General features: G+C 38.8%; 1 protein-coding gene across 1 annotated transcript; it reads right to left on the minus strand.

Moving 5' to 3' along the window:
• Positions 1–14955: 14955 nt before the first annotated feature.
• On the minus strand, positions 14956–88370 carry LOC124137401 (RYamide receptor-like). Its single transcript, XM_046503689.2, has 3 exons — positions 88176–88370; positions 42134–42953; positions 14956–18148 (listed from the first exon to the last, which is right to left on the minus strand). The coding sequence occupies exons 2-3, from the start codon at positions 42950–42952 to the stop codon at positions 17726–17728; spliced, it is 1242 nt and encodes a 413-aa protein (XP_046359645.1). The 5' UTR covers position 42953; positions 88176–88370; the 3' UTR covers positions 14956–17725.
• Between the last annotated feature and the right edge of the window lie 55809 nt (positions 88371–144179).

Raw genomic sequence — 144179 nt, forward strand, 5'->3', positions numbered from 1 at the left:
ATTTCGCTAGAATGGGCTTTGGACCAGTGGCGAAAGGTTCAGATTGTGACACAGGTACAGGTAAGTAAACACTCCTCAGTTCATACTTTTTATCAATTTACTACTAAATGAAAACTATGACGTCATATGTAATACGGATTGAAATCAATGTCACGTCAATAATATTATGTGTTTATTCCAGAATTGCTTTAATAATTTAATTATCACAATAAGTGATATATGGAGAGTTCATCTTGGGACTATTGTATTATAAATATGTGTGTGATATGCTGTTTGTTTGTTTGTTTGTTGTTTAACACGACACTCAGCAATATTCTAGCTATATGAGATGAGGTAGGTCTGTAATTACTCGAGTTTGGATCAGACAAGACAACCCAGTAATTGATATCAAGAGCGTCGTTCTACTGAAATGGGATACGATCTCATGTATCAAGCAAGTCAGCGAGCCTGACCACCCGAGCGTGTTAGTCGTCCCTCACGACAAACATGGGTTGTTAAAGATCAATTAGAACCTGGATCTTCACAGGTGTTTTTGGTGATACTGATAGTCATTTGATAGAACGTACCTGGTAGGACAAGAATGACGTAAACTGCAAATCCCCCACTGTAGACTGAACCACCGGGACACGAGGCATCATGTAGCTCAGTGGAGCATCTTCATGGGTCTTCAGAACTCGTATGTCTGTAAACAGAAACTGTAAATACATTAATTTGGCCTCACAGACTTTGGTGTATGGTTTACAATACGTTAAAGTGTGTATATCAAGAATACTTTGGCCAGATATTTCATCACCTACAAATCATAATTTCAGAAATATACCATTCACGATTTTGAAAGATCTTAGGACATGTCCAGATTGTTAATAGTGGCAATCTGTCAGGTCACAAGCTTTCTAGTCCTATTTGATTAGGCCTAGCCACGATTACGTGGTTCATGGGCACTGGGGTAATGGTCCTGCCCGAGGCATGTGCCACTACTGTGGCACATGAGAGAAGTTGTGTAGGGGAATAATACACAAATATGGTAGATATCAATGTCATTATCGTTTGTGAAAATGAGAAAATGTGAAAAAATATACAACAATCAATTAATTAATTGAGCGAGTTAAACTAATTTTTTTATAAGTCCTACACTATTTAATAGAAAGACCTCAATTATGTTAGAACCCAGTCTGATAGATTTACAATTGCTAGACACAGTTATGACTGCTTTCACAAAATGTGAGGATTATTAGTTATATGGATCTAGAAATCCAAATGAAAATTGAATTGCCAAAAAAATATATATTTTGGAGAATTATGGGAATTTATAGGCCTATATATATCCCATGTGTAGGTGATAATTAGATGGTGCTTTAGAGTAGCTTTTATTGATTATGCCTATGCCTGGTATTGAGTCGAGGTTTTCAGTAGGCCGAGATGTCGACATTGCTTCTATTCTGACGAAATAGTATAGGTTTCTGTTTAGAAGGGGTTACACAAATTTCACGAACCTGAACAACTTTATTAGTAGTTTGCATTCTATTTTTTAACTTGTTTTGTCTTTTTTCAAGCGAAATCTGTGACATCTGATTGTGAAGTTGGGTGCCTGTGCCGGAGAAACGGCCATTATGACTTGGACTTGAACATGAAAATATTTGTTTCGGAGAGAAAGTTGAGACATTTGATAATATTATGACTGTGGTTTAAACTAATGCCCTTTTAATGCGCTTACCCAGCCTTGCAGGAACAGTAGGTAACCGCAAATTGTTCCGATCGTATTTCAACCTGAAGCCAATGTGCTTCCTCGAACTCCAACACTTCGCGAAGACAAAAACGGCCTGAACATCACGTGAAAATTTTGATATCGTGCACAATTATATCGTCCCGTACAAAATATTTCAGCCGCCTTTCCTGTGCGCGTTTGGAAGTCTTGCTGTGTTGGGGATGAAAAGGTAAAGATATATTATCAGGAATACTACCAGACTGTCGCCCCCTGGACGACATTCCGTCATCTTTGACAGCCCCGCATTCGCAAAGCTGTTCTGAAGGCCCATGAAGACGTTCCACTGAGCTACATGATGCACCCTTCACACCACAGTATTTATTCCTACGCCTGGAATATTGATCAATCTCGTCATTTGTGTCTGCTTTGATTTATATCAATGTTTTGTTTTGTTTTTAAATTAAACCATCGAAACGTTATCGAATTTATTTAGACTGACTGTGTATTGTTTTCGGTTCATTGATGTGTAAAGCGTAAAACCGAGAAAATCGATTCATACCTCAATGAACAGAAAAAAATACAGTCAATCCTTAAATACCGCCTCTATGGGAAGTTATTAAGCTACATGCGAAACTGTTCAGGACATTTCTGATGCCTATGAACAAGGATGGCCGAATGGTGTAAAGTGTCAAAACTTGCATTGTGTCCCTCAGTCATGTGAGGATACGAGTGATCAATGGTTCGAATTCAAGATTCGACCCGATTATAACCCTATGAGCACCAAACTTAAGAGGTAAATCTTTACTTTCTTTTGGCGTTCCTCACACATTAAACTGACACATATTGATATAACTGATCACTCACTCACGGGGGTTTATTGTTGGAAAACATTCCCCAACTGAACACATGGTTTGGCTTTAACAAAACTAACAACGGTATTAAATCTTAATGGTTCCCTTCCAATCCCGATGCCGAATGCGTGTCTCAATAAACGTGTACAAACTAAATTAATTCATGTTTTTCTATCTAGACCGTCACTGTTAATTATATTACATCACAGAGAGCCCTTCTATCCATTATAGTAAGTGTCTATAAGAATGTAAAGATAACTGTAGTTCTGCGCATTTGCGCAATTAATTTCAATACTTGTAACCACAGGTTTGTCAATATGAAAGCGTTGCGGAGATATGTAATCAATATTAATACAATCATTTGGAAAAAACATTTTTCTCTCTTCACCGATGCCATGGTGTTTGAGCAGAAAGTAGCTCATCAGTAACAACTGCTTACACATGTTGTGATGCAGGTCATGTACGTTTACAATTCCCCTTGGAGACAGGGTAGAATGTGTCCCTAGCAACCCATCGCTCGTCTTAACTGTAAAACAGTCATATCTTGTTTGACAGAGAAACAAATCACTTTTGATGAAACGCATGCCACAGCTTTACAGAAAAGTTCATCAGCCTTTCAGACACATAATCCAACTCAGGATCTATCTGAACCACAATCAGAGCCTTCATGTGAACAAGAAATTGAGACGAAAAACAAGAATTTTGAGGTGCCTTCTTCTTCGGAAAACCACCTGTAACGGTTCACAATCCATTTGAACAGCTTAATATGGACGTCACTCCATCACACCCTGTATATAGGAGTGGACATTCCACACGTTCTCGATCCCAAATTGAGCCTCCATGAATGGCTACACAAATTTGATTGATGCTATTGTGAGAGGACTTAGAAAGCAGTTTAATGAGATAAAATTATTGATACAAGATTTTAAACCGTCAGCAATATGTCTCCTAAAGGCAGTACAACTGTCATCATTCCTTTTCTCCACCAGGGGATAAAGCTTCGGGCCTTGTTCCTTTCAATACTAATCTAAAAGGTATTGCTGTTCATCTAACTTTGCACATTGTATTTACTCTGTGCTCTGTGTTTATTCCTGCGCCCACTACACTCGACAATCTGATCTTCAAATTCCATCGTCGTGGGTGATCTGAATGGACACAAGCATTTATAGAAGTGTGAACACAAACAATAAAGCAAAGGTACTTGAGGAATTCATTTCTGACACTCATTTATGTATTTATTATGATGAATCAAACGCCTAATTACATCTAGTCACTGGGACATATTCAGCAACTTTTCTGTTTCTCACAGATGAATAATTATTTAAGAGAATAGAATGATCGGTCCATGATTACCTCTGTCGAGGCGATCACTTGCCCACCTTTCTTAAAGCTATAAAACCCGAATGGTGATCCATCTTCATCTGGATTAAAGTTAACCAAGGTAAATTGGTGATGTAAATATTATGTACTAAAATATTAACCCCTGAAAATTTGAAAAACATAATGTGAAGATCCGATTCGTTTTTCAGCACCCATGTCCAAAGTGTGGAATTAGATAAAAAAAATTAAAGGTAAAGATTAAAAATCTTATATGCATCATCTGAAAGAAGGTGATAGGTTATTAACTAATAAATCATCGCAAATAAGCTTGGTGAAACACTAGCCAAACATTCTTCATCATCTAATTATGTCCCCGAGTTTAAAATAATATCAGAAACAACAGGAGAAGAAAAAATATAATTTAATTCTGATAATGGTGAAGACTATAATGAAGTATTTCCATAACATGAGCTACATACTACACTCAGACAAGCTCATGATGCAGCAACAGGAGCTGTTAATATCCAGTACCAGCTCTTGAAGCATTTGCCAGAGTCATGTCTCGAAACCCTTTCAGACATATTGGACCAAATATGGAATTCAGGGAATTTTCCTCCTTCGTGGGATAATGCCACTAGTCCCTAAGCCATAGCCTTCCTTGCCAGGATCATACATATCCCTCTAATTACGACCCTATATATTTAATCAGCTGTAAAATCATGGAACGAATGGTACATATACTTTTGATCATTTGATACGTCTAGACTCCTTTGTTAAAAATCATATTGTAACCGAACAACACGTACTATTAGTATTTTTGTTCTTGAGAACATCAGGGCTTGAGGCTCTGTTTTTGAGCATTCAGGACATCTCCTGTTGACAGTCTATGTCAAGAGGATGATGAGCCTTCTTTAACACAGCGTCGTTGAAAACACGCAGTACTATATATTACTAAATTGTTACCATACCCGTCAAATCCAGCATATTTGCGTTATTAATCCTCCTTACGAGGAATTATTCCAACTAAGCTGGTTCCGTCCCTGGGAATCAGTGTAAAACCCAATATAACAGCAGCAGATATTGAAACCAGAAGTAGACCTCACACTTACTAATTTTAAAACATCTGCTAGAAACCAGTTAATCTTTCAGAAAGAGTATGTCCAATTTGAGATCTAAATACGATTCTCACTGATGGGTCCAAGGATCGTGGCAAAGTTGCCAGTGGCACCATCATTGGATAAAAAAACCTGTTTCTTCGAGATTACCAGACAATAGATCCATATTTACTGCTAAAGGCAAGGCTATTCAAACAGCCTTGGAATATGTTCAGAAACAAAATACATGTACATGTAAACACCTAATCATTTTCTCTCATTCCTTATCATGCCTGTAGACACTAAAGAATATCAACTCGAATCATACACTAATTCTTGAGACATAAAAATTATACAATACTGTTTTCCATTGGCCAATACAACATCGTCCTTTGTTCGTTACCTTGTGTCACGTTAGTATTGCTGGTAGCACAAGAGCTGATGCTGCAGTTAAAGCAGCTCTTGGTAAATCAGTCTGACCTTTCAATTTCCTAAACGAGGAATTCATCGTAGTTTGAAGCAGAAAAGGTGAGATAAAGAAGTAGGTAAAAAATAAACGTCATGAATTTCAACCTGAATAAGGCAACACATACTTGGGAAGTCAATCTAGGACACAATAAAATATTTTTCTGACTATGTCGATTTAGCCATACGCGCTTCACATGATACTTTTTTGAAGGGCCAAGATCCTCAATTCTGTGTCAATTGTGTCTTGCTTGACTGTGGACATTTCTATCGCGAGTGATAGATATTTTCATTCAACTTCATTAAAAGATCTTTTTTTACAAATGTCAGTGTTCGTTTAATTTTGGTTTTTCTTAAGACACAGAAGGAGGTTAACGTAGTGTAAAATTATTGTCTTCCCGTCGGTGGTTCTCGAGGCTATCTGAATTAAAATGTATTATATCGACTACTGTTTTAATTGCTTGATTGTTGTTTGTTTGTTCAAATTCTACAGCTTAAACTGTGATACGTACCTTACAGTTTTACTGTCTTTTGTCTATAGGTACTTATTTAGTAACAATTCACTTGTTCTCATCGCGATGTGCAGGTTATACACGTTTACAACTGTTGTAATGCAGGTCATACACGTTTACAACAGTTGAAGTGTAGGTCATTCACGTTTACAACTGTGTTAATGCAGGTCATACACGTTACATTTGTTGTGGTGCAGGTCATACACGTTTACAACTGTTGTAATGCAGGTCATATATGTTACAGCTGCTGTGCAGGTAATTCACGTTACAGTTGTTGTGATACAGGTCATACGCGTTTACAACTTTTTTGGTGCAGGTCTCACACGTTTACAACTGCTGAAGTGCAGGTCTTACACGTTGACGACTGTGGCGATACTCAAAGTGGGAGGAAACTTTGAAGGGTCATAATATGTCCGACTCTCTTCCCATGTGTTATCATGCGTTCTACCTTTCTTCACTAAATAACAGCAGGCAAACATCTCACTCTTGTGTATTTTCACAGCGAAGCTGGACTGCGAATTAGCTCATGGCGAGGGTCAGAATTACGTCCTCAGACGTAGACAGCTTCAAATATAAACTTGCGTTTGGAATCCGCCTATATCTCCCTGAACATACCTAAACACAATTAACAGAGCCGAGCGATATGAAAACTCAGAATGCATCAGAACATAATAGTCAATTTACTTATGTCAGGTTTCGCTGCAATCACAACCTCTGAATTGAAATGGTTCAAGAGAAAAAAAGAACATATTACTATTATAGTAATATAGTATAGTATATAGTAAAACACATATCATACAAAAGATCAGAATATATCGCATTTCATTTGCATTTAATGGAAACATCACGGGGCTGAACAGTGACGATGTGAGTAAGAACGCGTGTAGTATCTGGTACATATTGACACATGAGTGCATATCCAACTGTCTGTATTTTCACTCTTGAATCACAGAGGCTGATGCCCTGAAGCGACACAGGTTCAGATTAAGTAATAACCATCACATTCTGTAAACCTTCTTGGGAATATATTAATCGAGGTGTACACGCAGTTTATGAAAAGACACTCCTTGTTTTTTTGGACGAATTCGCGTGACTTGTCATGTACAATATGGGATTGGATTCCTTCCAGTCTGTGTTCTCTACTTACCGAATTACACAGCGCTCTTTTTTAAACAGCAAATCGGCAAAAGCTGAAACGTAAGGCAGCTGCTGCAAATATCAAGTCGATAGTGATTGTTAGTTTTGAAATTAAGAAGCCCAGATAAGAAAGAGATGGCACAGCAGTTATAACGATTGCTTTTCATTCCACAGAACAAATCAACATTTATTGTGCCGCACTGTGATCTGTAATACTGCAACAAAATATATAAAAACTCGCACTTTCCCAAAGCAGTAATTGTGTTTGAAATGAAATTGAATGTGTTATAATATAACCTAACCAATAAAATATAAAGATGTAATCAACAAATTTGATACCTCAGTCAAAAAGAATAGAACATTTTCGCCGCAAGATTGTCAGTTAGCAGCTTCAGAATATTTTAAGGGCGTTTTCAATTCATTCATTATATTGCAGCCCCACAATTGTGTTTAATAAAAGCGACAAAACCCGTTCCTCACAAACAACACAAGGTCAAATCCATGAGCATGAGATCATTATACACTGCATCAACTCGACACTTCTGTTCATCAGTTTCAGCCTTGGGAGCATTGGAGTTTTGTTTATAAGATGTTTATATTTTTGTGCGAAAATCAAATAAATATGAATCTATATTATATTTGACTAAGTTCACATCTACTAGGGGTTGATTGATAAGTTCTGAGCCTCACAGGGGAATTAAGAAATAGTGAAATCTTGTAGACATTACATGATGTCAAATAGGCACATCTACAGAGACTTGAGTCTGTTGAGCAAATTGTTTCGCTGTACAGGTCAGTAAACTAGGCAGGAGTCTGAGACTTTTGGAAAATTTGAGGAACAGGCAGTGATCACGTACTTGCAGCCATCCTTGAATATACGAGAACAACGCTTGGGAAGGATGCCCTTTCTTTTCGGTGGGCTGCTGAGTTTCTTCGTGGCAGGGAGAACCTTGAATACGACCTCCTTCCTGGAAGGCATGTCACGTAAGCAACATAACAAATGATCCAGAGAATCCACTACATGGTGATGACCGACTGATGAATGACTGAGCGTAATATTGCTAGTTCACAAGGCATTGGTCAGGAGAAAGTACATTCCATTTCACTGAAACGTTGGCACTGAAGAAAGTATGAGCGCGTTGGATTCTGACATTTGGTAAGAAACGCACCTGGCAAACGAGTATCATTTAATATAGCTCCGTTTGAAGCAGTTCCAGAAAGATTCTTGCAACGATTTGGGACTAAAACAACCAAAACCGTGGAAGCATTTGACATTACCACAACAAAAGAAACCAAAGACTGTCCCATCAGCTTGGAAGGTTATGACCTCCGAGTTCTGGGATGCCGAGGGCGTCGTCTTGGTGGAATATTATCTTCCTAAAGGCAAGACAATAAACCGAGCATACTATTATATTACGTTGCACTGCAGGGGCACATTTTAACGGAATGACAGAGATGTGGGAAGCTGAGAAAATGTGTGCTCTTCCATAAGGACAATGTGCTAATCAGCCATTGCACAAATCAGTCATTGCCATGGCTACGATCCTGGTCTGGCTCAGTCCGACTTCCATCTGTACTCAAACAGGAATAAAGCTGAAGACGATGACGTCGTAGCAGCTGTTAATTTTTGGATAACTTGGATAACCTCCCTCCTAAACTCACGGGCAAAAGAAACGCTGGCTTCTAATATTCGCATCTAATAAAGACATATGAAACATTATGTCAACAGATATCATTTTATTTTACAGAAACAACAATAGACATCAGGTTTACGAACTCTGACAGCCACGTGATGATATGTTCAGGAATTATGAGCATTTTTGGAAGAGGTGTTTGAATGTCCATAATTCGATCATGTTCTTTTTCTTGTTGTCAAACAATAACACACCTGAAAATCACAATTAATCGTCAATATCGAGTGTGTCCACCTCTAGCACGTATGCACTCCCTGACACGAAGTCGAACTGATGTTACCAGTCTCCTCACAATAGCTGGAGTGATGAGACGCCACTCTTGCAGTGCCAGCGTCAAGGTCTGTCTGTCATGTGGGGGATGCTGACGTTGCCGAATACGTCTCCCAAGATGGTCCCAGAGGTGTTCTATTGGATTCATGTCAGGGGATCGGGCTGGCTACGGGAGAACTTGTATGTTGTTTGCATTCAAAAAGTCTCTTGTAACACGTGCAGAATGTGGAGTGGCGTTATCCTGTTGCAGAAGCGTTCTGGAATTATTCTGCAGGAATGGAAATACGGCTGGTGTAAGGACCTGGTTGATATGTGGAGTTGAGGTTACCATTTATAACCACCAGGTCGGTCTTGGTGTCACCGCAAATACCGCCCCAGATCATCACAGTGCCAACGCCATGGGGTGCACTTCCTGAACGTAGCAACGTGACGTACGTTCGCCACTACACCGGTAAACTCGCAATCGGCCGTCAGCACTGAAAACCTGGAACCTACTCTCATCGGTAAACAGCACGCTGTCCCAGTGTCGTCTTTGCCAGCGTTGCACTGTACGAGCCCACCTCAATATGTTGAGTCTATGTTGTCGGGTCAAGGTCATTCCCCTCAAAGGTCGATAAGCTCTCAAACCAAAAAGGCGGAGACGGCGGGCTACAGTCCTTCTGCTGACGGTGTGTTGGAAAGCATTTTGTGCTGATGACGTCACAGTGAGGAATCTGTTACGTAGATGCAACATACGCAAATAGCGGTCTTCGTTGGGCGTGGTTACTCGTGGTCTTCCACTTCGTGGTTTTTCTGATGTCCGGCCAGTATCTCTAAACCGTTTCACCAGTCTCTCGATGGTGGTTTTGTGACAGTTCATGATTTCTGCAACTCTGGTCTGAGTTTCACCCATCTGCAACATTCCTATTGCTCTCTCGCTGCTCAGACCTCAAACGTGGCATTCTTGTAGGTGAAATCTAAACGATTCAATGCTACAGAAGGTTTCTGTGCACAATTTATACCTAAATCTAGCACGAACATTTTCTTATGCATTTTTTACAAAAAGAGGGAAAAAACGTATTTCTCCGAAAATCACGTGCTGTTGATTCGCCACGACCCCTAGGAAATAGTTGGTGCGTTTGGGATAATGTTTTTATATGGTATCGAATCATGGTTTTAGGTTTTGATCAAAACTGTGTCAACGTTTATAAAACCAGCGTTTCTTTTGCCCGTGAGTTTATATTGTTGGCCAAAGGTGTATCCACGTGGAAGGAGATTTTGTAAGAAAAAATTGTAATGTCTTTAGGTCAGTTCTTTCTATGCGAGGCTCAGAACATATCAATGACCCATTGTAAGTATGATCGCGGCTACGCGAGCTATGCGTGCCCTACGAGATCCACGAGTGGTTTTAGAGAAGATAAAATCACGGAAGACACGAAGTCGGATGACGGACATCACAGGCCATGACACGCTCCTTCGGTCCTGCCGAAACATATATCGTCAAACGTACACAACCATTCTGGCTAGTATGAATAAATATGCACATCCGTGTGGAATGTTAGAACAATTAATTGATAATGACCAATTACGTGTCGGTTAACCGTTACATTATCTGAAGTCGATAGTACCTTACCGAAAAGGAGGCTATTCTCTGGAGAAATTTAGCCATGTCACCATGATGTGTTTCTAGTTGAGCTATTTTCTGCAAATGAATTAGGTGCACATTAATTCATGTACATGACTTAACACTACGAGACCCGGACCAGGGGCATAATATACTTTATATACTCAAACTGACCGACATTGCGTTCATCGAACTAAATGTTAGATTTATCTGAAGACGACAATATTTACTTTCTTTATGAGACAGAACTTCATATGCACGAGTATTGACACTGCTATATAAAGAAGTTTTAGTTATGAAATGGGAATCCCTTAAAGTAACAAAACCGAAGTAAAAACTGTAGCAGTATTGATGTGTTAAGAACCTGTATGTTATAGTTGGTTCTTCTTCGCAAATATAAGCGCCAAAAACCATTTCCATAATCACATTACATATCTGCCAAAGGGAGAGTCCATCGTACGATTCCGACTAATCACTATAACGGTACAGTTTACTTTCTTGACAATAAGGAGAAAGTCGGATATGTTGTTTTCACTTTTTGGGGGGCCCAACACTAATAAGGATTAGTAGGGTACATGAAGAACAATAGTTTCGATGTTCGGTCCGAGTTAGATTGCCTACACGGGTACGATGCTTGAAACCTTGGAGACCTCTTGGCTGGTACATGTACGTGTATAATATAAAAGCGGCATAAAACCTTCCCCAAGCCTATGATAAATGTAGTGAGTGTTGAAAAGAACCGAGGTAATCAAACATTTAATTCATTTTGTGGGCTTAAAAGGGCAGATAAAATACAATTACTGACGTTCCCTACGTTCATTTGTTCTTCTGGCTTTCTTCCTTTATATTTTTAACATTTTTCTGCTCCGAACAAACCGACGTATGAATCATACTGAACCTGAAACACAAGCTCATTATTCCGAAGACAATTCAATATGACCGACATGGCGAAACTACAGAATTCTTGAACCTTTTATCGGATTATGTGTAATTTGGAAGTAGATATGTAGGAGAAAGGAACATAAAGTCGAAGCATATTTCCGTATTTTGGTTGTAATTTTTAATACTGAATATATCCGCAGTGTATTGTCGTATTTGGACCTTTGAAAAACAAATTAAGAGAATTTTCCTCTTGTGAACACTCACATGAAAAGTGCTAAATACAACAGCGAAAACCTTCTCACCACACACATCATGGACATCCATTGCCTGACATATCTCACGAAGGTGACATGATCAGGTTTCAAACTTGCCACATCACAATCATTCATCGCTTGAAACCGACACCCGGACCACACATCCTGAGGCGAATATCCGCGACCCGCGCCTTAAGTAATCTCGTCATGATAAGTATCACAGATTCCACTGACATAACACTGAGCCTTTCACTAACTAATCATAATCTAATTTAATGTTGTTGCTTATCGACTCAAACATATTACAGGGGGTCCTGATGTGGTCGAACGTGATCCTGGCGTGTGCTGGCATTCCTTTTCTTGAACAAAATCCAAACATGACGTTTCAGCACGAGAACAATTCCAATCAGCATGCTGCTCGAACGGGTACTTACACAGAACAATTTATTTAGGCTGCCAATGACATCATTGTCACATGACATTCCTACCTCATCCTGGAAAGCGCTCTCGGAAGGGAATAACAGCATTCGAGGGTTGAGTCGGTGTCAGTGTTATCGTTGTGGACGGTGTCTTTTAGACCCAGTGATTTTTTTGGCGGATAATGGAAACGGGCAATTCTCTGGCGTTCACGTTGTATATTTACATGTCCAGTAACGAACGACAGGTTCCATACCGAAGGGTCGGTGGGGTAGGCCAGTGGTTAAAGCGGTCGCGCGTAACGCCTAAGACTCGAGTTGTATTCCCCACATGGGTACAATTAGATATTTAGTACCAGAAATAAAATTTTCCACATCTAAAAATATATGTACAAAATATACAATATAATCCGAATGGAGCCCTCCGGGCATCTAGACTTTTAAAATCATTAAAGACTTGAGTGAAATTACTTTCTATATTTATTCTCTTATTGTCTGGGAAACAGACTAGGGTACGATGTGTGAAGCCCATTTCAGGTGTCCCCCGTCGTGATATTTCTGGAATAGTGCTAAAAGTGGCATAAATCCCTACTTACTCACTCACCCATACCGAAGAAATAGTACGATGACTTTGTAACTGTGTGATTCTTCTTCTCGTGGGTACCTTTGCTCCTTGACATTTGTGTAACGCACGGATTATTACCTATTTATAAGTTTATACTACGTAATATTTCTTTTTATAATATGAATAATTATACAACCGTTATTACTCGTATCTTTATCACATTGTGAATGTCACTCAGCACATATTATACACATCTTAACAATACGAAACCTTTGATCTACCAACGTCGCGTACTGGTTTGTGACTGAGCATAAGTCTTTTAAATCATAGGCATAATAATGAGAAATATAAATCTATTGAACATTTGTTTATGATAGTCTTAAATTAGTATTGATTCTATTGATGAAATAATCCGATAATAGCTTCATACGTCATATTATTCATATGTGTATGCAAAGTAATAATACATTAAAATGGTAACAGCTGACGTTGCTTCCAGAAGTGTCGTATAACAAAGTTCAGAATGTTTCGGAAGAACCCCTTAAGATGGGGAAATCACTATCGGATTCATTGTTCATGTGTCTTCACTTATCAACTATCCAAGTTCACAGGTTTTATGTAAGCCTCGGGTGGTTGGCACTGATAAAGATACTTTTAAAATCATCTGCATTCAATTTGTTTTCAAAATCTGTCACTTTCAAAGAATTTGTCATGATATGTTTTCATTCAAAAGCATGTGCTAAAGAAAAAGCATATGCCTGAGAGCTCTTGAAATTGCATGGCCATGGCATAGTGCTTTCATCCTATCATTTAAACATGACACATACGCCATATTATGGATAATGACAGACCGTTAGCTTAAAGTGTTGGGCTATTGGCTCGTTATTTTCTAAAATCTTCTCCTGTATCGATTTCATAGAAAAGATATCGGTTTTGATAGCATCGACACGTCCACAACTGATCTGATATTCTTAAAATGAACATCATGAAAGCTTAAACAACATTTTCAATCATCTAAAACATTATGATTCAACATAGAGAGATTGAGGACACTACTTTCAATCACTCTTCGGCTGAAATATAATCAATAAAATCTTTGAACTACGTTTCATAGCTTTGATAAAGAGCGACCAATTGAGATCTATTTACTGGTTTTGAATCGGTTTTCATGTAAGTGGTCTTAGAAATTATATTAATATCATTTCAAATTTAAGGTTTCGTTGGCGACTTAAACCTACGATCACAACAGAAAAGCCACTGGACATGTATCTGACAAGAATCTCTCCAAAGAAAATTACACCCAAACACTTGAAAAATGTATACCATGTAAATATTCTATTTTAAAAAGAAGAAGAAACAAGTTACCTGTACTGCCCACAAGCTAACTTCTAGTGTCTTTATTGTTATTATTACTGAAAATCGTGAATGCCCAACAGCAACACATCGTTTTTTTCACATTCGGTGGGACAGGACAGTGTGGCCAATGTTACCCGACACCTGAGCCATATAAGTATCTGTTGTGCTAGATCATATTTTACATTCATTCAAATATTACTCTGGGATCAGACATTGAAAGTGTTGATTCCCAGGTTTACAACCACAAGACAGAATGCAATGGGTCGGTATGTGGTAGCAGCAATAGATAACAGGCCCTACAATAAGTCAGTACATTCACGAATGTCCAGAATGATTAGCCTGAATGTGGCACACGCTCCGTTCTTGAATCTGGACAAGAACATTCGACTCAAGTCAGGTCGTAGAAGGCATCGAATCGCACTCGTCTTCCTCTTGTGTAGGTACGGCCAGTCTTCTAGAAATTATTTCCTGTTGAAACTTCATTAACAACGTAGTCCACCCCAATGTCGATACACAAAGGCGCACAGCCCTCAAGTATTCTGGTTGTGGCATACGTCAATAAAGATAAGTACTTGACATTTTACGAGCGCTTTAATTTGCTCCCACTAACAATTATCATAAGTTAACTTATTACATCTACTGCCACATAACAACATAGACATGTTGATTACTGATTTCTGAAAGATCATTCTTAATATCATCGGGTACCCTACGTTACCTTGCCTTTATTGAAAATACAGGGAGAACATGTATTATTAGTTTCAGCATTCAATACTTGTTCTTTGTTGCAAGACTTTGTGACAAATTAAGCAACTGACCAGTAGACGTTCACAACGTTTATTTGAATTAATTACATGATAAAACGTTCACTTTGTAAGTTACAACAAAAGTGCAAACTTATACTCATGACTACGTAAGATGTAAATTATTGAAATCTGAGCTATTACAATATATTGAGCAGTATGCACCTCAAGTTGCATTTCATACTGTGATATGAAGCAATGTTGACATAAATAGATGTATACGGGATTCGAACCCACGATCAAATGTTTCTGGCTTGCCCGTGGACGCAACTCTGCACAGCGAATTGCGGCGCCTCAGACGACTGGGACGGCCACCCATGTAACCCGATTAAAAGAATACTTCCAACAATTCAGTTGTACAATTTCAATCATGACGTTCTCTCGCGAATGTGAAATTCCGCCTCATATTCCCCAAGGAAGTGATTTCCTTATTAGTCTTAATCCATTCATTATAATCACCATAAAAATGTAAATCACCACCTAATTCGCTCCATAAGAAGAGTTCCTCGCCTGATCCCAACTCAGTGAGCAATCCATTTTGTTACTTTTGAATGCGAGGTCCAATTTTATTCCTGGAGGGAGTTCTCACTGTCTGCTTGAATTAACAGAAGATTGATAAGCAAGGTCTTCTCGTCGAATTGTGCTACCTTAATAATACCTCGGGCAGCACTGTAACGTGTTCGAAGGTTTTAGTGTAATATACATAAACCGTCAAAACGATGGTGTGGTAGTACAACCGCGTTTAGTACAGGTTATTGTATGTTTAATCGAATGTAGGTATACACTTTGATCTGCATCAGATCGCACGAATAAACTGACGGCCAAAAGAAACTTTACCACTTTAAAAATGAAAAAAATTATTGCAAAAATGTAATAATACAAGTTCAAACTAAATCAATGCAAAACAAGTCGTCCAAACACAACAATGCTCTATGCAGAAAGAGATAGACGTCCAAAGTACGTCTTTTTTAGAAAATGCGAAAAAGTGAAAAACACGTACCGCTAAGGCAGATGAAACTACACGTGCAATGAGGGTACATAAATGATACGGACGGCATTTCAGACACTGACACTGATGAAAAAAAGCACGACAGAATGCCATGACTGACACTCAAACAATGCGAGCGGACCCTGGGTTGATCCAGATGGAACACACCCATGCCTCATTGTTAGAACTTTTAGTTGCTCCAATGTTGCTATATCTAATCTGACGAAACCTTAAAGACTGACCGGATAGACATCAGACAGACCAGGAACAGGCAGACCCAGGTTAACTACGCCCAATGAAGACAGTGACATTATCGGCGACAGACTGTGGCCAGGCGACTTAGGGCTCAGGGAATTAGGGCTTACAGACCTTACAGAGTACAGTTACTGACAGCATAACATAGTCGCCATAGACTAAGATGGGCCTAGATTGTACGTCGCTGGCATCGACGTTTCTGGCAGAGGGTCGTATTCACTGATGAAATCCGCTTCTGTCTGTTGAACGGCGGCATATTGCGTTCAGGGGATCGTGGCGTATGGTGGATCGGGTGTTATGGGTGGGGAGGAAGTTGTGAGCAGGAGAGAATACCACTGGTCATCGTTAACAGACATTTGACAGCTCAGCGTTATATGTATGACGTTCTTACCATTTCTACAACAGCTGCCACGTGATGTCCTTTATCAGCATGACAACGCGACCTATTAATGTACAGAACTTCCTTGCAGCCAAAAACATAAACGCGTTGCCGTGACCTTGCACGCCTCCAACGCATGTCCCCCATAGAACACCTCTGGGATGCAAGGATCGTCGTGTTCGACAGCGACCACATTCTCCAGCCGACCGACAGTAACTGATCCAGGCCCTCCACGAAGAATATCTTCCAGTCATCAGACGACTGACTTTTTCTGTGCGCCGGAGAGTTTTTGCGTGTCTTGCAGCAGGGGTTGTCATACACGCTATTAACGTGACGTGTCATTGAACTTGAGCAATTTTAGATGTGGGTGCCCTTTGTCCATTACGTTGAAAGCTTGGTTTTGCTACCCCACTTCGGGCAACTGTAATGCCAATATCGGAGGCTTATGACTGTCAATTAAAATATTGATTTCTTTGAGATTTGGATCTTTTCAATACATTTTACTGCATGCATCGATCTTTTGTGGTTTTTAAAGTAGAGTGATTTAAACCATGGTAAAGTTTCTTTTGGCGTCAGTTTATAAACACTCCTGGGTCAAGTTGTTTGTCGTGTGACTGTCACGTGAAGTTCCAATTTGTTTCCTCTCAGTACTGACCGAAATGAAGTGAAGTATTGTTACCAACATGACACATTTGCACAAATATATATAATTGAACAAATCCAAGAGGACAAACGCCTTAATACATAAAGCAAAATTGGCAAATGCATTACAGTAGCGTGCAATCACCATATGAGACAAGTAAAATTATTTAAAATGTAAACATGTGAAGAAACCACTTCAATAATGAATATAAAAACACTTGTTTTTACTCCTCAGACGTAGTCGAAATAGATACACATAAAAATGAAATACATAATTGTACTGAAAATTAAACAAGCCATATTTTACATTTATATGGAGCTCTTTTGAAACAAAGAGAACAAAATAAAATCTACATTTTATCCATGTTTGTACAAAGAAGGATATATTTACGAACCTGTATCTTACATTATACAAGAACGTTGCCTAAAATGGACATTTGAATATATCTTTGGTCAAGATCATCAATTTCAGAGGTGTCGATGCAATATCAACTTTCCCAATTTGTTCATCAGCGGAACACCCGTCTCCCTCAGTTAAGTCCGTGAACTCATTCGGCCATTTCTATGTCCCGTCAGTGGGCTACCTTCCGCCGAGTCAATACAATTATCTTTGACTAAATATCGCTTTCTGCAGCTAGTATTAGTCACTGATGTCATGTATGTATTTTGTCTCTGCATTCTCATAGAATCCCTGTCCCTCCGGAACTTAACAAGTCCACATGTTAAACACCTGAAGGCTGAAACAAAGCCCTGTCGGAACTTGGAATTCATCCAACAGTAGACAAAGGGGTTGTACATGCAGTTACTCATTGCTAGCCAATGAGACACCATCCAGAGAATATTCATGTGTTCGCCGTCGTAAATGCTGGGGTTTATGTCGCCTGCAAGGTTCAGAGCGTGTAGAGGAAGCCAGCACAGAGCGTAGATTAACACTACAGTGAACATCATCTTGGTAATCTGCAATACAACAACAAATAGTCTTTAATGGTAACATATGGAAATATTTGAGATTTGATTATACTACGACAATTATAAATATTAAAAAATATAAAGAAGGAATTAAAGCTGGTGTCAATAGCATGAGATAGTATGAACTTAAAATAAAAACGTAAATGAAACCTTTGTTTAGAAGTTTGTAAAACTTTCAAATAACGTTGGCATTACATCAGCCACAGTGTGCCCAATATTTAGGAAGTTCTTAAGAATGTACCTTATATTCAACCTACTGGTGTTGCCGTATCACACACAAAGAAATCGGTACATGTAAGTATACTACTCTAAAGTCGATTTTTTCATATTACTATAGTTAATGAGTGATTTGGTGTGCATGGTTTTACACCGCTTGTAGCGATATTCCAGCAATATCACGGCTGGGGAAACCGGGTATTGGCTTCACACATTGTACACATTGTTACGGGTCATCGGCCTGACGAGCAAACGTTCTAACCATTAGGGTACCCCCACCGTCCCCTATAGTTAATGTATGGTGAGAGATTAATTATAGTAATATGAAAGAAGAGAGTCTTCTTTAACTTTTTTTGAGTGTTATACATTTGTATATTCTGAGAAAATTCCTTTAATAAGTGTGTGTGAGTGTATCTTGAAACACTGTTAAAGCAGATACTGATACAGTTAGACATTTCATTTGCCTTTTTCCAACTACTATAAATGACAAAATTTCAATCAGTTAACTTTGAACAAACCATTAAGTGAACACCTGTCAACAGTGGGGCAAGAAACTGAATACCACAGAACAACTTACACAGAAGGACATAGTGAGTGAGCGAGTCGGGTTTCGTGTGCTTTTGCATTGTTCCAGCAAAATCAGTGTGAGGAACACCAGGAATTGGCTTCACACATTTTGCCCATGTGGGGAATCGAACCAGGGCATATTCCTGATAGCAACAGAACATGTACGTATATATCAGAACAGAGCAGTATGATGCACGTCGTAGTGCCTAGTCGATGACATACGTTTATAGCTGATGGCAACAGAGCATGAAAGTGTATATGAGATCGGAGGAGAATGATTAAGACATATGTTGATCGGTAAAGAGAAGGACATTGTGGATAAGATCATTACAATATATATATGTACAATGCATACATTAACTGACAGCTATTGAGAAGGACGGTGTACACGTAGGACAGAGCAGAAGATTTATCTAAACCGAGGGGCAAAAGAAAGTGTACCCAGTTTGTATTTCATGTAATTGAAAATTGAAAGAACTGTTGAAATTTGATTATGTCTATTCAACCATCACTCATTTCTGCAACAGTTTGTAAAATGTAATGTGTTGCTGGGTGATTTAGCGTAAAAATAAATTGGTTTAATGAATAGTGGGTTAAGAAATGAATTTGCAACCACATGACTCCAACCATGTTTGAAAGGTTGTAAATTTGTGCCACAAAATGCGAATCAAATGATTGTCAAAGATAATATGTCATATGTCATAAGCAGTTTTGTATGATGCAATTCAATACTTTTTACACGTATTAAATCAAACTATATTTTAAACAATAAAACCATGTAGAAGTATTGTTTTAGTACTATGCGCCAGTACAGTCAATATTTTAGATATCATGCAGCCAACTTGCGATATTTTTAATTGAAAATCAAACATATGATAAAATCAACTGACGTGTATAGTTTCATTTGCTCCTCAGTTTTATATAAGTGTATATCTGATGGCAGCAGAACGTGAACGTGTCAGAGTAATGAGTGAGTAAGTGAGTTGGGTTTAGCGCCGCTTTTAACAGTATTCCAGTTATATCACGGCGTTTCAGCTTAATGTGGGAGGAAAGCCCGAAGTGATGCAGGTCTCAGACGTTTACCACTTCGGTGAAACCTACGAGCACGGGTATGGTGCTGACAAACCTAGAAACATAATCGGGGCGAATCGGGATTCGAACCCACAATCATGGGTTTCTGGCGAGCCCAAGGGGCGAATCGCGGCGCCCTAGACGACTGGGCCGCCTGTGCCCCCTGTCAGAGTAAAGAAGAATAATTGAGGCGCATAATTGATAGCTTCAGAGAAGATATTTGCGAGTTGTGCCTCAAGAGCAATATACCTTTACATGAAGCTGATTGCAGCTACATGAATGTGTATATGTGATTGAAGCAGGATAATAAGACAAATTAGTATATACCTGAAAGCTGGCAAAGAAAAGATTGCATAGCATCTGACAATAACGAAATATTCGTGTATATTTTCAGAGAAGTAAACTGCATATCAGAACATCATCAATCTCGCTCGGAAAGCAGTGATAAAAGACTGTGGGTCATTGTGACATTTCGTTCAGAAATAATTACGGTCCGTGGTAATTTGATCAGCGCGGCGGTATTGGCCTGGACGTCAGGAGAGGTTTACCGGGAACCGCAGGGTATTAACTTAGCGATCATGCTTTCGCTAGGTATCACACCTCACTGGATCACCTTTAAATTGGTGTTCGTTTTCATTAGAGAGTTGATAGAAAGACATTGTTAACACCGAGTTAGACTGCATGTATACTTCAGAGCAAAACTACTGCCTGACGATCTGAATAATTAAGAAACTAACGCCATCTAGAATCTACATGAGACAGAAGGAACACACAGTACTGGTTGTCTTGGTTTTGCCAAACTAACTACACTGTGAATAAGTGAGCTGGGTCTATCTCCTATTTGAACAGTATTTTACTCATAACATGGCGTGTTAGCTATTTGTAGGGAAAGCCCGAAGTGATGCACGTCGATGATCCTGTCAAACAAAGTTTCATTATCAATGTGAATCTGGAATTACTGCATCCTGGCATGCCTAAGGGACGCAACGAAGTACAATTGCGGCGTCCCGGATGTCAGGTCCATCCATGTCCCCAAGACTAACTATATCACTAAGGGATATCAGAACGGTTTCTATTGCATTCGGCATAATAACGTATATTAACTTATGTAGATAGGATATTAGGATATTAAGTGGTCTTCAGATACTCTGTTTGTACCATCGCCTGATCAGAATTGATAAGTGCTAGATAAACTGAGGGGCAAGGGTAAGAAATGAATTTGCAATCATATGATATCTACTGTATTTAAACAAAGGCCGAAAAAGCACATTATTTATTCAGCAGTTGTGCATTATGCGAATTTTTGTTAAATATTGTCACGGAGCTGTGCTCCAATGATCAGGGGTGCCATTAAATAAGAATAAAGTAATAATGAAATAATAGGTTGACAGGTTTAATAATAACAGCATTTTGTCCTAATTTATGACAATAAAAGATGAGATAAACCTAATCTGCGCTGACAAGATCACTGATTAAATCCGTCAGAGTCAATACAAAAGAGGCTTAACTAAGCAACTGTATTACAGTAATAAAATGAGAGTAGCTAAACCAACACTTTGACAAGTTACCAACCAGATGCGCAGACAGCCAATTAAGTCGGCCGCGAACAATTAACACCTGAGTCAATTAACTCAACAACTTATGAGTGAATAACCTCTGCTGGGTTACATAGCGAGAAATAAACACTGAGGACCTTTCCCTAAAATAAGTCACTTGGACAATAAAATATACGAGTACGTCTGAATATGAAACTGGTCTAATCGACTAAAGATTAAGTCACTTTGGCTGAACAAGGAAATACCAAATTTCCCAAATAGGTAGACAATCGCGGGAAGGTTGGTAATCCACGGATTACTAGAAAAACTGAGTATTGGAAACAATAGTTACTAATTAGCTAGACAAACACGAGAAGGATGGTAATCCACGGATTACTAGAATAACTGATTATTGCAAACCCAAGCTACTAAGTTTAGTTTAGTACAACCAGACAAAGTCAGAACGTAGATCGAACAGTTTCCCGAAACCACTTGCCAACTAAACCTGAGTTTCGAAGGTGACCACCCCAGTAGCGAGACAATCGTAAACGATTTAACGAATCCTGGGAGCTGAAGACACAAGATCCTGGACAGCCGGGGAATACTATAGTCTGAGGTGCTTAGCCAAATTGTGTTTCTAAACATGGGGAAAACACTAATAGCAAAATAACTACTATCTCTATACTGGCATTGTAAGTATCAAATAAAGCGCTGATCATAAGCTATCCAATGGTACCATTAAAGATTTACAACTAACTATTTACAATTATTGAGGAGGCAAAAATGATCAGAATTACGTGAAAAATATCTGAGTGTACATAACAATTCTCCTAACGTTTGAAAATCATAGATACAATAACGTTTTCAATAAAAGAATAAGGTAGCGAACATAGAAGAGGTAACATACATCAAGTCAATACATTAGACCACAAGAGAATGAAATAATTGGACCACTAATTCCCTGACTGACGAGCGCCGGACTTTGCCGAGAGGTGTCGGAAATAAAGGCGGGGAGTGAAGGGGTCACTAGACCGTGACACGAGCAAAATAACTCCCCGATGACAAATTTAAAAAAAAATAAACCACATTATTTTTTTATAATTATATTCGATTTAAAATAAAAACCATGTTGAAGTATTCGGCGAGTGTTGACGAAGCGCAAGTTCAGTTCATTTCTTTGTATAGTATAAGCTAACTTAAAAAAAATCAATAGAAAATAAAATAAAATTGTAAAATCAACTGAGAGGCAGAGTTCCGTTTCTTCCTCATTTTAGTTCGGTAGGATGGTATGCTATACAATTTTAAAGGTCACACTGCCACATTACAACGTACCGTAGGAATACTTGTATTTAAAGTGATCATCCGCTACTTTCGAAGAGTTGATCATCCATCAGTAAACACAAAGCGTGTATCATCAATAGAGGAGGAATTAAGTTGGCACAAAATGTTTCGGAACACACAAGCAGGCATGACAATTGCCAATTACCAAATACCAAGTTTCTTTAACTAACGCCAAGATACCACTTCAAGCCATGATGGTGGAGTGTCGCTTTGGCGATCCTGACCTAGAACCATGACTAGGACCTCAACCAGTGCTGATATATACTGCTCACAAAAAGTAAAAAACAACAACAGTGAAATATCTGAGTGTACATAACAATTCTCCTAATGTTTGAAATTCATAGATACAAAAACGTTTTCAATACAAGAATAAGGTAGCGAACATAGAAGAGGTAACATACATCAAGTCAATACATTAGACCACAAGAGAATGAAATAATTGGACCACTAATTCCCTGACTGACGAGCGCCGGACTTTGCCGAGAGGTGTCGGAAATAAAGGCGGGGAGTGACGGGGTCACTAGACCGTGACACGAGCAAACTAACTCCCCGATGACTAATTTAAAAAATAAATAAACCACATATTCGATTTAAAATTTTAAAAAATAAGAGCTGATCATCCGTCAGTAAACACAAAGCGTGTATCATCAATAGAGGAGGAATTAAGTTGGCACAAAATGTTTTGGAACACAAAAACAGGCATGACAACTGCCAATTACCAAATACCAAGTTTCTTTAACTAACGCCAAGATACCACTTCAAGCCATGATGGTGGAGTGTCGCTTTGGCGATCCTGACCTAGAACCATGACTAGGACCTCAACCAGTGCTGATATATACTGCTCACAAAAAGTAAAAAACAACAGCAGTGAAACACTTGATTCAAAATGTTATCGAAAAAAACACTGGAGAATAAGGGCCGTCTGCCACCAGAACACTTCCTGCAATGTCAGAAAGTGAAATGTATACACGGAGCCAGGAGAGTCAGATTGATGACAGGTGATCAATATCGAATCGGACCGCCTCTCTCATCCAAACAGGCATTGCATCGACATCGAAGACTCCACTGATCTGCTATATTTCATCATGGAAAGCTAGACCTGTTCCTGAAGGTCTCTGGAAGGTGGTTGTCGTCGACGACCCTACGCGTCCACCATGCACATCCCATACGCTTTCTTTGAGAAGGAGTCAGAACATCGTTGATCGAGAGCCTCTGCAGATGGCGCGCAAATTGAGCTCTGGTGTTATCACCCCGGAACACAAAGGCATTGCTATTACACTAGCAAATGTCATGTTGAGAGTTGTGGTGCTGTTGGTCGGGTAGAAGGCACTTGTGACTCGATACTGGCACATGTGCATAAATGTTTTGCCCACGTGAAGTCTATTACAAACTTGTTTTGTGCCGACGTTGATCGTTGTTCCTGGTTGAGCTATGTGCGTTCCTCTGGCGGTCACGCAGGACCGGAGTGACGATGAGTCGGTAACGTGTGGACGCCAATCCTTTTGTATTACTAACACGGTTGATCACGGACTGTTACACAATAGGGTCTCAAACGCTCTCAAACGTTCATTTTCCACGGAGGCGCCGCATCGTTGTTATTGTGGTTAAAGGACACCCCTTCGTACATTTTAATACACATTTAAATACATGTGCAGTGTCCCTTTGTCACTAGAAATATATCTACCTACCTCTGAGAGTGTTTCCGACACTGTATACATACACGTGTTAATGATTTGCCTACATTATATGCCTGTCAGCGTTGACCGACTGTTGGTATTTTGATTTCCATCCTGATATCAATACCAAGATCAATATCCCTAACTATTAGGCAGTCTACGGTGTCACAGAAGTACCGATATCAGTTCATCGTCACTCGTCACATTTGACTATCATAGTATGTCATTTCCAACTGTACATTGAACATACGCAACACTAACCTGATTATAACACAACGGCTGGCCATGACGTGTATATAAAGTACATTCACTAGATCGACTTTAGAAATGGTAGTATGCAACTCAAAAGTAAAAAAATAAACTAAAAACATTATTTGTACAGCGCCAACACAGAGAACACGTTTGAATCATACATGTATATGAAGTTTCATGGTCTAATTGATTTCGACGTTAAAGAGATAATTTTCACTGGTTTTCGTTTTTTACACCAAGGACAATAAATGTGTCAATGTCGTATGTCAATGTCTCAGACTAAACTATTACCACCAATTTCAGCTGGTGCCTGACAGTGACTGACAATTTTACGCTTTATAACACACACACCAGCGTCTGTGCTGATCATTCCGGAAAATCAGACATTTAAAAGATCGAAAAACGTTCTTGAACTCATAATCTGATGACAATTTCTATGAAACAATTTCTAACGTGCAATGGTGTTATCACCAACTAAATACAAAAAAGAAATTTAGTGTCACTCTGTTTTCAGTAGGTCTGAAGTAACACGATATGGGAGTCATTAAGGTCAGATACGAGGGATGACTTGAACGTTCTGAGCCTAGCCATGATGGACTGCGTAAATGGAGTAGTTGCTTTTTATTTTTCAACATAATCTCATACACTTCTGCCAATGATGCTTGAGTGCCTGGATCATACTGGTGTAGAATAAGGCTTCCTCCTGGTGGCGTGGAAAGTCCTCCACGGGAGAACGTCATCATCATTTGCATAGTGCTTGTCAGATGTAATGTATTTTCAAGTTTTTAACGGACCAATGAGATTTGAGAATCTCAAAAATGTACCCGTGCAAATATCGAAAAGTTATAATTACATTCGATATTACAATCCTTACGCCTAATGCATATCATGATTGTGATATCTAATATAACATCCGGAATACAAATTCTTCTCAGATGTACTAAACATGACATCCCCACCCCAGATGTATCTTTCTTTCACTCAATAATTCCAAAACGTGGGTTGAAGATTATTGATCCGTATTTAACTGGTACATTATCATGCTATAAAAAAATACAAATACGCCCTATGCGTCAAAATGCAATTACCAGAATCGCTTTCTCGACGTCTGTCCCAATCAAACCTATCGTCTTCAATTCACAGTAACAAAGGGCCTAATTAGTAGGATTTCCGGTTTAAGATTACTTCAGTAACATCATAGGACGAAACATTTCAGTGGGGCTATTTCAGGGACTGGACCGTCGTTTTTTCAGGTTGTAGTTGAAGGATGCGATGACATTGAACAATCACCAATGCAGATTGGAGTATCTAATAGATATTCGTACGGAGCCGTCTTTTTCTCTGTAGGATGCACTTTGCGATCCAACCTGACAGAATTTCAGCTTTTCTGATCTCATTTCCCACTTGTGCAGAACATTCAATGCGTGCGTGCTTAAAGTCCAACGGAAAAAGATAACTCGTCCATGTTATAATGTATTAAGCCATCTAACATGGTTAATCCTGAACAGGAGAACTCTATCCTTTATTGTTCCTAAGTAGATGTGGACAATGTATAGACATTGTCACATCATGTTATGGGACGCATCAGTGTGGTATGGCGGTATGGCGTTCTAGCGTCACTGATTATACCATGGCAAAGAAAATAGCTTTTGCTGTTATGTCACGCAGCTTTTGAAAGCAAGGGCCATGAAGAATTAAAGTCCAAAGAATATAAAATCTTCAGGTACTTATCACACTAAGCGGATAAGATGCAGAAACGCTAGAATGTTCTTGTCGAGCAATAAGTGATCCTGAAATATATTCAAATGAAACACGTTCCAGAAAAACAACTATATAATTCACATTGAACTCTGTCATTTGACCTTATCTTTGTCGAGATTTACTGCGACAGACCAGCTGCATTTCGTTATCTTTTTCTTTTTATTCGTGTTTTCCAAATCTCCAAATTCACCCCAACAATGTTTTGATAAAAATACAATGTTTTTATCTACTTAAGACTATAGACGCTTCTTTTAGCCTCTCGTGTCGTGTTATTCAGCAGTAACAAACAAGACGTATTGCACCCACTCAAGTCTAAATGTGCTTAACGTTTAGGAAAACGTTTCCAAGGGACAATGTCCCGTGACGAATCTTCCCCTTAAAATACACACATCCCATTTCTAGTAGTGCTCCGAGGAAACAAATTGCTAATTCCGTCCGCGTGGAGTCCTTGAGTCGGGTTCCGAAGCCCGCATCCCGTGGACCTTGGTGAAAATTTACAATGACAGGTATACTTTGTTTTGTGCATTGGTATCAGCATGGAGACAATAAGTCCGTTGGTGGTAAGAGAAAAACGTTACAGTTATTCGCTCGTGAATTAACCAATATGGTCGATATCCGTTTGGTCTAACGAATGCCATCACGGGGATTTGACAATTTCCGATATGGGGCTATGATTTAAAAGAACTTCTTGACGCGAAAAGCTCAACGCTGTGATCATTTCTTCATACATGCAATTGATTGCTGTATCGGATTACTGACTTGACAGATTTTCAATTTTCAGAGATGGGTTGCCCTTCTTAGGATTATTTTCTTCACCAGGATCAATGTTCTTTGTCCGTGTGGACTGCGTGAAGGAAGCACCCAGTATCTCTTCGTTTATTATCTTTCAATAACACTTGTTCGAGATTTTGTAAATCTACATATATCTTCATATTTAAAAATTAGAGGATTTATGTCAAAACGTTGATAACCTAAACATGATATACCTTGGAACTCAAAGATGTTCATGTACATGTAAGAGCTTTTACGGACCTTTCGATATGTACGAACGCTTACACGCTAAGCACATACGTAAAACGTATACTATTTTCACACAACATCACCATGACCCATTTCGACATATCATACTGTGAGGTGACAATGCTTGTCGTAAGAAGCGACTAACGGCATCGGGTGGTCAGGCTCCCTGACTTGGTTGATGCATGTCGTCGTATCCAAATTGCGTAGATCGATGCTCATGATGTCAATCACTGTTTTGCCTGGTACAGATTCGATTATTAACAGACCGCCGTCATATAGCTGGAATACTGGTGATGTGTGACGTAAAACAACCAAAAGAATATGTAAAAATACATGTAAAATATTGTTCTCCCATTCTTTCAATGAACAGCCGATGAATGTCGTTAAACCAACTCAGTCCCGCACTATTATAAGAACGTCACTCTCCTCTACATCGAAAAGCGCAAATTTATCGTTAGGGAGTCTTTGTGACATCTCATATAGACTCTGTTTTACCAATATGTAAAAGATATGTAAGAACCATGATGTTTCAATGACTACAGGTAGGAATTCTATGTACTCGTAAGATTTGTTATAAAATCCCCACCATAGTTATATCTATTAGCGGAAAGAACCATGGTTGTTCTAGGGGTGGGGAGCGTGTGTAAGACATCATTTGGAATCTTTTATATGACAATATGTAACGGTGCAAATTATCACCTTATAGGCAAGGAGCCTTTGTAAAGTCCATATATAGACAGCCTGCTTCAGTAATATTTTATAGCGGAAAGAACGATGAGGTTTCATTTGGTACGACAGGATTTCTTTCAGTTGAGTGTACTGCAACGTTAAATCATTCCGCCGAAACGGTGACTAATTTGCCTACACAGCAGAGAACCCCCCTTTAACTCCTGGAATAACCAATCTGAAACGTTTAAATAAACCATGGCAGGGCAGAAAAAAGTAGATATATCCTACACATATGTATCTTTGAAATTGATAAACAATAATGATAATCAGTTTGGTGTAATAATGTAGCTTTGCTTTTTTGTTGTTCAACGCCGCTATATGACGGACCATCGAATCTGGACCAGACAACCCAGTGATGAGCACCATGAGCATCGATCTACGCAATTGGGAAACGATAACATGCATCAACCAAGTCAGGGAGCGTGACCACACGATCCCGTTAGTCGCCTCTGACAACAAGCACGGGTTGCTGAAGACCAATTCTAACCCAGCATCTTCAAGGGGTGTTTTAATATAGAGATATTCTATCAAAGATTTGATTTTGCTGGAATCTGAGTTGAAGCTGAGATCATTAACACAAGGATTCGTTTGAATCATGAGCATGCTTATCACTTACGATAACATCTATGAACGTATACCTAATTTAAATTTTATCTATTCACCCTCGAAGTCCCAGTGTATGATATGTACATTCTATTTTGATGTATAACATGGATCAACATGTCACCATAGCCTTGTTTTGATTACGGTTCGAATGACACGACGCTAAAATAGGTCAAACGCTGTATTGTCATGAAAAAATTAAACAAGGGGCAATGTCTCCGGGACTCTAAACATCTTTGCGTGTCGTATCGATTTCAACCAGAGGGTATTAAATCTAAACGTCTTTCCTCCTACGTCTTTGTACTCAAGAAACATGGTTTCCAGCTAACAATTCATTTATAACAGCTTTCTGATTCGACTGAATGTGTGGGGGCGACATTGACAGTGACGCGATTCAGAAGAGGTATTTTTTTGGTTGTTGATATTTAGCTCATGAGCGAGAGAAAATAAGCATGAGCTATGTTAATCATAAGAGAGCTGGAGTTGGTGACGTCACTTTCGAAACGGAAATAGATACAAGGTAATCACAAAAGAATAGATCTTCAGTGCACATGATAATCGAAGATGATCTCTATTCCACCATCGCAGAGTATAACGATACCTATCATGAATACCTTGTTAAAGGAAGCGTATTATTTCTTCACGTAATACAGCACAATACGCCACAATACATATCTTCATAATAATCTGTTTGAATAGTAAATAATCAAACTAAACGACAAGACATATTGAATTTACGCCATATTTCGCATACTTCAGTCATGGGTAAATTCATGTTCTGAATTGAAATATCGAAAACCATGATAGAAGTTGAGTCATGTTTTTCGGCGCTTTAATGACCTGTTGTTCAAGTGAATATCTGTACATTTATAACAGAGCCTCACACCTCACACAAGGCAAATTGTGGTTTATCGTATCCTGTATACAATGATTGAGAGACACTTATACACAAATCAAAATGATATCTGAGAAGAAATTTGATTACTTTGAGTCACATTTGCTATAAGACATCATGCGTGCAAAACAGCAGTCCTTCAGAATCAGTAAGAGCGTACATGTCGCCAAAAGATTAAGCTAATTTCGTCGACAGCGTTACAGCAAATTGAAATGGTTCAAGTCGGATCCTCACAGTCTCACTTCATTAAACGGGAAGTCTTAGGCAGCTTGAAGATCGTGAACTTGACTCCATAATATTTCCTACTCTTTTCGCAGAAATTGGAAATGTACTTAGAGGACATTAAGAGAACATAGGAATCTATTTAGAAGAATTTCAAAGCGTGGTCTGAATTCAGGAATGGCTGCATGAAATCAATTTCAATTGAATTCCTATTCATATAACTAAACAGATTTAACACAGGATGTCTTCGTCGCTGGTCTCCTAGGACCTGACGTCTTAAATAGCTTAGCTTCAGATTCTGGATTTCCGATAAAATTTGGATGGGACGTGTTTCCTGCATTATCAGTGGTGTCTGATAATACCGCGGCGAAAAGTGTTTAAGAAGTGAAGAAACGCAAACACTAGTAGACTTTAAATGTGTGCTTTTGAGGACATCATGTTTGTCACTGATGCGTCACATTTGGACTTATCGTACCTTACACATGAATGTCTGATTCTGGCTGGCTGACACTCATTCTATTATTTCCAATGTACACCACCACCATAAAAGGTACATTCTTTTATGTTCCCCGAACGAATTGCCGTGTTGTTGGCATTACATTTGTAACATACCAACCGCACTTTCGTGTCTCGATTAATTATGTAAGACGCAGTTCTCTGGGTATTTACGATATTTTCCGAATGAAAGTTTCTGCTACGAAGAATGGGATAAATGTCTAACCGAGTGTGGTATTCTTACCAATTCTGACCAAAGCATGCATGCATAAGACATATACTCAGCAAAAGACGGAACCCCAGAGTAGTAAAATCGTAAATAGCTGAGAGAGTGTTGCCGACACCCAAACACAATTAATACCAACAATGAATTGGTCATTTCAGCATAGATTGGGATTGATTTGTGTAGAAAGAATGAGGTACTGCAGAAAAGATGGAAATATTGCAAAAACACAACCACCTGACAGCCTGGTGCCGAAACACACCAACATGTAGTGCACGTGCAACATCACTTGTTGGGCTATAAAAACGTTGGGTTTTCATTTGTATGCAATCACAATCATACAGCAAGGGAACAGCGAAAACATGCCACGACTGACGGAAGCCAAACGCAACAACGCCATCGGTCGACTGCAAACAGTAGAATCATCTTCGGCTGTAGCCAGGTTTTCCACGTAGCACGAAGATTACAAGATGTGGAACCGTTATCAGACACACGGGACAACGCGTCACCTTCCCAGATCCGGTCGACCACGCATCACTACAGGAGCACAGGACAGAATCATACGGCTACGTCACTTACGTCAGATAACCACCACCACGGCCACCTCTACATCAACGGCCATACCAGGAATGCGTATGATATCAGCCCAGACAGTGGGGAACAGTTTTCACGCTGAATGTATTCGCGCTTTACGACCAGTTCGAGGGGTCATTTCGACGGATCTGCATCGTCGGCTGCGACCTTGGTGTAAAGGTCACAGAGTATAGCCACAACTGCGATGGAGACAAGTTTGGTTTAGTTACGAGTCTCGTTTTGTGCTTCACCGTGCAGATAGTAAACGTTGTGTTTACAGGCGTCGTAGGGAACGTTATGCACGAAACTGCATACAGGAAATGGACAGATTTGGTGGTGGTAGTGTGATGATGTGGGCAGCCATCTCCTACACGGGTAGAACAGACTTGGTGCAAGTTCTGGGAAATTTAACGACACAATGTTACACGGATGAGATGCTTCGGCCAAACGTCCTTCTCATTAAGCAAGACAACGCCCGACCTCACACTGCAAAACTGACAACAGCCTTTTCAGGAATCACAATATCCATGTCCAGCCATGGTTTCCAGATTTAAACCCAATCGAACATTTGTGTGATGCAATTGATCAACGACAAGGAGCACGTTAGCAACAAACACAGAAACTCCGACGGTTAGCACAAGCGCTGCAAGTATAGTTGGTGAAAATAACCATGGCCATAATTCGGGATCTGATTGCTTCCATGGGACGACGATGCGAGTCAGTTTTGGACTCTAATGGTGGCCATACAAGATTTTGAGAAAATATGACCTTCACCTTGAAAATAGACTGTATACTGTATACAGTTCCATATGTGCCATGTGGTACCTGGGTCAATGACAATGATGTGTGCCAATTTTGAACAATCGGTTACCATCTCTTGATTTATATGTTATATAAAACATACGTCTAAAATCAGTTTTGCGTTTGTTTTTTTTGTAGAGTATACATGCAATATAATTAGGTGTGTGGCTCGGGGAACATAAACTAACACGAGGCCTTGACTATTGTAACCCTTATCAAACCACGTATGAGCAAAAGTCGTATCACGCTCTTTAAAATATTCTTTGAAAGAGGATGCTCGATTGTAAAAAGTTCTGAAATGTAGACATCAAACGCTGGAGTTGCTGGAGTATTGCTCGACAATAAGGGGAAGTTTGAAGTTGAAGCCATCCCTCTTGTCGAACAGGTTCTGAATAGTTTTCTTTTCACTCAGGTGAATAAATCGGTGAAAGGGAATTGGCTATTTCGCCATTATTGGCCATTATTAAGAATGCAAGGACCACACGCTTCCTAAAGAACATATTTCTTCACGCCAACCATTCTATTATGTTTGTAATGAAGACGAATCACAACTAGCCTTATTGCACGCCATTCCAATTCATTGTTCTCGTTCCCAGCGTTTCATCCTTGTCCAATTATGGCCAGCATTAATTTGTTCCAGAAAAAACTTTCGATAGCGATACATTTTATGTGCACGCATAAGAACGGCTGCTTTATTCAAACGTTTTATTTGTTATGCGCGTTTTCTGACTTTGAAGAATAGTTGATTCCGATTGGAAAATACAACTATCATATCCAACTATCCAAGGATCCCAGTATCTGATCTCAGCGAAAGGATGTGTTCGTCAATACAATTTGGATAACCAATTGCAAATATTATTGAATTCATGTTGTAAACTGTCCTTAAGCTAGTCCTAGACTGTATAAAGCGCTGTGCAATTGGCCAAGAAGGTCAAGATACGACAAAGTCGTCCTCCTGAATTGTGTTCACACAGTATCCGTGATAAAACGGCTTTCAATGGATCTCCCTGGTGTCAGTGAAGTGAATTGGTAAAAAGCTATAGTTTGAGGGTAACAAGTGAAAAGCATTTAAGGCAGCTCTAACGTGTTCTCTTTCAAATTAAATAAAGAGGTATTAAATCAATGGTAACATGCTTCAAACTATAAAACCTACAGCACTGTGCATTAAACTGTCGAGTTCCATCTACGAAGAAGCAAAGCAGTAAAATGGACGCAATGACAGATCCGAGCACGTAAAACATTATGCTTGTGACGTACAAACCTTAGTGGTTTGGAAAAACATATTTAAGTATCGTTCTTTCTAACTGCATGTTGACGTAAACAAAACCTGGGATAAGCGGGATATCGGATTTCTTCAGTGTCATAAGAAAACTGACATTCTTTTAATTATACACTGAGTAATGTAATTTGTTTGGAATCAAATACAGTCCAAGACCATTGCAGGGGATGATCATGATGTGGATATCACGTGAAAACAAAATTTGCTTTAGGCACAAAGAACGGAAGGCTAACCACCACTTTATAATCTAGGCACAGTGACCCAAGAGTTAGTTTATGCATTCTACTAATCCAAATGCATCTCGGTAAATGGTAAGTAGGTTCCCGCAATTCGAGGCTACAATTCACGGTAGAGAGGTCAATGTCAATAATGAAGTCTCTGCTGACAGTAGGGGAAGACGAAATATTTAGGGGTAATCAAATGACGAGCAGTGATCTCAATTATGATATGACACCAAACCTGTCGTATGAACAACTTTATACACTTGATTTGCCTTCAGATTGCACTTAACGGGTTCTACTAGTGAGGTAGGATACACTCTCCTGGTATCATCACTATTTGTGATTCATGGTCGGTATCTTACAATGGAGTCTGCTTTTAGCACAGATCTATTATCATTACGGCTTTTATTTTGTCGCTAGTGTGAACCTGAGATCCTACAGTTTCAAGTAACAACGCGTTCCAACTACAAATGTATACACGTAGCGTATGTTACTGTATTAGAAAGATATATTAGTAGCTGTGATATGATAATTATACACAGTAACAATCGTGAGCAAAACTAAAGCATATCTAGTGCCTTCAACAGAATGGTGACTTGTATTCCCATGAAGTATGTCCAAATGAATTCGAAGGGCACGGGTGGCCCAGTCGTCACAGGCGCCTCGATTCGCTGTGCAGAGTTGCGTCACCTGGGCACGCCAGAAACATATGATTGTGGGTTAGAATCCCGATTCGCCCCGATTATGTTTCTAGGTTTGTCAGCACCATACCCGTGCATCACATCGGTCTTTCCTCCAACATTAAGCTGACACGCCGTGATGTAACTGGAATACTGTTAAAAGCAGCGTTAAGTCCAACTAACCCACTCACTCCAAATGAATTCAATAATGACCTATATATGTCCCATACATGTATGCAAACAACGTGCTCACTTTCATATTCTGTAAAGAACATGTATGTTTAACACGGTTTATCCAGACGGTATATATTTCCCAGTACACGTGTCCGAGTTAACAATGAATGAATTTTGTCGTTTCTATTCACATGTACACGTCATGCATTATCTGCTACGGGTTTGAATGCTTCGGCCACTAATGCCGACATGTTTTGTCTCAAACATGACTTTCAACGGATTTGGGATATCCACTGACCTGATCCTGATATTTTTTTTACAAATTTGGTTTTTGGTTGTATAATATTAATGTATAGTTAACGTGTCGATTCCCAAACTAAAAAATGATGTGTTAACCCAGAAATTTGTACGTAAAACAATTTAGTGTGGAACAAACAACCAACAAATTGTATACAATCAGCAATTGTATTTCACACTTAACTAGGTTTACAAATCAATACAAATTACTGTACAGCAATTACATTGGCAGTATTCAGTAGACTGGTAGTATAATTCTCAATGGCAGTATGAATGGCTCGTCTTGATGTGTAATGTCAGATGAAATGTGAGTTGAAATGTGAGATGAGACAGGTACTCGTCCGCTCCACTTATATAGTCAAACTTAACTCCAGCACTTTCCACACAGTGCTAGACCATTCTAGTGTCACAAGAACATCGCAGCATATTCTACATGTTTCTATAACGCTTGACATCCATCCATGCCCTTCCGGAGGTTTACAGAAAATTCGAACATCTAATTATAACTTGCTCACCACTGCCTACATTAAAAATTACTACATTCCTAATTACTAATCATTGTTCAAACATAATGCAATGAACTTCTATTGAATATCAGAAGCAATATTATACAGTTACACTCATTGTGTAACAATAAATTACTCTGCCATATAACAGTATGCATAAAATAAAACGCCAAAAAAAGCAATCGTCACACTCGTCACACTGTGCCACATGAAAAAATAAAAATGTAATGTTCGTTACTTTTTTATCTGATTATATCATATTCATAACTTTATGTTTTTACTGAAAAATGTTGGATAAATATATAATTGTTGCCAATACACTTTTAACTTTACATCGTAATTGTGTAAATCATATCTCGATTATTTTTTTTTATGTCCCTCTAGTCTCTTTACATAATACACACATAAACTTTAGTTATGTGTTTTTTTCTGACATTAGTTGTAAATATAATCGAATTATGCAGTGTGGTTGTACTTAGTTAAATCACCATGAACATCATTCGATGTACTTTTGGTATCATTTCGACCTCAAAGCTACAAGAACTTTCAAGAAACATTAATCCAACTGTTTTACATTGTCTGTCGAGATAAACCACCTCAAAACTTTCCCAAGACATGGTTATACCTTTATCCATCTTAATAGCCCACTTTGAAGGCATGCGCGAACATTACATCTATTTCTGCCTAACCTGCTGCCGCTGTGTCTGAAAAATATAATTTTCGAATTACAGACCGATCATGACCCATTTATCCGATGAGTCAAATTGTACATGATATATCGGACATGTCTGACTGGCTTTCACAATATCATATTATATCTGATGTATATGCCTTTGAATAAAACTACCTCTATTGAATACAAATTGGGTTATTATAAGTTTCTGCACCAAAAGGACTGATACGTTTATTCGTTATCTTTAAATCACTTGTGTAGCCATATGACCTATCAGTGGAATCTCTGGAACGAGGTTATGTTGAGACATTATGAGGTATTAGTATACATTAAACCATTTCTTCTGCCAGTACGTTCTGCATTATTCTATATTCTTTAAAAACGAACTTTCAGTTTTTTCTGTATATACCCATAGTTTCTGTTCGTATATTCACGAAAACGAATCAGGTTATTTATGTAGCAGTCGTCGAAATAAAGTTTCTGCAGTTCATATTCAAATTTGATCTACAATCGTCATAAACGGAAGTAGAATATTGATTCAAATACATTTGCAAATGGGCAAAACTTGTCTCCGAACATCAAACGTGTCTCCTAAATGTTCTTTGTTATAGGTGCCATTTGACTTAACCTTGCGATCGTTGTGCCTGATATATGGCATGGTCAATTCGTGAAGGCGTAAAATTAAGATCACCAGCCCCCTGAACTGTGCAATGATTTACCACTTCTGACCATCACATCAAATCTGACCGTTTTATCTCAGGATCTAAATTGTGTCAGTAATGACACACGTGGCACTTGAAATACAGGAATATATACCCCTTCTACTTGAAGTTGAATAGAAAAACCGTCTGTAGGTCGATTTCATGAACCAGTGACCGTTAAAGGATTCGAATATTGCCTGTGGGTAATCCTCGTTCGATTATTTGACGGCTCTTTTCCGAAGTCAATCTCAAGAAAGTGTGAGTCAACTATGTTGATAGCAATTTTCGGGGATCATGTAAACTGTTTAGAACTTGACTCTGAGGGTGTAAGATCGTTGGAGCCAGGATCTCTTTCACGAAACGTCTAATAACAACGCTATTCCTCTTCACCCAGAGCTGGTTCAGCAAGTAGATCATCCTTACACATTTAGAGACATGACAGGTTCCGGCAAAGGGTCAGGTGGTCTATTCACGAAGCTGACTTATCGCTAAGAGTTTGGTAATGTTATCGTAACGAACTAATTAAGCTAAATGTAGTTTTAAAGCTGCGAGAGAAGCAATATATTTTCGATTTACGACAAAACATGACCTGTTTTAAGGGTTGACGATAGGTAAACTTGTGGAAAACATATGGCATGTTAAAGAAAAAGAGTTGGTAGAGTATGTCTCCTGAATGATCCTTGACTACAAAACCAGGTGGTTCCACCTGCGCTTCCAAAACACGAACAGCAGATCTCTGGTCAACACGTCACAATCACCGCATTTACCAATAATAAAATATGTCAAAAGGTGGTCGCGATTAAAAATATCTTCTTCATATATTTCCGTTGAAAACAATTGTAGCGTGTGTGAATGCTTTTGCACTTGCCGTGACATTTTCGTGACAAGGGAAGTTTATAATATTCCGAAAGATGGGAAGCAACGGCACCCCTGCAAACGTTCCGCGTCATCTGCCATGCGTTGTCTTTGCGACATTTCAGTATTGTACACAATCACGTGTATGATATTCTGCTTACGCTGAATGCGAAAGAAGCCGAAAGTCGGTTAAATAATACCGTGAGTTTTACGCTCGACGTCTTGCCAATGCAAAGAGTATCTTTATTCTTTTGTTGGCAAATATGCATGTACATGCACAGACAATCATTACACTAATATTTAACAACCATACGTTGTTTGCTAAGGGAAATTATTAAAGATTTGCGTTCTGAACAGTACATGTAATCAATCAGTTACTCGTAGTATTTTATTCCAGCGAACCCCGAGTTGTGAAAGATGATGATTCAGAATATCGATGGTCCCAGAAGAGTTCTTGAGCTGATAAGCTTGGTTTATGGAAGTTTGATAAAGGGAATTAAGATCAGTCTTGCATATTAGTCTGTTAGGCAAATGAGAGTCAGTTCTTTCATCAAGTGCGATACAATATGAATTCAATATTAAAACAAAAATGAAACTGTTACAAACGACATGTAAGTTTTTACATGTATTATCGCGTTTCCGCTATTTACATGTTACAACCATGATCGTAAAGTGATGTTAGCATGCGACATTGGACGTTGTATACATATAACTAACAATGTAACGTTTGCAATCTAACACAGACAATATTGATTCCTGCATAACCCTGCATTAATTTCTTCATATCGTCGCAACATGATACATGTGTAGTACAAGAATTATTTGTGCGATTACAGGAGTGTTTCAGAGGTTGAATTCTATTGGCCTTGTTCGTGCATTGACGGATCTGTTGGTCTTTGATAATGGAAATCGATGTGTGAAGGACTCTGACTGCCCCAGTTCCAACACAGTGCCACCATCTGTCAATCGGCAAAGTGTGGAGGTCGATTCTTCATGACAAACACGCAAAGTTCCCATTAAAATCAGGGATTTAATTTTTTGCTGTTTGAAAAACTGATGAATGCGTTCTGGTTTTGCTGAAGAATTAGATCTTAAATCTTCGATAATGATTCATTTTCCACTTAAAGAGTGGGAAAGAAATTGGGTAGAATTCAGACGGTTTTGTTTGTTGCGAGCTTGTTTGCTCTATTAACGTAGAATTCCAAAACAGGACTTTAACAAAGTAAGCGCAGATGATTCTCGTTCGATTAAGTATCTAGGGATTGAATACTGAGGCGAAAGCTGTGGATGGTGAATGTTGTGAATACATTAACCATTATCTGTGTGCAGCAAAGGATGTCCATAATGTGGTTGTCGTTGCGCTGTAAGCCCAAGATCCGATAGACATGCATGAACATTGTATATATAACGGATGGAAAGAAATAATGGGATGCATCTTTCATGAAGCCATGTATATAGGAGCATCCCAAATATCGACGGCTCATTGCAAACATACCACTGCAAATAGTGCCACCAAACGCAGCAATGAAACTCACAAACGTTGAAAGCATGCGTCAACAATGTGTTGGTCGTAAACATACATCGATGCGCATGTGCATCCTCCTTGTTGTGGAAACAAGACAATACATGAGTTCAGCACAAACATATTAGTTAATTAGTAGCACTGGGTCTGGAATATCTATATGACTAGCTGCAGCAGTGTGGTGTCACGACTGTGAAATCTCAAAAGGCAAACATGGGACGTTGTTATGAGACTTGGTCGTGGAGGGAAGCCCAAAACAATCCCTCTCGACGATCGCTAAATGAGGATAATTGCTTTACGGGATCGCTTTATATCCTATACACAAGTAAACACTGAGTTCAGAGCAAGGACAAACATCAGACTTAGTGACAAAATGATCCGAAATCGCCTCATATCGACGGGAATCAAAAGTAGTCATCGTGATAGGCATCGTGTGCGACCGTCTCAAACTGATTTATTTTCACAGTGGTACGAGCAAAACCACAGATGTACATACCGCAATCTCATTTCAAAGAAAACTCTGATATATTAATGTGAGAATTATCAGTAATAGAAATATTGCCAAATTTCACAATTCATGATTGGCGTTGCATGTGTACCCCACATGGGTAGAGTGTGTGAGGCCCATTTCTGGTGGTGATATTGCTGGAATATTACTAAAAGTGGCGTAAAACCATACTCACTCACAGCAGTGTTTATCAAACACACATATATAGATTTGTACAAGACAAGAGGCAAACGAAAGACGATCATAAACCAAAGGTCTAAAAGAATATTTACGTACAACATTATCATGCTATTTGAAGTATAACTTGGTAGTACTCCTCACAACAAGTTGAGGAACACCCACAACTGTAACACTGTGTGTTGCAATGCCCAGAAGCCACAACAGATTAACCATAGTCATATGAAAGAATGGTGTGTTATTTCACTTCTGTTGACGTGAATTAATTAAAGATTATTGTCATGATCCGCCACGCGGTGACGGCTTGATAAAACTCTCCGGATCCAGGGCCTAAAAACAATCAATTAGTTTTTACACAAATCCAAGGATTGTTTTAAAAAACCACTTTCGTCTGTACAGTTATCACGTTTAAGTGAATAGTGAAAAAGTTTAATATTCCTTTCATAGGTAGAATTTAAAACGTGACTTGAAACATTCCCAGCTCTCTTTTATGAAGAAAACACACCTCAGCCCTAAAAGTGAAGAAAACAACATGACACCCCAGCCCAACCCATATTAAATGGTCTAAGTAAAACTTTTACATGTGGCTACCCCGTGTGGAATCTGGGTCAGAATAGATCCCAAACTTAAGCTCCTTGTGCCTATCTTTACGAGGCTACCAGATGGATCAAGAGACCATGCTGTACATGTGCCATTGATTGCGTGCCATTGCACCAGACAGCGAGGGATGTGGCTCGTAATATCAATCACTGCTTTGTATGGTCCAGACTCGATTAATTACAGGCCACTACAAAAAAAACATATACACAAACCGGTTTCTACGATATGGTGCTGCTCTATGTATTTAATATGCCTACAATCACGGTACATAAAGTACCGCGTGTTTTGTGGTTTTGCTGTTTTTAACCTGGGTGAAATTTCCGTTAGGATTTCCAAGCCTACAGACATTAAGTCACAACGAACACAACAAAAGGGGATACGTATTTCTCTCTAGATTGTTTCAGTCTTTGAAGTAAGAATAGAATGTTTTTTAACGGGCGATTTCTTCATCAAAAACATGTTTGAACATTTCATTATTTCCTGCACGGCTTACATCCTTTTGAAGGATTGTAATACTGATGTCAACAGCTACAATATCGTGTCATAGACTACAGACAGGGATAGCATACTTTACACCGTGCCACCATATCCCTTTTGTGTCGTGAAACATCACTCGCGAACTATTTCATGCAACATTAACTATTATTCTTTGATCTAAAGTTTCTTGTAATGTTTTACGAGTTGTCGAGGTTGCGTCTGTGGTTCATCATCTTTGCCAAGTGGAACTTCAACATAAAAACACACATCTACACGATTGGTAGGAGATGACTTCAATTGAAACGAACCATTAACATATTTCGCGTCCGTAATATGGATTACGGTTTCAGTTGAATAACTATTAAGCTCCACCGATGAGATTCCGGGACAGAAAGGATTGTTTGTACCCATGGTTGTCGTACAAACCGACTAAAATGTGAATCGACTGATCACTTCTTGATTATGTTTCATCGTACTCCAACGGGGTGTTCATACATTCAACCACTGGTTTACATGGTCACACTCGATCATTTACAGGTCGCCGTGATATAGCTAGATATAAATAACTGCGGCGTAAATCAACGTTCACTTATATTCAAAGCACTAGGGCACAACTGACAGGTGCGCCATGAAACACCCTTTTCATAATTTCATATGCGGAATTTTTTATTTAAACTTAAAAGAACTTTTGAACATCATTTTCGTACTGTAATGATGAGAAAAATAACTGCTCTGTTTTCAAAGAAGTGCTGGGTTACCTGAAGATGTAACCACCCTTAAGAAAATTTGAACCGAACCATCGGGGGTTTATTGTGATTATATAACATCTGATTGACCAATCAGAAGAGAGTTATTTCCAACTTCACGGTAGATTTCGTGTGTGTTTTTAAACGAGCACATGGTTTGCCGTTGAACGCCATGATGTAACTGAACCACTGTTGAAAGAAATGTAAAACCAAACTCACTCATTCCGATGTTTTGATTACAATAGGATCTATGTCATATCCTGAAGCGCAGAGAGACCTGGGGGGAATTATCCTTATTGAGACTAAGCCAGTGCTTGGAGCAATAGATCTTTTCTCTGATAGGAGGAGCCACGTACACTATTATTGAGAACATCCAGATCATGTCCAGCGAACACGTATTTTTGTCTTGTTTACCCCGAGGACAAACTATTTTATCCAGAATTTGTTAGAACGTATTATTTTTTAAACCCGTAAAATGACATTGCAAATACTGGTAATAACACTTTCTGTTTCGAAATGTCACTTTCTGTTCAAACTAATTATGCCTTAGTGTTTTTATATGCCAGCATTGGCTTACCTTTTTCTTAGATTCTGCCATCCTCTGGTCTCGACTAGACACAGCTTCCCCTGGTGGTTTGTTGATCCACATGACAAGTATAATTTGGCCATAGGTGATGGCCATCACTACCAGAGGCAGCATGTACTGCAGGATCAAGATAGCCGTGGAGTAGATTCTCTTCGATTGATCATCATCCCATATTTCCTCACAGAACGTTGGTGCTGTTGGGTAATCCACGTAGCGATGTGTTCTGGCATAATAGGCAGTGGGTGTAGGCACGGCTAGAGCCAGGAACCACACTATGCAGATAATAAAGAGGGCTTTTGATTTTGTCAGCTTTTGTCTGAGAGGGAAAATGATTGCCACATATCTATCCATGCTTATAGCAATCAGAGTGAAGGAGCTGAGAAACACTACGACTACTTGAAGGTAAGACCAGGCCGGACACAAGAAATCTCCAAAAGGCCAATAGTTAAGAATAAGATTTGCAACAAATGTTAAGGGAATGCAAAACAGCGCCATTAATAGATCACTAATAGCAAGGCTGACTATGAAGAGGTTTATCACTGTCCTCATCCGGCTTGCCCTCATTACTGTATAGCAGATGATCAAATTCCCACCAAAAGCAAGTATGACAATCAAGGAGTACATTGTGATAATGATGGTCTGTGTGTACAGAGGAACAACCAATGGTTCGTATCCTGGGGGTAACGGTGTACTGGCATTCCTCTCTAATACTGTAACATTGCTGTGATCTGCCGGGGCTTTACTTGGGATAATCATCTCGAATGTCAAATTTGGTTCCTCGTCTTCCGCCATGCCCAAACCATTCGTCATCCTGTTGACAAAATGAAGAGTACACATAAGGCAATAGTCTTCGTAAATATCAATAAGTCAACCTGAACATGTCAATGATATATCTGTGTTCACAAGCCACATTTCATAAGTTTTTTCGCGTATTACTATATAGTGTATTGTTTACAAGGTGATGCTCTCTTTTATTTAGGATCCAACCAATCACAAAATGTTCTCTCCGACACAATGACGTTTTAGGTTACAAATTGATATAATAAAATAGAATATTATTGAATTCCACCAAGAAGCTTGGAAACAGTTATTTCAACTGAACTGTTATGGACGTATCTTGTGTTTAATATTAAAAAAACTCAAGATAAAAGGGCACATTTTGCTGTGGACATATTTGACAAGAAAAGCAATTAATTTGTCACTTTTCTCTTTCACATGGACTTTCTCACTGACAGTTTAATGCATAACGTTACCGTGCAAACGGCTCTATGCGCGGTCACTCTATTACAAAGCAAAAGAAAACTGGTGAGGAAGAAGTGAAGCAATTTATTACCTCATTTCAAACAACAAGTTGCAATCGTCGGTATGTACATGTGCATCAGAGCACACTTAAAGATATGTGTCAGTAAAGACGTGTACATCTGTTTAAACTTATTTCAAAGAAGAACTGTAATTTCGAAAAACATGCCTCAATAATAGCTTGACATTATCTCTACTTCCTCTATCAAACTGTCATTCCATCAGATAGGATCTTTTCTCTCTCCCTAGTTTTCAACTTCATTAAATTGCATGTCTACTTATATGTAATTTGTTAACAGAAAATTGCTCTGTTGTTTTCCACGTCAGGAAGAGAATTTTCAGGCATGTTACCGTGAATAGCCTGAACAAACAGAACCTTCGTTTTGAAGGTAAAAAGTTAATACTCCTGTGACGTACGCGGTATATTGAGAAATTAACTTTCATAACTTTCAGGTTCACTGTATTGCTGCCATGAAGATTTGCACACAGATTAAGTAAATCTAAACCAAATTTGCTATCAGAACATGAAGAAAGCTGAGCATGATTTGTCAGATGATATACAGTTCAATTTTCAGTCATTGTTTACTTTCAGATTTAATTACATCTAACAACATATCTCATCATATTTTGATATCCTACAAGGACAATGACAATAATGAAAACAAAACCTATGACATTTGCCTGAAATTGAATCTATTTTGTTTCATCTCAAATTGACTGTATTAGATACTAGATGTTTTCTTTTCTTTTCTGTCTGCAATATTTCTTTCACTACACAGGTTCTTGTTTTCTTCTCGTAAAAGGCATAAGTTATACGGTTCATATAGGTACAACGTGGACCATATGATACGTGCTCCTGGCTTCAACAATGCCGGATACAAGATGTTTCATTTCAAGATGGTCGCCGCAGTAACACTGTCAATGGGTCAATTTCTTTTGAACCTTTTGTTTAAGGATAATACCTTTGGTTTGTTTTCTAAGTAGCATTAAGGTCAAACATGAACGTGAATACACATTTCCAATATATGAACATATTTCGCAATTCTTCAATGTATGCAAAAAGATATTTACCATGCAATTTTTGCATGTAAATATAAAACGACAACGCCAGAGAATTACCAATCTCGAATATACAAGGAAACCGTTTCCAATGGGCATACAAAAGGCAAAATTATATGAATGCATGCATAACATGTGTTCTAGTGAAGTTCACATGTCCCATATTGCGTAGAATATTTTGTTTCATGCTCGTAATGTTATGCTCCTGCTATAAGGATTCGACAACAAGATAGCTCAAGACAGATTTTCACTCAGTTTGGTGATGACACAATTGAACATTTGTTTAGCTATCAGAGCAAAACATTATAAAACTTATATTAACGAATTTAATCAATCCAAATAGAAAAACAAAAACCAATATTTAAGAACTATTTGCTGTATGGCAGCTATTATCAGCACGTACCTGTAGCTTAAGTATTTTTTCTAAAAACACTGTATATCAGCAAACATTTCATCAATGTTAATCCTTCACGCCGAAAGCCGGCTTCGATTCCCCACATTGGTACGATCTGTGAAGCCCATTTCTGATATTGATGGAACGTCGCCAAACACCGAGTTAAACCTAATTCTCTTACTCATTCCATGTTAATTTCGTTCTGATTCATCGCGTTTGTCCTACAGTGTCCTGCAGTCCTAAACAGGACTGTCAATGTATTTCGATATGCACTTTCACACAACGTTTTCCGGTATTTTACAATAGACATGACGAATGAAAAAAGCAAACTGGCGAACAGAATACACTGTACGTTTCTGAAGACTTATTTGAACCCAAAATCCTAACGGGAGATATCATAAGGCACATGTATGTTCGTACCAATATTCATGTTGGCAGTCGATGCGATGACCACCGTTACCTTCTGCAAATCGAATAATGTGTAATTTGGAAACACATCACGGATGCTATCGAGATAAAAGGTTTTGCGTATGTCTACAACGTATATAGATGACCTCACCGTCGACTGGTAGCAATATTCCTTCGAACTGACGTGCAAAGTAAGAGTGTGTGACCTTCGAAGACAGCTCTCTCTTATTACTCATTGATTACTGTTAATCAGTATATTTATTCATTTTCGGCGACACTTCGCCACTCGAAATGTCAAGACGGCTGATGATAATTCAATTTAACCCCAAAAGCACCTAGCAGAGACCATACAGACTATACTCCACTCAACAGTCAAATGTAACAATAAGATTATGTGTAGAATCCCAGGTTGTAACCCAAGAAAATGTAGCAGATGTTTTAAAATGATGTAGGTAATACTGTGTGTCAGTGTTTATAAACGGTTTTAAAAAAAAACTTCAATTATCGATTTAGAAGTCACACTGCAGCCACTGAACAACGGCCATGATGTTCCTAAACACAGTCACCATGTGTCATTTATTGGCAAGAGTTCTAAAATGCTCAAGGCATTAAATATTTACAAGAGAGCATCACAGAAGGAAAGTTCAAAATTGGTTTAAAGTGTCCGTGAGCGTAGACTATAAGTTTAGAATATGAATACCAGCAACATATCCTTGTGCGGATGAGTGAGTGGGTGAGTTGGGTTTGACGCCGCTTTTACTAGTATTACAGTTATATCACGTCGTGTCAGCTTAATGTGGGAGGAAAGACCGAAGTGATGCAGCTCTCAGACGTTTACCACTTCGGTGAAAAACACGAGCACGGGTATGGTGCTGACAAACCTAGAAACATAATTGGGGCGAAGCGGGATTCGAACCCACAATCATAGGTTTCTGGCGTGCTCAAGGGCCGCAACTCTGGACAGCGAATCGCGGCGCCTCAGGCGACTGGGCCACCCGTGTCGCCTTTGTGCGGATGACGTTCTATTTGAGAAATGACATATTTTGACAAAAAGTGTTTGATATTTCTTCTTGGCCATTGTTCATATTGATAGTCAGATCTGATACGGGTGTCTCGTTAGGTTACCAGGCATGATAGGAAAACATAATCTCAACATGTAAAACGGATTAAACTTATGCTAATTAATCTATTGTTCGAGCTGTGATTTATAAGAATATTAATAGTTTATCATGTATTTATTATTAGTTACAATATGTTTATCAACCTGGAAACGTAGTACGAAAGCAAAGATGAATATAATACATTGTTTCGAACACCCGATACATTTGCCCAGGCCACACCCGAAATCGATACAACGAGGTTCGACTGTATTATAATTATTACTGCAACTCGCGGTTTTCTGAATATCATTTGCGGCTATGGCATTTATGTACATCACAAAACCTGCACACAACATTTCGTGCCAATACATACAATCCCAATTGCAAAGTACCCAAAAGGATTGGAAACCAATTAAGTGATTTATCTTATTTATTAAAAACAAGACTTGGTTTATGATCCTCACAACTGAGTGCATGTGCTTTCACACGGCTTCTTTTCAATATTCCAGCAATATTACGGGGAGGGACAAAAGAAATGGGCTTCACACATTGTACCTATTGGGAGTTGAATCAAATCTGAGGCTTGAAGCACTAGCTAAAAGATGCCGCACCGCCCCTTATCAGCAAAAGAGTTTAAAACTAACATTTTGCTCGCGATCGACTGAAAATACTGATATGAATTAAATAATTCCATTAACAGACGTTAGCAAGGTAAGTTAGGATAGCATCATCAAGAAACGTAATGATTTTCCCTTGGTTAACAAATATTAAATTCTCTATAGCTAAGAGCCAGCATTGCTTTCGTGAACACGTCTTCAGGCCTTTTTAACTTACACTATCATGAACTTCGTCTGGTGACGTCGTAAATGAAAATGTGGATCCATTGAACGATAGATTTGTATAATTATTCACTATCTTACGGTAAGTAAAGAGATGAGTAATGGCAGCATCATGTGATGACAAGACATTGTTACATTGGGGTTACACGTCCTATAGCGTTCGTTAACCCCGATTCAACATATGATAACTAATGGTCACACATGTCATACAGTCCAAAGCCAGGCACCACTAATATGATGTCAACACAGCTTGGGGTGACAGTGACTATTGTCGATGGGATTCGCAGTGGCTTTAGCTTTTAGTGGTTCTTCGAATGACTTCCTTAGCTGACATTCTAACCAATTTGCTAATTAACTTTTTCTGCCTGCTTGAAAGCTAAGATGAACCACCAATCTACTAAGGGCGCTCTGCATTTGTACTTACTAAATGTGTAGGAGACAAACAGTTAGAACCATAGTTTAGCATCAGCACCACGTGCGTTGAAGATATGTTTCACTATATGGTTGATAAAGTACTTCTCCTTTGATTTTGTTTTTCAGATTTCTTCATCCAAGTTTTATTCCTCAGGTATTTCTGGAGAAGGATCACATATCACATTTAAGTTCATCTCAGGGTAAAAATGTTGAATGCTTTTCAAATTACATGTTATCTCAATGTTAATTCTGCGAGTTGGAGTTGTTCACTTAACTTGATAGTCTTCTGGATATTATAGATTCTCATTTATTACTAATCTGCATTAATTAGTATAATGTGCATTTATCTGAAATTAAGATGAGCATATAAAACATTGATGTCATTACAAAGTGTTGTTTCTTGCAATATTTAATGGAATGGATTATTGTTAATAGCATGGAGAAACACACAGTTGACTTATATTTTGACATTTTGATAGAATGTTGAACTAACGGGAATGGTAATACACTATGATATAAACGCATGTTTCCATGTTTTTATATTTGATGAGAGGGTTGTTTTGACCGATGACGATGAAATAACGATACCCGTCTCCAAATTCAGATGGAACCCTCTGATCAACCTTCCCAACACTATATTCATAACGTTGTTATGTAAGATAGGTTGTCAGGGAGCTTTGAAAAAACAACTATACTGTGTGAGTTCTATGTGACGGCAGTACTGTGTGATACAACGTTGTGATCTCATCCTCAAATAGAAGGCCAGTTGACTCCAAACACTGTGATAAGGTTAATGCGGAATGGTCATGCAATATGCAATGATCATGTATTGGAAATGCCGTTGCTATCAGGGAACATGATAATTAACTGTCAGTGTCGGACGTAGAGGTAGCCGCGATATATCATTTGACAAATAGTCAATAGCACTTGTTGAAAGCAATTTGTTCACAAATTTAATAGCATTAACATTGGAATCATCTTCCCTTCTCTCTCAGTATGCAGAGATATCGAGCCAGAGCGAAATATGTTTCAGCAAAATAGAATTTTAATGTGTGTACTAATCAATGTGTTCAGAAATGTGAGTGAGTATGGCTTTACGCCGCTTTTAGCAATATTCCAGCAATATCCAAGCGGGGAACACCAGAAATGGGCTTCACACAATTTACCCATGTCGAATCGAACCCGGGTCTTCAGCGTGACGAGCGAACGCTTTAAACACTAGGCTACCCGACCGCCCCGTTCTGAAATGTAACTCGGGCATGACAATATGAATGAGTACAATAGACAATATAAACAATGCCATGAAAACTTTAAGCAAATGGGTCATTTCACAACTAGAGGCTCATCACGTGTCACAGTGTTCACTGTCATAAAATATGAAATGTTAAAGGGAGCTTATATTTGTTTCTTTTTCTAGAAACAGATGCCTTATTACAAACAATGTCAAATTTATGTTCGTCCATTAGGCAGCGGGGTACTGAGATAATCATGTCCCAAAAGGCAAGAATTTATCTATTTCACGTATGGCTTTGAATTAACATTAATATTGGTTTATTGTTTACTACAGCAACGTCCATGTAAAAGTATGAGCTAAACGCAAAATAAACATGCAGCAAAACGCGGATCCCACAATGTCTCTCAACTCCTTGTCCCAGGTCATCATGTCATTACAGTCACATCAGCAGCCTCGGATACTGATACTAGTCAAAGGGGGATAAATCTCATAATCACATTTATCCACTCTGAAGCTCAAGATGGTTGCCAGCAAGTGAAGCTGCTTTTGTTGTTGACTCTTTTTGCCGATTATTACCTAAATTAGTACTTTCGAACTGCATAGGTGTACTTAATCTTTGTTATTACCACACGCCAGAAAACTTTGTTGCTTTTCCTAAAAAACATAAATATTTGTATCATATTATGGGTAGGTTTCTCGGCAGGATAAAGCCAACGGATAAAAACGATATCCGTTGGGGTCATATGCGGATAGAGATGCAAATATCAAAGGTCAAGTAGGGACTACTTTCAGTGTTTATAAACAAACATGGCGTCGCCCTCGTCATTCCGTGATCGAGTCAGAATAAACCATCGGGAATCTGGATAAACTACAGGGATAATTGCTATCATTATCAACAGTAAAGTCTAATATACTGATAATCAGTGTCTAACTGTGACGTAGCTAAGGCATTTTATAAGTTTTGGCTACTTTGGAGATATGAATTTCGAAACAATTTTGCCAGGGCACGAGGACTAGCCAAGCGGGATCAGTAGCAATATCTGTGCTTGTAGACCTCTGCGGCTTGAAACCTTCTCCACAAATTAAAATAGTTGGATTTGGCCGAAATATGTTTGAATTGTTACCTTGTTTCGTTTTCTCGCTGTGTGTACATCTGACAACACTTCTAACGTTATGACAGGACAGACCGACTGTCAACATCGTCTGACCGTGGCCGTGACGTCTCATAGACTAGGGTTAGAGTAGCTTCCCTTTGACAAAGGGCAGTTACTCTAGCGGACATACCGATGGATTACCGCGAAAGGCAATTAAAAACAATTGCGTTGTTTTGCGTATATGTTGCTTCGCCACTGTATACAGATTTCAGTTGGAACTATATTGGCTACTGTCACTGTCCGACTGACACATCACTTACCCTGTGACGTAATAAATATTAATGCGCGCATTCCAGGAAAACTCGCAATGTTTCGGTAATGTTTGTGAGAGAGGGAAAGCGATTTTGAAGCACAGAATTAAAGCATGACATTATATGATAAAGAGGTTATCACGCAAGTGTGTTTGGGGCTGGTAAATATCCTGTATTAGGAATAAACATCGTATTTAGAGAGCCTTTGCCTCTATTTATATGCTTCTCCAAACTATGTTGTAATGTGGTCTCCATGTTCATAAGTGACCTTCTAAGAAGCACTAGTGACACTGCGATATCCACTGATATGAAAACATATCATTACCATCACAGGTCATTAACATTACCGGAGACCATATATGATCTCTGCCATTCCAAAGTATATGTGATGGTAATGGCACATTGTGAGGGTAATGACACAATGCATGGATCATATTCAATTGATGGGCAGTAAGAGAGTACTAATTTGGTCCAGAAAAGACATTTTAATTTTAAATTGCAGTTTCAGCACATTTGTTTCAGTCATTACCACCACACGTATTTGGAAGCTATACATTGTAGTACACAACTAAAATACCTACAATCACGAGTCAATAAAATGTACAATGATGACACCAGTTATGAGCTAAACTGGTGGCTGAACACACATGGTTGGATCTTGCCTTACATTAGCTTACAACTCCAAATGAGTCACATAACATTTTACCACAACAAATAAAACTCGTTCCACAAAAAGGGTGGGATGAAAATAATAGTCCAGTCACGTGATACGTTAGACCATTTTTAACTGTTATCAAAGACATTCACCTCTAAGATTCGCAAAACATACAACAATTATAATAAAAGATAAATATGTTTCAACGCTCGCATTACTGAAAGTGCGTGATGGAACCGTGTGGGCAGACAACAATAATCAATAATTATAAAACACACTCTGTTGGCATACGTATATAGTGCACGCCTACATATTCGTTCATGTAGGAAGCTGCTTTTTAAGGTAAAGGTCATCACTGGGTATTCCATGATCGTACGTACTAGTCAGGTTATGGGACAAAGAAACGAATTATTTATTTTCACATTATGCTGAACGGGTGCGGATGAATTAATTGCCACAGATGAATTTGCCCCCAAAAGAACTTAATCAGCAGGTTATGTATCCAAACATGAAACTGACAGAAAATAATGACTCACTTGGGAGATGAAACAACATACACGGAACAGAGAACGGAAATCATCAGTTTAATAATAGTTTCACAATGACAGTGTCTTTAAACACTGAATAAAGTGCTGTTATTCCCGGCTTCATTGTTCCGCAGAAGTACATATATGTAACCATTCATATATTTTTCAGTACCTTTCTAATGTCAAGGTTCTCAGACACACAAAAACAATGCAACATATACCATGTACTTTCTATTTGATTCGGGTCAAGTCACATCAAAAGAAGTATATTGAACAAAAGGCATCCGGCCCATATATCAGAGAAAGTTTTATATACAAATATAATCATAAATGTTACACATAGTGATATACACGTTAACTTGTAATGCATGTTTAATACATAGAGAACGACCTAATATATTAAACCCGTTCTTTGTCGTTAAAATCAAGCGTTTATTGGTGACAATGATAACATTTAATAATCTTAGACATGTAATTGATTTTTGTACCACAAACAGCTGATGGATAAAGATCTGCTTTGTATGGGCCAGCTTTTCAGTTTACATGCAGCGGATGTGAAATCAAATATGGAACGTCGGTGAAGACATTGGTGCTTGAAATGAGCCTGACATGTCTTATCGATATGAGTCACCGTTCAGTTTCGCTTGTCACAACGTTTATAACATAAAAAATTCTTTAGGTAAAAAAAAGACGAAACATATGTTATACACAAATATCAGTTTTACATGATTCATCGCTGAACGTAGTCAAACTTAAAAGCCCCCATATTTTCCTCAGATTATTACATTGCAAAGTCGAACAAAATGCGTTCAGAGAAGTATTGATCTATTTTGATTTCAATATGATTTTTTAGTGACAGAGTGAGTGGGTTGGTTTTAACGCTGCTTTTTATAATAAGCTGAGGTGCAAAGAAAGTATACCGAATGTTTTTGTAATTGTTAAATTTGATTATTTCTATTTAGCCATCGCTTATTCTTGCAACTGTTTGTGAAAAGTTATCTTTGGTTGGGTAATTTTGTGTACAAATGCATTAGTTCAATGATGACGGAAGTAAGAAATGAATTTGCAACCACGTAACCCCAATCATGTTTGAAATGTTCAGTATTTGTGCGGAAAAAAGTAAATTTAGTGATTTTCAAAGATAAGATATCTAAGACACTCATCAGCAGTTGCGTATTATGGGACAATAAAAAAAAATTAAAACCAGTTTTAAATCAAATTATATTTAGAAAATAAAACCATGCAAAAGCATTCTTTGAGTGTTGTCTTAGCGCCAATACAGTTATTGTTTTATATAATGTCGCTAACTGAAGAAATGTTCAATTGAAAATCAAACATATGCATATGATAAAATCAACTGAGAGGTGTAGTTTCGTTTGCACCTCGAGTTTATTTCAGTAATGTCACGTTGTGTCAGCTTGATGCGGGATGAAAACCCGACGTGACGCCGATCTTTACGTTTGCCTCTCTGGTGAAGTGAGTGAGTGAGTGAATGTGTAAGTGGGATTTTACGCCGCTTTTAGCAATATTCCAGCAATTTCACGGCGGGGGACACCAGAAATGGGCTTCACACATTGTACCCATGTCGGGAATCGAACCCGGGTCTTCGGCGTGATGAGCGAACGCTTTAACCACTATGGGCTACCCGACCGCCCCCTTCTCTGGTGAAACCATTGAGCAAGGGTATGATGCTGACAAACCTGGAAACAAACCAAACTAGGGCTAGGCTGGGATTAAGTAAGTATTCATTCTGTTGTTAAAATGAGAATTCATAATTCTGACTCACAATATTTGATGTTTCTTTTCTGAGAAGTATGAGTACAATTGTCGCTTTTTAGTCACTTGTCCAATAACATTGCATTCGGCTATACATTGCATTACAGTCATGCAAGTTTTATCCATATACGCCGCGACTATCGGATTTAATTAATGAACACAATTTTTCCCTGATGACCATCGACATACAAACTGAGTAACGTTAGCCCTGGAATGTGTACAACAAACTGCCTCCTCCATACAAACAGGAAGGTCAAGTTTGATGCTGTTATCTACAGGTCTGAGCGGTCAGATCAATCAATTGTGCTTCTTGTCTGATATGGGCCTTTCTCGGGGCTTACATTGGGCAGTCATTAATCATTATTTGAGCATCAAGTGGTAATTCAAAATTAGGTAGAGATTTCACACTTCTGCAAATATCCTTAGGCTGGAAACTAGAACCATGATTTCCTTGGACAAACTCTTGACCTGAGGTGCATGGCCGATTACCATTTCATGACTCCAATCAATGGCAGATAAACCGGTTTCTAACACGCAAAACAGCGTAAAATGACCAAACCGAGTTACGGATCAACCCCACTGGTCGTGAAAGGGAAGTTTACTTGTAATAGAATGTCCATCGACTTGCTAATTTGTGTCTGGGGATACGAAAACTGATGCACTTTAGCGTAAGTGTTTCCGATGTCTTTTTAGGCATAAGTGTCTGTCAAATGTCTTTGCCCGTTCAATACGACTTGCCATGAAACAACATACTGATTTGCAAGGCACGTCAATCTATCTACAACTATATACTGATTTTGGCATCTGTTGTATTTGTCATGAAATCAGTTAGGGGTTTAAGCAATACGACTACAACCTCTTCAACTAGGAAGCACGTTTATGGCTTGACTGAGCAGCAGACTCTGCTCTTTTAGTGCACTTTTGCTCAATATTGGTAATTTTACGACCAGCTGTTGCTATTGTGTCCCTACCTTCACCCTTAAGTAAATCATATAAATATACATTTTCTCATTGCGACAACCTGAAGGTTTGGAATTGGACGGCACACGCAATTATCCAAAGAAGTAACAACATTTTGACAGAAGTGACAGAAAAAATGTCATTAAAGTATGATGGTTCGAAGGTTACACAAAAGTGTCAAATGCCCCCCTACAAACATTTGCGTTTCCATAAGTACAACTTTTTTTCACAGGTTTGAATAGTGATCACATAAAACAAAGGGTTGATCGGTGTTTCAAAATACACTACTGTCGGAAGACATCCGATTCATTGTTTTACGAGGATAACTTCTGATGACACAGATAATCATTTCATGGTCGCAGGGAGCCAAGGTCTCGTGAAAGCGCATGCGTAATAGGCTACAATATTGTGTTGCTTATGTTAGACGTGAGAAGCTTAATAGGTTAACATCTTAACCTGAGCTTAACACCTGCTGACCATGAGCCATCCTAAAGGGATGTATTGAGATAAGAGATTTATCGTATGTAAACAAACATTTAAAACACTAGAATTACGGTCACAGCTTGAACTTTGTAATGTGCATGTCCTTTAATCACTATGACGGAATGTGATCACATATTATGTGAGCTAGTTTGATCGTAGGAATACTGGAGGTCACATTCTGACCCGGGTATGAACCGACATCATGATTACAATGTGCTCGTATAGTCTGTACCCGACATTTTCATTGTCCTTATCGAAAAGAAGTAACCTTTCGAAAGAACACTATTTAAAAGGCAAGTGTACAGTAAAATATTACTTGGCACCGACTTGCAATGCACCCAATAACAAACCCTGCAGCAGTTACTTGTCTTTAATTAACGCGAACGCTCATGCGAGCTAAACAACGCTCACGGCACGAATTCCTGTAAGAGTGTCCTGCTCGTGATACAGGTAATGTTTAGCATTCACTTTCACGGTTATTTGGGACATTTTAAACTTTTGAAGTGAAAGTAATTTGATAGAACTGGATGCACTGTTTCTTACTGTCCCTTCCATAAATCCAACTGAATCAAAAATGAAAAAAAATAACAACCAAATCTCGACAGAGCGACAATGTCTCTTCTAAGATTATATTTTCTTTCTGTGTACAAATGTCGTTTGAGACGTCAGGCAATAAATACTTACTTTTTTATGCAAATTGTGTGAATGGCGGTGATACCGGTAGGGCAGGACAATGTCATGCTTACCCTTTATGCGAACACCTGGTGTCATCACTGATTTTCAGTGGTCCATTCATATAATTTTCGCCAAATACAATCTGTTTTGGCAGATAATCTAGATTGGTTATTCGCTTGCATTGACAATTTATATGTATTAGATTTGATCTGTGATGGACTCTTGTAAAGTTTTATGCATTTGAATATGTATTATAATAATAATAATAATAATAATAATAATAATAATAATAATAATGATGATAATAATAATAAAAAACAAATCTTTCATTTATCAAATCATATGATACGTACATGTTTCAGGACCGACGCTACTTGAATATAAAAGTACATTTGTAAACAATAAAAATTGAAGTCACAAAAATATTTCGTTTTGATTTTTTTTCTTTTAAATTATTCTTCTTTGTTCTCAATACAATTAAGAGTTACATAACTTTACTCAGGTTGATTAAATCATGTAATATCAGTGCTAAAAGCAACATATAGTTCAAACGATCACTTTGCGTTAATACTGTTCATTGTAATTTCAGGATCATCGAGACACACGTACATGACTTTAAATGAACCAAGCAGCATACTTACATTATGGTATGAGTATATTCAGGATCTATTGGTTTTGACCACAGGCAAAAGCGATAATCCGTCACAAAGTCAGCTCTTGTACCAGGTATCAACTCAGTCCCTGGTGAGATGGATGAACAGCTTAACTACGAGCAAGCAGCGACATAAATATGTGCGAAGGTACCATTGGCAGAGCTGTAGCTTGTATGCATTGGCTGTTTGTCAGCACCCACACAGTTGTTAGCTGCCAAGTGGCATGAAATAACACTTACACGCCTTAATACGCCTCTCTGACACCCCCCCCCCCCCCCCCCCCCCCCAAGTTTATGTTTACAGATGAGCAGATATGTACCTAACAGTCTTAAAACTTCAAATTTGCTTTGATTACATGGTACTTCTATCACATAAGGGGTATCGATTGTCATTTTCTTAGATTTTGTTTCAACGTCCATGTAAGTTCCAAGAAGTATATATATGTCTTGCTTCGTTATCAGTGGAATATTAACAGTGTGGTGACACTGTTATAACAGCCGAAGGGAAAGTAGTTGATATTCACGCATCCACTGGAAGATTAACAATTCATGCACAACTCTAAGAAATGTCGTGGACCATTAAATGTTTTCAATATTAGAGTGAGTATGGTTTGTGCCGCTTTTATCAATATTCCATCAATATCACTGCAGGGGACATCAGCAATGGGCTTCACATATTGTACCCGTGTGGGGAATCGGACCCGGGGCATTTTCGTGACGAGCGAACGCTTTAACCACTAGGCTACCCCACCGCCCTCCATTGTTAGAGGCATATTTGTTTTCATATCGTTTTGATAAACGTACTTACATCTTATATGTACGCAAAGGCAAAAGTTATTATCACGTGGAATTAACTTAAACCGTTATATGGAATGTTGGATTTGAACAAGGGAACAATGTGTCTTCAGAGTAGCAGGTCCCAATTTAATTCTGGAAACCCATGTGTCAACAAACGTTCCACACTATGGTCAGTCTCGACCAAGGGTATTTCCAAAATTCAACATGCTGTTTTCATTGGTATATACTGAGGAAGAAAAAAAATAGTTTCGAAAAATCTAAATATTAACAATGCCGCTAGTGGTCCAGAATATTTTCTTTGGCTAAAAACTCGTGTTTTTTTGTTTTGCCAATACACAAAGGAGTGTTAAGAAATATCATCATACATAATTCAACTGACTTATTAAACTGAATTTAACTAATGTTTAGCGTCATTATTTTTTCTCCCATGGGCGAATAAAGTTTGCGCAAAACACATCAATTACCATGGTAACGCGGATGATAACTAGTTGTATATCAGTACAAAGCCAAACAACATCAGCTACCATGCATGAAGCAAATAGGAACATCGCACCGGTGATTTACAATAATGGATGTTAAAACTTCAAACCCAATAAAGACAAGACGGAATACATGTTCCCTGGCACAAGATAGCAGCTAACAAAGGTAACTGATACACCAGTTATCACTGGCAACTCACAGGTTCTACCGGTTAATCAAGTCCGTAACCTTGGAGTTGCGGTTGCGAGGACCACTGTCATCTACGACACAGACTCTTGCTTTGCCCAGACAGCTAACATCCAAAAACGATATATTAGGAAAACCCGTGGGTTCCTTGATGATGAGACCACAAAACTTCAAATGCACAGCTACGTTTAATCTAGGCTCGACTACTGCAACTCATTACTAAGTGGCACCACATCAATAAACCATCTACAGAGACACCAGAATACGTCTGCACTCATCGTCACTAGAACCATGAAAACAGAGCATCCTCTTCTAAGAGAGCTTCATTGGTTACCAATATAGAAGCATACAACTCGGACCATCACCTACAACTCCCTCTCAAACTATTCTCAAACAACTATTCTCTCGACCAACCCTCGCGTCAACTAAACTCAGCTGACAGTATGTTCCTCGTGTATCCAGACACCAAGACACGATTGGCTGATAGCTTTCTCAGTATACGCCCCTGTCCTTTCGAATTCCCAGCCAGTCGACCTAAAAAAAGCTCCAAGCAAAGAAACATTACGCAAGAAACTAAAAACCACATAATTGCAAGAAGCATACTGCTGACTTGTAATTTTATACCAGCTCATAAAAATAACTTGGCTTACTGTAATAGAGCCTCTTAACAGCAAAGACGTCGGAATTTAGGCGCTTTAGAAATGCATTATTATCATCATCATCCTCATCTTTGTCATTAATCCAACTAATTTTTAACTTATATCAGCGAATTTTAGCATAAGTAAAAACAAAAATGTTTCCCTTTATTGCAAATTTCTGGTTGCTAAATCTTTCACCATATTTGAGATACGCTATGAATATATCACGTGCTTCTAAAGTAACACGATATTCATATATACTATTCCTGATATATTATTTGTTTCAGGTCATTGCATTAACATTCTGTGTAGTTATTAAAGTTTTTTAACGGAATCGCCGTAGATCTGGGAGATAATGTGTGTACAACTGATTACGATTTCCGGCTTATTTATGAGAAAATACACACGGTAATCTTAGGCCCTGTGTATAAAACGACGCCAAGCATAACAAGAGATACACATTTAAATGTTTTATCGAAGACATTACATATTTATTGACCAAGTTTGTTATCACCTGCTCCTTCATCCAAATTCGATGAAGGTATACGATGCAGTTTTTTCCTGCGTATAATTCTAAAAAATCTCATGCATTATTTTTTTTTTTACATCCGAAGAATGTGGGTAGGGGAGGTAACTCAGGTCACTTGACAAGGAATTCAGATATCCGGAAATTAGTTTATCCGGACACTATTTGAGAAAAACGCAAGTGTCCGGTAAGCGAGGTTCGGCTGTACTGCGATTGTCCATTTATCCATTTCATCTAACTTCTCATTGTATATTTGCATGGAGTCAATTTCTCTTTTACATTGATCATGCGGCAAATGTCTAGTCCACTTCCTGCGTTAATTACACAAGCAATAAGCTATCACTGATTAACATATTTATTGCTTGGGTATTGTCCTTTAAAAGTGAATGTATTTATTATCCAGATTAAATAGCCAGCTTCCTATTAACGAAATTGATTTGCTCACGCCTGATTATTTGTTAATTATTGTCAAAAGGGCATCAGAAATGACCTGTCAATGGTCTAGAGCTTCCTGGTATTAAGTGCAATTATGATTTTTTTTAAATACATTAATTTTGTTATTTTAAATTCGTGTGTTTTTTCTAAAACACGTTTATATTCAAGGTGCAAAGTCCTAAAATCACTCTCAACGAGAAGAGAACAGAACGTTTCCTCTCACAGAGACCACATCAGAATATGTGTGAGTGATGGAGTTGGGTTTAACGCCGCTTTTAACATTATTCCACTTATATCACGGCGTGTCAGTTTAATGTGGTAGGAAAGCCCGAAGTGATGCAGGTCTCAGACGTTTACCCCTTTGGTGAAACCCACGAGCAAGGGTATGATGCTGACAAACCTAGAAACATAATTGGGGCGACCCGGGATTCGAACCCACAATCATAGGTTTCTGGCGTGCTCAAGGGACGCAACTCTGCACAGCGAATCGCGGCGCCTTAGACGACTGGGCCACTCGTGCCCCCTTCAGAATATGAACATATCGGCTGCTCGAAGTAATGAAGTTGCGTCACAAGACTCTGCCTTGGTGATAATGGATATTCATAGCAATCAGCAGTAATTTGTATTCATTAAACTGGAATGCTGTACAACCACCCTGACTAAAACACGTTACTTTGATTTTTACCCCGTCAGATGTTTATAAGAAACAGTGGTCTAGTGTCTAGGGGGTTCAGTGTGGCGCTAATGATATAATCGCAAAACTCGCAGACACCACCATTCACTCCTTTCCGTAACCCGTTGGCCCGCCATTCACCGGAATAGCACCGGCGATCCCTTTAGGTATAATCGTATCGCTCGAAAGCATCTGAGCTCCGCACTCAAATTCATAGAATCATGAAGAGACGACGATCCAATGGTGCCCGATCCCTGATCATCACACTAGTGGTATTTCATAGAAAGGTATCCGTTTGTTTTGAGGTATGAACGAGTGTTAATTAATAAAAAGCATGTGCTAAATAATCAGCGCTCAGATATGTGTAATATATTTTCTATCAAAGTCTGTTTCCTCTGTCCACAGAGACGGATTGCCCATTCTCTAGCCACGCTCCGCTCTATAAGCCCACTATTTGGCTCACTGAAGCAACGTTGAATCCATGCGGAAGTGCATATCTTGCAAAAGGTGCGTGGGACCTTTGCTTTCAGCTTGTGCAGTAGCTTTTAGAAGCAACATTGGTACAATCCCATTTAAACCAGTAAGAATACACTAACTGGTATTCTTCTAAAACGTATCCTGTCTAAACCTACAAGCCAATTCCTACCCAAAACAGAGTTTTTCGCGGATAACGAAATGGAGGCTGATTCATATGGTGACAATGTATTGTAATAATGTAGTGTGTACATATGGTTTTACGTCGCTTTTAGCACTACTCCAGCGATATCACGACACTAGACACCAGAAATGGGCTTCAAATATTGTGTCCATGTAAGGAATCGAACCGCGACGAGCGAACGCTTTAACCACTAGGCTACCCCACCGCTCTGTAATAATGTAGATATATAAGAGAAAATATTATATGGATATTGTCACGTTACAGTTTATTGAGGGAATGTCCGTTGTTGTAACGGGTAATTATAACTTTATGACCTTGCCTTTTCCTGCAATCTCCAAACTTGTTATTTGAGGAGAATGTGATGGATATACCGTCTGAGTAAGTAAGGTGTTATACATGTTCATATTTTGATGTATATACATAAAGTAAAGATGGCAGAAATGGATAGTCTAAGTAACTTACGCACATACAAGTGTCCTGTAGAGGCTCCATGACTTTTGTTGATTTGGTTATGAAAATGTTATCTTTGTTGTTTCAATGTAGAACATATGAGTTGAATTATGTGTCTCGATACTTGTAGACACACTTTGTGTATTTGCAAAAGAACAAAACATGGATTTTGAGCAAAATAAAAATGAAACTCGTGGAAGGGACATTTTGTTTTCGCCCTTGGGCGAAATATTTTAATCAAGCAAGAAATCAGTTGAATTAAGTTAATTAAAATAAGTTGAAATATGTCAAGATACTTGTGGAAACTTCTATATATATTTGCAAAACAAAAACATTTTGAGTCGTCGAGCCAAATATGTACCATATATATATATATATATATATATATATATATATATATATATATATATATATATATATATATGAAAACAACATGTTAAATTTTGGGAATACCTTTTCACTGAAACACGCCTCAGCGCGGAGAGTTCCTTGACAAATGGGTTTCCAGAATTAAAATGAAAAGCTTGAAGAAACGCAACCAACCAAATATCGCTTGTTGATGACGATGATGATGATACTGAAGACTTATAAGCGTACAGGAGGACCCGATGTCGCTTGAGTTGTATGCCTTTTTGCGAGAAACGGGTGAAATTGCTTCAAATGTTCTCCATGAAAAGGCCAGATATTCAGTCCCACATCATTGCCACAATAACCAATCCTTCGTCGTGCAGGATTCAGAAAAAAACACTTTTGAATGTTTGGATGAGATTTCACCATGCCACGCCTAAGTGAAAATGACTGATGGCGAGCCATAGGAATTCTTGAATCCGGTACCTCGCAGCATGATGTCGCAGACCATTTCCACATCCAAAGAAACACAATGTGGCAACTAATGGCGACATCATCAATAGTGTAACCAAGTCAGAGACAACCCCTTTACTGTCCGCCCACCAGTGACAACTCATCGCCAAGATAGATTCAAACCACGCATCTTCGACACAAGTACTAGATAGCTATAGCAACTCTCACGGACCCTACTATCCCTGGCAACAGAGGTGTGGCATCCATGCGCAATGCCTAGCCCGACGGCTAAACCTGACGGCAGACCATCATTGTCGACGTCTATAGTGGCGCAGACAACACTTACGGTGGATTTGCAACGCCTTCCAAATCCCTCAACTATGCTGCAGGAACTACTGCTTATCTACCTCAGAATGCCTTTCCCCGGGCAACGTTTAACGTTTAGTAGCTTGAATGAGGCGAAGGTGCCAGGCCGGTTCAACACGATTTTGCAGACACCCATTTTGCAGACAGGTACATAAGATGGGACAGGCAAGTTAATCTCACAGTGTAACGGAAGCTTCCAGAGTACATATTTGATCTGTTTAGATTGCTTTTGTTACAATGAATGTAGAAAAATGAGACTTGTGCTATATCAGTTTGGTTCAAAGGGACTTTCAACGGTTCTAAGTAAAAGGCCCTCCTACCTTAAACATAATCCTGTTTTTGTGTGAACTTACTGAGTAGACTCAGCCTTTAGAAAGGCTCTTAAACAAGCTCTTTATAACAACTCTGAACTGATATCAAGTCATGTCAAACACCCACGGAGGTTCATGAGCACATTTTACATAACATTTATAATCAGGGACATAGTTACACGTTAAGAAAGATCGTCACTGGTATGATATATAACATTAATTTCTGTTGACGGTAGCGAGAATAATCCGAAAAAATTTAGACAGTTTCTTGAGATCTTTAAGTCCACCCACGGCATTATATTTTGAGCGATTCTTTTTGGATTTGAGTATACATGCAGTTACTTTCGTATCCGTACCTATTTTCTTTATATTTGTCCGGATATTATGTTTTCAAGTAAATTACATTGTAACCCGTCTGTATTTATTATATTTACGTATCGACAAATATTCTTTATACATTGATACGGCGTAATCGTGTCTGACTATAATCGTCCAGAGAGGTGGGTCTATCAGAGCCGAGGATTACCAGGATTGCACTGGAATGAGACAGGCGAACAATTGACTTGTCTGTGCATGTATTTGCGACGGGTGTCACGGATGGGACAAGATACACTCACCTCTTAGCGAATACCTTGTATCATTACTATTTAATAGTGATTCATGAACACATGCTCATATTGTATTCGGAATCGTACAATGGAGTCTGCCTTTAGCAGATATTTCTTATGATTATAGAAAAGATCATTTTGCTTATATTTACAGATTTTCTGAACGCGTAACTGACGGGAAATTACGAAAATTACGCGAGGCAATTTTCATGAACCGAGACTCTTCCTTACGTAATCCACGAATTGGACAAGCTTCATTGCGTAATCCCACGGAATGGGCAACGTAAATTCAGGGCATTTTTTAACATTATAATGTTATACAAGTATAACTTCTGAAACACCATACTTACATAGATTTGCGTAATCCGCGGATTGGGCAGTTCCTTAAATTACGCAGGACATATACATAACACACACGAAACTTTCTCCTATAGTTAGTCGCTATATAAGTGCAATAATCTTGGACGCGACGTTAAACCCCATTTCACCTCACCTCACCACCTCCTGTAGTTAAAATTTCTATATCCATAAATATTGTATCTTTAAATCTTCATTAAATATTTGATTATTGCTTTACACATTGAATAGTGTCAAATCCATAAACTTTAATGGATTCGAATTCAATTAACACAGAAATAGTATCACGTTCTACCGCATCCGTGGTCAGGTGGATAGAGTGTCTGCCTGTAGAACGGAAGGTCGGTGGTTCGATCCCCTGGCCGCGTCATGCCAAAAGACGTTAAGGCTGTTACCCAGATAAAGCAATGCTCTGATTCAGTATGTATGAGCGAGTGAGGTATCCATGTTTTATTGCGACATGCCTTATCACTGGGCTAGTCTGGACTTGCATGCACGTAACTATAGAAGTGAAATGATCGAGAACGCGACGTTCAAGCTAGTTTCACCTTGCCGTATCACATACACAAACCTGTAATGGGCAATGTATTCATCGCTCTATATACACGTACATGTAATGCACAAATATACAATATGCACATATATACAAATAACCAAAACTAGTATTAGCAGTTGCTAAATCCACTGACATCAAATAGACCTGAAGGATAAACGTATGTTACTTTTGCGTTATTGTGATAAACTGTTGCATTCAATGCTAAACTAATGAAGATTGATCTAAAGAAATAGTTAATCGTTAAAGAAATAGCAAATGGTTGTTGTCTATTTCCATTGACCTATACATTGACGTTACCTTTGAATTAAGGCCAATCGGATTCCACTCCTTGACAGTTAATATCCTATCTTTCTCCCATATCAAACACCTTAAGAATAATTAAATCCCCATCTTTCAAGATAATTGTCGCCGTTCGATAAGAATGCCAATCTCATCAAAATGATTAAACGCTACTCATGTGATAATGAGCAAGTACATTTTGGTAGTTCCGAATTAGTTAAAATATCACATATTTGGGAAACACTTCATCATTCATTGTGGAACAATACCAAGATGCTAACCAAACAATCCCTTTGGCCTAATGTGTGGCCACCAAACACATGTAATGGACATTCCCTTTTAAGTACATTTGACTTCAGCGTTCAACTATTATTTTGCTGTAAGACAAGCATATAAAGATACATTTTTACGATTTATTTCATGTTACCTGTGTTGAAAACATAACCCATCCGTCCAACATCAGGATGTGTTGGATGTTCAATTGATCATGCCTATTCAGTTTATGTAAACTAACACATCCACTCCTAGTGATCATGATTTTACAGAGACTGCTCGTCTACAACCTACATGGAATCGATGCAACGAGGCTTGTTTAAAGATATTCATATAACACGACCAACTTGTTAACCTCAAATATTGTATAAGCATAGTTCTCAGGCTGTTCTTGTTCAGAGTAATAACTTGTATATAGCGGTGTTGAAAAATGAGACCTACACATATCTACATGTATCTTTACTTTGTTCCGGCTTGACGCTATATTCCTGCGAGTAGCTGCAAGATTGGTGATCCTGTCACTGAAACAATGCCGATGTGGTGTTATTTTATGACGCACCCACTTACTAAAGCAAGCCTAATCTAGACAACTTCATAATTATACATGAAAACGCAACCATCTCTTGATTTTAATAATATTTCTTGGCAGATCAGATACGTTTTGTTTTACGTCCTTCTTTATGTTCTAGAATTGATACACCCATAGCCGAAAATGCTAATTTTTATTTCATGCTTGTTGTCACGCATAGGGAAACTTGACCGCGGTGAAATGCAAAACAGGTGTTATATTACAAAGAGAAACGTTTATAGCCTTTTAGATATAGGACTGCTTTGGATTGCATTTGGAAGCAGCTCAAGTGGAAATTGGAAAAGAAATACACAAACAATTTCAAACAGTAAACCTATCTGTAGAACCGTAATAGAAAAAAATACTAAATTACGATGTGCTGAAGCAACATGGTCGCATTTTCAATAAAGCTCGCTATGGATGGCTTTACAAGCAATAAACCAACTGGCATGTGAGTCCTTTCATTTGCAGGAATGACAGGCCAAAAACGTGCTGGATACGATTTCGACGAAACAGAATAGTTTTAAGTCAATTTAGACCGAATGTTCAATGCACAAAAAAAGAACGAGAACGATGAAAATGGTTTTGTATATCGAAACATTGAAGAGAAAAACATTCAGAAAAAAGTTATCATTATCGAAATAACACCAAGTCGTTCATCTCTAAATGATATAAGAGTCGATTTTAATGAACCTAACCCGTACAAATTGAAAGAATAATGATATTGTGACATGAAATCTCCCGACAGATTTGACATTGTTTTGATCCAGGTTAATGGAACGTATTACCCTGATATTAAGTAATAACTTTCATCCCCCCTCTTTAAACTGATGTCTTTCAATAAGTCAAATTCAGAATCATCGTGGTAATGGTTCTTTTATTACCACCCGCTTTACACGTAAACCTTTTATTGCCATTATATTAAAAAAAGTTAATTTATTACCCAATTTATCCGATTTGGTTGAAGAAGCCATAACAGGAACATGTCTCCGATATATCAGCCTGTTAATGACATTCGGACATGTTCCTTAAAACATGATCACTATGATCAGTTGATGTCTCTGTCAAGATCTCTCAAATCTAGAGACACAAAACTCTTTGAAATGAGGCCGACCTCTTGCTTAATTCTTGTCACTCTTAAGGGAAGATTAATGAGAAAATTAGACTGTTTAAGAGCTTTCGATTCATCACCAGGAGACAGTAACATGAAAATAGGTACTAATGAGCTTCTGTGATCCTTAAAAGTCTTGACACATATAGTGTTTCATCAAGTGATGTAGACAACACTCAGGTGCTGTGTTTGCAAGGTACATATTTATTCGAAGATATTGATAAATAAGCAATGTATGTAATTGACGAATTAACAATGTCGTATATAACATAAACTGTCAGACTTTGGACATAATTTGCCATCGCGTGGATACTTTCGTGTATCTGCTTGGTAGTAAGGCAGGTAAGTATCTTTTCACGAGTGATAAACAACCAATACAAAAGTAATAGAGCAACAATTATCAATTTCGTTTCGATTTCGTGACAGACAACTTTACACTACCGTGCAAAATTAACGTCCAAGTTGGCTGGTTTGAACACAAAGTGAAGGGATATACTTATTTTCAAGAAAGCATTACGTTGAACTTCAAAATGTCTGTACTGGAGCTCCTGAACACCAATGTGTTTGTTGTTTGCATGGAAGCTGTTTGATGAAACGGTAGATCATTTCCTAAACTGGACAAACGTTTGAGAAGCTGCACTGCAAATACATTTGACCTACAATACAACTTCAAGTTGTGATGATATGTTTCACACATTGCACTACAGAGACGTCAATGTCCTGTGAATGACACAGAATAAGACTCTTCATGAGACCTATTGCCAATCAACTGCCTATTCAAGGACTCCTTCTCTTCTCTATCCTTACTCATTAGCGCAGATACATTGTTCATTTGGCTTGAAATTGACATCCCGTAAACATTCCAGACAATATGAAAATAACCCCAGTGGACTGTTTGAGAGTATGAAAGTTCCAAACTGACCAGGTGGTAATAAGAATGGACATCGTGAAAACAATGGCGATATGAGCAATTCCGGATGTTATTTTAAAGGATGAAATGTAATGTTTTTTTAGAACGTGCCAAAATAAACATAAAAATCTCAGTGACATCAGTGACAAAAAAGATATCTGATGCAATTCCCGAGTTTGACTATATTCCCGTATTTTTTACAGGTATACAAATGACTTGCAGTTGCAGTTGCATGTGTTTGTGATTGTGGCACCAGTTGGGCAGGTTAGGTCACCATTTGGCGAACACCTGGTATCATCACTATTGGCGAGTGATTTATAAACACATGCTCATGATATAGTTGGAATCGTTAAATGGACTATGCCTTTAGCGTTTAATTTATAATGCGTTGTTGTTTATGAGAGAAAACAACACATAGACGTTAAGATTTTGACCAAGCTTGTGTAATTTATTGCAGTCTGTCTTCATGTAATGAATGCATTGGCATAACGGTTCTTGTTTATGAGACATGTATAACAAAACAACCACGTAACAATACTCAGGCTAATGATTCAATGGCATGCAATATAGTATTAAAGTCATTTAAAGACTAGCTGTATTAAATACTAATTTATTGAAGGGGCATCAAGGAAACGAAGACGTCACACTTTGTTAAAGTTGTGTGCACGTGAAGACAACAAACATTAAAGATGGCAACTACGTTTTGACCTTTGTTTGGCTAAATGTACAAACGAAATATCTCGCGAGATCAATATATGTCCATGCCTTGTAGCGGTTATTTGGGAGAGGAGGAAACATGGTTAAAGTTACAGGATATTCGAAATACATAATTAGTATATACAGTGTGGATGAGCCGACATGATTAACGACGGACAAGTCAATAGTGTTTCAGTAACAACGCAAAAGATCCGTATATACATGTACATGTATGCCAGTTTCAGAGGCCAGATTGTCTTTCACATCTTTGAATACACATTGGGTTGATAGATGACTTGATCCTATCTAGCTTGTTTCTGTGTCTTTCTTTGATTTCGTGTCGATTCCTCTTCATCCTGCGACCTTGGTGTTATGCCAATACATAGAGTGGTCTGGATTCTTAACAAGTCTTCAGAGAGTGGTTATTTCATGTCGGATTTCACAGCTGATTTTTTGTGTATGTTTATTTCAATGGCTTTACTCTAGATGTCATGTCTTATCAGCACAAAACAGATGAGTGCATTCTTAGATCGACGAGCCATGGTCAACCGAGTTCGTACGACTAAGTAATCTTAACAATACGGCTAACCAAAGCCTACATGTGTTTTCTTCAGTATGGGAGCTTCGTCATTAGTAAGATTGCTTTGTGGGCAACCGATCCTTCGAGAATTATGCTCTGTAGCAAATGCATCAACGAGCGTGTTCTGCCGTCCGACTTTTGGGTGAATTACATAATAGTGTCCACTTATATTTTGAGTTCGTTTTATTCTATGGATTAACTCTGACATGGCAACGTACTGTTTTAAGAGGTTTTTAGAAGCAGTACGGGAGGTCTGATTGATGATAATGACATGTCCAATGAAGAGTTTTGCCTTAAATAGGGTTGAAAGCACAGACAAAATGAAAGAATGCCATTGCCACTGCTAAGTCCAAAGATCATTATAGTGAAAGAACAGTTTTAGTGGGTGATGATGACACCTTAGGCTACCAGCTCGGCTGCTATCTCAGGGTCGTCAGATTTACTCAGATGCAGATGATGTGCATACTAATATAAGACAAACGGTGGACTGCCTTCTCAGAGAGCGGTGCCTTACATCCTTATGTCATAATACTACGATGGAAACACACAAGGGTATGAACACGCATTCAAAAATCAGACTTCATTCAATCATTTTGAAATGAAACGGCGTGTATGTAAGTGTTATTCGTCTACAACTGCAAAGATGAACGAAACTTCAAACAACTGAATGATCTTTTACACGAAACAGATATCATGTAAATCTTTCTTTTCTCAACATCCCTGACAATATTTCAGAAGGGATTGAATCTGCGGATCTGCATAACCACGAGAAATACCTACAAAGGCCAATCTGGTGCTCACTTGAACAAACCCGGGAGTCAAAATAAGGGATTTGGGTCCCTAATCATAATGCGTCAGTCATTAAACGCTTTTCTAAGTATTTGAACGCTGTAACCCTGATCAAACAACTGATTAAGAGTGGCATGTCGCTATGTTGCATATTCGCGGAAAGAATGAGTGAGTGAGTTGGGTTTGACGCCGCTTTTAACAGTATTACATTTATATCGCGGCGTGTCAGCTTAATGTGGGAGGAAAGCCCCAAGTGATGCAGGTCTCAGACGTTTACCACTTCGTTGAAACCCACGAGCACGGGTATGGTGCTGACAAACCTAGAAACATAATCGGGGCGAATCGGGATTCGAACCCACAATCATAGGTTTCTTGCGCGTCCGAAGGAACGCAACTCTGCAAAGCAAATCGCGGCGCCTTAGACGACAGGGCCACCCGAGCCACCCTTCGCGAAAAGAACATACTTGAGTGTACCTCTAAAGTTGTAGACACGAAAGTGTGGAGCTACTGGAATATTGCTCGACATGAAAGGACAGTTCACCCATCTTGTAATACTGTCTGTTCACTTTGAGTTTTTATGCATATATCAAAATATGAAAAGCATGAGGCGATTTCACTGGTCTGTTTTTTTAAGGTTTTGGATGTCAGGTGGGTTAATCGGTGGAAGGGAATTTCCATCTTTGAAAGATATCAGATAACTGATATACATGAAGCTGAACTTGAACTGCTTCGCCAAAATCTCTTGTTTTGAAATGCCAATCCGAGCAGAAGTTTCGATATCACATCCACAAAGAAACAGATCACCAAGCCGGAGAGCACAAATGGTGTCAATTGGGTTTCCTTCTTCCTTACTTTATGTCCTAACCTCATTTTTTAACAAAAATGGTATCCATGATAAAGTTCAGCAGTTTATATATTGTTTTCTAAATAAACTTCAGACGACATTTGCGTTCATGTTTGACAAATCGTCCCGAACCATTGAAGATGTAGCAACACTTTTGTCTTTTCTGAGAACTCACATAAGCTCTTTGAGCAAACAATTATGCTTACACATAATTGTTATATTATTTGAGGCAGGCCTTGGGAACATCTACTGTACATGTAGGGCCGCCAGATTGTGAATGACAGCTGTATGGGATGAAATGGATATATTCCAATTCCAATGCCAGATATGTAAGTTCATGGCATCTTACCATCAACACTTCTGCAACTGAACACTTTCTTTCTATTACCTTCCTTTGCCGTATCATATTACCAGAAGGAAATCCGTAAATTACTTAAAAACATAACACATAAAAAGCCATGGTCGTGTTTGGAAGCAAAATGCCCCTGTTATCACTGCCAGTGACTGGCACCTTTAGTAGTGTTTGTCCTTTAGATCGTCCATCAGTATTGCCAGACCATTGGTACTTATAATTAGGAGTTAATGCATTGGTGTGCTGGCTGCTTCTTTAATGTTCCCGTTGTTTGCTCGCAGCATGTCTATGAAAGGCAATAACAAGAAAGTGGGATTTATGAACTTGATGCTGCCTTATTATCTTAGGGACGCTTTCAGAACCCTCGGCAATCGATAAAGCGATCACCACGTCAATAAATCACGTGGTTTGTGATGTGTCTAATGAGTAACCTGTCAAGAAAATGACCAGTTGCTTGATGATGACGACTGTCTATAGCCGCAAGTTGCATTTCATTTATCCAGATATGTAAAGTGATAGTGCTGCAAATGACTCTTGCTATTCCTTCAGAAGCATGGAGGATACACTATTAACCATGTATCTCAACAGGCCAGACTATTCACAGACCGCCTACAATATGTTAACCACGTAAACAATAACCAAGTAAACAATAGTTGGCCTGACTATAACTATTCATGGACAATTAGTGATCTTTCACCTTCCAGTATTCTGGTCCAGCATAAGGCGTGAGGTCAAGGACAATCTCGAGATGCATGTTGGTTTTATGCGTCTTGTAGTGTATGTAATACCCTTGACAATGGGTATCACAGCAGTCAGTGAACATGTTATTTAATAGCTCACGAATGTTGTATCAACCGAAGCAGATCAATTAAGATAAAGGTAAAATGGTAGTAGATATAATATTAACCTGACTGGAATATGTTGGGTAACGCTGTGGAAGCAGCTCGGTGATCGGTTAGTTGTTTAATGCTGCTCATCTAAAATATAACGTCTAAGACATGATAACATGTTATTTCTGAAACCATTATACCTAGCAATATATGATCATGACATTACCAACGGAAGTCGGTGTGCTATGTCTTTTTTTCCAAAATTACTATAATAGTCCCCAAACTATTTAATCACACATCAAGTCATCACATTGTTCCATTAGCTTATAGTACTGATTTGCTTATCTCCTGACTAGCTGTCTTTTTGTTGATCAGAGTTGTTGTGGACGTCGAAAAGTATAAATAGCAGCTGCGTCCTATTTGTAGCTATCACATGCAGTTTATAGAAACAGTCAGATAACACGTAAAAAATGTTACACAAATACGAACTATTGTTAATGCCAGATTTGAAACAACTGCAACTGTGTAGTCAAGTTTACAAATAACATTCAGGTTTAATGCACAGTTTATCAGAAAACAAAGACGTTTCCATCACAACTAGATTGTCTAAGAGTTTCCTTATTTTACCCATAGACAACGTGAACAATGTTTTATAACATTATGTTCCCGATGTGCTGGAGGAAATGACATGTGACATGATAGAATTGATTTACTGTCTCTTAGGAAATGTATAACGTATTAAGCTATGTATTCTAATTTTACCAGGATACAGTGTCTGTTATAGATGGTGATTATATATATATATAGGCAATCAATTTAGATATCGGTCACGAACGTCCACTGGCTGAATGTGACTGACGTTGTAATTGGTACTTGGCACAATGCATTAATGTTTACACTCAGGAAATGATGATTTACTGCTGAAACGCCTTCGAGGTTCTTGATTCTGTGAATTATAGTTATGATGTACAATAGATTTGCGATTAAAGCTTCCGGGACTTTTGTATCGACCTATGGTTACTGAAAACAAATGTGAATGGACAATCTAAGTGTGATTTCGGGCATACTCTGATATATGTGTATTTGTGAAATTATTTGCAGAGAAATTATTTGTGAAATATAACTAAATTACAGAACGGATCACATTCTGTAATTAATACCATTGTACTTTTGTCGATCTTATTTAATACCACTCTAGTTGTATTGTTGTTCGTAATGTCATACTTTGATCATTTTTTTAGGGTAACCATTTACTTAGAAAAAAGTTGTAATTGTAATCTTCAGTCTTGCAATGCACTGTGTTTGTACCAATATAATGAAGGTCTTCTTCATACCTAGGATTTAACATGGTGTGACATACTCGTGAATGAAGACCATTCCGAGAGTCGAGCTGACAAAGTTTGAGGTATGAAGGATTTGTTCGTACTTTCATGTTGCCTTTTTCCTGTAAATTGCTAACACTATTATCTGTGAAATATTCAGTCCATCGTACCGATTAACCTTCATTTTCCACAATATTGCTGAAAGTAGAATTACAAACAGTTCTGGCCAAGTGAAAAACTCCATGATTGGGGGATTGAATTTCAATCCCTTCAGATGTTCAAGGAGAAACATAATCGTCTCATTGCAAACCCTATTTTATTAAGTTAGCAGGCCTTTTTTGTCCGTGTACTATATACACTTTATACGAGTAGGTCATCACTAGTAAGGTATTTACAATTTGCACTATTTGTGGAAGTGTTTGTCTCTGTGCCTTGGAAGTTGTTACTTGTTTGGAAATGTCCTTAATAACACTGATTTAATAGACTCAGTTGGCAGCGGGCTCCTGTCTTCTCACGTCTCACATACAAGACAATCTCTGTCTTGCAGTTGCCGATTTTGACCTCTTCGGCTGGTATGTCACAGTAATTATTGGGATTTGGAAATGACTTGCACGTCCGTTGCATTAACCTTTCAGGAAAATATTGGGCTGTTACGTTAGCCGCCCTTTTGCCACGTAATTATTATGAATCAATACGTCTGGGGTAGGCCCCAGCGATGATGGACCACCCATAATGTGTCAGGAACAAGCCACTCGGGTTTAGAATGCTAGTCCGAGTTAAATTTGATTGACAAGGAGGAACAATCGCCTATTGAGGATCTATAGAACATCTCTTTGCCTCTTCTAGACATCTTAGCCTGAATGAATACCAATATAATCAATACAGGATATTTCCTCACGGAGAATCTCCCTGTGTGTGTCTGGCTACCGTCATTATTGTAATTGTGTTGATTCCTTAATCTCTGGTAATGGTGAGATTAATTCAGAAAATTTGAACTTGCAGTTGTACTGTCAGGTGCTCGCCTTTGTCTTTGGTGAAACTTTCTTTGAAACTGTATGATTGGAACTTCAAATATTAGATATCGTTGGAGACCCTCCACTTAAAAAGAAATCTTGTACCCATTAACCTTCATTTTCCACAATATCGCTGAAAGTAGAATTACAAACAGTTCTGGCCAAGTGAAAAACTCCATGATTGGGGGATTGAATTTCAATCCCTTCAGATGTTCAAGGAGAAACATAATATCTCATAGTGTACATATGTGGGTTTCAGATTAGAATAATGCGTTATAATCCTGCTGGTCGAATCACACCAATCTATTAATAACGCTTTTGATGTTTTCTCCATATTTGAAAACACATTTGACGGCATTCAACCTGACTGAGTACTTTCAAGGTATCACAGTGCCACTTTCGGGAGTTCAATCAGGAACGATCTCCAACTACATGATGTTCTACCATGCCAAATGTGCTCAGGGATAATGTCTCAGGGAGAATTTAATTTAGCGTCAGCAAACGCTCAGTATCATTCACCCAATTCACTTTCCTTTCATTTCGACTCATCACCTGTGACCTCATTAATTGAGGAGATATAACACCAACTCTTCTTGGTATTTATGTTGTTCCTATAGAAAAAGGACATCTGAGTATAAACGTGAAAATAATGTATTCTTTGAAGAACACTTCTCAGTGACGATTGTTATCCTTTTTGTCGTTTATTGTGGGACCTCACACTTTCAACATATGAAATTAACTGTCTGTCAGCAACGAGATGTTACAGATAAAGACAAATCGTTCTGTTTCATATTTAGGTCTATACATGAAGATTCATAGTGACAAACAGCTCTCCACAAGACTTTATGACAAGAGGGATGTCTTCAACCTTCCAATAGTCAACTTTCCCTTCACATCGAGCAATATTCCAGCAGCTCCTGCCTTTGGAGTCTGAAATTCGCAACGTTGAATGTACAATCGAGCATGCTCTTTCTACGAACTCAGGCTTAAAAGTTGTTTGATCAAGATGTGTACATTCCACAACAATCGATCATGCTCTTTCTATGAAGATTTCAAAGAGCGTCATACGACTCTTGCTCAAAAGTTGTTTGATCAAGGTTACCAAATTCACGGCCTCAGTTAAACTTTCAAAAAGTTTTATGGTAGACATGTTGAGGAAATTTCTAAATTTGACGCATCAGTGTCAAAATGACATCCGATGCAATTCCCTTGTACTATGTTCCCGTGTCTTTTCGTGTGAACAATTGACTGTTTTGCATGATAATTTGCATGTGTTTGTGGCGGGTGCCACCCATGGGACAGGATAAGCTCACCTTTTCGGGAACACCTTGTACCATATCTATTTGATAGAGATTCATAAAAAACAGGCTCATTATACAGTCGAAATCGTAAAATCGACGCTGCTTCTGGCAAAGATTTCTTGTGGCTATTGAAAGAGTTTTGATATCAGAAAAAAATGTAATTGAGTGACAGCTCATGGAGTTAATGATCGCATCATAATGCACTGTTGGGACGGCTTATTGAAGACACGAACGCACTGCACAGATCGGTAGAAGTTCCAGCAGTCTCTGAAGGATTGAAGTCATTCATCAGGTTTACATAAAAAGCACAACAAGTTTTGGTTTATCAGGTTCAAACGGTCTTTGTGCATGTCTGAAACAATAAGCGCACGGTTTCAATCCTAAGACACAGTAGCCAATAAATAAACGCGCTACACTACACAGCTTAAGGACCCTTAGAGAATATGGTACATCATGATCAGCTCGTTTCTCATTGACATCAAATACATTTTACATTTTAACATTACATTGTGCTTTTAGTACAGGTAGATATTTCGTGTAGGTAATTGCAAACTGAAACAACATTTGAGAATTATTCAAAATATTCATTGAATGTTTTTTTACGTATCCATTTCTTCTTATGTACAATCTAACCTGTCAAAGACCGGACATAGACAAGTCTAGAAGTACTTATCTGAATCTAGATTTGTAATTAATATGCAATACCGAACCAATTTACGGCCCTGACCTTACTGCAATAATTTGTTGTCAAGTAGAAACGGCTTTATCTCTCAATTATGCGTTAACTTTCCAATATAGTAAACTTTTCAGTCTATGCCTTATCAAATCTGGGTATTGAAATATAGATCTACTCATAAGCATCAGAATATCTGCACTTGTACACAGCGGACGTAATGTAAAATTATCATATCGTTTATATTAGTTTTAACAAAAGCGGTAAATGTACTATCGTGTCACCAGATTTTCTGTCAGTTTTCGCGAACACCTGGTATCATCACTGATTTATCTTCATATATTGCTATGTTGCGCTCCACGCCAAATGGAATAATCGAGACAGGTTATTCTCTTGCATTGACGTTTTTATATTTAATTATACCGAACCAATTACGGTCCCGCGTACGGTACTGTGCTAATTTGCCATCAAGTAAAATGATCTTATTTGTCTATTCATTCCAATAGTCAACTTTCCAATCATGTCGAGCAGTATTCCAGCCGCTTCAGCCTTTTGTGTATACATTTCACCACTGTGGTATAATGAAGCATGCTATTTCTACGAAGACTGCAAAGAGCGACACGTGCCTTGTTGTCCCGTTGTTTGATCAGGGTTAGTACATTCAAGGCCTAAGTAAAGCTCTCAAAACGCGTTACGGTAGACATGTGGAGGACATATCCAAATTTGACGTATAATGCATGACGAAAATGATGTCCGAAGCAATTCCCTAGTTTGACTTGGATTCCCGGGTGGCACCGTTCGGGCGGGATACGCTCACCTTCTTTTCGAACACCTTGTATCATCACTGTTTGATAGTGATTCATAAACACATGCTCTTGTCCTATTTTAAGATCACTTTATTGTATGAACTCGGCTGACCATGCCTCGTCGATCTCGGAATACACTCATCTGTTTTGTGTTGATAAGACATGGCATATGCCCCGTAGCCACTTGAATCAAAGAACACAAAACCTTGGTTGTCAAATCCGACTTGAAATAAGCGCTCTCTGAAAGACTTATCAAGAATCCAGACCATGTCTTGGCATAAAACCAAGATCGTAGCATGAAGAGGAATCATCACGAAATGATAGAAAGCCAAAGAAACACGCCAGACATGGATCAAGTTATCTATCATCCCAGTGTGTACTCAAAGATGTGTAGACAATTATCATTTCCAACTCTCATATTAAGATACATTTTATGTTATCTTGTTTTATTGCATTGTTACTGGAACACTGTATTTGCTTGTGCGTTGTTGATCTTACTGGCACCCCATCGGGTATATATGAAATATGTATTACGAGTTCTATTACATTAAGCGGGATCGGTAATCCTCTCCCGTAACCGTTACAAGGCATTACCATAGATTTAGCCATGAACATGTACTTTGTTTTCACATTTAGCTTCCTGTGCGCACAAATGTAACGGAGTGTGACGTCTTCTATTCCTTTCAAGAATTTAGTACAGTTAGAGTTTGCAAAGACTTTAATATTAAAATCCATTAGCCTGAATAGTGGTACGTTTATTTACATATATGTTTCAAGAACAGTTATATATGCCAATGTATTCATCACATGAAGCCGAAGTATATTAAAACATTAAGCATCTTGCCTACATCTTTATTCCACAAGTATTTGTAATCAAAACCTAAACATTTATTTTGTGCTTCTTTTATAAACATAACACATGTGTTATTAATGTTACAACTACAATTCCTGAATCGAACACAGTCGTTGCAGGCACCACTGCTCTTCAGTGTTTGCAATGAGACTATGTGTTTTGCTTGAAATGATATTACATCTTTTGCTGCCGGAAAATCTCTCTTTCCCAGCAGAACGAAATCAACAATGCCTAAATGGGTTACAAAATAATTTCATGTACTTCACGCATCACGTACTTCTTGCTGCATATTACCCTTCGGCTAATCATGAAAATTAATTCTCTTGACTTAAGTGCCCAATATATCTACATGATTTATTTCTTTTGAAGTGTAATTATGGATGCTTTCTTTGCCACCATATTGTTAATCGTGGAGAAAGAGATTGTCTGCAACAATGAACCTGTCACTATGACTCATTGATTCTGTGAATTATGTTCCACCCATTACCTTCGTATGTTTGATGTCTTAGAGGAGAGTTTGTGATTAAAGAGTTTTTCATGATAAACACTTACACAATATGTTCCTGTTCGATTTAGCAACGTGCATTACGTTTCCATTAAATTACAGTAATAATGTTGTAGATTTGATTTTTTTTTTAACTTTGTACACGACAAAGTCAAGGAAAAACTTCATTCCTTGTTACTAAATGTGATAACTATAGATGTAGTTACATTCCTATCTTCAAAAGTATCATAAACATTCCTAAGATATGAAAACAAATGCCATCTGAAGTTTACTAATAACAATATGTGAAAGGTTTTACTTTCTTATTAATAAACAACTGCTAAATATCAATTGCCTACACTCACGTACTGTACGGGAGTATAAGCATAAATTTGCGAACATATACAATTTAACTACAATCTATGTTACTGGTAAATAAAAGCTAAAGAAATATTTCCATATTCATTAGAAATATCTACTGGTATTAAACTGGAGGAAGGTAAACACTTAAGAAACGCTAATGATCTCATAAGGAAACGTCAACGACATGTTTGCCGTGCAAGAAAACTGGAAAGCTGTTCATGAAATTGATCTCAAGTTTACGGTTGAACACGAATGCATCGAAAGTGGTAACGAAAACGCCTTTGGTAAAGAGATTTGTCAACGTGTCATTAAAACCAAATCGTCTTTTTTTCTATGTATTGCTATGTTTCTACCGCCAATTGTTTCAATTAGACTGGAATTATCTCTCGAAATGAATATGAAACCGATGAAAAAATATGTTCACACCAAATTTGTTTGTTCCCGTCAATTACTTCCTGAAATGATTTCTATCAGGGAAACTACACGTACGAATATTATTATTTATCGAGTGTCCAAATCTTAAAATCAAAAAGATATAATAGACTACAACGAGAAACTAAGAATAATATTACCATAAGCATATGAAAATCGACCCGTGAAGATTCCGGGGTAGAATAGATCTTCAGCAACCCACCCTTGCCGTAAAAGGTGAATATGCTTGTCGTAAAAGGCGACTAACGGGATCGGGTGGTCAGGTTCGCTGACTTGGTTGATGCATGTCATCGATCCCAAATGCGTGGATCGATGCTCATGATATTAATCACTGGATTGTCTGGTCCAGACTCGATTATTTACAGACCGCCGTCATATAGCAGGAATATTGCTGAGTGCGGCGTAAAACAACAAACAAACAAACAAACATATGAAAGTTAACTTATTGGTGTTGGTATATCGGTGGATGCCATTTGTCCAAGCTACATGAACATCGATTACATAAACCTGGCAGAGGTTTCTTTCTGTCGCCTTTGATGTAATAAAACAAGAAATGACGACTGCTTATGGTGATACGCTAATCATCATGACATTGATGATCTGCTTTGATTTCATCTGAGCAAGTTCTCTTGGTCCTTCAGTTGGGACTAATGTGTAACACACGAAGGCCGGTTGTCCCTGCAGCTGCAGGCTCTTCTTTAAAGCGAGAGTACGTTTATTTTCGGTCGCTGTCTTGGCTTTGTACTAAGAGACCTGTGTCAAACTGAAATAGTATTTGTGTCTAATTAGGGTAATTATTAACTGCCTGGTTCATATACAGATTTATATGCCAACCTTGAGGAACCCTCATAAGAATATAGGTCCCCAGCAAGTTATGCTTGTCCTAAGAGGCGGCTAAATGATCAAACTCGATGACTTCGTTGATTGCATGTCATAATTTACAAATTGCATGACTCGAGGATCATGATGTCAACCACTGGATTCTCTTGTCCAGATCGTCGTCATATAGCTGGAATATTGTTGAGTGCGGCGTTAAACATCGTTTATTTTCCGCTCTGGTTTCTAAATATAAATACTTTACGACAAATAGTTTGGTTTTTTTTAATGAACTGAATCAAATTAGCAGGGACTGCCAATTGGCCTGAGTCTAGTCTCCCTTTAAGATATTATTACTTAGCTGAGGGTAATAAGCACAAACATAGAAGATCTATAACTCGTATACAAGTCGATACATCTAAGTGCTTGATGCAAATACTACTCCCATCCATGTGTTAGTAGTTATCAGTGCTGAAACAATAATATTCACATGAAGAGATGGTACAATGGTTTGGAGTGGTTGTCCTGTTGTAGTGGTTTGTCCAGTTTTGTTTCGACTTTGACGCCTTACACATAGGTGCCTGCCATTTTTACAATGATGATGAAACGTATCACAGGCAGACATACGGAATAAATCATTTATCATCAATATACGGAATAAATCATTTATCATCAATATATATCTCTTCAATGTCAAACAATTATTTCATATTGTGTGAAAAGAGTAAGGATATACCAAGTATACCAATACTGTACCCTCTGTCTACGTCATGAAAACAATTGTAGCGTTCTTTGAAAGCGTGGTGACTTTGCGTCATTGTTCCTGTAGAAAAGGGTACCCTTGTCTTACGCCTTGTTTTGTCACGTTTACATACTTTGTTTTATGGTGAGGTTAGGTGAGGTGAAGTGGGGTTTAACGTTACCTTCACGATTATTGCACTAATATAGCGATGTGTGTGTGTCCGGTGTGTGTGTGTGTGTGTGCGTGTGTGTGTGTGTGCGTGTGTTCTTGTACTAGTCCCGACTAATGCCGATTTTATAGTGCTGGCCCACTCAGATAGCATGCCCCAGTTTAACATGGAAACCCCACTCCGACACAACATACTGACTCCGACCCGACCAATCCTTGTTTTAGCCCACTTTATGCCGAGCTGCCACAAAGAGTTCGAGAAATGTGTGAAATTTTCTCTCGGTATTTCAGGTCACTGTACATTATGCCCACGCAATAAATCTAGTCCAGGAAACAATTACAAAAGTCATTAGGTCAAATTGACAGGTGTATCCGATCCGAACATTGAGTCTTCGCTGCTAGGAAGTTGTTCTCAAGATTAGCCAGAGGTCGGAAATGGCATCAGTGACCATGTAGGTAACCATTAAGGTAATTAGTCATGCGTGCTATTTTATACGACCAAAGTTAATAAACCATACCTACAGGGACATATGACTTCGTGGTTGGTATTTAAATTGAACTGACCGATTTATTGTCAAAGAAGAGTGTTTTGGGCAGATGGGGAGTACACTGTCAAATAGATTCTGTGACATGACGTTCTGCAATTAAAAGAAACAAGTATCATATTACAATGAATGACATTCATTTTTCGAGTCTGTCATTAAACTTATTACTTGAATACATCAAATGGATTCAACCTGAAAACTTCATAGGATATGACAGCGTTCCAAACCTTCATCATCAGAATATAGACTGCTCTGTGAATACTTAGAATGTTTGATTAACGTTATCAGTCTCTTCAGTATGAACTGAATTCAATGCCATTTCACTTAATCACTCAACATTGTTTTAATGTAACGCTACTAATTTATCAAACTCGGTTATTGTCTGGATTTGAATGCAAATATAATATAAGACTTTGTTCAAACCTTGACAAGATGATCGGACTGTACGTGTATTTACGAAGGCAGGTTTGACTAATGCATTTTAACTTCATCTTTATTCTTTACGACTTTATCTACTTGATAATGATAATTGACTGAAACATAAGTTGAAATCCATAAATCAATCCTTTCCCGGGGATTCTTCAGCTTCTAAAGGCCATACTGTTTTTATATGGTCTGAGTTGTTTTCAGCGACGTTCCATACAGGCAATCATGCACGGAATAACCATAAACTCACTTCATGGATACCTAAAATAAGGTTTTCTTTACACTGGTTGTGACTGTTAGGGTCACTAGTTATACAAGTTAGACACTGATGGTTGACTGGTTGCATGTGTCACGGATGATTAACTCTCGACCAAAGAGTCACCAACAGGTGCGTCATGCGTGTAAGCACAGGGCCGTGTTTCAGTCGACGATTCCACCAAATCGACCGAATGTGCAATGGAGAAATTCATGGACAAATAATACGAAAGGATGTAGCTCATGGTCTTAATAATGAGCGATAATGAACCAATGTGAGCGACAGACCGTGAACAATATGACGATAAATCCAAATCAATTTGCGGTTGGATGGCTTCTAGCTTGATGGCATCTACTGAGTTCCAGTCTAGCAATAAATAATGTACCTTGAGCCGATCGTGTGCATAAAATAATGTACAAATAAGTATCAATAGCATTACCGTTAAGACATCGCTTAATGTCGCTAATACGGATATTTGTCATTACAAAGTAGTCAGCTTATCGCCAAGAACACAATTATACTTCAGTACCATGGATGTGTCATAACAAAAATAGATGAAAGGCGAATGAGGGTGAGTAATATAATCTCAGCTAAGTTACAGTGTAAATCACCAGTGACGGAGACCACAAGCAACGATCTTCGTGATAGGCATAGGGTGACGTGAAGTCAGCCAAACAACAGAACCTGACCTTTCCAATAGCCAACTTTCTCTTTATGTCGAGCAATATTCCAGCTGCTCCAGCCCTTGGTGTCTCCATTTTACAAATTTTGAGGTATAATGGAGCATGCTCTTTCTACAAAGATTTCAAAGAGCATCATACGACTCTTGCTCTGAAATTGTTTGATCAAGGTTACAACATTCAACGCATCAGTAGAACTTTCAAAATGTTTGATGATAGGCATGTGGAGGACATTTCCAAATTTGACGAATCAGTGTCAAAAATATGATGTCCGATTCCTGAAAGTAACAGTCCACTTGAGTTTATCTGGGGAGTCAATTGCTGTACCTCTGAGAGGCCATATGTGACTCCAGGCTACGTCGTTGAACAAACATTAACAACAGAGCATGCCATAAAGTCATCTAATTGTCTGAACCAGTTATATGTACATGAAATAATGGTATTGCAGATCGGTTGTTATCATTATGGTAATACGAATAACTGCTCAATTCAATTGCACTCTGTGCAGATTTCAGGGTGGTTAAATCATTGTTTGTCACACTGAATACCGTGTTTGATTTCATTACTTTATATAGTGTTACCATTCTTGGTGTTCCCCGACGTGATATGACTTGAATGTCGCTAAGAGCAACGTAAAACCATACTAACTCACATACTCTTTGTGATCGTATTGATATCCTGACACAATAAACGATTGAGCTCCTCTTAAAATATCATAACTACATGATGTAGCAGTTGTTTAATTGGATCCACCACGAACGCGCGAAGTGACACCCAACTTTATTACCGATGTATATATTATTCACAGCAACACCTGCCCGTTGCATGCATCCAGTAACATGTTTTACCAGCCACCAGATACTGCAACAAGTAACATCTATGTTCTGCACGACTGTGATCCGCAAATGTGACTCGCCAGGGGTAAAGTGACTAATTGTGATGTAACGTCAAAAAGAAAGACGTTTGACGTCAACTTACTTCCATTAAAATCGCCATGAATGCGGACTGTACAAAAATATCGTATGCTTCTCTCGTTAGTTTGTAATAAAAATGTAATAAAAAACATCATTTCAAAACATTTTAATGCTAGTCTAATTTCAATTAATCAGACATTATTTCTAAAAACAGCAGTTATTACATGAACATGTTTAAGTCTGGAAACGGGACCTTGCAGAAATGGAGTCCAAGTGAAGCTTGTGAATTATATTTGTGTGTTCCTAAGATCCCGTAGTTTTGAAATATAATGAGAAATCAACATCTTATGGCTGGTCACAAATGTTTATCTACCAATGGTGAGAACAGTAACCATGGGGTATCCCTCTTCTATGTTCGTATCAATTGCTGATTTGTCATGCATTCCCAAGGTAGCTAGGACCAGTGGTGGGTGGCTACAGGTGGTACATAATGCGACAGTCAAAAAGTGATGAATTTACTATGTGCTCCTCGTCGGGGCTGAATGGGTTGAAACAACCACTTGTACATCAATCATTCTTGTGTTCATTTCATCTGTTATAACATAAATGTCAGGCGCCCATAACACATGCCTTGTTTAACACAAGTGTATTACATTCAATCATTCTATTGTCGGCTTAACATCGTCAATAGTATCATAAATTGTCATCCTGCAAACAGAGCACATACATTTCATAGCAACCAGAAACCCATAATTGGCAGTTCCTCGAAATGTCGTTTTCCTTTCTTCTTAATGCCACACATCTAGTATTCATACTAATTCACACAGATATTATTCAGGAAATGTCAAATTATTGACAGGTTGTAGATTAGGGACTTATTCATAGCTTCGTCAAAATAATTGTAGCTTTGGTTGGTCGTTTTTCACGCATTGTTCTGACAACTAACGTTCCTAGCAAGTCCGTATAAACTTGGTGCTGTCTGTCAAACAGGTGTTAGGTTGGTGCTATGTGTGTTCTGTACAAGAAGTAGGTCTTTAGAAGCTGATATCGAAAAGAAATCCATAAAGAGCGTCGATAGACATATGTAACATACAGATGTAAGGTAATCACTGTTGGAGATAAGACTACGTCCATAATAAGCTTCGTTACTACTATTGGGCGTGTACTGTTCGGAGAAAGTCGTTTTGCTGAAACGGCTAGCCATCTTTTTTCGAAAGAATACGATGTCTTTCTTCGTCTTCATAGTCTCATTGCATTCCGTTATTCCTGTGGAATTACCAAGCAATAGGGTCGTATACGCAAACACGAAATAGCCTGAACTTTCAGCATGACATATTACACTTCATCATTGTTGTACTCACGTATATGACTGATATCATTAAGCTACTTCCTAATGTACTTTTTCTGAAGTACATGTATAGAACTGATGGTAACATCTACATGTACAAATATGCGTGTCCACTAAATGTTCTGCGTTTTACGTGTAACTAAACTTTTAATCGAAAGTGTTACTGTTTCCTAGATCCACTGTTTATCCATGGTAGGTACAAAGGTATATGCATGAATACTATGGAAATAGCAAGACTATATTGATCAATGTAAGAAATGTGGGCGATTTTTAAGCAATTTAGGATGATGTGTTAGGGTCCTTGAATAATTAGGAGCATTACATAGCAGAATTAGGCCCAGCATGATAGTCGGCACAAATACCTGAACTAAAAACAATAAAAAATGTCGACGAACTTGGAAAAATAGCGGCCATCTTGATCGTTATTATTTTTTAGTTACCTGAGGCGTCCGACCATGAAAACATCTGCTCTTTTTGAGAGCACAAGCAACGAACTACGGGATAACTGGCGACTATATTGATTGTTGTGTTACTAATTAGTTATCATAAAGAGACCGATCATGCAAATTCCTGCGCTTGTATAACCATTTGAACAATCATACCTATCATCTGCCCCACTGTGTGAAACCTTGATAAATGGAATCCCTTAACTGGAACACCTGGTGTCACCACTGATTTTCACAGACCCATCCATACAACTTTCACCACTATTTCGCCTTTTAAGCCCAATGGAACCTGTTTCGAGAGATTTTGGAGACCGATTTTTCTCTGGCGTTGACGTTAACTATTAAAACAAACATAACGTATAAAACGAGGTTACAGTATGATCCTGTTCGGCACTAGATGTACGGTCTCAAATGTTGACACTGGATTACGGACTCATTTTACGACATTAGATCTATTAGATCAGGGATATTTGATGAAAGGTACAATTCAACATTTGAAAGTGACTTAAACTGTACATAGTACCTACACTTTGATGAACTGACTTCCCATAACATGTGTTTATGACGGGTGACATCGCTTGGGCACGAAAGCTTACATCTTGTATCATCACTATTTTATTGTGATACTTGAACACATTCTTATGTTACAGTCGGAATCGTATTTTAATGGATATTTCTTATGATTATGGAAAGGGGGTGCCCCTTTTATTTATACTTTTTGCGCCTTATACACGTTGATTCATTTGGTTCATACGTCTAAAATTTTGTGATGTCCTCGCGAAAACAATGGCTATAAAATCAACGTCATCTGATCCCAAACGGTCTTCGGTTGAAATGTAACTATACCTATACACGTAGTTAAACAATAAAAGATCCTTCGCTCATCTTCAAGACTCATTAGATCCAATGTGAGTCTCAAATCCCTCCATTAACGTAAGTATGCGTGACATGCGCATGTATCGTGTTGTGACTAGCTTTTCAGGCTCGATTGTTGCCAGTATTTTAGAACTCTCCAGAGTTTAAGCGCTTACCAGGGAGAGTGTGTAACCAGCTGTAATGTTTATGTTCGTCGCGTTTTTCGAAATGTAGTTTTGTACAGATTGGAAGAGCCCTAGGATAGATCAGTTTCACGACGAGGGGTGTTTGCCAGGATCGTTCAGCGGTTATTCTGTGTCTTAATGAATTTACTGCATTCAATTTGAAAGATTTTCTCTAGGATTCAGTAATACCTAAAAGGGTTATTTGAAGTGAAAAGAAGTGACACACATTAAACACTATTGGAAGGAATGAAGTACGAAAGATAGGTGCTATCATACTTTGATCCAGATAACAACGGTTGCATAATTGTAAGTGTAGAGAAATATTTTAATGTTAAATTACTTGTCGAACTGGATTTTGAACATTCTTATTCATCTGAGTGAGCGAGAACGGTTTTACGAATTGTTTTAGCAATCTTGCAGCAATATCATGGCGGGGAACTCTAGGAATGTTCGTCACATGTTGGTAATTGAAATGTGACGAGCGAATGACCAACCACAATCCCCATTATCCATGTAGATGTTAACGAAATACAAACGCGTAAGAGTATGGTTTTACGCCGCTTTTAGCAATATTCCTGTATATTACGGAAGGGGACACCAGAATTGGGCATCGAACATTATACCCATGGGGGGAATCGAACCCGGGTCCTCGACGGGACGAGCGAACGCTTTAATCACTAGATATTTCTATACATGTAGATGTTTGTTCACGTACATATATCCCGATAAGTGCTGCATGTATTATTCTTCCAGTGTTAATTAATAAACGACATGTCAGGTAAAGGCCAATTGTGTAATTTCAGAAAAGAGCACATTATTATAAAAGTGAGTGAGTGAATTAGGTTTAAAGCCGCCGAATAGTATTTCAGTTATATCACGGCGTGCCAGCCTGATGTAAGAGGAAACATAAGCGACAAAAAAATCCATAATCGTCAGAAATCTCTGCAAAAAGCACATATTACGATTCCAACTGTATCATAAGCATGTGTTTATGAATCACTACCAAATAGGGATGATACCAGGTGGAAGTGATGCATGCCTTAAACGTTTACCGCTTTGATAATTCGAACCAACCATGATATGTCTCTGGCACGTCTAAAGGACGAAACTCTTCTCAGCGAATTACTGCGCCTAAGACAATGGGCCACCAGTGTCCAATTAATATAATGGCATACGTCCTGGGAGAAGAAATTACTGGCAGTAAGGCTAATCATGTATAATATAACTTTATTTTCTCAGGCTACAAATTTGTCAACATTATATAAATTTGAATTTGAACATTAATGCTCAGTGCTGAGTATGCTTACTTATCTTATCGTCCAGGAAGTGTAAGTCAGTAAATGATCTTGGAATATCGTGGCTGTTCTCATACCGCATGGTGTGATATACCATCCTCAAGGGCATGTCATGCTACAGTACGATTCAGCTATCATTCTTTTTGCGCTGTATACTTGTAAATATTTCATTTGATACCCTATTATCTGTGCGTGGAAAAGCTTAATTACCCGAACCATACGTGACTCTAGAGTGAACGTAGAGATGAATCGGTTTATAACATCCGTTTCTGTATAAATCACTTTAGCCAGTGTGTATATATCAACGTCAGAGTGTTAACAAACAATAGTTAATACTCCCTTTCATTTATTCCCATCTCCAAGAGTTGCAAAAAAATCATTAATATGTATTGTTGGATGAAAGACATTGAGTGAAACGAAAGAATTACCAGTATTCCTGGCGACGTTGTTCCGTACAGACAACACTTGCAGCTATAAACTTAACCTCAATGGAGTTTATAGTAAAAGATGAAAAGCTGATAAGCAGGATATGCTCACCAACTGTTAATCTACGAACGCTCTCGGTCAGAGGGTTAAGAGTGAGCAACTTGAAGAAAATGATGATTATTGATTGGATATTTAAAATATTCAAGGTATTCTATTCTACAAAGTAAAAAACTCAGACTACATTACTAAAGTAGTTTCACACTTGTGGTAGTAGTTTTTCGAGATGCGGGAATGCTGTAGGAGAATAGTGAAGCTAACATACAAAAGTACTGTCGACTCGTACAAGTTGTTTCATTTAGTATTACAAATATACATACATAATGACCAAGCATACAATTTTCTCTTAGCTCAGGAAATATTTGGTGTGGAATTGTTGAGACGGGTGTTCATTAAAAATCTATGTTGTGAAAGTGGTAAATTCAAAACGTGAATACTCCATAATGAAAACATTGAATCTAAACGAGCATAATCTCCAATAAATTATTTCAGGGACTATCACGGTCATGCATACATGCATTAAGAATTGAGAAACAAGAACAGGCTTATATTATGTCTGCTGTGACTCTGCAAACTCGAAACGCATTGAACAAATAGCATCCAACTTATCAAGTTGACACTGTACATGACATGAATATATATACTAATAAAGAGTAAGCAAAACACTCTTACCTTCCAAGTTTTGAAACGTGTCAAGTGTGTGTGACGTCTATAAGCCCGATATATAGTTCTGGATAGTTTCTTAGACACGAGATGACTTCGCTAACCTAGGCAAGAGCACCACTTGTTCCTTATCTGTAAACGTCGACTATTACCAACAAGCGCCAATCACAGAGCACAGGCAGCGACGTCTGTGAGAGTATATCTCTTCACCGCTGTAACTGCGGTCCTAACGATTTCAGGGTTGAACGCCAGCCGACAAGGTGTTTCTGCTGGCGGCAGTCAACAGAGAAGAGAAGAAGCCATCGTGATGAAACGAGCACTCGATAGGTGTCTTTCTCCCACATGTTTCCTAGACATAATTAAAGGACGGTGTTTCTTGCAAAAAATGTTTTCCGATAGAAAACAAAAGTATTTTGCATAGTCTTTTGTTGCAAAATGTTAAACGTGTAATTTCGGAAAGGCATGTTTTCTTAGTGGTGAGTCAAGACATCATTCAATTAACGAGAAGAATAGCAATTTGAACGTGTATGCTAATAGCAATGTAATGACGGGTTGACATGCCAGTTCGATCAGCCTCGAACTTGACCAGATCAATCCCTTTCAAGGAATAAGTCCTGATTTGTGTCAATGTAATTAGTGTTTGAACGAACGTAATTGACAAGCATGCCTCTATGCGTGTCCAGCAATTGAAGAATGACTGGCGTATCAATACACGCTGTTTTAAATCCTACAGGAGACTATTGTCTTTCATTTTCCCCTAATGAATTGTGACAGAAGACGGCATCTGATGATCATGGAGACTGATGTTGAGTGTTGACATATTTTTTGCCAAACATTACCTTGAGTGCAGAACTAGACATGCCACGAACACAGTCGAGATAACGGAGGAGAAATAAACACTGCATAAATAGTGGTAATGGTATTTGCTGACGTCACATCCACGTGTTACGTATATTAAAGATCACAGTTGATGTAGCGTCAGTGTTTTTTCACCCTCTTTTAAAGAACATCCCCGGTGAAGAATTCCTACTGCAAGCTATAGGTGCATTTACTGTAATGCCGTGCACCATGTCTTAAGTGACATTGAACTTGCACCGTAATATAAAATATAGTGGTATCGCCATACGCTACTAGATGCTGGTTAGCCAGTAGGTAGTTATAGGAGACGGTTAGTTGACTTGCATCCGGTTTTGTAATCTCTCCCTGCTTGCTTCCAGCAGTCTCACTTTGATCCTCTCGCAATAAAATAGCCGGAAATCCTGTTTTTCTTCATCACAAACAGCCATAGGCCCAGGGCGTCATGATCGTGCACTTCACATCATATGCGCAGTCGGAATAGTGTCATTCAAACTCGCGTGCAATGGCATATTGTCTGAATAACAACGTGATTTGCCAAATATTTTGTTTTTAAACCAGCTTTCTTGTTTTCTCAACAATACAATCAAGCTAATGGATGCATCAATTGCTTTGTTTGATGCTCATATTACCAAAGCACGTGTCAAAATGTCAAATATTTTGATTTGCTCGTATGGTATTTTCTAAAGTAAATATTTATACGCGTTTCTATCTTAGTTTCTATAATGTTCATTTTACCGCTAATGGACATAACATTGCTATGATAACTAAATTGCCTCTAGATAAATAGTGATGATTATTAGAACGTTCTGCCAACACATTTAATTCCATTTCTCATCAAACTATACAAACAGATAATATTGTATACTCCATATCTGAGGACGATATGATCTTTAACCTTCAGCTGTGAGTGAGTGAGTGAGTGAGTATGGTCTTTACGCCGCTTTTATTCCAGCAATATCACGGCTGGGGACACCAGAAATGGGCTTCACACTTTGTACCCATGTCGGGAATCGAACCCGGGTCTTCGGCGTGACGAGCGAACGCCTTAACCACTAGGCTACCCGACCGCCCCCCCCCCCCCCCCCCCCCCCCCCTTCTGCTGTGTACATGTTTGGCAAACAAAAGCCAGCCCTTAAAATAAGTATTAAATTTGTTTCAAACGATTGACAATGTAATGTTTAGCTTCTTAGAAATAGTCATGACAAGAGTAAAGTTAACCCAGTCTTGATTAGCCAGCGAAAAAGATGCCATTGAGTATAAAATTTAAAATAGCGGTGAAAAGAATATGACTAGATCACTGAAAATGAATGATGACAGCAGGTATTCGCGGCAAGGGTAAGCATGTCCTGCTCTACCGGTAGTACCCGGTGACCATGAACAATATGACAATATAGAACCTGAGTTTGCTAGATATTGAAATCATTTAGTGTAAAAAAAAGGATATTTCCATACATTTGGTAAAAGATGTCAATACATTCCGCAACCGGCTTTATACTAAGATCAATTAAACTATTTGATCATGAACTGGTTCCACAGGTTTAAATGACTTCCGAGACAGATCTGCGGTTCGTTACAGTGGTAAATATCTGTGACCTGCATCACTTTGGCCTTCCTTGCCACAATACGCTCATATAACTTTTGTACTTTGTAAAGGGGCGTGAAACCCAACCACTTAACCTCCTTCATTAAATCATTGACGACACAGACAATGGATAGATAATCTCAACACATATCTACCTTATATTTCATATCTGTATTCTGTACCGGCATCAAATGGTGATAAGCACAAAATGAAACGTAACAAAACATGATCGCACTCGGTCGTGACCAAAACAACTTCTTGCCTTCACATGTGTTCATGACATGTGTCACCGGTGAAGATTCCGGGGTAGAATAGGTCTTCAGCAACCCATCCTTGCCGTAAAAGATGACTATGCTTGTCGTAAAAAGGCGACATACGGGATCAGTAGGTCAGGCTCGCTGACTTGGTTGATGCATGTCATCGATCCCAATTGCGTGGATCGATGCTCATGATATTCAGACTCGATTATTTACGGACCGCCGTCATATAGCTGGATATTGCTGAGTGTGGCGTTAAACAACAAACAAACAAACATGACGAGTGCCACCGGTTGGGATATGATATATACGCTCACCTTTTCGCGAACACCTGGCATCGTCACTACTGACAGTGATAATCATTCATAAACACATGCTTGTGATAGTGTTGGAATTGTACAATGAACTCTGATTTTTGCAGATATAACTTATGATAATGGAAATGATTTTCCCGCTTCCGTTTACAATATACACCAGATACTTAAAATTGTGAACGAAACTGAAACTGCAACACAATATACGCATGCTGTCTCAATATACATTGTACCAATCACTCTCATTTCAATTAATGTCATAAACACAACACAATACTCACACTCAGATAGCAATAATTATCCTCCACATATTCGATCCATTCTCTTGTATCAGTACATTCACACACAAGAAGGGTCATAGACGCCTTATAAGTAGTCACACAATACCGTCAGTTATCATTAAATGTCTCTCACACACACACTATCTAATTCATTCTCAGCTATCAATTACAGGTCTTCTACACGAGATGCCATTGTTTTGCATGTATCACGTATCAATGAAGCCTAATTCAATATATTAATACTAGTAGTCATTCTAAGATTTAAATTAATGTCAAACATACAATGCACACATTTCCCGGATCACAATCTGCCAACTATTTGCAGATCTAGATGCCAGTTTAATGACTCAACTGAAACATATGCATAACCTGTGGTTCAAAAGTAAGTATAACGGCTCGTTTTTTTACGTAATTGAAAAATAAAAGAAGTATGGATAAATTTAACCATGGCTTTTTACCCATCAATAATTACTGCAACAGTTTGTAAAAAGTAATCTTTGGCTGGGTAATTTTGAGATGGGTCTGTTTCTAGAAGGCTGGATGTACCTATAATAAGAGCGACAAGAGAGCGAATCTAAGCCTTTTTGACCTGACCTGCGCATGCCAGATTCTAACACTATTCTGGATTCACGAAATGAGTGAGTGAGTTGGGTTTAACGCCGCTTTTAACAGTATTCCAGTTACATCGCGGCGTGTCAGTTTAACTTGGGAGGAAAGCCCGAAGTGATGCAGGTCTCAGACGTTTACCACTTCGGTGAAACCCACAAGCACGGGTATGGTGTTGACAAATCTAGAAACATAATCGGGGCGAACCGGGATTCGACCCCACAATTATAGGTTTCTGGCTTGCCCAAGGGACGCAACTCTGCAAAGGGAATCGCGGCGACTTAGACGACTGGGCCACCCGTGCCCCCTCACGAAATGAAAATTCTTGGCATTCGTTAGTGCACTTGCATTAATTCTAGGGTCTGTTAATATTTATTGTTGCTAACACTTATTGGACCCTTAGTATTGCCCTTTATTATTATCCTAAACCTACATAAATTGAGTGTTTCAATATAATTTGTGCGAACCGATTTCTGGTATAATCTCTGCGTTTCAATTTGTGGAAATCCCCTCGTAATAACTTCAAGAGATCTCCCATGTGCAGATGAACACTATCGGTTGTGGGTGATGTTCTCAGCATGTCTTGAGTAATATGAAACCCGAAACATGACACATTTCCAGCTTGCCATTAAAATTATAAATATAATCGGATCTGATGCAATTATGCACGACATTTCGACTAAGCCTATTGACGTGCCTGTTTCATATAACAATATCACGTGCTTTATGAGAGAAAAACTCTTTTCGTTTGAGGATATCCGGCTTCATTTTCTACATCAAAGTCAGTTTTGTGAAAATAGCGAAAGATATGAAGCGAATAAATGATGGAAATGACGCACTGAGAGATTAAATTGCCAGAAGTTATTGCTGCAAATCTCAGTTGGATGAAATATTTAAACATATCTGTCTAGATGTTTTTTAGTGGACTTGAATAGTTTTATTGCCCCTCTCCGCTGTGCCGTAGACGAAGCTAATGTTTTATTATTTGATCCAAGAACAGTAAATGCATTCATCATATAGGAATAAACATGTTGTTTTATTGATTTAAATTGAATATTTGACGTCAAAATTTAATGACAAATGATATCGAAGATATCGTAGTAATAGAATGGTGAGGTGAAATGGGGTTTAACGTCGCGTTCAAGATTATTGCACTTTATTAGCGACGTGCATGTGTATGTTTGTGTGTGTGTGTGTGTGTGTGTGTGTGTGTGTGTGTGTGTGTGTGTGTGTGTGTGTGTGTGTGTGTGTGGGTGGGTGGGTGTGTGTGGGTGTGGCTGCTTGTACTTGTCTGGACTAATGTCGATTTAATAATGCTGAGATACCACGCCGCAGTGAAACATAAATACCCCACAGACACAGTATTCTGACTCCGAGTCGTCCAGTCCTTATTTTAGCCCCTTAATCCCGAGGGCCAGACAGGCCACGAATACCATCTCTTAACGTCTTTTGGTATGACGTGGCCGGGGATAGAACCCCAAACCTTCAACTCTCCGTGCGGATGCTCCGCCACTAGACCACGGAGGCGGCCAGTAATAGAATGAAAAACATTTGTAAATTGTTTTCAATCAGCGTCTATACACTATAATTAGACATCGTCAGCATGTTTGTATTATCTTCGAAGCATGTTACCCGGTATAACCATTATGTTAAGAAACGGCTACCATCAAAGCAGTGCCTTCCTTTCGAAACATGCGCAAATATGGTCTGAAAAAGTGTCTTCGTTTGTTTTAAAGTGCATCATTTGGATAATTTCCTTTCTATACAGCAAAGTCGTAAAAATCTGATTGTAGTCTATGAACACATTGCTCTTTACTCATTCTGCTTCCAGATAAGCGTATTCGATAGTATCGTGTTTAGTTTGGCGATAGCGAAGTCGCCTTGGTATGTTGAGAAGCTTTGAGAGCGACCAAAGAATGTGGCTTCCGTTGGCCTCATTCAGTATGTGTGTATAAACCTGCCTCATCTTTGAAGATCATTTCGTACCATGGTACAAAGTAGAGCATAGTTGTACTCTCATGTCATTACACTACGGTATTGATGTGTAAAGTTAGCTCACTGCAGCGGTGTTTATTATAACGTTCCACGATCGCCCATTTAATTGGGTAATAATCGTTACAGTCGTGTCAATAGCAACGTAATGATGTGAAAGAATACACACATTGTCAATGATGTTTTAAAATGTCACTCGGGTTGAGAACTCTTTGTGGTGTCATGTCCATCTGGTTAAGTGCGTGAGTGAGTGGGGTGCAAATAAAAGCGACATAATCATAAGGAATCTCTTCTAAAAGAAGAGGCCATGTACGATTCCGACTTTTTCATGAGCATGTGTTCATGAAATACTGTCAAATAGTGATGACACCAGGTGTTCGCGAAAAGGTAAGCCCATCCTGCCCCACCGTTGGCCGTCAAAATAAAAAAAATGCATCAAACATAAATTTTGTTACTGATGCGTCAAATCTGGAAATCTCAGCCACATATCTACCATAAAACTTATGACCCTGAGTTTAAAAGCTTTGCTGAGGACTTGAATAGTGTAACCTCTTTTGAGTAAGAGTTCGCAGAAAGAGCATGAAAAAGTCATCTCGATTGGAAGACAGTTTTGTGGAGATGTTTTTGTATCTCTGAATCTTAAGGCATAGATATAAATATGAAATAGATGAGACTGTTTCACTGGTCCCGTTTAAGTTCAGTAGGTGAGGTGAAATGGGGTTTAACGTCGCGTCCAAGATTATTGCACTTATATAGCGACGTGCATGCACGTGTATGTGTGTGTGTGGCTGCTTGTACCAGTCCGGACTGATGCAGATTTATAGTGCTAGCACACTGAGATACCATGCCGCAGTTTAACATGAATACCCCACTCAGACACAGTATACTGACTCCGAGCCGACCAGTCCTTGTTTTAGCCCCTTAATGCCGAGCGCCAGACAGGGTAACAAGTACAATCTTTTAACGTCTTTTGGTAAGACGCGGCTGGGGATCGAACCCCGGACCTTCCGCTCTCCGGGCGGACGCTCTACCATAAGACCACGGAGGCGGTCTTTTAAGTTCAGTAGGGTAAATCAGTGGAAAGGCTATTTGCCGGTATTGAACGAAATCAGATCAGATTAGATACCTAATGCTCAAGGCAAACTTCTTGGCCCAATTCACTTACTTTGATTTTGCCAATCCGAGCAGAAATTCTTATTAATACGCACAAAGAAACAGACCAGCAAGATTGGTGCCAATAGGGATGCCTACTTCTTGCCAGAATGTCTTTTCCTTAAATTTCACTTGTATGTTATCAGTGAGGAAGGTAGACCAACCCACATTTCATATACTGATTTCTCAGTAAACGTCAGATGACATTTGTTTCATTTTTGAAAAAGTGTCCTGAAGATAGAGATGAAATTATATCTATGGTCAACACGTTTAGTTATAAATGCCCCATTGATCAGGGAAAGAAGTATTTCCTAAGGTTTGATAGAGGTGTACACAGATACACAATCAAATGTTTTGACGTAATTAAAATTGGTTCTTTTATGTGAATTCACATGTTATTAATTGTATAGGCTCAAATACTTTCTGCGATCAAATAAGCCGCTTTGAACAGAATTTCCGTTATCGGTTTATCATGATGATGTGGGGGAACGCCCGTAGTGATGCAGATCTTGCCGATTATTACATTCAACCAATGATCATAGGATTCTGGTACTTCTGAGGGACGAAACATCTGGCTTAGTGTGAGAGCCAATATCGCGTTACGCCGTATTTATCCAAGAGTCAGCAGCTAAACACTAATCGTATGCAATATAATATCATACAGCTGGCAGGGAAATTGTGTTATTATAAAATGTGCTGGAGATGATTGCATAACATCACCCGAGGAACTTTCAGTGTAAACGAAACAAAATCCTATGTGACACAAAAAAGCAACATGTAACCGGATACATTACCTTCAGATATTCAACAATTAGGTTTAATGCTTTACTGATATATACAAACAATGTAATTTTATCAGGGTTTTTTCATGAATTTCCATATGCGGTTTATTTAGAGTCACGGGGGAATGTTTTTGATAAACAAGTGATTTCACCAGGTGTATAAGTATTAAATATAAAAAAGATAGTACAGATATTCAAAATTGTCAAAACTCCTTCATCCAAGATTTTCGCCGTTCAACGGCTCCTCAGGTGTAATGAAAACTTTAACTAGGCGACGCACAACAGTAGTATTTGTGGCGCCATGATGCCTATGATGTAACAGTGACAATGGAGGGAGAAGTAAAACGTAGTCCTGGGCGACAGCCAACGTTATGCTTTTGACGTCATAAAGCATATGACGTCATAGCTAGCGATAATAGTGGGAGGCTTGAATACATTATGATGTGAGTGCACAAATATACACCAAGCTACATGGGTAAGTTTTGAAAAGTATACTTATGAATTAAGTTTAGGTTTCAAAAGCCAATTGAACATCTGTTCTTTTTCCAATCGTAAATGTTTGCCATTGTTAAACAATTTATATATAAAATCTCTAGATATCGAGCAATAACTTCATGAGCGCTGCAATTACAAGCCATATGTGCATAACATCAACATCAAATGTAAAATAAATATGTTACACAACTTGAGACTACAATGAGTTAGTTGATGTGCGTGGAGATATGTCTCAGTATCCAATCTGTATGCTTGCCTTCCAGGTGAATAAACTTTTAAGGTGGCCCGGTGTATGCAAGACGCTAGGTATCGTGTCTGAGTGTCTTGGTTAGTCACATTCATAAAGACAATGTAACAGCCATATTCCATTAGGGGAAATGGAAGCAATAGCTCTCTCTTTGTGCTGTCATCACATGCATTCCCTAGACCAAAGCTCTTGGATTGTAACTGCACGATGTATTCCATATTGTTACTTCTGTAATAGTGCTGGCAGCAATAGATCACTCACTCAGTTATTCGAACGGTCTTTCTTACTTTTATTCAATGCATCCTCATAAGTCACCGTGTCTTGCAGCTGCAGATGTGATGGCTCAAGCATTCTTTCATTTCGTTGTGAACACGAATAACAAAATGGAGAAAAACATCTTGACAGGATGACAGATTCTGGCGTTGTGTACATGAATCGTTTTACCATAATTTCACAGGTACACATCAGTATGTGCTGTGTTGAGTGATTTGAAAATAATCCGAGAATGTAAATTAGTCTCGTTTCGGTTTATGTGCGTGATTAATGGACAGTATCTGCCCAGTTTACGCCAAAACATCTATGGATGTAGACTGAAAAGACAGATTGATGATGTTGTTGCAACAGTTGGGAGCGCTGAAATTTACACAATGAAGACCAATCATCTCCCTTAGGGGTAACGTAATAACTCAAAGATAAGAATTTCCTGAAAGGAAATCATACACGTTTTATGGGTGTATTATTTTTATCACCACGTAGAAAAAGTAGGTACGGTTCAATAAACTGTGAAATAGGTGTAAAGTCACCTCTGTACCTGTCGTACAAAATAACTATACATGCATATATGCTTCAGATGCGTTCTAATAACGTTTGTATTTTACATTGTGAATTAACATTATGTGTTTTCCGATTGATGGGTGTTAGTGAATAAACAACGCCGTTCATCCCAAATACCATCCGCAAATCGAGAAACGCATGCGCGTGATGTGTATTTCCAATTTGTCATAGATGACACCGTCAAGGTTTCTCCAAACATGGTGACTGTTCTTTATGTTGGAGGGAAAATGAAACACTTTTCCATAGTGGGTTCTTTTGAGCGATGTGGAAAAAAGTCAATGTAGTCATAAATCACACTCCTTTCCTCATTATCTCAGTGAGCACGCGAAGTGCATTAGTTTTATAAAGACCATTTTGAAGTTTAGAATCAGATTTCTTCAAAAGCAGACTGGTCTTGCTGTTTTTTCTTCATCCCCGAAAACATTAGGTTGAGATAACTTTTTTCAGAACTCTTAACTCCCATTAGGTGGATTTTAAATCAATCCTATTTTAACAGCCCCCTCTTAGTGCCTTGGGGACAGAAGTTAATAGCACTGCCTTTGCCTTGTTCTTATTATCATATTCCGTAATTCTGTAATCTTAAGACAATTAGTCTCCATAACCTTCAGAGGAATGATATTAATTCTGAATATTTTTATTCCATCGCGTCGCTTGTTTCCAACAGACTTGTCCACATTGAAAACCATGGCCTCGTTTGGAACTACTGTTTCTTTGCGTAATTTCGTAAACTTTAATGATGGCCGTTAAAAATCACTTCCTGGTTTTGGAAGGTGTAGGTCTGACCATCCTTTTTATCCCTTCTTTATTCGATTTTTAGTTGTCTAGTATTTTTGCTTGCGTAAGTATTCATTTTCAATTAATAACTTCATAAACATATGAATATATGTTCTCATGGTTGATGTAAATTAGATATAATGAAGATAATTTATGGCTGTCATAAACACAACGTTTCGGAGTATAGACTTACTCCTTCATTATTCACCTACGAAGGAGTAACTGCATACTCCGAAATGTTGTGTTCCTCATAATAAAGAAGTTGACATCCATAAATTCTCTTCTTTATGTGTATCACTTCTAAATGCTATTCAAACACTTAAATAACATATGTTTGAAAAGCTTATACAACGATATACCAATAGGTGAGTATTGTACTCACGATAATTCCGGTTCCACTCCCACGTAATCTTGAAAACATTAACCATGAAAACCCGAAAGGTCTGGTGAAAGGAATATGTGATCAGCATAACATTAGACAAGGGCTATATTTTCTGTTACAAAATTCGTTGGAAATTATGTCATCGTTAGTGGATTTGTCATATCTGCATTGTATTGGGCACTTTTATGTGCACAGTTCGTGTAATCATAAGATTATATTGCAGTAATTACTGTCTTGGTCACGTTAGATGGGCTTCATAAGATCGCAATGTGTCGCCACATTTCTAACGAAACGACATTGATGTAAAACATTTCAACGACATTTGGTTGTTTTACTGAATGTTGGATTTAGCATTTGTCACTATAAACTTGTAATTGGTTTCTATTCTCGAACGAGCGATATTTGTGTTATGTATTTGGTTAAAGAACAGAAATACAAATTCAACTTGTCTCAATTAATATCGAATCAGCAAACATTTAGACTATGCGTGCCTAAATATATAACCATAATCATATTTGGTGACTTTAGTTGACTATCACTGTGATTAAATAAGATTATGGTTCATAAAATGTCTGATGGGTTACGTATCTGTCATTTAAATAGGGATCACTGTTGGGGTATCAACGGTCACGGTTCAATCCCAACTAAGTTTGCAAACTAAACCAATGGCATGCCGTTGTCATCTGTGAATACAGAAACTAAAAAAGAGAGTCTGTGTCAACTTAATGGAGAACTTGGCTTACAGTCACGACGTGTACGACCAGAATACACCTTTCTGTCATTGTAATAATACGACGATTCGTGAGTCTGTTTGTTAACCTTTTCCTTTATTGTTACACGTGAAAGAAGGTCATTGTTGATATGTTTATCATTTACCGTGGTATTAAAGAAAATGCATTTTTGTACATGGACGTTTAGTTTTCCAAAAAGGTATTGAAGTAGGTACTTGTATAAAGTGTGTTTTCACCAACCAGCTCTATAGATATGAGGCACGTCGATACCGAGAGAAAAAGTAACAATCTACAACACTCCCAACAAACGAACTTTCTTATCAGGCTTCACATTTTATAGTTTTGTCGTTAATAAGTTTTTGTTTGTAATAAAATAACGATGTTGTTCGTTTTTCGTACTCACAACTAAAAACTATCATCATTCTCGACTTGCTTCATAATGTGAGCCCTGTTTAGCAGTAAGATCGAAGAAACGAGCAAAAAAGAGGATGGCTTTCATATCACCACTGCCTATCTTGATTTGTATTAAAAACCGTCCATTTATTTTCAGCTTAGTTGGAAGACAAAACATGCAACGTATTCTTCGTAACATTTGTTTCAAGGCGGCTACATTTCTGGACGATAGTCCATAAATTTCGAACACTGGAATGTAGAATAGACTGCTATCGATCAAATTCAACCATCAGAGTGCTGCTCTGTTCCTCACATTGAGTGGCATAATCTGGCATGCAGTAAATAGCCTGTCTGTTGATACTATCATGCCATTTTGTAAGAGGCAGTATAACTGTTTTCTTAGCTGCCGCTAACAGAGAAGTTAACACACCTGTTTGATGCTGTAAAACCCTACAATTTTCATCAATATATTTTGCAATCATTGTGTCTGATAATGACTATCCCTTTTACGTTGACAAGTTCGGTACAGCGTTTCAACTTATGAATAATTATTTCCCCTTTAAGTTCGCACATGCACATACACATGTAGGCACAATCAACATAATTTAGTATGTTTTCCTTAATCTATTGTAAACACAATTTTGATCGTTTAGGGGAAGGGGGTGGGGGGGAGTGTTGGGTTAGATCTTGGCTAATTGTACAGTTCGGGGACACGGGGACATTTTTTATCATTTCTCACATAATATCTAATGAGTCAAAAACCCAAAATGTATTTTGAATCTGTCTGGAGAGGTTCTTGTTCGTGAGTTTCTATTTATCTCACAGGAATTCTGGCGCTAGGAGAGTACCCTGGAAATACTGCAGTATGTTCGGCGCTAACCAAACTAATGCTGACTAAATGGTAGTACGCACAAAAAGTCATGATTGATATTTCTCCTTTGTAAAACCGTCTCAAGTTTTCACTTCATTTGTGTGCTAAGTCTGCTCTGATGGCGTCGCCAGACAGAACAGTAAGGAAACTTCATGCATGGCTCCACGATATGTTACGTACGTTACGTCTTGTGGTTCAGAGATGCCAATAGTTCTATTTTGGACAAATTGGCATAGTTATTAATAGCCTATAATTATGGTCTTGCCTAGTGTATACGCAGACCAGAGTCTTGGTTTAGATTTATACATATCCATGACCTTCACTTGATGTAAACTGTAATAAAAGAACAAGCGTACGTTAAAACGTAAACATCCGATGCCAACAACTATTAACATTAAATTCATCCAGTTTCTGAGTACACCGGCTGATGTAAGGTATTGAAAGGTTGACGTTTTGGGTGACGAATCTTGGCAACAATGCGAAAAAGTACCTAAATATATATAAGGATGTCGGCAATATATTTTGTGAATATTCATGACGGCCATGTTGGATTTCAAAATGGCTGCCTTTTCTCATCCGCTATCGGCCAAATTTCAAAATATAACTGTCTTTAATAGAAATACCTCATATACCAGTATTTATTGTTCATTCATAAGATGCATGTATTCTTCGAACTTCACTCCATTAGGGAACAAATCTATTTTTTCAATCTTTCAGTAACTGGAACTTAATTGTTAGTTTTAAAAAGGAAGATTTCTCTATAAAAAATTAAAGCTTGTAAATATCCATCAGATATATTTAACTGATGAACTTGTACATGGACCAATGTTTCTTTTTATGACTGCAATACAAGTCTTTTTTGCACCTTAATGTGTTTATTTTCAATAATACCAGCCATTAGGTAGGGGATTGCTTGTTATGCCTTCGAGGCTTCAGTGTCCTAGCTGATTAACATTCACATTTCGTATTCATGTAAATTAATGTACCCACATGACTAACCAATTCGTCATCAACCGTGACGAGAGGTGGACACTATTTCGTTTAGCAGTCTATGCTTGTGTTAAGGGCGTCCTTAATTATTCTCGTCCTTCTCATCTCCCGCCGCCTAAAAGTTTCTCTTCCGCCGAAAGAATATAAATACGTAATCCTGAATTATCATCCGTCCATCTGTATTTGTATGCCGAGCTTTGAAAAAAAGTAGTAAGTTTGACTATGCTTATCGTAAGAGGCGACTAACGGGATTGGGTTGTCAGGCTCGCTGACTTGGTTGATGCATGTCATCGTATCCCAATTGCCTAGATCGATGCACACGATGTCAATCACTGGATTGTCTGGTCCAGAGTCGATTATTTACAGACCGCCGTCATACAGCTGGAACATTGCTGAGTGCGGCTTTAACAAACAAATAAAACAAATAAAAGCGTTCAGAAAAATGGGAGCAGCTCTTTGCTACTTGTATTTCTGTTTTGCGATGTTGCTTCCACTATAGTTCATATATGAAGCGGAGAACTGTGTTGATGTTGTGAAACCACATGTGATGAAAACCTTCAACAATGGCAATCATACAGGTGAGATCGAGCCTCTCTGTTGTTTGTGAAGTTAAGGGTTGGTGCAACCTTGGTCGTTAAAGCAGACATCACTTTTGAAAACCTTCCGACTACGACCTTCGGTGATTCTCACAGCGATAAGAGAATTAAAGTGACTTTGTACCACATAAAGCTTGACTCCAACCAGCATTGCCAGTTCAAGCTTTCCTTCATCAACCTATAAGCGGCTGGTTCACTTGCAACGAGCCAATTTGGTGACATTGCATCTATTCGTCCGTATATTCTATCATTTCACATACAACCATTAACGAAACTGATTGATATAAATATTCGTGTACATACTGAAGCAATGTATTGTATGAATGCTTTTGAAATAGAAAACCTGCCTCACTTAGAAAAGAATATTTTTCATTTTTGTTGTAAATTGACTGAATCAGGGAGATCAGGTCCATCTGTCATGCTGCCATTTTATAAATAAAACAAATGTTAAATAAAACTATCTAGATCCATAGCACGTTTTTCCCTTGTTCGAAAATTTACAGTGTAGTCTCCGGTTCCAGTTTGCTCGACACTGCATATCAGAGGATACATATTTGTTTCAATTGGTAAGAATGTTTACAATATTAATTACAATATGACTTTTTGGTGATGAAAGCTTTTTTTCTTTATCTATGTGTGATTTTCATGTTTGAGCCTTTTCTACAATGCGTTTAAATTTCTGTTTTGGGGTTCAACTTACTCTTCATAGTCGACCTGACATGTATACATTAAATTGTCAAGTATTTGGTCAAGGTCGTCAAAGACTTGAAACTGAAAGTTCGCCAATTGGTTTCAGATTGAAAGTTTTGACCATCTTGAATTGGTATATTTTTTCGTCGGTTTTTGTTTTACTTTCTCCTACAACCAGCCCCTCTCTATGAAAACATTGGAGATGAGAAACACACAAAAATTGTAAGGACTCCCTTAGAGACCTGAACCGACGGGCAGGATCGTTGCTGACAATATTAGTTGAAGGTTTGTCTTGTAAAAACTCTGTTATTTCCACGCCGTCCTCACGTCGGTGGAATATTGCCGAGTGCTGGAAAGTAATGGTACATTTTTTTATACAGATAGATGGAGCAGGCCTAGAGAAAACGCAATTATTCATGTGCGCAGTTGTTCTCCTCGCCCGCTAGGATCCGCTGACAGTAGATGAGAATTCTTGGTTCGCCCCGGACATGTATGTTCATTTATCTTTGAGCACCGTACTCTTGCTTGTTATATAAACTGTATCATAGCAACGATGCATAATAGATAGAATGTGTCACAAAACCTGTCGACATGAGCGATTCCTCGATTCATAAATCAGAAAGAAAAACTATAAGTTGACATTTAGTACATTTTATTTGCGAGAGTGATTACCCCGAATTGACTAATATTACCCTGCACTGAACACCTGAACATTATCAATAATTAATAATACAAACAAGTGTATGTGTGGCTGATATTTATGTCTAATATTTATGTCTAAAATTGAATATTAAATACATGTATTTGGCTATTTCAGATGAAAATTATTTTTTCATTTTAAAAGACGTGATATTTGCTACATGTATTATACTTCTAATGATCTGACCTTCCGAACACATGGTATCATCACTGTTTCATAGTGATTCATAAACACATGCTTATGATAGAAACGGAATTATACAACGGGCTCTGCTTTTAGCGGAGATTCATTTATGATTATAGAAATGGTTTCGTGGCTTTTATCGATTTAGGAATTATAGCTGTGTATCAGAACATGATCACGAATAACATACATGTTTATGAGAAAAAAGTAACACAAAAAACGTTTAGGTTTTGATAAAATAAATACTTGTGAATAACGCTATGAGCAAGCATATTTTATTTATTGTAGATCAGCTTCATGTAACGAAATACTTTGGCAGAACTGCTCTTGTGTATGAAACATGTATACTCACACGCAAAAGAAACGCAAGTGGTTTTAAGCAAATAGGTAACAAACACGGAACCATAAATTGATACAAGTTTTAGCATGTAGTGAAGCCTGATGTAAAGCTCCGAGTAAAAACGCAACATAAAAAACGAATCGCCAAAACGCACAATTTCAATGAATATGTGGGTATCATGCACCCATTTCTCGCGAAATCGAATATGCACGAACTGTCACGAACTGTAGTGGGTATAAAACTGTGACCGATTCTTTGACCTACCACTCCTTGGTCAACAATGCCACGCCTAACCCAAATTCAGAGAAACCAGGCTATCGGACGTTTGGAAGTTAGAGAGTCTGTCCAAGATGTTACCCGTCATTTCAACGTTAACGTAACCACAATTTACCGTCTCCTGCATCGATACAATGCTACACAGACCACAGATGACCTTCCTCGGATGGTGGTCTTAGGGTCACCACACCTCGACAAGATCGGCAGATTACCCGTCAACACCAGCGACATCCTTTCCTAACTGCAAGTGAAAGTGCTCGACAGACCATAGGAACACATAATCGACACATTAGTCGGGACACTGTGATCCGACGTCTCCGTTCCAACAACCTCAGATGTCGCCGACCAGCACGTCGTCCTGTTCTCCAACCACGGCATCGACAAGCAGGATTTCAATGGGCACAGGGTCATCACAATTGGCGTCATCGTGAGTGGAGGCGTGTCATTTTCTCTGATGAAAGTCGCTTTTGTGTCTCCCATGCAGACGGAAGAGTCAGAATTTGGCGGCGTCGAGGTGATCGTTTCGCTGAAAAGAAACGTTGTGGAAAGGGATCCATGGGGTGGACCTAGCGTCATGATATGGTCAGGGATTGGACTTAATGCGAGACTTGGACCCATGTGCTTTCTGAATGTTGGTCAAGGTTGGGGACACGGCGTCACTGCTCAGCGGCATATCGACCAAGTGATCTGACCCCACGTTGTTCCATTTTTTGCACAACATCAACAACACATTTTCCAGCAGGACAACGCTCGTCCCCATGTTACCAGAGCTACCTTGGCCTTTCTGCAGCAACACAACATCCGTGTTCTACCGTGGCCAGCCCTCAGCCCTGATCTGAACCCCATCGAACACTTGTGGGATGAGGTTCAAAGGCGTCTGCACAATGTGCGCCCAGTCCCTACAACTGCCGATGAACTACGTACAGCTGCTCTGGATGTGTGCAGGAGGATCCCTAGGGCCTTCACAAACCGTCTGATCCACTCAATGTACAGGAGATGTGTGGCCGTGATCAATGCTAATGGTGGTCACACCAGGTATTGACTGACATTTAGGGTATTGACCCGAAACTGTGTAAGCCCTAAACATTTGTGTCATCTGGCTTTTAATCCATTAAGCTGTCTCCAGTCAATTTTTTGTCGATCTTGCCCTATTAGTATTTCTTGTCTTTACTGTTGAAAATAAATAACATGTACACTGCATACTCGACTTGCGTTTCTTTTGCGTGTGAGTATATATAAGAAAATGTAACAGTACTCAGGATAACGCCTCATATACATAATATATACTTTGAAAGTCTTTGCAAACTCAAACTGTACAAAGGAATGATTGAAAGGGGCGTCGATGAATCGAAGATATCACACTTTGTTGAAGTTGAGTGCACAGGAGGACATGAACCATTACAGATGAAAGCTACAGTTACTGTGACTGTGACTGTATTGTCCATATCTGAAGTTTTCTGAGAAAACAATATGTGAACTGCTGGACTTCCTCATTGATAACATCTACGTAAAATGTAGGGATAAGACATTGTGCTCCCTTTCTTGCGGATCTGTGTTTTTATGCTTTATGAATCGGAATATCTGTTCGGATTGGCAAAGTCAAAATAAGGTAATTTGTCCAAGAAGCTTAAGGTTCAAGTATATCGATGATCTGACATCGTTCAACAACAATCAAAAGCCAATTCCTTTCCACTAATTTACCCACCTGAACTAGAAATAAAGGAGACCAATGAGACCGCCTCATCTGTTTCATATTTAGATCTATGCATAAAGATTCAGTGTGACAAAACACTCTCCACAAGACTGTATGACAAGAGGGATGACTTCAACTTTCCCTTCATGTCGAGCAATATTCCAGAAGCTCCAGCCTTTGGTTTTTACATTTCACAACTTTTGAGATACAATCGATCATGCTCTTTCTACCAAGATTTCAAAGAGTGTCATACGACTCTTGGTCAGAAGTTGTTTGATCACGATTACGACATTCCAGGCCTCAGTAAAGCTTTCAAATAGTGTTATGGAAGACATGTGGAGAACATTTCCATCGGTGACAAAATTATATTCGATGCAATCACAGAAGCATAGTTCTTTAAAACAACGTTATTGAATGTATGTCCGTGTAAACATACATGTAATGTGAACAATTGGCTTGCCTTTGCATGTGTTTGTTTCGGATGCCACCTGTGGGGCATGATACGCTCACCTTTTCGCGAACACCTGGTGTCATTTCTATTTGATTGTGATTGGAAAGGGTTATGTCGCTTTCTTAAGTGATGGTAATGATGTGGTAGAACTGGATATTGCTTCAATATTGCTGAAACGGTGAACATCCCGGTGTACATCTCACTCACTCATTATTTTCTAAATGTGGCCAACTGTTTTTCAGTTATCCACTCAATTATTTTTTACCACTATCTTGCTTTTTACGCCCAATGGAATCTGTTTCGGCAGATATTCGAGGCTGCTTATACTCTGGCGTTGACTCTATATTAAATATAATTAATGGCAGGGTAAGGCTACACAAGAGTTGATTGCATGTTTACATTGCAGAGAACTGTGCAAAGATACCTAAACGTAAAAGGAAAATTCTATGCGTTATTTGTAGACTTTGCCAAAGCGTTTGAATGTGTACAAAAAAAGTTAAAGGTCGTTTAAACACCAGTGGTCTAAGTTATAAAATGGATAGTATATTAAGTAACTTCTATGATAATGTCAAAACCCGCGAGAGGAAAAGTCATAACTTTTCAGAACCCTTTGATAGACAACTCGGGAGTAAGACAAGGTTGTCCTTTATCCTTTTTTTTCTTCACATATGAATTAGCAACTCAAATATAACTGCACAAATGGTACACAATTACACCCAGATGTAGTTCATTTTTTTTCTTCTATTATTGGCAGATGATATTAATCACAAGTATTTAATGGTGGTCTACAGAAAAAAGACCAAGGAACTAGAAAAGGAAAGTGACGCTAAATATGGACAAGACAAAGGTAATTGTATTTAAAAACGGAGGAAAATTATCAAGACATGAAAAATTATCCAACAAAGACTGTTCTTTAGAAACTAGCACTTCATACAAATATGTGGCTGTATATTCTACTAATCACCTATTTTGGGCATCACATGCAAAATAAGAAGTTCAAGCACAAAAGGTATTGATAGGAATACTGGGGTATGTCAATACTCTTGGAGATATAAACCAAACTCTTCTTTCTTTAGAATATTTGATGGGGCAAATATAAAATGGTACACTTATTTGCACGATAGGCATTTCTTGGTGTAAGAACAAATACACCGTACATCATGATAACTGTTATATTAAAGTGTTTAATATTGTTTAAGGTTAATTAATATCAAATTGGTTATTTGATAACAACAAAAGCGACAAAACCATTTCCATATTAATAAGAAATCACTGCTAAAAGCAGAGTCAATTGTACAATTCTGACTTATCGTGAGCATTTGTTTATGAATCACTATCATTGTTTGTTTGTTGCTTGACCCCGCAGAAGTCCAGAAACTCTACGGTCTTTGCCCAGTCTCGGTTAAAGGTATTTACAAAATTAAACATGCCGTTTTCATGGGAACATACCAAGGAAGAAAAAATGAAAAAAAAATTGTTTAAAAACTCAATATTTAGACTATGTCGCCCATGTGCCTGCCCATTGGTGAAGTGTGGCCCATGGGCCTGCCCATGGGCGAAGTCTGGCCCATGGGTAGGCCCATGGGCGAGAATATGTTCCTTTACTTAAAACTCATGTTTTTGTTTCGCAAATACATTTAATGTATTCATTCAAGTATCATGACACAAAATTTAACTCATTTTAACTTAATTTAACGATTTTATAGCGATATTGAAATATTTCGCCCATGGGCGAGAAAAAGGTTTGGCACAAGGGCGAGAATATGTTCCTTTACTTAAAACTCATGATTTTGTTTCGCAAATACATTAAATGTATTGATTGAAGTATCATGACACAAAATTTAAATCATTTTAACTTAATTCAACGATTTTATAGCGATATTGAAATATTTCGCCCATGGGCGAGAAAAAGGTTTGGCCCATGGGTAGGCCCATGGGCAGGCCCATGGGCGAGAATATGTTCCTTTACTTAAAACTCATGTTTTTGTTTCGCAAATACATTTAATGTATTCATTCAAGTATCATGACACAAAATTTAACTCATTTTAACTTAATTCAACGATTTTATAGCGATATTGAAATATTTCGCCCATGGGCGAGAAAAAGGTTTGGCCCATGGGTAGGCCCATGGGCAGGCCCATGGGCGAGAATATGTTCCTTTACTTAAAACTCATGTTTTTGTTTCGCAAATACATTTAATGTATTCATTCAAGTATCATGACACAAAATTTAACTCATTTTAACTTAATTCAACGATTTTATAGCGATATTGAAATATTTCGCCCATGGGCGAGAAAAAGGTTTGGCCCATGGGCGAGTATATGTTCCTTTACTTAAAACTCATGATTTTGTTTCGCAAATACATTAAATGTATTCATTGAAGTATCATGACACAAAATTAAACTCATTTTAACTTAATTCAACGATTTTATAGCGATATTGAAATATTTCGCCCATGGGCGAGAAAAAGGTTTGGCCCATGGGCGAGAACATGTTCCTTTACTCAAAACTCATGTTTTTGTTTCGCAAATACATTAAATGTATTTATTCAAGTATCATGACACAAAATTTAACTAATTTTTACTTAATTCAACTATTTTACGGCGTTATTAAAATATTTCGCCCATGTTTTCGTCAGTCCCTTTAAAGCATCAACTAACTGTTTGCAAAGTATATTGTATCATGTGAAATATACTTTATATTATATCATTACATTACTATTTAAAAAGGGCATTTGGTTGGATGTTTCCTTTAGTTCTACAAATTTCACCTGTTTTACATATTGTAGCGATCTTTAATGAACCCGGCCTTACCTCTCAAAACGTTTTGACAGTTTATCATACGAATTCATGTGCGTGTACTCCAATTCATTGGAGTTATTTTCCACAACATTAAATTTTTGTTAGTTTCTATTTCATTTCCCATTTTATGTCCCGTTGATACATCACACTGGGCAATTACGTGACACTAGTTGTGCAATATACAGGTACGCGTGCGCGTATTTTAATGAAAAAAACTATTCGTCTTTTATTGCATAACGTTTGGCTGAATATCTTACATTCTAACGAAATCTCGAAATAATTATTTAATTACATGCGGTTTCGAACTGACCAGTTGGAATTATGTTTCAATGCAATTGAGGAAAACGTGAGTGAATATTGTGACACTAAAGCAACTTTTAACTGCATTGTCACTTTTGGTATGAAAATGGTAACAGTTCAGAAAAAACAACAGCCTTCTTATGATAATTCTCATTAGTACGTTGTATCTAATTACAGTGTCGGCCTTATTTACAGGTGATTCCACAATACCTGCTCTCGGTCAATTTCGATCTACCACACCACGCGTGAATAAACAGAAGATTTTAGAAGATGCTTACATCACTGTATCTCAGAACGCAAAACTGATAACATTCAAACATATAATTAGTACACAGTTAATTGTTACATATAATTTCCTGCATATTCCTTTTTGAACAAAAAGCCTACATGTATACTGATATCGGTGTCCACTGTTAAAAGGGTATTAGTGCAGTCAGCCATGGTAAATGGAGAGACAATAATAAGGTGATTAATTATAGTCTGTTGCAGAATATGCGGTATAAGTGTAGTCATTGATACATATACACATTACACATATACAGATGAAATACACGATATGATGCAGTGCAAGAACAAATTAAGATACGGTTTCTATAAAAAATAATTATACGATTTTGGATTTAATTAGCATGTTTAAATTTTCAGGCCAACACGGCTGAGATACAGCATCGGCATACTCAACTGGAGTTGTTTTCTGCCGGTCGTAAGTTCATTGTTTGACTGAGCACACTTGTGTCGGGGTTGCGATATTTTCTTCTCTTTGTTGGCAGCCTGCCACCGGCCTGAATTTTGAGAAAGGTCTCAGCATGGGTCTGTTAATTACTTCTTAATGATGTCTACAAGCTTACAAACTTGTAGATGTTGGGTGCGGTTAGGACCAAACTTTTTCAGCTCAGAGTGTTAGTGGTCCTGGAACCCATAGTGTCAAACAGGTTCTGCACAAAACGTCTATCAGATTCTACTGTTCAGCAACATTGTCACTGAATTTCAGAACTCTGGCATGATATAATAATCAAGGATTTCGAATGTGAACGAGGGGAAAGGCAGACGCACGTGGATTTACCCTCAGGTTATTATTGTCTGGAGTTCACATTTTGGGGCATTTCATATACTAATTGAACAGAGTTCACCTGCACATGTCCACTTTAGTGATACAGACTGTAACCAAAAATGCAATGAGCCGTAGCTCTTAATCCCTTATGACAACGGTAACAACAACCAGGGCGAGAACACAGTAAGGTTAAACCGTGTCCAACAGACAATCTGAGGTGGCTCTCTCCCATCAAGTCAGCTCTGTTTTTAAGCGCATAGTTATGTTTTTACATATTGAAATAAAAGGAATTTAAAAAATTATTTTTAACAAACCTACACATTACCAAATACAAAACTTTATAACCCTTTCTAGACTTCGTTCCCATTAACCTGGATCATTCAACTCGCTCGCGAAGGTCGTATGCGACTTTAAAGTGAATACGTCTACAGTGTACAAGTAACTTTTAACTGTATCATATATACTCATGATAAGCAATTATTTTCGTTCCTAATTCGAATGAGCACATTCTGAGGCTAAATCTGTAAAAGGACAGATAAAATATTTCTTTGTACAATGCAAACGATACAAACGTAGCGGCTGATAATAGAGACAATGATTTAATAATCTGCAATATATCAAGTGTTCTCGTTCAATCTATTGTACATATTGAAGTGATTGTAAAGTTTCAAGGAGTACTAAAATGTTGTGGTATTATGTGAGTGTGAGTGAGTGAGTTTATGCTTTACGTCACATCGGCAATATTTCAGCCATATCGTGACGATGTGGTATTATGAATGTATTTAGAATATGAATAGCGAAAAACAGTCACCATATCGGATGTACATGTATAACTTGTCTTCCAACACCACGCTTGTGCCGAGGCCCATGGTCATAAAACTAATCGGTCCCATAAAAGGAGCAAATAGTTTCGCAGATACTTCTTGCTATGGTTCACTCCCAATTGTCAGACGACCTAATCATCAGTCAGACCAGTCAAGTGTGACCAGCGTACCTGCCTGGTTTTGGCTCCTAATTACTGAACTGCCCAATACTGTCATACTGTGGTAAGTAAGCGGCCTCGTTGAGTGATACAGACTAACCAGATTATGATTGTGTTTGTAAGTTGCGTTTAATCTGTGTCGGGTTGCAGTTGTTTTATTAGTCAAGACTAGGGGTATTTTTTTCAATGAAACCTTTTAGCCGTTGAGTTTGTTTTGCATTCATTTCATTAAATACATTGTTAGGTAGAATAATAACACGTTATATGGATTAAACATCTCCCTAATCTGAGTATAATCTCACATGTACTCTAAGTACCGTACTATAATACTTTGCGGAGACACTGAGTATAATTTTTTAGTTGGCATTGTATGCTGTCTGAAGGACTTTACACAAATCCCTGCATCCAATAGACCCGTGAAGATCTTCAACAAACCATTCTTGGCGTAAAAGGGCGACAGCGCTTGTCGTAAGAAGCGACTACCGGGATCGGGTGGTCAGGCTCGCTGACTTGGTTGATGCATGTCATCGTATCCCAATTGCGTGGATCGATGCACATGATGTCAATCACTGGATTGTCTGGTCCAGACTCGATTATTTACAGACCGCCGTCATACAGCTGAAATATTGCTAAGTGTGGCGTTATACAACTAACAAACAAACAAAACACAAAAAGAGAAAGTGTATGAGTACTAAAACTTGCAATAGATATGCGTACCCTACGTACACACATGAGTCCCATTCGACAGTCTACAACACACGAATAACTGTCAAACAAGTTTGGGTACCCCTTCTGTTCAGGCAAGTTATTTAGTTCGATAATTTTGTATTAAAATCCTTTTCAATTTGTTTTCATCCTTTTTCCCTATTCCATGCATATTTATGTTGCTACATCTTATTGCTCATGTTTCCAAGTATTGTAAAACACTTTAATGTTTCTCCTTCTTAATCTAACGTTATAACATTTCCGGTCATTGCCATCACCTAATACACAAGAGATGATACCAAGACATATTTTATTCGTTTTTATGGTCTATGCGGTCTTACAATTGATTTTAGTAGTCTTTAAATCTGATGTCTAGTAAATATTTTCACAAACAGGGCTGTTAACTGATATAAGGAATGTAACATCTAGTTGAGGACTGAATACGACGATGATACACATTAAACGATGATACACATAAGGATCGCGGAGAAAATACAAGCTTCGTTCGCGTTGAATATATATATCAAGGCACAAATTCATCTTTCATAAACTTTTGTGTCTCGGTGCTTAATATATCCACATATCAACGAAGATATGTAATACATGTATCCACAAAAATAGACATGTACAGGCTAGGTATTTGCCCACAGCAACACCTGCATAACTGTTTATTCACGCGTGGTGTGGCAGATTGTAATTGACCGACAACAAGTATTGTAGAATCACCTGTAAATAAGGCCGACACTGTAATTAGACACAACGTACTAATGAGAATATGAGAATTATCATAAGAAGGCTGTTACGTTTTTCTTAACTATTACCATTTTCAAACCAAAAGTGACAATGCAGTTAAAAGTTGCTTTAGTGTCACAATATTCACTCACGTTTTCCTCAATCGCATTGAAACATAATTCCTACTGGTCAGTTCGACACTGCTTGTAATTAAATAATTATTTTGAGATTTCGTTAGAATGTAAGATATTCAGCCAAACGTTATGCAATAAAAGACGAATAGTTTCTTTCCATTAAAATACGCGCACGCGTACCTGTCACGTAATTGCACAGTGTGATGTATCAACGGGTCATAAAATGGGAAATGAAATAGAAACTAACTAAAATGTAATGTTGTACACGCACATGAATTCGTATGATAAACTGCCAAAACGTTTTGAGAGATAAGGCCGGGTTCATTAAAGATGTTGGGTGCGGTTAGGTCCAAACTTTTTCAGCTCAGAGTGTTAGTGGTCCTGGAACCCATAGTGTCAAACAGGTTCTGCACAATACATCCATCAGATTCTACTGTTCAGCAACATTGTCACTGAATTTCAGAACTCTGGCATGATATAACCATCAAGGATTTCGAAGGCAAAACCTTTTCTCGCCCATGGGCGAAATATTTCAATAAATCTGTAAAATAGCTGAATTGAGTAAAATTGAGTTACATTATGTGCCATGAAAATAGTAAGAACACCTGCATGTATTTGCGAAACAAAAACATAAGTTTTAAGTAAAGGAAAATATTCTCGCCCATGGGCCAAACCCTTTTCTCGCCCATGGGCGAAATATTTCAATATCGCTATAAAATCGTTGAATTAAGTTAAAATGAGTTAAATTTTGTGTCATCATACTTGAATAAATACATTTAATGTATTTGCGAAACAAAAACATGAGTTTTAAGTAAAGGAACATATTCTCGCCCATGGGCAGGCCAATGGGCGACATAGTCTAAATATTGAGTTTTTGAACATTTTTTTTTCATTTTTTCATTACATTTTGTGTCATGATACTTGAATGAATACATTTAATGTATTTGCGAAACAAAATCATGAGTTTTAAGTAAAGGAACATATTCTCGCCCATGGGCCAAACCTTTTTCTCGCCCATGGGCGAAATATTTCAATATCGCTATAAAATCGTTGAATTAAGTTAAAATGAGTTAAATTTTGTGTCATGATACTTCAATAAATACATTTAATGTATTTGCGAAACAAAATCATGAGTTTTAAGTACAGGAACATATTCTCGCCCCTGGGCCAAACCTTTTTCTGGCCCATGGGCGAATTATTTCAATATCGCTATAAAATCGTTGAATTAAGTTAAAATGAGTTAAATTTTGTGTCATGATACTTGAATGAATAACAAAAACATGAGTTTTAAGTAAAGGAACATATTCTCGCCCATGGGCCTACCCATGGGCCAGACTTCGCCCATGTGCAGGTTAATCCAAATATATGTTATTAATATAAATATATATATATATATATATATATATATATATATATATATATATATATATATATGGATTGACATGCTATTTACATCTTTGCTAAGCAGCACAAACCACGATACACCGCAGAATCGGTCCATGTTTATTTAAGTACTATACAATGTTTCATAGCAAATAACTAATGTCCAAAAGAAACGATACCACGTGTTTGAAAGGACATTACAAAAAAACTAAACGATACAGACATTTCAAATTAGTATATGACTTGTGAATAATGTTTTCACAGTATGTGTACAAAATTTCATTGTAATCAATCCTTTACAATCATGAGGACAGACATGTAAAGACGCGGGGGGTCCAAAATGAAAATTTCATTTGAACACAGTTGATGAGTCAAGTGTGGAAAATGTCACAACACACGTCTCAAAGTCACGTTAGTACCGGGTATGTCCACCGTGAGCGTCAATACACGCTAGTACACGTCTACGGGCTGATGACGTCAGACGTCTGATGACGTTGGGGGGATGCGTTGCCATTCATGGAGGAGGCATTGTTCCAAGTCCTGGAGGTTAACTGGAGGCACAGGGCGATTCCTGACTTTGCGGCCGAGAATGTCCCACATGTGTTCGATTGGGTTCATGTCCGGTGAACATGCCGGCCATGGTAAAACGTGAATGTTGGCGTTTGCTCGGAAGTTCTTGGTCAGCCTTGCCGTGTGAGGCCTCGCATTATCGTGCTGGAAAATGATACCATTAGGCTGTTGTTGGATGAATGGCACCACAACTGGTTGTAAGATGTCATCACGATAACGCTGCGTAATCAGGTTTCCTCGAATAACGACGAGTCTCGTTTTGACGTCACCGCAGATTCCACCCCAAACCATAAAACCTCCGCCTCCATATGGCCTGGCTTGATGGATGCAGTTCGGTGCCAAACGTTCACCAACTCTTCGGTACACACGCTGCCGGCCGTCGTTCCTGAAGATGCAAAATCTGCTTTCGTCAGAAAACATGACACGTGCCCAGTTCCACCGTTGCCACCGTCGAAGTCGCCTGGCCCATATCCGTCTGTTGAGTCGTTGTTGAGGTGTCAGGAACGCTCCGCGGTAGGGGCGACGTGCTCGGATACCAAGTGCCCGCAGTCTCCTGTACACGGTTTGTCGACTTATCACGTGTCCCAGTGCCGTCGCCGTTACGAAGCGGTTCCGAAGGTGAAGTACCCGGATGTGGCGGTCTTCAATAGGCGTGGTCACCCGTGGTCTCCCGATTCTCGGCCTGTCTGCTGTCCGACCTGTTTGACGCAACCGCTGCATTAACCTGGTGACGGTTATGCGCGCACATCCTAACCTTCTGGCGACGTCGCGGTGTGTAGCTTCCTGTTGGAGCATTTCTACGGCTCTCTCTCTCTCAATCGCTGTCATTGGGCATTTCTTTTGTGTGCTTTTTGTTGCTGTGATCCCAACGTGTCGGGTCAGCAGTTTTATACAGAAGATATGCACGTGCATTTCGTGTTACGGGACGGAACGTCATTGGGGCAAATTGTGGAAAAATGTGTGGTATCGTTTCTTTTGGACATTAGTTTATTATACTTTAGTAAATGTATAACTGTTATATTATAATGTTTGTAATGTATGATGGATCTGTGGCCTCTTGAGTACCGAAATGTAGATTGGATATTTAAAATAATGAAGACATCACGATCTTACCAGGTAACAGTCAGATATATTCCGAAAAGATTTAATTATCTACACAAAATATACTTTGAGGTTCATTTGTTACTCAGTGTCAAAAACCAATATGTGTAAAATGAGTTTTCGTTTGAAGCGCTCGTTTAATCTCCCCTAGGAAAAAGAGTGCCACAGTGAATACATCAACACCATAAAAATCCTTAATGCGCCGTTTGTGTTTCTAAATACCAGCTATTTGAATTATGTACGTGTTATAACATTGATGTTATGTAAAGGAACATTCTCATTATTGGTTTTCATACATGCATGTTCAATTTCGGATTATTATTTTTTCAATGGTCAAACTTGTTCACTTTTTATATGTGTTAATATGATCCAGTACACGTAGTTGGTTTAAAAAAAGTAATATTGCATTGACATTTCAACAAACCATGAGAATGAAAACCACCAATTTGCCAGTTTGAATGTTTATTGAGAAAATTGAATTGAAAATATTTGTTATCATGATAAGTAGGCACATCTGAAACACTAGCTGCCAAGCAATAGTCTTGGGGAATATTGAAGAATGTCATTCCTTATAATTTATAGTGACATCTACATCAGTGTATGCTGGATTAACACAGGTTTTATTTGCAGCAAATCAAACTGTAAAGTGTAGCATAAAATGTATGTTGAATGCATAATAATAATAATAGTAGTAGTAGTAGTAGTAGTAGTAGTAGTAGTAGTAGTAGTAGTAGTGGTGGTGGTGGTGGTGGTGGTGGTGGTGGTGGTGGTGGTAGTAGTAGTTTATTCAGTAGTATGGCCAAAATACAGTTTTACGTGACAAGATAAGTGGTCAAGTGAGAGTTCGTTATTGAAAAAAAAAATGCTATGTGAACAGAGCGGCAGATTTAAGGAGATGTACATTTGCTGATAAAGCTATAATGAGTAAAATGCATTATTCTAATACGCCAATCTTAGGGCTAATAACATAATATGTAATACATATGTATTGATAGCTTTATATATCACGGTTGTTGGCCATTACGGTCCAGAAACACGTTTCAGTATCTGATCTTGATGGCATATTGCAACTAAGTGTTGCCTGATCAGCGTTGTGCGTTGTACATGAAACGAAGGCCTTAACCGCCGGGCAAAACCATGTTCGATGGTAGCTCTAAATGAACAAAATAAAAAAAACCATTTTCGAATGAAAACATACCTTATTTAATTTTTAAGGGACATGTTCCGCAAAGTAGTATACCACACTTGCTAACAGTTTTTTTTTTCTAATTTAATAGGATAAAAACGTGATGAACACAACAATATTTTAAGATTCGTAGGCTGTCTTGTGCTGGGGGAGTGTTCTGACATTGGAATACAACTGATGCGTAAGGTTTTTACATTAAACTTTGTTAGAGCACGTTAGATGAGCGATCTGGTGACCGGCGCATGGTGACATCATTTGATGTGCTATTTCACAGAATCGGAGTTTCTTCATCTTCCAGAATCACGTACTAGTTGAAGGTAATGTACTACAGATGGGTTGTTTCTCGGTGATGTTCCGAGACACAAGATTGTGGCAGATTTGCCAGGCACCTTATACCTAGCCTCTTACCGATTACAACAGGAAAACACTGCAACACACCGCGAGAGATGCACGGTTTCCACAGATAATGATAACATCCGCTCCATGCCCTGGCCAGCTTGTACACGTAGCAGATTGAGCACGTTTCGGATAAGATTCATGAATGGCTGAATAACCTTAACGTAATCTTAATTTTTTTTTCTATGGTGCTGGAAGCATAGGTGCTTGAGTAAATGAATTCAAAGCTACTTTGAAAAGAAGTTTAAATATTTCACGGCGTGTCAGCAGCTTGATGTGGGAGCTAAAGCACGGAGTGATACAGGGCTTACAAGTTTTCCACCTTGGTGAAACCCTCGAGCATAGGTATGGTGGTGACAAACCTAGAAACATAATCAGAACGAACCTGGATTCGAACCCATAGGTTTCTGGACCGTCCAAGGGAAGCAACGCATCACAGCGAATTGCGATGCCTAAGACAACTGGACGTCCATGGCTAAGTGAGTATTTAATAGTGGTTGCATAAGACATTTTCGGGGATCGCCCATTTATACTTTTTTAAAATCATAGCTCTCAAAGAATATCGAGACTGGATTTTGTCTTGCGTTGACGTTTATATATATATATATATATATATATATATATATATATATATATATTGACGTGTCTCGTCGTGATCCGTTTCGTGGTCGTGCCAGCGCCAGTAGGAACTTAATTAAATGTCGTGAACATACATGTTGGTGTTATTGGATTTCCGTTTTATTAGCCATAACATTTGTACTGTGATTATCTCGTTCCTATTCGGTTGCGATTAGAATACACATTTATTAACATCTGTGTTAGATCCCTGTCCCTGGGTGTGCTATTTCAGTACTGTCGGCGGATCAGTTAAGCTCACTGGTGAAGCTCATTTACAAACATATTCCGCGGAACATGTACAGGAGCCCGTCCTTTGTTGTTTATACGCTTGTACAATACACGATTGCATTTATTCACAAAAGTAATGTTTTTAGAAGTGTCGTGCAAGTTCAACTAAGGGGAATGCTTGGCACATAATTGGCTAAGGCGTCATCAGTTGTTACACTGAAATGTGACAAAATATTTGTGTGCAGAATTGCTTATCTCAATGCTGGGATTATATCCTGGCTTTATATATAAGCTTTGGTCTGTCAAAAGCTTTGGTCTGTCAAAACTACATGCATGGATAGCCTTCCTCAAAATGGTAAACCTGTCTGTTTGGCCGTAAACATTTCCCCAATAATGTAACTGAGATGCTGTCCATACTGTTTAAACCTACGTTAAACACAACATTTCCCACCCACCCATAATCATATGTTATACATACTATTGGATAAAACTGCGTCACTCTTCACACAACATATCATTACCTTCATTATGGCTTTAATGGGAGTCCACGTTGTTCCTCCAACTGCCTAAGAGGTTAACATGATTATAGAAACCCACGGGACGCTAAGGATATAACATGTTATCAGTATGTTGACAGGGTCGACCAAATGAGACCTTCGGTGGTTACGATCATATAGACTTATGTGGCTCTATCCAAGTGTACGCCGACAACATCAGTGTTTCTCTCCGAGAATCTTAAAATTCGTACACGAACATTCACTCCGTCAGCCTTCAGCCTTCAAGTTAATACGGTTGATCCTGTTATGAATCCTCTTTTAAAGCAAATGTTAAGGGCAACAGTATAGGGGAATTATGTATTTTGTGTCAGAATAATGAATAAACATTGTAGTGTATTATGGAGAATAAAGAGTGCACTACATTCAATCTCGTTAGATACCATTTTCACAAAAAGAGTGAGCTTCAAGAGATCACGATTTTCGGTATTTAACGAGAATGAGCGTTGTATCTTATTTAATACCCACATTAAATATATACTTAAGTGTAAATAAATAACAATTAAAACAGACCAAACCGAAACCGGTCGCAAATCTGGTTGCGGGTGAAAATTGATATATGCCCTAGCATAGGCATTGTTAACATATCTAGGCATTGTCAAAAGATTCCTGCTATTGTGTGTTCAAACATGGCAGCAGCAATATATTTATCTAAGAATGTCTTCAGCTGATGCTAATTCAGTTGCATAGTTTTTAGTACGCATGGCAACTGTCAGAAAACTGGAAAAGTCAAACAACATACATTCGGTCACTCTCCCCGCCGGTATCCAGGCTATGCAATCAAAATGTTTCGTTGATGTATCAGTTGAATTTACATCAAAATAGGTCAACACAACCGTGATCTACGCACATCGTTTGGGGCTAGAAATCAATACGGGATGGTATTGTTCACATTTAGGTTGTTTTGGCCCACAAAAGCAGAAATCGAGCACACGTCCACGTAGTTTTCGAATGATTTTGTATCGTGACTGTTCACTTTGCGAGATCTGATCGTGCAGTCGTGTACGTTCATTCATAAATACTATCGGAAACTGTGTCACGAAATACGTTTCCAGTGCTTTCATGGCATACGTTTTGACACTGATGGCACTGACAGAGTATCCAACTTAAGTCCAGACACTGTTAAAATAGTTTAAAATGCCTCCATTTCCCCGCGCTTAACGTTTTACATTGAATCAAACTTAAATTCGTGACAATGGTCTGTAGCATCAGGCTCATAATGGCCACGATGTATCTGTTGTCGTACATGTCAAACGGACATAGCTCGATTACATAATGCCAGAATAAGCTCTATGCATAACTAGTGTAGAATGCAAAGTTGATGCGTGTGATTACCTTGTTTGGCTTAATAACGTGTTTGTAAATGTCTCCTGTTTTCACTAGATTCCTTCAGTTTTGTCACGTAGACCGAGGTCAAAACGAATAAAACGAGATCAAACTCGTACGACGTACATTTGACGTTGGGATTTAGTATCTCACCACATGTACCTTTACCACGTGGGTTGTAATAAGATGTGTACATTGTATGATGAATGAGAAATAAATGCGTTGATTACCCATAATGGCTCAAATATGCAGTGTAATATCTTTTTGATATTTGCACAGTGTGCAATTAGTGATTCTCGAAGCTGATTGATCAGTTGAACAAAGATCAATTTCCATTGGACAACGGAACTATTTTTCTCCCATCCCATTCATTCACATATCCACGCCATTCATTCAGATGTTTCACGTGCTACGTACAATCTCACTGATTCGAGATTTCTAAGACAAGAAACATAGTTTCATATCAACAACATGATTGAAGATTTTCGTTTTACAGTAAAGACCAAAACTACTTCTGCGTTTGTAAACAAACATGGCTGGTCATTTGAGACTTGTCAAAGTAAATGACCTCGTTAAAGCGGACGGAGATCTGACTGATCTGAATTCGTATAATTCAACCTCTGAACACATTTGATGTATTTGTTATCAAAACTGCATAAGGCCAGATTCCAAGATTCAGATTGCGATGTTGCCAGAAACTGTTTCTAGTGCGCCAAGATCATCACCACAAAGTCCGGGTTTGCGTCTGTGTTAGAGGACTTCGGTCGGGTCGACCACCCGAATCCAAAAACCGGACTTAGTACGGACAAGGTTTGCCTTTGTGAACGATGATGACATCGATAACTGCCAATGAAAATGAAAACACAATGAAAAAGACTTAGTCCACAAATTTATACCGGTAAGAAAAACACGAAAAATAACTCACACTTTCAAAGATGGCATCAGAATAAAAAGAAACTCATTTTGCAACACCTTTTAGACTTTCCGAAAGACAATATAAAGATCAATTATTTCGTAGAATTTTGTAACGTTGTGTGAAAAAATAAATACGTTGTGACACTTTTTCATATAATGTATACGTTTTTGTAACCGCTACGTCAGCACAGTACTGCACTGAGCGCCATGCAGGTTGGCTGATGTCCAAGCACCATGAGGGTAAATGACACAGGAACGGTGGAACTAAACATTATTCTTTGCAGGTATATCATTTCGGCATGCAAATGAGAGGGTTCTGAATTCGAAATGTCTACTTTGAAGGCGATCAAGGGCAGCATAGATTGTGACCTCAGCGACATGATTACCAACGTCTGCTCGGGAAACGTTGCACTTTGCTGAACTCGGAAAGGTTTAGAAATAAATAAAAAAATAATAAAAGATACACGGAAAAGAAAACGTATCCCAGCGAGCTGATCCTGTGTCCGGTTTTGAACTAAATGAACTTCGTGAATGCGTACAGCTTGTCACCAAGTCTCCAGATACCGTGTTAGTCTATCAACAGCTATTCGACCACTAGCCTGTGATAACACATCAAAACATCAATTAACTCCCGTCATCTACTAAACTTTGTCCACTTCACAGGCGTGTTTGACGAGTCTTCTTAAAATCCAACATGCACATGTATCCAATCAGTCACACTTGTCTAAAAGCAAACACGATGTTCATTAAACTTGTTGTCCGGATTAAACTGTATAACGCCGGTTCTGTTGTCATTCCTGGTTTCGGCTGTCTCATATCTGGGTCAAGTCGGGTTATTCATTCCGACACTGTGACAGCAATCGTACTTTTCAAAGTTTACCTACTTTTCGTAATTTTTCTCTAACAAACAAGACTTCTGTACATTCCGTTTTTGTTGATGTTATAGGTTTTGGCCTTTTTGTCAAATGACACATAAAAAATTGACAGGTTTTCCGTGCTCATCTTCTCAATGTGAAATGCATGTCTCTGCCGATGCACGACAACGACTGTCTGTCAGTGACGAGATCGTGTCAAAACAAGCCTTGAGAAACTGATGAACCTTTTTGGAGACTTGTCTTCTTTATCAATGCTAGATAGTGTACGCTGTGTAAATCGGACACAAATATAACTGCAATATTTTGAACTTCTAGTTTTTTTAACAGAACTATATTTTTTCACGCGTAACAACACGTCAAGTGAGTAATGCGATTGGAGTGAGTGGACAGTGTTTTTCCACACGCGGATTGATACAAAACAGCTGATTCTTGATCGGTGACAGTTTTTTTCCTTGAAACGTCTTTGATATGATTATGGTTAATAAATAGAATAACCCACTCGGTACGAATGATTAAAGGAATTTTGTCACTCGTGAAATTAATGTTGTAAGTTCCTCGCTAAAGCTCGGACCTAAAAACATTAATTTCACGCGTGACATATTTTCCGTAATCACTCGCACCTCGTGGGTTATTCTATAAGTAGTGTACTTTGAGGAATGACGTATATTGTATCATGACAAAATACGTAAACCATTGTCAATGCCCACCTTCATCTTTTAATCTGATCCGTGAAGATCGATCCGGGGTGAAATTGGTCTTCAGCAACTCGCAGATGTGTTTGATGCGTGTCATCATATCCCAACTGCGTAGATCGATGCTTATGGTGTCAATCACATGATAGTCTAATCAAGACTCGTTTATGTACAGACCGGCGTCATATATAGAGCTGTAATATTGCTTAGTGCGGCGTTAAACAACAACAAAATCATCAATCTTTTAACCTTATGTATCATAAATATTATTGTAGTTTTGACAGTTACTTTCCTGAGTTATCTAGTGTAGTAGAAATGAAAACAATAATACGTTGCTTTGTAGTAGACAGCAAAACAATAATTGTGACAAACAAATTGTCCGGAGTTTGTGACAGCGAAATTTCCTAAGCCTTTACCCATTTCTCTTATATCAGGATAATTTGACATTTTAATCATGAATTTGGCATATTTTTCGCGAATGTGAATGTTCTTTCAGAATGACGATTTCCAATTTCCTTTCCAATGTTTCATGTTTGCAGGTTTGAACAAATGACAAATTGGATCTGTTCATCATGGATTGTTCACAATGCTATTAATATGTATTTTGAGAAGAAAACTTACAAAAAGTATCGCATCATGCGCGTCAGAAATATTTTGTTATTTTCATTTCAGAGCAATTATACATGGATATCTGTGCGTGTTAAAACGTCGTTATGACTTTTTTCTTTTTGTAGAATAAATTTAGACAAAATCCATTCGTTAATGCGATATTTATATTTAAAGCAGACATAATAGGTGTTCTCTCACGAACATAAACATTTTAGTTGTAATGATTATTTCCCAGATATGAAATACCAATTGCTTTATCTTGAATGTGTTTTTTCTTGCTTACATGTCCGTTTGTGTGAAAAAGTATATTGTATGTAAATCACTTTCATGGAACTGAATTTGAGACAGAGAATTTATATCAAATAACCATTTTTTATAAAGAGGAGGATGAAAAAGAAAGAGATTAGAATACGAAGAGAAACATGTCTTGCCTTTATGTTTCTAAAAACTGTCATTTTGTCCTTTATGTGAGGTACATGTACATGTAATGTCGATATTGCAGACACAATGCATTTCATTTCTGATTCATGTCCAGCGCACATGGTTTGAAACTATTCATGTATTCAGAAGTGTCAAACATTTTACATGACTTTCATGTAAAAACAATACTGATATCGTGTTGGATATTTAATTCATATCTAATGTAAGTACAATGTACAAACATAAATTCTCTCATCTGTCTGGTCAACTGCGTTGTCTTTCTCTGTATACTTTGCTGCTAGGATTTGGGAGTTGGATTCGCTCACCTCTTCGCGAACCTTTTTATTGTGATTCATAAACCCTCCTCCTAATCAGGGGCGGTCGGGTAGCCTAGTAGTTAAAGCGTTGGATCGTCACGCCGAAGACCCGGGTTCGATTCCCGACATGGGTACAATGTGTGAAGCCCATTTCTGGTGTCCCCCGCCGTGATATTGCTGGAATATTGCTAAAAGCGGCGTAAAACCATACTCACTCACTCACTCCTCCTAATCAAAGGGCCTGCCAGTTATGCTGAGAGCAAAGTCCAGTGAAGGATTCCGACTTTATCATAAGCATAAGTTCACGAATCACTACAAAACACTGATGACACCGGGTGTTCGCGAAAAGTTAAGCGTATCATCCCCGTCGGTGGTACCGTCGTTAACATATATAACGTCATGTCCCGTATTCGCTTGAACAATTATTGTCCATTCATATAATGTTCCATTCCTATGCAGACAATGATATTTTTAGGTAATTTATCATAAGTCGATACCTCATCATCCATCAATTTAATAAAACAATGCTTGACCCCGTATTTGAGTGTGGCTGCTTACCAAGTAATCTCACAACAACAATGTAATGAATGGCTTCTACAGGTTACATCATGTATAGTAATAATGACGTTACTCAGAGTAATGGCTGGCAACAACTGTGATGCGACTGGTGGGACGCGAGCTAAGTCTGCAGATCTCCACTTTTGATAATGTTATATAATGATATGGCAATTATATTCACATTCAATCCCATAAGGTTATGTTCCAGATATTTATCATTTTCAGTGTCATCAAAAGAACAAATAGATTTATATGGTATCTCCATGTTCATCATGAATCTCGTACAACGAAATATGACTCAGTCTCGCTTTCGATTTAATGACATAAGAAGAGAAATCATGACATTAAAGTGAACGTAAGGTACTTAATTAAATTAACAATATATATGAGGCCTTACGTAAAAGAGAAAAGGTCATCAGGATTCAAATAAATATCAGTTATTTCTTTCTTGAAATTCAAGAATAGAATCATGTTTGAATTTTTTGTTTGTATTTCCGTTTGTTGTTTAACGCCAGCAATAAGACGGCGGTCTGTAAATAATCGAGTCTTGACCAGACAAACCACTGATGGACATCATGAGCATCGATCTACGCAATTGGGAAATGATGACATGAATCAACAAAGTCAGCGAGCCTGACCACCTGACATCACGACAAGCATAGTCGCTTGTTACGGCAAGCTTGGGTTGCTGAAGACCTATTCCATCCTGGATCTTCACGGGTCTTTTAAATCTTTTCTTTCGGCTTAATGAATAACATAATCAACATATAGCACCATCGGAGTTCGATGGCACACAGTCCTCACAGTCACAATCTAAATACCCGATCCCAATTCTACTCACCACTCTTGACAAGCATGGAGTACAGTAGACATATTTCAACCAAGAAAGAAGGCAGGGTTTTTCTATGAAGAGACTAATCTTTAGTTGAGACATGTTTAACCTGAATGAACAGTGGTACTCATTCTATTAACCGAGACAATGCATATGCCGTCCTCCCGGGTTGTAATGCCTCTGGTTATAAGGCCACCCTGGTTATAATGCCACGTTATTCTCACAACGGATTTCCGCAGTGCAAAATTCCCTGGTTATATAGCCAATGCCAACGTTTTTTCAAACCAAAGGTTCCAATTCCCTGGTTACAATGCAATTTTTCAAATATTGACAGTAGGCAATGCGGTTAATCGTTTGGAGATATTTCCCTCTTCCAAATGATCAAACTAATTGCATTGATCTCAGTGGTGTTCACTCATAATCCTCACTGATCAGAGAGTCTAAACCCTGACATGTTCAGATTCATTGTCCGCCACTTACAAGACACCTACACCTTGATACTGTTACCGCTCAATCATGCAAGTCCCAATACTGTGAACTCCAGCTTAATAATCTGACTGTATTGACAATTAACTGTCAGCAATGAAGACGATGTGATGACTCTGCCCCGACAATCATACGTCTACGTGCAAACACTACATCACGGAGGTGATGAGGAGGCTATAGCTAGTCAAAAGCGAAACCACAAGCAATGGCTTTGGAGTAGCGTTCATACCTGATTGACACACTGACATAGTTATCAGCCAGCTCTCGGTGGCCTTCTGTCAAACAAAACTATAGTTGTCCACATTTGACCCTAGGGTTGGCAATGTATGTGATGAAGTCATGTTAGAAATAGCTTGGATTGAATGAATGTGTCTTGGTTCTTATTTAATGTTCTATATCATGTCGGTAAGGTCTGGCTTTCCTGTTCCTGGTTAAACTGCCACCCTGGTTATAATGCCATATTCTCCACTGGAGGAAAGGTGGTTGTCCCGGAGCTGTGCTCCAGAGACCAGTGTGTCATTACACAAGAATAAAGTAATAATTGAAAACGGGGTGAAAATTTCACAGGTCTCTTAGTGTCATAGATGACAATAAAAAGGATAAACGAACAATTTACATTAACAAAGAACATTGATTAATGAAACCCTAACAAACATACAAGCTTATTAGCTAAGTATCTGTACAAGAGTAATCAAAATAGAGTAGCTAAATGCAAGTACAGCCAATTAGGTCGACTGCGACTAAATAACACCTGAGGGTTAATTGATTCAATACTCTAATGAGTGAATAACCTCAGCGGGAAATAAACACGGAGGTATTATCCCTGAAATAAGTCCCTAGGACAATAAAATAGACGGAAAAGCCTGAATATCAAACTGGTCTTATAGACTAAAGACTCAGTCATAGACTAGACAAGGACATCCTGATCTTCCAAACACGACAAGGTACTTGACCAAAACAGTAACTTGACTCAAGGTACTTATTTTAGTTTAAACGGTACAGCGATCTCTGTCCATGAAGACACATCTTCGTAGCTTTAAGTGTTTAAGAGGTCGCCTTCTGCCTCAGCAATTTCGGCAAACCTGTCCCTCTTTGTGGTACACATACTCGTATCTATTGGGAGTTTAAGTTTTAATAACATTTCTGTTTTTGTATTGATAAGTTTTCTATTTTCGTATATTGATTTGAATACAAGTTTTATCTTTTTTTGCTCTGTTCATATACGTTCGAGTAGCTGTCCATCTCTCAGAAATAGAGTAAGTCTGGCCTTCGCTATTGCGTCTCTTGGCTTCAGGAGATTTTGGACAGATTTATTACAACCGATTCCGGACTGGGGCATGGTTTTGACATTTCAATAACAAGTGCGCTATGGATACAGGTTGACTGCAAGCTGGACATACCTTGTCATAGTCCTTTCTGTGACAAAAAATCCATACTTTAACTTCCTTTCATTTGAGTATGAGAATGGCTATTAGTGGATATTGGGATGAAATTTGTATAGCCATCTGCTTATCTTACTTGCGCCCCGACCCGTGAAGATCCGCGGTAGAATAGGTCTTCAGCAACCCATACTTGAGGCAATGGGGACTATGCATGTCGTAAGAGGCGACTAACGGAATCGGGTGATCAGGCTCGCTGACTTGGTTGACACATGTCATCGTATCCCAATTGCGTGGATCAATGCTCACGATGTCAACCACTGGATTGTCTGGTCCAGACTCGATTATTTACTGACCACCGTCAGTATACCTGGAATATTGCTGAGTGCGGCGTTAAACAACAAACAAACCAAACCAAAACTTGCGTCCCACTGGGCTTGCCATCTTTGGGCTATGCAGGCTTTGATTTTGATTTTTATCTCCAGTTGAATGAAGGGAAAAGGCTGTATCTCCGCTTTGTCTAGAGCTAGTTTCGCCAGTGTGAATGGTTTTTCATTTTTATGACACATGATTTATACGTGTTTTACAGGGTTTATATACGCGTGTGCGCGGACCTCGGAGAGGTCAGCCTGTCCTGATCAGCCGGGTGGATGCAATAAGTTAATTATTCTATCAAGCATGAACTGATAGTCCCAATCTCTCCTCCCATAGTCATGGCCATGGTACATTGTACATGAATTCGCAAAGGAATCTCCCGTGCAAATGTAAAACGTCCACGACAGAGAATATAACCAGTCTCGATTATCCGCTGAAACAGTTATGAAAATCATTTATGATTCGAATTCCCGAAATGGATATTAAGCATTTCAAGCCCTATCGGTTGCACCCGCCACTCACGCAATATGCATAAAAATGTAAGCGTATGTTGCCTGGCGCCAACAAACAAGACAATCAAGTAATGGACCAGAATATCCAGTGACACGCTAGCGCATTTACTGATTTGGAATTAATTAATGTTGCATACAGTTGTCATATAATTGAGATACAAAATGCATGTATGTATACAAGAGCGGGAGTACTGACATTTCTTTGATCGTCTTGAAAGGTAAGATGGACATAGGACTTCTATATTTATTGTATCTCTGCTTCCGGAAATTGCGGAAAGTTCAACTGCCTGGCCACATCTGATACATGTATCATTCAACGCCTTGTCGATGTCCAGGGTATGTTTTAACTCCCTCCTCAAGCAAGTAAAAGTTTGGTTTTTTCTTCTATTCTGCCGCGTAATGCTCACTCCAACTTCCACTTCCACCAAGGACAAATGTTACTCTCAAGTCAACTAACAGGAACGTGGTAGTTTCTAATAACTATATATATAATCTACCAATGTAGCTCGCTAGGGATAAAAGAAAAGGATAAGCGTGATAAATAAAGTGTAACTTAACACATGTCGCGTTGTTTTTACGGAACTTCAAAACTGGGATGTCATGATGTAACGATTCAAGTATTTTGTCGTGATAAGATTTAGAGAAGCAAATTGCAGTAACACAGATCGTCTTCCGTTATATATTATGTTGTTCATTTATTCTTGCATATATATGAATATGAAATATCATATCATCATATGGTTCTAAAACAGTAAGTTAGAGATGATGTTTCGGAGGAAAACAGTTGATTTTTTGTTGTATACTTAAAGACCATAGTTATATAGTATGTATACTATCGGACAAAAGAAAGTATACACCGTATGCTTGATGATGGCTTAAATAATACACTGAAATGGTTATTCGATGGTAATGTGTTTGGTACGGATATCTTAGTTGTGTTTTGGACCTCACGTTTGCAGTGTTTCGAAGACTATTTTCAGCCTAGTAATGCTATGATCACGTTTGTATTGAACTTTCTTGGTCAAATTCAACTTGTAAGTGTATACTTTCTTTTGACCGTCAGTTTATCCTCATTCATCGTTTAGTAACTTTAATATACATGTATACTCTTTTTAAAATTAGTCGGAAATAACTAAAATTTTCAAAATTGTAAGAAATTCTAGTTTCTAGTAATTAATACTTGTATGATAATAATGAACGAATTGGGAACACATTACAACCGGTACAGTAGAATGACAGTTTTGACCGCCAACGATCTTGAAGGACGAAAGGGTAAGATCGGAAATTTCAAAGTTGGCGTTTTTTTATCAGTAGTGCGTAATACCGCCCCGATTTCTTAAACGTTCATTCATTCGACGATGCATACTGCGTATTGGTATCTCAAAATGGCGATTTGAGGGAGTCTGTCCCATTCCTCTTGCACGTTGACGCACACGTCTCCCTAATATGTGCCAGACGTGTTCAATGGGGGTAATGGTCAGAGCTCATTGCATGTGTTATTGGTAAGACGAAAAAACCCTGATGTTTGGGTTCCCCACCCGCGGGAACCCCGCGCTTCCGGCTTTATATTTTCTGAAAGGGAAGTTAACTCTAACCAGCTTATTCCAAAACGAACCAACAAAGTACACATTTTGCACGATGCCCCACGTGTCAGTGCAGGTTGGGAGAGTGTATTGGGCCTTTTGGGATTGTCGAGTGTAGTTAGGACTTTTTATAAAGCACTGTAAAAAGAACATTGTAATACCGGACATTTTAATATGTGCTTGTCCCATGTAAACAAGCTTGTCCAAAAAGACCAGAATTATTATATATTTTTGGCCTAATCAATAAACAAAGGCGACAAAACCCTTTCCATAATCATAAGAAATATCTGCCAAAAGCAAACTTCAGTGTACGATTCCGACTATGTCGTGAGCATGTGTTTATGAATCACTATCAAATTGTGATGATACCAGGTGCTTGCGAATGGGTGTGCGTATCCTGCCCCACCGGTCGCACTCGCCTTACCCAAATATGGTTGACTCAAAAGCGAAGGGGTCTGAGTATCATCTCCGGCAAGCAGGATAAAAGTCGGTCAAATACGGGGCAAATCAGACGGAGGTCGATTCTCGATGGATCCGTTTTACCTGTGTAGATACAAATGAGTGAGTGAGTGAGTGAGTGAGTTGGGTTTTACAGCGTATTTAGCAATATTCCAGTTACATGCTTGGGACATCAGAAATGCGTTCAACACATTGTATGAAAAGTGGTTGAGGTGTAATACGAATGATAGAAAAATACAACTGATGTCATCGCAATACCCAATTAAAATAATACTATGAGGTTACATATGACTAACAATGAAACCAAATTATGTCATAGCTTTGGCGGAAGAAAACTATCCGTCACAGACGACATGTATTACCAACAAAGTGTCTGTTTTAAGGAGCATCGTAAGTTGTTTATATGATTCTAATCCGATTGTAGTTTGATATTACGTTTTGTTCATACGAGGACATACGAATATATCAAATCACGGGTGAGACTCCACAATGCGCTGTACAGAGTTGCGTACCTTGGGCACGGCAGAAAACCATCACTTTGGACTTTCCACTCACATCAGACAAGTCGTGACAAGTGACAAGTGGTGTTCAACCCAACACCCTCACACACACTACATCAAACCTCACCTTTGATCATACTAACGACCATGCTAATGACAAGTACTACCAACATAGCCGTTGCTATGTACAACTTGTACGACAGAGAATACAGAGGAAGGAAGAGGTCAGTGAAAGTCAATTTAGCAATTTACTTAAGCACTGTAAAACTGTCTGAACAACGATCGGGATGTGTTTAAACAATCATACAAGTATTGTAAGATACAGCATGTATACACATTAAATTTTGCAAACGAATATTTCAAAACTGACATCTGAGACGGCAGATGTTTTATCTAAATCAAGCAACTATCGTGACGCATCCATGTATCAACACATGGACTCCACATATAACCCTGTCTATATGGTATTTGACTTGATCCCATTGTATCTTGGTTTCATCAGAATCTCCTGTAGAATAGAATAAATAAATTGACAAAAGCATTTCCGTAACCATAAGACATCTCTTTTAAAAGTCCATTGTACGATTCCGACTTCTTGTACAGTAAACTACGTTTATAACGAACACGCTTATAACGAAATAACTGATATAACGAACTTATCTTTTAGTCCCGTAATTTGTTTTATAAATGCTGTATATATGCTGATAACGAACTACAGTTATTGCGAACTAAAATTAGTGGTCCCTTTGAGTTCGTTATAACTGTAGTCTACTGTATATCTTTAGGATAGTGCATGAAGCACTATGTATTATTGGACATTGCTAGCATCACAGTGACATCATTTTCCTATACAGTTACATGTATATAAACATTGTTCGGGGTATTTGGACGAAGTTGAAGAATCCTAATGGAGAATACATTTTAAGCAGTTATTTTCAATAAAACATGCCTGATATACCACATATAAGTGTGTATTTACCTTGTTCCTTGGGTCGTTCTGACCCTATCGATAGAATCGGGTGTTAGGGTAGTAGGTGGGGACGTTATCATCGCAGTTGTTGTGACGTTCCAGTTACAGCCGTAAGTGAAAACAGGGGAAGGCGTGCCTGTTGTTACACTATTGGTGAACGCACCGACACAAATCCACATCTTCACGGTGAGAGAGCCGAGACACCCAGACATAGCTCCCTTAAACAAACATATATGTATAACCAAAAGCTGAAGGTACAAAGTTTATGTATGTACATTGCCATTTTTAATCATGTTTGATGTTTTATTACGGTATCTGATGTTCTTTTCTTCTACTCACACAACAGTATTTCAACCAAAGCGTATTCATAGGAATATATTATATTTCATTTATTTCTCAAATCAAATATGTTTTATTGATCATTACCATGACTTTATAACCAAGGCAACATGAAAATCAATGATGCAATAAAACTATCAATTTATATTAGACAGCTAAATGCATTCCAATATTGGTCATTGCCATAAAACTTCATAAGTTTTCGCTTAACTAAATAAATGGAATATTTAATGATCTCATGCTAAAATTAGGCACCGAGGCATTTGCCCAAAGGAAAAACATTCCCAGGACAAACACACCGAAGACAGGACATTAGTATACCGATGAAACTGAAAACAGCCTAAAACGTACATTGATTAGATGCTGTTTTCAGGTATGTATGGCCTTGGACGATAACATATTCGCCACCATAATTACAGAACAACACAGACAATTTATCATTTAGAATGAGATTAATTGATGATAAGGTTCGTTTAAGGTTTTTAAATTGGATCTATGACTGAATCACGTAGAACATTCATTAGCTGCCGTGGATCCAACATGTGTGCGTCAATTATAGTGGGTGAGTGTGTTTTCTTACGCCTCTTTTAGCAATATTTCAGCAATATCACGGCAGGTAACACCATAGGCTTCACACATTGTATCCATATGGTTAATCGAATCCGGGTCTTCGGCGTCAGCTTGAAGCTATAGCATTACAAACAAAATTACAACAAGAAAACCCAAAAGCAAATATTATAAGCGCACCTCTAGATATAAGAACGAAATTAAAATAATTTTATGAAATATAATAGCTTGTATTGCACTGATCTAGTTTAAACTAGATTCCTATTGAACCAGTCGTTATGACTTTTGATTTTCTGAAAAATGTGTACATTTTCTCAAAGTAAAAGTCAGCAGCTGGTTTGTATGCCATTCTATAAAGTTTGGGGTGGGACATCATCTGGGATTTAAACATCCATTGTGCTACTGCTCAGGCCTAAAAGTGTTATTTAATATACTGATTAACTAAAGCTATAGAAGCACTGTACATGTCATGCAATTAAAACTATACGGTATTATCTGTTTTAGAATTGCTACTGAAATCAGTACATATTCGTCTTTTTAGCGTTCTTTGCTAACGTGATTGCTTTGATGCTCAGGCCAGATGCCAATTGCAAGGAAAGGCTTTAAAACGATGCTACAAGCAACACATACTTGTGAGATTAATTGGCTTCCTAAAGTAGACGTTTGCGTTTGGTTATGTTTGGGGTCTTCAAAGTATTCAAAATTTTAAGCATCGTTTACTGCAAAGCTTGACTGGAGACTGGTGTGTACCTGATGCCTCTCTCTTCAAAATTTAAACAAAACATGCAAACCGTAGCATTATCAGTTTCAAATACGTTTTGGAAGTGATTTATATCTTAAAACAACAACAGTTTCATAATTTGAAGTTTTTGCAGTTTCGATGTAGCTTCATGGTCTAGAATAGAACGAGTCACGAGTGAATATTGTTTTAAGCCGCTTTGGGCCGAAATATTTCAGCAACGGCACCACAAGGGGATTGACATATTGTGCCCATGTGGGAAATCTAACCGGGGCCGATTACAAGAAAAGAGAAGAGACTAGAGTTTATATGCCAGGTTTACAATGAAGGGTATATTGAGGATCATTTGGTAGCGCTTTGTGCAAGGAATGCAAGATATATGCCTAAATATTTAAACATGTGCCAAACATCCAATACATTTATCATGCCTCATGATATCAAACAACTAGCGATGTTCACTATTATGCTAAATGCTTACTAAACTACTTACTGACAACATTTGTATGTATGAGCATGGGACGACGTCCTATATTCTCGTGGAATAATGATTTGTATATTATTACATTATATGGATTCACTCGTCTTGTATTGCTGGCTGTGTGAAGCCCATTTCTGGTGTCCCCCGCCCTGATAGTGCTGGAATGTTGCTAAAAGCGGCGTAAAACCACACTCACTCACTCACTGTATTACTGCCAATCTATCTTTTCAATCTTACTTCATGGACAAATCCAACTGCAGTCATTTCCAAGACATTTTTAAAAGGTTTCAGCTCTCTTGGATTTCTGCCCATTTCACGTCATCTCAAAACATCTTACGATTTTGCACGATTCATTGCTTATTCTTTTTCCAAATAAAACTCCGAAACGCCTGATATTCTCCTACAGTATGTAACCAGCAGACTGTGTGTCATAGCAGGATTGCAATTGTTTGCTAACAGGCTAACACTCAATTAGTATTAACCTACACATCCTGCATCCTGGAACTATGATTGGTCAAATTCTTTATCTTTACAAATCAGACTAAGAAAACTAGTCTTAAAGTCCATTTGTTTACATACACACTGCCACATGGCTTGTTCAAAAGATGCCATGAAGACCACCAATACATACCTATTATCTTTGATATAATTGTCACACTTTAGTTATCTGAATCTGAAAGATTCGTCCTGCAGTATGGCATGATGAAATCTTGAGGAATGACAGCGGCAAGAACATTAAGACTGGAGGGTACTGAGCTATGGAAAGACAAATGATGATGGACCAAATATTTAAGTGTTTGTATTTGAATCGCGACATTTCATAAATACAGAGAATCAATCTCATTAAAATCAGATCTTAGTTCTCGCTACCGTTAAACAAAGATCTGAGGACATCCCATTACGGGTCACGTCAGACCAACCTTGTGCGAACTTTGACTGATCAATCGAATGACCAATCAGAAGGCAGCTTTCTCGTGCTTTACGGCACTAATTTTAAATTGGCGACTACGCTTCGAAACATATTTTGACAAATTCTCGATTACAATTTTGTAACCTGAACAAAAGAACATTTCTGGAATGGCTAATATATGGTCTAGATTGTATGGATTCAGTCGTTAAACCCGTAACTATCGTTCGGAGTTAAAGTTTTCGACGTTGCATGATTAGAAATCACATTCCGACTGTCACTTTCATAATCTGGTAAGCGATGCTGGTCGGATGAAAGGTCGTTCTGACGTGACCCCTAATGGGATGTCCTCCGATCTTTGTTTAGCGGTAGCGATAACTGAGGTCTGATTTTAATGAGATTGACAGAGAAAGGACATAAAACACATATTTCCTTAAGGACATGTACATATAATGCGAATATTATTGATTGACAGCGTTTACTATCTCTCAGATAGTGTCTGTTTATGTATCATACCAATATGATTCTGTCCAATTGTACCAACCCACCCCTTATACAGACAAATCAATTTTACAAATCTGAGACTTCCACTTACAACACAAGAGAGAAACATGCCAGGATCGCCTGGTAAATGTCTGAGAATATCCATGAAGTAAAGGGGCACAATCTGTGAAACATAATGATGCATATTGGTAGTCCTGTATTTACAACATACATCCTTCAGTTCCTAGAAATATGGTATGTTATGTTATCTGGATGTGCCAAAAGAACATTTTAATGTGTTTTCTTTTTCTAGTAAGAACATTTGTTTGTGAATTAATATTCAAACCTAAGATGGAGATGAACTTGCTAGCTATCCTACAGTTATGCATCCTTCAGTTTCTGGAAATATATTGCTATGGTATGTTGTCTAGATGTGCCAAAAGAACATATTGATGTGTTTTCTCTTTTTCTTTTAAGAACATTTGTTTGTGAATTAACATTCGAAACGTAAGATGGAGATGAACTTGATAACTATCCTACAGAAATGCTCCTGGAATATTTGAGCAATTTGTCTCAATTTAAAAATAGGTTTTTACACGCTCGTGAGATTATGTCCGAGGTACACATGCACATACCTTCCATCAGATGGTCATGATGTAAATTATCTCAAAACACCTTAATGCCAGAGCATCCTGCAATTTCGAGTTCTTTACGCCTCACCTGATCAGCTTTCGAGATGAGATTATTAAAACCGAGAGGATGACAGTCTTTATAGAAGGCATACATCACTATGCCTATCATACTGCACAGGCTAAAGATGAAGCTAGGGATATTGACGAGGGTGGCACCGGTGAGACAAGAATATGGTATGAGGCATGCATTAGCTGCACCTTTACAATGAACAGCTGATTTGGGACAATTTTTCAGTCGCACAACATACTCTGGGTTAATGTGCGAGGAAAGTGGAAACTGAGGCCGACATGATTTACATTAAAAAACCCATTAAGAGCACCAGTATGTTGTCAGGCTCGCTGACTTGTTGATGCATGGCGTCGTAGCCCAATTGCGCAGACAGATGCTCATGATTTCAATTAGTTGATTGTCTTGTCTAGATTCTATTATTTGCAGACCGCCGTCTGGAATTTTGCTGAGGGCGGCGTTAAGCAACAAATAAACAAACAAACTCAGAAAGGTGTTGTCACACCCAGGACCCTAATCATAATCGGTGTGAATCTTTGATTGGAACGGATAAGTAACAGAAGAGTGACACAATGGGAAACTGCCTAATCAAAGACTTGTGGCTGTATAATATCATATAAAACACCTTCATTTGGTATCAGCCGATCACCACTGTTAAGTGATGACGGCGTCTATCTCAGATGAACAGAGAGTGGCAGATTCCAAATTCACTTTGTGTTTCATGATCAAATGTACGACAGCATACCTCTGAATTCAAATCTCAAAGGGTTTATAATTAGTAGTTTTCTTCTTCAATTTCAATTCGAGACCCTAATCGAGAAATCCTAATCGTTTAACAAGTACGTATGGTATCGATTGAATGATTGCTCGACTTTTGACTCTTCTTGAAACAATGCCCCGTGAGACAGTCACAAAATCAAGTTCCATCGGCAAATGTACAATATTAATCTGTAATACTGAATCAAAAGATCCTATTATTTTAATAAAAGTTTAAATTAAAAGTGATACATCTGATTGACCGATCAGGCTCTTATGTTCTTATTCTACAACAGCGTTGCCGACAACATGTACAAATGTCAGAGATGATGGCTCAGACAGTGTTTCATAATTACTCTTGTCCTGCTCTGAAAGGAGTAACAACGCTATTCTCCTTTCAAGTATTCATCTTGCATTAACGATACAGCAAATCGGAAACTAACTTTTGTCTGTGTTGGAGGTTGATATCTTTGAGAGGAATTGGCTCAGACAGCGTCACGATAATAGTGTCTTATTCGGAAAGGTGTTCATGTGCCATAGATTTGTTTAAAGTTCAACAACCTAAGATTAAACATATATACGTATACATGTAAATATCAAAGACCACGTTTTCAATGGACCCTGTCTGACAAAACAGACAAAAATGTCCAACATAAGTCTTCTGTCATAATAACAAATACATAGCTATCACGCTCGAAAATACATGTAACAAACATTGACATTTATAATAGAATCAAAGTCATTACACTGGTTGAAATTTAATAACAGATATATAAAAGGTGTATTATATATTTTATTAGCGATTATTATCGAAATGTTCATGATCATGGATAGCCTTTTCTGACTAAATGATCGACAACATCGAAACATAATCGGGGCGAACAGGGATAATAGGTGTCTGGCGTGCCCAAGGGACGCAACTCTACACAGTGAATTGCGACGCCTTAGACGACTGGGCCATCAGTGCCCTTTATAAGATGAAGGTAATATTACCTATACTATAATCCTTGGGAAAATGATAGAGACAATGATCAAGTCAGTGTACATGCATTGTACATACATTGTATAAACATTGTACTCAGAATCATTTTAATTACCCTACATATTTCATTCTTTCATCTTTCTTGTCGGACAAGTCCGCAAACATAATTATCTTTGACATGGTATCTATAAGGATGTCTAAAATATAGTTTCAATATAGCAAATATTTTGCAGTGAAAGTCATCGAGACGTAAGCGACGAAAGACGCAGGACATAGGATATAACTTAGTTAAACTTACACGTTAAATGTAAACGCTATATTTAGCTAGGTTGTTTTCACCTAGAACTCTGTTGATCATGCAAGCAATCGTCAATTACAATATTACATAACAAAAATAAGACATACTTACCACGTGTACATGTACAAAAGGATATGGAACATGGTGCAGTCATGTGAGAACTGATCATTAGTAAAAAAGGTTTTATATTGTGTGTAGATCAATAATATTTATGTTTAGACGTTCTTACGCCTCGTCTATTGTGGATGCGTTATTTGAGTGAAAACCAGCAGAGACCGACACATGGTCTACCAGCGCCGTGTACATGGTTACAATGACGCCAACGGCTATCACAGTCCCCCCAAAGGTCCATCCCAGTGACTGAAACAACACAAACGTACAAAGTCAAAGGCTGAATAGGTATGGGTATCCTGCTCAATTGACGGACTTTGTAAACGACAATACAAAACGATACGTTACTTATGTGTATGGGGACATTATATTGCAATGTTTATTATATACTGAACAACAAAAGTTCCTGTGACATTGAATAAGATTTAATGCAAAGTTATGATTTTTACCAAATCTGAAACAATTTCGGTTTGCAACAGATAAAAGGCTCCTGTAAGTGTTCAAATGGTTTAATTTGCCATACTGACTTAAGAAAATGCGCGATTTCATAAAATAAAACATGAACATGTCAAAATGTCAATTTACAAATCAATAACGTGTGTGTCCTACTCTGGCTGCGATGCAAGCAACACATCTTCGTCTCATGGAATGGACGAGGCGTCGCACAAAGTCCTGTGGGATATCTGTCAATATCTTCTGGAGCATGTTTCGAAGTTCCTGTAGTGTCTGTGGAACTGGTGGTTGACGTCGAAGGCGCCGATCTATCTATCTCATCCTACATGTGCTCGATTGGTGAGAGATCAGTGAGCGAGCCGGCCAGGGGATGACATTCACGTTGTTTTGTTGAAGAGAATCCTGAACAAGTCGAGCAATATGAGGCCGGGCGTTGTCATGTTGACTTCACAGACGCCTTCTACCTCTCGTCAGCTCGGACTCGGCTTCCCCAAGTACGTCTTCACGGCGGAATGACAGCAGATCTTCTAGACAGGGACATAGATCTAGGAGCCGCTCCCCGGTTCGCAGACGCTCCAGTGGCTATCGATCCGACTCCTCGGAGGGTGCCTTCATCCCTTGCTATGACGACACCCCTACGTATGGCGAATCCCACCTGGGTTTTCACCAAGTCGCAGACTGGCTGGCAGACAGATTGAGGCAATCGCTCCCTCGCCCGGCCTAGAGGTCGATAGCAAGACGGCCATCCGTGCGGATCCCACCTCGATCCCTCCTGACCCACTGATCAGAGACATGATCTCAGCTCTGGGTGAAGGCTTCAGTAAGCTGTCACTGGCCCCACGTTATAGACGAGATGACTTCCCAGTCCACTCTCTTCAAGTTGCGGACCACGCTCAATCCGTCGAGTAGGACATGCACCGCATGACGGGATCGAAACGCTCGGCCTCAGTCCGAGTTTCCGACAGCAAACTCGCCTACGTGGAAACCGAGATTCGCCACAAGCTCAAACCTCTCTCACTGATGGCGTCGTCCTCAAGGGCTATACTGCAGGACTTATCGGAGGACAATCTAACCATTTGACCATCTAACTACGGTTTTATCCTACCTCCAACGACAAGTGGAACAGATGCGCTCCCACATGCGCGCCGCTCTGATAACTCGCTAACACTAGACGCCTTGGGTACCTTGCCTTGTCGAATTTGGACCCAGAGATCAAGAGAGACCATTGGCGTCAACCTTGGTCCGGCTCTGACCTTTTTAATGGACAGAAATCCAAGACACACTCCCGGGTCTCAGCCTTCGCCCGTGATGAGACGGCTCTCAAGCCCCACCCCCAGCCGTCCAAGTCGTCGACATCCCAGTAGGTGGGAGACTGACTCACTTCTGGCAGAATTGGGAGATCCTGGGGGACCCATACGTCACCAACATCATCCGACACGGGTACAAGCTGACGCTTATAGACGACCCGCCACTTACGTCGTCACCCATAGTGGACACATACCCCCCACAAACACTACCTGGCGCGTCCACCTTATTTCAGGATGACCACGCTCAGGCTATGGCGATCCCGGATCCAGGCATAGGAGGCGCTCATCAGCCTGGATATGGAGGACGCCTACCTACATGTCCCTATACATCCCGACGACCGGAAATTCCTCCTCTTCATTTTCATGGGAGTCCATTATCAATTGGCGGTCCTCCCATTTGGAATTTCTTCGGCCCCGTAGCTATTCACACGGCTTACCAAGGCGATAGCCTCGTACCTCCATCGCCGGGACATCCAGTTCGAGGCGTACATAGACAACTGCCTACTGGACCATCGGGACCCTGTCACTCTACTCCGCCACAGGGACTTCACCCTCCGGCTCCTACACCAGCTGGGGTGGAAGATCAACCTCAGGAAGTCAGAGTTGACACCCTCCAAGCGCCTTCAGTTCATCGGGGGCCTCTTCCAGACGGACCTCGATCTCATCTCTGTGTCCAGAGACCACTGGGAGCGCATGCAGGCGCACCTGACTCCAGCTCTCCACCTACCACGCACTCTGCGTCAATGGCAAGTCCTCCTGGGCCTCCTAACCTCAGCGCAGGACTTGACCTACAGAGGAAGACTCCAACTGCGCCCAGTTCAGATGTTCCTGGCGCCCCACACATCAGGCGCCAGGACCCCTCCGTCATCCATCATCCTCCCGGATTATCTCAAGCAGCATCTCTGGTGTTGGACGGTGGAATCGAATGTCTTAGGCGGCGTCTCCTTGACAGGGCTTACGACCTCTCTGCGCCTATTCGTAGACGCGTCCCTACAGGGATGGGGCGCACGCCTGGAGGGACAGGTCGTCTAGGGGCTATGGTCCGCCGATCATGATCAGCGCCTATGGCACATCAACAACCTCGAACTGGAAGCGCTTATCTTGGCCATCGCTCACTGGAAGCAGGCCCTCAGACACCCCCGGATCTCTCGACGGACAACATCACTGTCGTATGGTGCCTTCGGAACCAAGGAACGACTCATTCGACTTCGCACCTTCAACCGAAGTTCCGATTGTTTAACCTGGTGGATCATCTGGGGATTAGTTCCAGGTCCACCACATCCTGGGCTGCCGAAACATCCTAGCTGATGCCCTATGTCGGCCAAGCAAAGTGGCTCCCACAGAGTGGAAACTTCACCCAGACGCCTTCGCTCTTGTTTGTCGAGACCACGGTCTCCCCCACATAGACCTATTCGCCACCAGCCAGAACTACCAGATCCCGACCTTCATATCTCCGGTTCCGGATCCACTGCCTTAGGCAGTCGACGCTTTCAGTGTCTCCTGGGAAGGACTGAAAGCGTACGCTTTTCCGCCACCTGTACTCATTCCCAAAGTCGTCCAGAAGATCAGATCGACACGGAACCTCGATTTGACTTTGGTCGCGCCCTCGTGGCCAGCGAGGGCTCGGTTCGTCGACCTCAGAGAGCTGTCCGACGTCAACCCACTGCCACTCCCAGATTGGCCAAATCTGCTGATCCACCCTCACAGCAGACATCCACACCCAGGACAGGTTGTATCTTCACGTCTGGTCCATTTACAAAGAGCACTGAACGCCAAAGGCTACTCGGCCAGAGCGGCTAGGGCCATCACGATGGCACTTCGCCCAACCACCAGGAGCCTCTATGATGTCATGTGGCAATCCTTCGAGAGCTTTTACAGGTGCAAGCATCTGCATCGCCTCAATTCCTGGCCGAGTTCATGCTCCATCTGCGTCACAAGCGTAAGCTCAAGGGCAGTACCATCATGACCTACTTTGTGGCGCTCAACTCCGTCCTGGCAGTTCTGGAAGGTCGACGCATGACGAAAATCCCGGAACTCCAGGCACTGCTTCGATCATTCAGACTGGAAGAACACAAGGTTTCGTCCCCAAACTTGGGACTTGAACGTCATTCTCACCTGGTTGAGAGACGCGCCCTTCGAAACGTCGACATTCTACAATCTGACGAAAAAGACGTTCTTCCTACTGGCGCTCGCCACAGCAGCCCGTGTCAGTGAGCTACACGCCCTAGACGTCACACGGGACCGCTTTGAGCAGTGAGCACACAGAGCCGTGCATCTGGGCCTGTGCTGGGACTTCATTGCAAAGAATCAGCTCCCAGGCCAGCCCGATAGATCGTTCCTCATTCCCCTCTTTCATCGATTGTGGATGAACTAGAGCTCCGTCTATGTCCGGTTAGAGTGCTTCGTTGCTACCTCCGACGATCCAAGGAACGCCGTAGACAACGACGACACCTCTTCGTACCGGTATCTGCGACCTCGCGAGCGGAAGTCAGCCGCAACACGATCGCCCTCTGGCTACGAGCCATCATCCTCCATGCCTACGAGGCCGGGGATTGGAAACGGAGTTTCCCATACTTGGAGTGGTCACCTGATGCCGACCACACAGCCAAGGATTGGCTAGGGAACAGAGTCTGGGAATAAAAGATGAAAGTCCACATCTGAAGGTACGCCCGCCTCCGGTTCCGTCCGATTAAGATGCATTGAGGAGTAATGCAGGATAAGTAAAAAATCTAGTAAAATCCTACTAGATATTTCTTATATTTGTATACTTAACCTGCATTACTGCGTCTAAAGGGACCCACCCATCGCAGATCTACCTCCCAACCTCCGATGTTTCGGTCTCCAGAGTAATGTGAGGATCCGTGACGTCACTTCCTTTGGTCACGTGGGAGCTGCGTGATGGGCTGGCCTCTCAGCTAGTTGGAGCAACTTCGTCAAGCAAAGACCTTCACACAGCTCTTTTCTCTTTCAAGAACAAGCAGTGATATGCATTAAGGGGTAATGCAGGATATGTATACAAATATAAAAAATATCTAGAATTTTACTAGGTTTTTATACCCATTCTTGGGTGGTGAAATGCATGGGGCTTGCATAAAAGTCAACTTTTGCATGGAATGCATGCTTTTCTGTAGCAGTTGCGTTTTTGTCACTTGATTCCATACATGTACTACAATATTGAAAACCAAACTTAACGTGTTTGAAAGATACACTAAAATATTGGTGTCACGGGAACTTTTGTTGTTGAGTAATATTATTATGATGCATCTATATACCGCACTTTTCCAGGTACTAGCATCTGCTCAAATTTATTTGTGTCCCGGCCTGTGGATCCGTTTGCATCCCAGTTATAATTCTCAACTTCCTTGTGAGTATACAAGCCCATGAAACTAGAGGACGTTTACATCAACCTCACATATCGAGTGCCCATTCCCTGCTGGGTGAACAGAGGCATATTTGAAGTCACTTTTCCAGGGTAACACACCTTTTGACACTTGCGTTTCGGGTGTATGAACGTGTTTCCACCATCTGGTCATCTGCTATCTAATGGGTGGGTTCTTTTGAGTGCACAGGATGACTGTACTGCACACTAGTGTAGTGACACCGCTGTAACGGTCTGTAAATATTGTTGGTCCCTAGGCTGAAGAACTGGCGCTTGCTAGCCTGGCACTTTTAACCGCTTACCCACTCCGCATTTGTTAATATTTGAACAAAATAGCGTACTTTACATTAAATTGTTTTATTTGTCTCACTTGGATTATCCTTAACCTCGTGTACAATAGTATACATTCATTTGATGTGTGCTGGATGCAATAGTGTTCACGATTAAAACCGATTAAACCCTTTCCATAATTATAAGAATTATTTCATGAATCAAT

This window comes from Haliotis rufescens, unplaced genomic scaffold (assembly GCF_023055435.1).
Source record: "Haliotis rufescens isolate VD_foot unplaced genomic scaffold, xgHalRufe1.0.p SCAF_20, whole genome shotgun sequence".
Lineage (NCBI taxonomy): Eukaryota > Metazoa > Mollusca > Gastropoda > Lepetellida > Haliotidae > Haliotis > Haliotis rufescens.

Coding starts and splice junctions, on each gene's coding strand:
- LOC124137401 (XM_046503689.2), bottom strand. CDS start 42,952: ATGACGAATGGTTTGGGCATGGCGGAAGACGAGGAACCAAATTTGACA. Junction 18,149..42,133: donor TGGCAGAATCTAAGAAAAAG/GTAAGCCAATGC, acceptor GTTGTATTGCAG/ATTACCAAGATGATGTTCAC.